The 135,260-nt window shown below is 37.2% G+C and overlaps 24 protein-coding genes, 1 long non-coding RNA gene and 1 pseudogene across 47 annotated transcripts; 13 read left to right on the plus strand and 13 right to left on the minus strand.

Moving 5' to 3' along the window:
* Positions 1-833: 833 nt before the first annotated feature.
* Positions 834-2,325, minus strand: LOC120014552 (NAC domain-containing protein 6-like). Its single transcript, XM_038866537.1, has 3 exons — positions 2,039-2,325; positions 1,665-1,939; positions 834-1,567 (listed from the first exon to the last, which is right to left on the minus strand). Exons 1-3 carry the CDS (start codon positions 2,214-2,216, stop codon positions 1,118-1,120), a joined length of 903 nt encoding a protein of 300 aa, XP_038722465.1. The 5' UTR covers positions 2,217-2,325; the 3' UTR covers positions 834-1,117.
* Positions 2,326-7,434: 5,109 nt separating this feature from the next.
* On the plus strand, positions 7,435-9,442 carry LOC119980671 (cytokinin riboside 5'-monophosphate phosphoribohydrolase LOG5-like). The gene is made up of 7 exons (XM_038823473.1): positions 7,435-7,665; positions 7,764-7,861; positions 7,966-7,996; positions 8,093-8,192; positions 8,310-8,380; positions 8,463-8,606; positions 8,785-9,442. The coding sequence occupies exons 1-7, from the start codon at positions 7,549-7,551 to the stop codon at positions 8,914-8,916; spliced, it is 693 nt and encodes a 230-aa protein (XP_038679401.1). The 5' UTR covers positions 7,435-7,548; the 3' UTR covers positions 8,917-9,442.
* A 1,303-nt stretch (positions 9,443-10,745) lies between these two features.
* Positions 10,746-19,470, minus strand: LOC120006988 (alanine--tRNA ligase, chloroplastic/mitochondrial). Of its 4 annotated transcripts, none has more exons than XM_038857123.1 (13): positions 19,179-19,470; positions 18,552-18,644; positions 18,242-18,450; positions 17,098-17,276; positions 16,858-16,936; positions 16,391-16,525; positions 16,163-16,312; positions 15,913-16,023; positions 14,880-15,797; positions 14,366-14,638; positions 12,603-12,812; positions 11,733-11,890; positions 10,746-11,578 (listed from the first exon to the last, which is right to left on the minus strand). In XM_038857123.1, the coding sequence occupies exons 1-13, from the start codon at positions 19,318-19,320 to the stop codon at positions 11,242-11,244; spliced, it is 2,994 nt and encodes a 997-aa protein (XP_038713051.1). In that variant the 5' UTR covers positions 19,321-19,470; the 3' UTR covers positions 10,746-11,241. The 4 variants fall into 4 exon arrangements, with proteins under 4 accessions (XP_038713051.1, XP_038713059.1, XP_038713075.1 ...); XM_038857139.1 differs by having other exon boundaries at positions 11,414-11,578; positions 11,707-11,890; XM_038857131.1 differs by lacking the exon at positions 19,179-19,470 and having other exon boundaries at positions 18,242-18,439.
* Positions 19,471-19,594: 124 nt separating this feature from the next.
* Positions 19,595-22,861, plus strand: LOC120007012 (F-box protein SKIP23-like). 4 transcript variants are annotated; one of them, XM_038857169.1, is made up of 2 exons: positions 19,595-20,916; positions 22,416-22,861. In XM_038857169.1, exon 1 carries the CDS (start codon positions 19,696-19,698, stop codon positions 20,905-20,907), a length of 1,212 nt encoding a protein of 403 aa, XP_038713097.1. In that variant the 5' UTR covers positions 19,595-19,695; the 3' UTR covers positions 20,908-20,916; positions 22,416-22,861. The 4 variants fall into 4 exon arrangements, with proteins under 4 accessions (XP_038713097.1, XP_038713087.1, XP_038713110.1 ...); XM_038857159.1 differs by lacking the exon at positions 22,416-22,861 and adding an exon at positions 22,228-22,369; XM_038857182.1 differs by lacking the exon at positions 22,416-22,861 and adding an exon at positions 21,458-21,475.
* Positions 22,862-23,070: 209 nt separating this feature from the next.
* Positions 23,071-24,602, plus strand: LOC120007032 (F-box protein SKIP23-like). Its single transcript, XM_038857186.1, has one exon. It carries the CDS (start codon positions 23,220-23,222, stop codon positions 24,399-24,401), a length of 1,182 nt encoding a protein of 393 aa, XP_038713114.1. The 5' UTR covers positions 23,071-23,219; the 3' UTR covers positions 24,402-24,602.
* A 1,084-nt stretch (positions 24,603-25,686) lies between these two features.
* Positions 25,687-29,234, plus strand: LOC120005893 (coiled-coil domain-containing protein 124). Its single transcript, XM_038855781.1, has 3 exons — positions 25,687-26,385; positions 27,999-28,118; positions 28,876-29,234. Exons 1-3 carry the CDS (start codon positions 25,828-25,830, stop codon positions 28,885-28,887), a joined length of 690 nt encoding a protein of 229 aa, XP_038711709.1. The 5' UTR covers positions 25,687-25,827; the 3' UTR covers positions 28,888-29,234.
* Positions 29,235-29,648: 414 nt separating this feature from the next.
* Positions 29,649-34,273, plus strand: LOC119980727 (protein WHAT'S THIS FACTOR 9, mitochondrial). 5 transcript variants are annotated; one of them, XM_038823524.1, is made up of 4 exons: positions 29,649-30,123; positions 30,371-31,691; positions 32,142-32,325; positions 34,138-34,273. In XM_038823524.1, exons 2-3 carry the CDS (start codon positions 30,488-30,490, stop codon positions 32,204-32,206), a joined length of 1,269 nt encoding a protein of 422 aa, XP_038679452.1. In that variant the 5' UTR covers positions 29,649-30,123; positions 30,371-30,487; the 3' UTR covers positions 32,207-32,325; positions 34,138-34,273. The 5 variants fall into 5 exon arrangements, with proteins under 5 accessions (XP_038679452.1, XP_038679462.1, XP_038679460.1 ...); XM_038823534.1 differs by having other exon boundaries at positions 29,649-29,884; XM_038823532.1 differs by lacking the exon at positions 34,138-34,273 and adding an exon at positions 33,849-34,127.
* On the minus strand, positions 33,908-35,398 carry LOC119979863 (UDP-glycosyltransferase 92A1-like). The gene has a single exon (XM_038822487.1). The coding sequence runs from the start codon at positions 35,396-35,398 to the stop codon at positions 33,908-33,910; it is 1,491 nt and encodes a 496-aa protein (XP_038678415.1).
* Positions 35,399-36,554: 1,156 nt separating this feature from the next.
* Positions 36,555-37,672, minus strand: LOC119983421 (dehydrin ERD14-like). Its single transcript, XM_038827108.1, has 2 exons — positions 37,227-37,672; positions 36,555-37,142 (listed from the first exon to the last, which is right to left on the minus strand). Exons 1-2 carry the CDS (start codon positions 37,452-37,454, stop codon positions 36,801-36,803), a joined length of 570 nt encoding a protein of 189 aa, XP_038683036.1. The 5' UTR covers positions 37,455-37,672; the 3' UTR covers positions 36,555-36,800.
* A 729-nt stretch (positions 37,673-38,401) lies between these two features.
* LOC120016811 (lysine histidine transporter-like 8) lies at positions 38,402-41,241 on the minus strand. Its single transcript, XM_038869735.1, has 5 exons — positions 40,730-41,241; positions 40,510-40,646; positions 39,993-40,420; positions 39,286-39,417; positions 38,402-39,149 (listed from the first exon to the last, which is right to left on the minus strand). Exons 1-5 carry the CDS (start codon positions 41,125-41,127, stop codon positions 38,667-38,669), a joined length of 1,578 nt encoding a protein of 525 aa, XP_038725663.1. The 5' UTR covers positions 41,128-41,241; the 3' UTR covers positions 38,402-38,666.
* Positions 41,242-45,819: 4,578 nt separating this feature from the next.
* Positions 45,820-47,999, minus strand: LOC119982022 (annotated as a pseudogene).
* A 1,541-nt stretch (positions 48,000-49,540) lies between these two features.
* On the minus strand, positions 49,541-50,315 carry LOC120005627 (auxin-responsive protein SAUR68-like). Its single transcript, XM_038855391.1, has one exon. The coding sequence runs from the start codon at positions 50,019-50,021 to the stop codon at positions 49,584-49,586; it is 438 nt and encodes a 145-aa protein (XP_038711319.1). The 5' UTR covers positions 50,022-50,315; the 3' UTR covers positions 49,541-49,583.
* Positions 50,316-50,447: 132 nt separating this feature from the next.
* LOC120008658 lies at positions 50,448-52,471 on the minus strand. Of its 2 annotated transcripts, XR_005470547.1 has the most exons (3): positions 51,964-52,471; positions 51,049-51,173; positions 50,448-50,953 (listed from the first exon to the last, which is right to left on the minus strand). It is a non-coding gene; the product is annotated as an uncharacterized LOC120008658 (long non-coding RNA). The 2 variants fall into 2 exon arrangements; XR_005470546.1 differs by lacking the exon at positions 51,964-52,471 and having other exon boundaries at positions 51,049-51,946.
* Positions 52,472-52,653: 182 nt separating this feature from the next.
* Positions 52,654-54,956, plus strand: LOC120006916 (pentatricopeptide repeat-containing protein At1g62260, mitochondrial). The gene has a single exon (XM_038857042.1). The coding sequence runs from the start codon at positions 52,810-52,812 to the stop codon at positions 54,790-54,792; it is 1,983 nt and encodes a 660-aa protein (XP_038712970.1). The 5' UTR covers positions 52,654-52,809; the 3' UTR covers positions 54,793-54,956.
* Positions 54,928-56,784, minus strand: LOC119979869 (UDP-glycosyltransferase 92A1-like). Its single transcript, XM_038822493.1, has 3 exons — positions 55,354-56,784; positions 55,189-55,276; positions 54,928-55,049 (listed from the first exon to the last, which is right to left on the minus strand). Exons 1-3 carry the CDS (start codon positions 56,782-56,784, stop codon positions 54,928-54,930), a joined length of 1,641 nt encoding a protein of 546 aa, XP_038678421.1.
* A 2,598-nt stretch (positions 56,785-59,382) lies between these two features.
* LOC120008745 (hippocampus abundant transcript 1 protein-like) lies at positions 59,383-66,273 on the minus strand. Of its 3 annotated transcripts, none has more exons than XM_038859124.1 (14): positions 65,979-66,250; positions 63,806-63,917; positions 62,874-62,986; positions 62,205-62,327; positions 61,921-62,126; positions 61,527-61,647; positions 61,345-61,431; positions 61,165-61,245; positions 61,005-61,037; positions 60,733-60,786; positions 60,615-60,656; positions 60,185-60,263; positions 60,043-60,113; positions 59,383-59,656 (listed from the first exon to the last, which is right to left on the minus strand). In XM_038859124.1, exons 1-14 carry the CDS (start codon positions 66,150-66,152, stop codon positions 59,549-59,551), a joined length of 1,404 nt encoding a protein of 467 aa, XP_038715052.1. In that variant the 5' UTR covers positions 66,153-66,250; the 3' UTR covers positions 59,383-59,548. The 3 variants fall into 3 exon arrangements, with proteins under 3 accessions (XP_038715052.1, XP_038715056.1, XP_038715061.1); XM_038859128.1 differs by having other exon boundaries at positions 61,527-61,602; positions 65,979-66,152; XM_038859133.1 differs by lacking the exons at positions 59,383-59,656; positions 60,043-60,113; positions 60,185-60,263 and adding an exon at positions 60,270-60,523 and having other exon boundaries at positions 65,979-66,273.
* A 4,616-nt stretch (positions 66,274-70,889) lies between these two features.
* LOC120007118 (pentatricopeptide repeat-containing protein At4g35130, chloroplastic) lies at positions 70,890-73,769 on the plus strand. Its single transcript, XM_038857305.1, has one exon. It carries the CDS (start codon positions 70,904-70,906, stop codon positions 73,298-73,300), a length of 2,397 nt encoding a protein of 798 aa, XP_038713233.1. The 5' UTR covers positions 70,890-70,903; the 3' UTR covers positions 73,301-73,769.
* LOC120007127 lies at positions 73,158-74,633 on the minus strand. Its single transcript, XM_038857317.1, has 2 exons — positions 73,845-74,633; positions 73,158-73,293 (listed from the first exon to the last, which is right to left on the minus strand). Exon 1 carries the CDS (start codon positions 74,356-74,358, stop codon positions 73,870-73,872), a length of 489 nt encoding a protein of 162 aa, XP_038713245.1. The 5' UTR covers positions 74,359-74,633; the 3' UTR covers positions 73,158-73,293; positions 73,845-73,869.
* A 3,851-nt stretch (positions 74,634-78,484) lies between these two features.
* Positions 78,485-80,155, plus strand: LOC119979875 (serine/threonine protein phosphatase 2A 57 kDa regulatory subunit B' beta isoform-like). The gene is made up of 2 exons (XM_038822498.1): positions 78,485-79,540; positions 79,820-80,155. Exons 1-2 carry the CDS (start codon positions 78,485-78,487, stop codon positions 80,153-80,155), a joined length of 1,392 nt encoding a protein of 463 aa, XP_038678426.1.
* Positions 80,156-81,113: 958 nt separating this feature from the next.
* Positions 81,114-87,759, plus strand: LOC119982841 (V-type proton ATPase subunit B2). 4 transcript variants are annotated; one of them, XM_038826438.1, is made up of 15 exons: positions 81,114-81,202; positions 82,152-82,216; positions 82,450-82,505; positions 82,591-82,689; positions 82,913-82,972; positions 84,510-84,621; positions 84,718-84,926; positions 85,521-85,649; positions 85,769-85,906; positions 86,161-86,311; positions 86,394-86,476; positions 86,705-86,752; positions 86,889-86,942; positions 87,064-87,147; positions 87,254-87,759. In XM_038826438.1, exons 2-15 carry the CDS (start codon positions 82,186-82,188, stop codon positions 87,437-87,439), a joined length of 1,440 nt encoding a protein of 479 aa, XP_038682366.1. In that variant the 5' UTR covers positions 81,114-81,202; positions 82,152-82,185; the 3' UTR covers positions 87,440-87,759. The 4 variants fall into 4 exon arrangements, with proteins under 4 accessions (XP_038682366.1, XP_038682350.1, XP_038682373.1 ...); XM_038826422.1 differs by lacking the exon at positions 81,114-81,202 and adding an exon at positions 81,209-81,355; XM_038826445.1 differs by lacking the exon at positions 81,114-81,202 and adding an exon at positions 81,376-81,400.
* Positions 87,760-88,083: 324 nt separating this feature from the next.
* Positions 88,084-92,755, minus strand: LOC120004951. Of its 2 annotated transcripts, none has more exons than XM_038854347.1 (8): positions 92,495-92,755; positions 91,987-92,096; positions 91,364-91,543; positions 90,963-91,034; positions 90,682-90,881; positions 90,031-90,446; positions 89,352-89,536; positions 88,084-88,615 (listed from the first exon to the last, which is right to left on the minus strand). In XM_038854347.1, exons 2-8 carry the CDS (start codon positions 92,066-92,068, stop codon positions 88,242-88,244), a joined length of 1,509 nt encoding a protein of 502 aa, XP_038710275.1. In that variant the 5' UTR covers positions 92,069-92,096; positions 92,495-92,755; the 3' UTR covers positions 88,084-88,241. The 2 variants fall into 2 exon arrangements, with proteins under 2 accessions (XP_038710275.1, XP_038710266.1); XM_038854338.1 differs by having other exon boundaries at positions 91,987-92,115.
* A 1,015-nt stretch (positions 92,756-93,770) lies between these two features.
* LOC120004744 (dnaJ homolog subfamily C member 17) lies at positions 93,771-97,966 on the plus strand. Of its 2 annotated transcripts, XR_005469633.1 has the most exons (4): positions 93,771-93,929; positions 94,822-95,710; positions 97,417-97,514; positions 97,621-97,966. XR_005469633.1 is itself a non-coding variant. In XM_038854034.1 (3 exons), the coding sequence occupies exons 2-3, from the start codon at positions 94,862-94,864 to the stop codon at positions 97,435-97,437; spliced, it is 870 nt and encodes a 289-aa protein (XP_038709962.1). In that variant the 5' UTR covers positions 93,772-93,929; positions 94,822-94,861; the 3' UTR covers positions 97,438-97,895. The 2 variants fall into 2 exon arrangements, 1 of the variants encoding a protein (XP_038709962.1); XM_038854034.1 differs by having other exon boundaries at positions 93,772-93,929; positions 97,417-97,895.
* Positions 97,967-98,776: 810 nt separating this feature from the next.
* On the plus strand, positions 98,777-112,714 carry LOC120015592 (transportin-1-like). Of its 3 annotated transcripts, none has more exons than XM_038868082.1 (29): positions 98,778-99,100; positions 99,910-100,197; positions 101,055-101,144; positions 101,315-101,392; positions 101,480-101,560; positions 102,401-102,451; positions 102,817-102,902; positions 103,423-103,489; positions 103,596-103,652; positions 103,742-103,771; positions 103,899-103,958; positions 104,114-104,227; positions 104,684-104,797; positions 105,924-106,022; positions 106,202-106,327; positions 106,419-106,493; positions 106,681-106,752; positions 106,878-106,988; positions 107,534-107,617; positions 109,020-109,127; positions 110,294-110,395; positions 110,567-110,629; positions 110,711-110,785; positions 111,025-111,096; positions 111,179-111,303; positions 111,450-111,501; positions 111,585-111,653; positions 111,750-111,809; positions 111,994-112,714. In XM_038868082.1, the coding sequence occupies exons 1-29, from the start codon at positions 98,918-98,920 to the stop codon at positions 112,078-112,080; spliced, it is 2,679 nt and encodes an 892-aa protein (XP_038724010.1). In that variant the 5' UTR covers positions 98,778-98,917; the 3' UTR covers positions 112,081-112,714. The 3 variants fall into 3 exon arrangements, with proteins under 3 accessions (XP_038724028.1, XP_038724010.1, XP_038724018.1); XM_038868090.1 differs by having other exon boundaries at positions 98,779-99,100; positions 111,997-112,714; XM_038868100.1 differs by lacking the exon at positions 104,114-104,227 and having other exon boundaries at positions 98,777-99,100.
* A 5,567-nt stretch (positions 112,715-118,281) lies between these two features.
* Positions 118,282-124,755, plus strand: LOC120014365 (probable protein phosphatase 2C 60). 3 transcript variants are annotated; one of them, XM_038866309.1, is made up of 6 exons: positions 118,282-118,469; positions 118,619-118,665; positions 119,130-119,687; positions 120,354-120,721; positions 123,020-123,256; positions 124,229-124,755. In XM_038866309.1, exons 3-6 carry the CDS (start codon positions 119,369-119,371, stop codon positions 124,499-124,501), a joined length of 1,197 nt encoding a protein of 398 aa, XP_038722237.1. In that variant the 5' UTR covers positions 118,282-118,469; positions 118,619-118,665; positions 119,130-119,368; the 3' UTR covers positions 124,502-124,755. The 3 variants fall into 3 exon arrangements, with proteins under 3 accessions (XP_038722237.1, XP_038722245.1, XP_038722229.1); XM_038866317.1 differs by lacking the exon at positions 118,619-118,665; XM_038866301.1 differs by having other exon boundaries at positions 118,283-118,665.
* Positions 124,756-125,632: 877 nt separating this feature from the next.
* Positions 125,633-130,376, plus strand: LOC120012170 (protein ALTERED PHOSPHATE STARVATION RESPONSE 1-like). Its single transcript, XM_038863471.1, has 4 exons — positions 125,633-127,095; positions 128,126-128,337; positions 129,018-129,241; positions 129,337-130,376. Exons 1-4 carry the CDS (start codon positions 126,201-126,203, stop codon positions 130,202-130,204), a joined length of 2,199 nt encoding a protein of 732 aa, XP_038719399.1. The 5' UTR covers positions 125,633-126,200; the 3' UTR covers positions 130,205-130,376.
* Positions 130,377-131,017: 641 nt separating this feature from the next.
* Positions 131,018-134,910, minus strand: LOC120005424 (protein CHAPERONE-LIKE PROTEIN OF POR1, chloroplastic). The gene is made up of 3 exons (XM_038855052.1): positions 134,516-134,910; positions 132,734-133,094; positions 131,018-131,410 (listed from the first exon to the last, which is right to left on the minus strand). The coding sequence occupies exons 1-3, from the start codon at positions 134,858-134,860 to the stop codon at positions 131,235-131,237; spliced, it is 882 nt and encodes a 293-aa protein (XP_038710980.1). The 5' UTR covers positions 134,861-134,910; the 3' UTR covers positions 131,018-131,234.
* Between the last annotated feature and the right edge of the window lie 350 nt (positions 134,911-135,260).

The following is a 135,260-nucleotide window of genomic DNA, read 5'->3' on the forward strand; positions in this document are numbered from 1 at the left end:
ATAATTACCTTAATATTAATAGTTTATTTTATTATATATATTTTTATTAAATATAAAATGTGAGGCCCACATTAGTTTTTAATATAAGAATATCTTAGCATTTAAAAGTTGGCCCACATCAATTTAATATCAAAAAAATTATAGGCGAAACCGATTTCAAGAAGCTCCGAAATGCCAGCGGTTCCGCTGGCGGGATCCACCCGTTTAGTAAGAGCAACTTCAGTAGTGTTAATTTGTTAGCCCAGTAAAAATTTATATTGGGTCCAACTTCTATTACATAAAACGTCAAGGTAAACACGTCTCTCAATACAACCACATCAACAAAACACATCTCCCAATATAACCAAATCAACAAAACACAAATTCCTATACATTTTCCTTCCCACCCAACATGGTGGCCAACAAATTTTCATGCCCTCCATGTTATCCCCAATAAAACTACACCAAAACACAATCTTTCAATATAAAACACATCTCCCAATATAGCCACATCAGCAAAACACAAAACCCCATACATATTTGTTAGTTCAGACAAAATAAGCAAGTGCTTTAAGGACTAACGCGCTCCTTCTTTTTTGGGCCAAATCGGCAATCATGTTAAGCAAGTAGAAGCCATATGAGATCAAAGTCAATCAATGTAGGATGAAGGTTATGTCATACACTGTAAAATTCACTTCACAATGAAATCAAGGATGGGTTTCGGATTTTGTTGGATGGCTGTCAGACTGTCAGTGACGGAACTGGCAGAGATGCTCGAAGCCACTAGATATCGTCTCAATACGTTTCTATTTAGGCCCATGAAACAAGGTTTCCGTTTCCCCCAATTCACTTGGTTAATGTCCAATGGATGACCCATGGAAAGCACTTATAAAAAGAAACTAAACTTCAAACGAACAAAGTAGGGGGAAAACACAAAGTAGTAGATTTTACTTGGGACTTCAATGAACAACTAGACATGCTTACTCTGCTTCCAAACTTGGGATCACAGTTATTGTCACCCTCTTCTCTTAAAAAACTATGCTCAAACACACTGTTGTTACTGAGCAAGAGGAGATAACACAGCTAGAAAAGTCCTACTAGTTACCTAATTTGCTTCACTGATTATCTACAGAAACCACTAGAAATTGAGAACATTAGCATAAGTCGGAGTGGTAAAATTGTGGAGCCAAGGACTAATTATGGGTGTCAACAAGAATGGGTCTTGGTTCCATTCCAAGCCCATGCACAATTTGGGTACTTGGAGCTCCGGCAACTTTCCAAGGCCCATTGGCAATTTTAGAGAAGACCCATTACTAGTCTCTTGGGCCTGTCCTTTTTTCTCTTCTTCTCCTTCTGCTTCTTGCTTCAAAACCCAATTGGGTTCACAAGTAGGTGCAATTGACTCTTCATGGCAAAATGACATGGTGTCCAATGAAGAGATTTGTGGCGATGATGGTGGAGATGGAGATGAATGGGTTGAAGTATAAGTAATTGAACTAGTTGTCTTCATCTCTTCCTCCATTGCTGCTATCTGCTCCAGGGCTTTCAAGGAAGTTGCCTTCCTGTATATCTTGCACAACACAATGTCCTGCAGTTTTAAGGATACCAATCAAATCAACATAAATTCTTTCCAGACACTAACATATCAAAACCCATCAAGAAGAAGAGACAGAATTATTAAGTACCTTATCAGTAGAGTTGCAAGAATGAGGCAGGCGATACTCATTCATGATCCAATCAGTCTTGCTTCCTCTTGGTGCTCTGCCTCTATAGAAAACAAGAGTCTTTCTAAGTCCAATAATCCTCTTTGGATCAGAGAGGCTAACAATTTTCCTGTCAGAACCAGTTGCCTTCCAAAACCCCTTCTCTGTTGTCCTGTTAGGCCTTCCTCCATTGCCATTTCTCCTGTCTCTTGGGACAAAGAAGTACCACTCCCTCTCTCCATTAAGCTTAGACAATCCTACAAAAAAACATTAACAATTCAATTACTTCTAGTGTATTGAAACATACATGAATATGTAGGCAAGCAATCTATTATAAATTATATATGAATATGTACCTGGCAAGTCCCAAGGATCGTGGAGATAAATGTTACGAATCCCAATTATGTCAAGATGTAAACCCTTGCCATAGATAATGTTTTTAAGGTAGAAATCAAGGAGTTCTTCTTCTGTTGGATGGAATCTAAAGCCTGGAAGTTGAAGCTGTGGTGTCATGATAGTAGTACTAGTATCCATAGTAGTGAAAGGGTGCTGAATGTTTTGATGTTTCTTTTTGTGAAGTGGAGGGAGTATTTATAGTGGTATGATTAATTGCTTTTTTAAGCATGGTTAGTGGGTTTGATTAAGAAGGCAAGCATTACAGAAGGAGACCAAGTCTTGAATAGAAAATTGCAGATGAGTGAGATTGGTTGGATATCATACATTCATATCCCAGAAATGTTGTGGAACCCACACGGTTTTATCATAGTCATTGCAGAAGACTAAAAAAAAAAAACTTTGTGAGATTGACAGTGACAGGTCTATTTTTTTGGCATATCTGCTTGACCTGTTTTATTTTTCTTGTCTTCAAGTCTTGTTCTTCTACTTGGAAATTCCAGGCAAAGAGAGCACCTATATTTTTTTCCAAGTGAAATTTCGACCACATACACACACACTTGAATTGGTTTTCTTTTTGTTTAGTTTTTGGTTCAACAACAACAATCAACATAAGAAAACATTCTATGACAGTTTTTAATTTTCAAACTAGGTAGAAATAAGTGGTCAGTCACTTTTGTCTCTTTAGTGGTATATGTGATAGAAGATTATGTTGAATTGGTCATACTAGCTAATTCGGTGTCTGCCTTCAAATTTTACTCTCAAATGATCATCATCATATGCTTACTCTTGTGTAAAGAACTCAAATTTCTACATGTTGGACTAGGTGGGTTTTTCTTGTTCTTTGTAACATAAATGAGGATTTTTTTTGGGTAGGAATAATCCACAGTCAATACTTTTCGATTGGGTTCTAGATTAATCCTTCGAGCCCACACAATGGTTCATAAACCACGAGTGTCAGCTAAACTCATGAAAAATCTACGACGACGGAACAAAGTCGTGCTTGCCTTTGGCCCAAAGCAGACAATATGAGTTTGTAGTGTTTTTGATTTTCTAACAAGGTATCGTAACTAAGACTCAGTCCATTTAAACATGACATCTACCTGTCCACTTGTTAGGTTTGGCATAACCCAGCCAATAAGTGCGAGGGAGTGGTAGGACTTTATCTTATATCGGATTGACATAACTCAACAAGTGACATACAAATACAAGCAAATGTCCAGTCCCTCTCACACAATTAACGTATTTTCTGGGCCTAAGAAGAACAAAGTCATTTTATACATTTGGCTCAAAGCGGACTATATTACTTTCATGACAGGCAGGCATGAAAGTAAGAGATGTTGGTTTAGGATTTATATATGTTGAGCTGCCTCAAATTGGTTTAAGAAGTAAATTATATTAAAACAAAAAAAAGTGTGGGTGTGAAGTTTTTATCCTCTCAATTACTAGGAAAGCAACCCATTACCTACCAATACATATGTTACCAACAACACCCTTTGCTTCTCAATTTCAGAATTCTCCAAATATATATATATAGAATTCTGAAAGCAGCATATAATAAGATTAGGGATACATCTGATTGGTAAATCAAGTAATTAATCAATTAATCAACCCTTTAAAGCTGCTTTAATCATAATATTACATTGAGTTAGACATCAATTAGTGCAACATGTAAGCATATATACATATATATATTGATACATAAGTGGTGGGTCATATTTTCTTTAGAGGGGGATGTCCAACATCAATGGAGAAAAACTAGGTATATAGATATAGTCCTCCTATATGTATATGTAAATGTATATATAGATTTGTTACAGTTCAAAGCAACTCCGCGTTGTCTGCATAAGATTTTTGTGTAGAAAAAAAATAAATACTTTTTGAGGGACAATTTGACTTGGAAGTCGTCTCTAAAGACCTCAAAAGTCATTCCTCTTTTTGTAGGTAATAACCATGATTTTTTGATCAATGAAGACTTCAAATTTCTTCTAGTAATATCATATATATATATATACCCTTTGCCACTATTTGCCTAACAATAAATTTCTTTTAATTAATGAAAATTCTGATTATACAGGACAATCTTACAGGTAGTTTTCCATGAAACTTCCTATAACTTTTTTGGTTCTTCTGGGAAATGAATATTCCTATAGAATCTCACTGCTTTTTTCGTGGAAGAATTACATAATATGATTGTTTAACTAACTAATTATTGAAAGCTTGAATTCTTTCTGTTTCTGTCAAAAAATAATAATAAAGAAGTTTCTTTTTTTTTGTATGGAAATAAAGAAGTTGATATGTCAATAATGATGCTGAAAACACAAAAATGATTATATAATCAGGAGATGCAATTCCTAGCAACCACATGAGAATGGAATCTTATTTTCATGGTAATTTTGTTATTACTTTCATAATAGTCTAAAGAAAGTTTCTACTAGGCTAAGCCCATTAAAATGGTAAGTCAATACGACTATATATATATATATATAGAAACATAATTTTTTTAATTAATCGATATATTATTTAATTGATAAATTAATAATTTTTATAGTGGTTAAAAATTTTAATTTATCAAGGTATTCTTTATTTTTTCCAAAACATTGAATTTACAGCATATCTCACATATTTATTGGCATCTTTGACAATCGTTGATATCTCTTAATGATATTGACAATAACTTTGATTGGTATTGTTAGGTGAATCTAATGAGCTACAAGATGCATGCAAGAGTGTGTGACGGGGTTAATTCTAATTTTGACTTGTGTGGATAAATAAAATGACACATGTCGGGTATGCGATATAGTTACGCACAATCATTCACTGAATTAATTAAATGCACTACCCTCATTGATTAATATGGGTCTGGGCCTAACTCTCAGTCCACTCATCAAACCCATGAAATATGAGATATTGAGATACGTATAACGGAGCTTCAGGCCCAACTTCAAAAAGAACGGGTTATAATTTGTAAGCCCAAGCCCACTTGCAGTCATTAAACTCAAAACTCTCTCTTTGCATAATGCATACGCCATTGCCAATGATTCTGAACCCAGAAAACACGTTACATGTATGAGAGGTGAAATGACTTTATTTATATACCATTCAATTAAGTTCTACCAATTCGATATAAAACATTAGTCTTAGAAATCCCCAATCCCCAAACTGAGGCCCTCAACCATGTCAGTAGGTAGAAAGTTTGAACAATGTGTATTATGGTTAATCCTTGGTTAGTCTATTATTGTGTTGTTCAGGTGCAAACTAATGATTAACAGAATCTACTATATGTGGCACTATATATTTATTCTATTAACTGTAGGTCGATCAGTTGTAATTAATTTTTTTTTTGATTATGTACGTGGAATCACATAAATGAGTATTTAATAATGTACACACGATGATGCAAGCAATGCAAATGGCGGCCATTGAAATCATGATTCATGATTCCGCCGCTGGGCTCTTTATTGCCACTCTTTTAATGGCTTTTATAGTCTTCAGTCATTTTGTTTTGATAAGCATAAATATAGTCATTAATACACTCGACTAAGTGGTTTAGAAAGGAACACACTAGCCACTAACTAGCACAAGATGAAAATAAAACAACGAGGCCGAACAATACCATCGAGAAGCTAGGTATGCAATATAGGAACAAGAGAGGTGTCGCAAGACGCGAACACTTCTATCATGTTTGGCTAAGATGTCCACGTCAATACCCACTCCGTTAATTTTTGCAATTAAGGCACGATTTATCGAAAGAAAAAAAAAATGATTTCCACATGTGAGCACGCTACAGGAATATATCCCAAATGTGTAATCTATAAGTAACAAGTTTCTTTATGTGAGTGTAACTTCTGCATAAGTTTGTACAAAACCCCAGCACAATCGCTCTATATTGTAGGGGAAATCATAAGTTGCTAAAAGAGCCCATCACAATCACCATTCCACTCTAATAACTGGTTTGCTTCGATCACACTTATTATGACTTGTAAACCAAATATCAAACGAAATTATCAATCATATGTCCCTTCAAATTAAGAACTCTGAGGTTACGTGTGAGTTCTTATAATTTTGACTTATGGAGGCAGGCCTTTTCATGCATGGCTGCTACTTGCCACCTTGAAGCCTCAAATCTCTTAATTCATGATTTTAATAATTAATTGTCTCTTTATTGTGTCCAAAGACACAAAGGTGGCGCGTGGTTACTTTTTGTGTAATTTTAATGACCAAATGACGTGACGTATCATTATTGAAACTTTTGTCATAAGCCCAATGGAATGTCTTGTTGAGCCTCTTTCATATGCAAAATCTATCCCCACGCGCCACCTTGAGGGGTTGCCCAGCATTGATTGGGTGAAAAAGGCACCGGCACATTTTATGTACTTGGTGTCTAAACAACTCCTCTACAACTGAGGTTCTCAAAGGTCAGTTTGTCAAAGCTATATCATCGATTGGGTGGTATTCAAATTTTGGAGTACTTCTATTCTTTAACTTAACAAAAAAATGTCTAAAATTGAATTACACTTGTCCAAAGAATTAGTCGGCTCAAACTTTGGACACACTTATTTTAGAACATATATTTTATGACAACTGATATATTTACAGATTTTGACGATAGATGGGTTTCCCTTTCCCATCTGAATTGGGTTTTGGTCGGGTATTTTCTAATCCAGGTTTAGGTTATTGAGAAGTTGGGTTGTAATTTCCCCATATTCTATAAAATGCTCTCAGATTTATCAAAAAGAAGAATGAATCTTTTATAGAGAAATCATGAGCTAATTCAAAAATTTTATGTGTTTTTTTAAGGCTTTTATGGAGAGCTTACTTGTGGCTTGTGAGATTGCTTTAGTGTGTGAACAAAAAGGCTATGGAGTGGGCTGTAAAAAGGCTAAGGCCTTTAATTGGTTCCCTAAATTAAATTATGTGATTAATAAGTTATCAGCAACTCATCAGAGCCCGATCATATCACTTCAATGGACATGCCTCTTCCTTTTTCATTCCTCTCATGCCTCTATTTTATATAACAAAAAAGTAAATATCTTGATTTGATGTAGATAGATAGCGTAGCCCTGCTGCTCTCAGTCTCAGCCATCCAGTTATGATTTCGTGCATTAAAATCCCCACAACACAGAGAAACAGAGCGAGGGAAGGGATTGGATAAGGTCTATTGTTCCAAAGGAAGAACACGGAAGCTCTATATTCTGGCATTATAGGGACACCTGTCAACGAGCTCTGTTCCGCCCTTTCTGCTTTCCTTTTGTAATATTCACCTTTTCAATTTATTTTATAAACCCAATTTTGATTTATATGATTTTTATATTTGTTTCATGCATGTGCGCCTATATATATGGTGCGAGATGGTACTTTAGCATCCACAGTGCAACGCACGCGCACCTAACTAACGCTCTCTAGCAGAGGCACAAGTCAATTTGATACTTGTAGCAAACAGGTTGTGAACGTAACTTACAGGTAGTGGGAAATGGAAGGCAAACTTGTGAAGAACTCTAGATTCAAGAGTGTGTGTGTTTTCTGTGGTAGCAGTACTGGGAACAGGGACTGCTACAGAGATGCTGCCATTGATTTAGCTAAAGAGCTGGTATCTGTTACATTAAATATCTTGTTTGATATTGCGTTAATTTTCTGAGCTATCTCTAAAACCCGTTAATGGGTTCTTCTTTCTTCTTGTTCATTAAGGTGTCTCGGAGGCTTGATCTTGTGTATGGTGGAGGGAGCATTGGATTGATGGGGTTGGTTTCTCAAGCTGTTCACAGAGCTGGTGGACGCGTTCTTGGGTGGGTATTACAGAACTCAGGAATCCAATGAATCTGATATATATTGCGTTTGTTTTCGTTTGTTCGATATTTGCCTAAATTTTATTGTTGGGATTTTGCTACAGGATCATACCCAGATCTTTGATGTCTAAGGAGGTAAAGCAATAGTCAATGTAGTCTTCAAAGTTTGGTCCTTTCATGCTTCTTTATCTCTAAAGATTTCATTTTTATCATTTTGTCTTGGAGCCATAGATAACTGGTGAAACCGTTGGAGAGGTAAGGCCAGTGGCAGACATGCATCAAAGGAAAGCTGAGATGGCCCGCCACTCTGATTGCTTCATTGCCCTACCAGGTCCCCCGTCTCTTTCATTCCATCAAACAGAGTTTCACTTTAAGCTTCTTTTCTTTTTTTGGGTTTTCTAGACCGTCGAGATGATTCAGTCTTTGATTATATTCACTTGGATTTCAGGTGGGTATGGAACTTTGGAGGAGCTATTGGAAGTGATCACTTGGGCTCAACTGGGTATCCATGATAAGCCTGTAAGTATATGCAAATACTGATATACATACCCAGATTTTTTTTCATGAAAAACTTCGCTTCAACTTTTTGAGTGTTATCCAGGTGGGTTTGCTTAATGTTGATGGTTACTACAACTATCTCCTCACTTTCATTGACAAAGCTGTGGATGATGGCTTCATCAAGCCTTCCCAGCGTAACATCTTTGTCTCAGCAACAAACGCCAAAGAACTTGTTCAGAAACTAGAGGTGGGTTTTGCATCATCTTTTTTCAGTTCAGAAGGTGTTTGTTGTTTTGCATGTGGGAAAGACAATCTGGTTTTACAGAAAGAATCTTACTTAGTTTGCCATCTTGGTGTCTACCTTTTTCTGTGTAATGCATGTTTGCTTGTAAATGATGACATTTGTTTTTTTTTTCTTAAATCAGGAGTATGTTCCTGTACATGATGGAGCCATAGCAAAGGCTATGTGGGAAGTTGAGCAGCAGCAACCACCAACACCACCATTGCAACAGGTGGGGTTCAATGCTACCACTTTACAGACTAAAATAGCTCTATAAAGGCCAGTCCTAACAAAGGTAGAACATAAAGGAGATGAAAAGAAAGTTGTTTCCAGGCATTATTGCTTTTGGGTAGTCTGATTTTGAGTCATGCACCAACCATTTCATAATGGTTTGTGTGGGGTGTAAGTGACTTATTAGTGATTAAAGCATGAACCTTGACATCCTTTTTTGTTGTGCATTGTCAATGATGAAAGAAGAAAAGTTAGGTTATGGACTTGGGCAGTTGGGATTATCTATTAACTATTAAGCTTGTATTTAGAGCCTTGAATTATATATATGTACAAGAAGAATGGCATATAAGGAACAAGAAGAAAAATCCAAAATGCGCCAGCTTTATTCTCAATGCGACAGTTTTCTTGCTCCGGCATGCCCCTTCTGTGGCAACCATTGAATCTCCCTTCTTTTTCCTAGGTCATCTGCAAATTTTACGAAAGTGTTCTGTAATGAGTTATGACATGCAAGTTGCATCATTTGGTGTCCTTGAATTGCTGCTGATGAATATAGGGGACAAGTTGGACTCCTTTCTTCAGACATTGCATTTGGTTGGCTTGACGTGGGTCCTCTGAATGGATTTTTGTTCCTGTTTTGTGCTGCGCACCTACTTTTCAGATTAGTTGGATGAGAGCTTCATTTTAGAGGGCCTCGTTTACCTGAATTTGGACTAGAAAATTATGAGCGACATTGTAAAATTTTGAGACAGTCATTTTAGTTGGCCTGGAATCTATAGTTTACTGATAAAGAGTGATGGTTATGTTTAATTGCTTTGATTTCGACTGCCCAAGTAGTAGTGGCTTGAGAGGGACCCAAGGAAAGCTATCCATTGATGGGGGTGGTTGCTGTTTGGCACTAATTCCATTTGTCTGGTCCCAGAAGGGCATAACCAAGGGGGTACCCTCAAGAGAAGTATGAAAGGTCCAGGTTTTTGGGGCATGTGAGGGGGGGGGGGGGGGGGGGACTGTAGTACTGACGGAGAGAGTCAGCAAACACAGTTGGGGGACCGGTCTAGTTTTTGTGGCTATCCTGTTAGCCTCTGCGTGTGTGTGGCTGCTCTATCAGTTTTTGAGTCCTTTTGGCCTCTGGCTTTGGCAAGGGCAATAATGGCATATAGAGTGAGTGCAGTGCAGCGCCTTGCTGTTGCTGGTCCTATTTCCATTTGATTGTTATGTGTACACAGGAACAGGGGTTATTCTCTTTTTACCAAAAAATGGTGGGGGGGACCGGTATATATGCTATTTGAGGAACAAGCAGGAGAAGGAACAAATTGTGTCTAGGTTTGGAGCAAGATATGCAATTTATGCTTCTTAAATTTTAAGGATTGTACTGCATGCCTAGTCTTATTTAGCTAAGTACTTCAAAAACTATTGTGTATATGTAGCTTGGAAGCACACAAGTGTTACAGGAACTGTGTTTGTGTTTCCTATGTGCCCTACTGAAGTTTTTTCTGTCCCAACATTTAAAGGCATTGTCATGTACAGTGTCTTTTTCTTTTTGGTTGCCACTACAGTCTATATATTAGCCCATTGGCACCAGACCAGGGCCCTCACATTGGTAAATAGACTCAACGTCTCTTATATTACTAGATTGGATGTTTGTCATTAAGATTTAAGACTGTAATGACTTCTATTGCAGGTCTAACTCATCATTAAAAAAGTTTTAATGATTTCTACTGCAGGGCCCTAACCCTCATTTACACTATTAATAACTTAGCCCAGCCCACTTTGGCCCACTGACTGATCGAACTCACTTTTAAATACTGAATACACTTCTCAAAGATAAGAGATCAAAATCATTAGTCCACAAATTCATTATTTCTTTGTCAATAATGATAACATTAACAGAGTTGCTTTTATTATAAATGAAAGTAAATCTGAATATTGCCAATCATTATAAGTAAAATAGTTTTTGTAAGTTCTTGCAATATCATCAACATGGTGGTGGCATAGCCAAAAATGCACACCATCTTCTGGTCAATCGGCAAGACATGTTATAGCTCCACCCAAAAACCTAAACATCAATCTCTAAAGTAATAACTTCTCTTTGTTTATATCTAAGAGAGAGACTGATGCTGTCCAGTAACTGCTCATCGACGATAACCCTCCCTTTAACATTCTACTGACCATGCAACAGTGAACCCCCACCTCCTCAGCTGGAAGCAGATTCAGTATCTTTTTCACATATTAACACCACATTGTTTCCCTACTTTGATGCCATATGTACTTGGAAGAATTATACACCAGAAAAGTAGAAGGTAGAAGGTAGAAGGTAGAAGGTAGAAGGTCTTCCTTGTAATATTCACCATGTACTCATGTGAGTATATGATTTTCAGCTTGCCTTCTCAGTTAGTATTGACATTAGATCTGCTCTAGCTTTTTCTAGAGCACTTGATAAATTCTCAGGCTTCCTCCCACCAGCCTGGGCAAAATTGGGCCTGCCACCTCCGCCTCCACCACACAACTTAGCTATAGGCCCTACAAATTTTCCAGCCTGAATGCCCAGATCAACAACCCCTTGAGAAAATGCAGCAACTAAACTCACCTTCCCCTCATCCGGACAGGAACCTAAGACCACAGCTGCTGGATCTTCTAGCGTGTCCATCAGATATTCAGCGGCACTTTTAAGTGAGTCAGCATCAGTATCATCCATGCACTCAACTAGTACCCTGATAAGGATTTATTTATAAAAGAAAAATCAGAATCATTGATTTGCTGGAATACTTGGTAAAACTGTGCGTAATTACTTACTTATTTTAGGAAAATCAACTTTAGTGAACAAACTTTGATCATGTACCTCTGCATAACTTAGCAAGCAACTACCTGATGGTCCGGGAGGTTCCAATTGTTGCTGCCTTGCTTGCAATAATGGATGCCCTGTACGTTGCCGCCTTAGCACGCAGAGCAGAAACTTCATTTCTTGTTATTCGTAGCTCTTCTAAAAGATTGTCCACTCGAGTGATTACTTCTTCAGCTTTTACCTTTCAAAAGAAACAAATGGATGCCTAAAAATTGCTTGATGAACTCATAGTTTGAGTAATGGAGCCAATATAAAATGCTTTTAATACATATTGTACCAAGCCACATTATAAAAATTTTCGAATGAAGACAAATTGTCAATGAAATGCTTTCACTGGTACGCATCCAACAATTTTCCTTAACGTATTGGGATTCTCAACTTCGCACTCTTAATAAAAAAATTACAGAAACTCATCCTCTTGAAAGTCGAGGAATTAAAGGTTAACCATGTTGTAAAGTGATGAGAGTAATGGAGATCTAATCATCGAATAACAAGATCGTCACCAAGGAAAAATCCAAGAGTAGGCTACCTGATTTTAAATTTCTTTATCACAAGGTCAAAAAAAACTAATGCTGACAAAACTCTTCACAATATAAAAAGGGACAAATCGCAACTGTGTTGAGCTTAAAATTGGGGCAGATGTGACAAAATTTAGACAATTAGTGCCATGAGTATTATCATGTGCCCAAAATCACTCACACAATATAGGTTAAAAAACTTCCAAAGACAGACTCTGAAACTTGTAGTTTAAACAACAAAGCCCATATACAATGCACAAAAATCCATACTGTGCCAAGCCAAATGATAAAAAGAACAAAAGGAAAACAAATTATAAATGGTAATTTAAGATCATACATAGACAAATCGTAGAATTGGACACAGGGAGCACATACTTTCAGAGTGGAGCATAGCTGTTTCATATAGAGATCTCTGGAATTTATGTATTCGATGAAAGCTTCACCAGCCACGGCTTCTATACGCCTTATGCCAGATGCAATGCCTTGCTCTGAAATTATCTTAAACGCACGTAATTCAGAAGTGTTGCCAACATGGGTCCCACCACAAAGTTCCATGGATACTCCTGGAACCTCTACAACACGTACCTGAAACACATAATAAGGAGACATATAAGCTTATTCCTTATAAAAAAAAGGAAAAAAAAGGAAGATATAATAAGTTAAATTTCCAATGGTTTCTCCAAATTTCTTTGGCGTCCAAAGGTCAAATGAGCTTGATATAATAAATACAACTTCCTTGTTTTCAGAGTTGAGCATGGCTAGCAATTCTGATATTTTCTGGCAACGCTGGAAGATCAAAAACTGACTAGGTCTGTGTATAGTTGAAGAGCAATACTGTTATCATTTTAGTGGAAACCTTGGGAGTGGCTTTTCTGCCAATTTCCTCTTTGTGTAGTGCAAAAGGCTCGTGTATAGTTGAAGAGCAATACTGTTATCATTTTTTTCCACATTCTTGCTGAACCCAATCCAAATCATAATCTATCCCTGATCACAGTCATAGATTATGAATCTACACGTCAACCTAAGCAAAATATGGGGTATAACCAATACTTTTCTTCACTGTTGCATTGCTAATCTTCTATAATGAAATCAATGCAGTGGCTAAGCTCCCAAACACCATTTTGGCACAGTCACACTACTCCTTTGGCCTACACTGTTTATATCATACAAAAGAAATTCCTTTTTGCAACATGAAAAGTTTAATTTTTTTTTCTAATAATAAATTATTAATTCAGGTACATCTTTTCTGTGAGCTACTATGCATTATTCTCTTTTTTTCTATCTTAAATATGGTCCAAGAAGAGTTCCCTAAGAAGGTGTGGATTGTTAACTTGATTCCAAAGATGAAGAATACAGATAGCCAAGAACCAAAGAACTTAGAAATATGTTATTAGATAGTAAAATGTACTAAAAAAGGAAAATACAGCCGTTTATAGTAGCGCAACCATAATTGCCAAAATACTCTAACAGGGATTACATCCAGTTGATCCAGTTATAGAGTGAACCTGCTCAACTTGAAGAAATTGTGCCCCCTGGATGTTGAGGTTGCCACTCTAATTACAGGAAACATTAAGTTTGTGAATGTTTTTTTACATCATTTTCTAACCATCCTAAGACTGCTCAGTAGTTTTCATAATGAATAGAATATTTACTGCCGCCAAAAGACCATTTTAGCAGTTCCATCGATAACCTTGATCTCTGAGAATTACTGGATCATCAAACGTATTCTTGTTCAGCCACTCCCACTAGCATTACGGAAAGCATGCACTTTGCAAGGAAGATGCGGAGAAAGAAGAAATAGTCAAAGGAGCTTACCTGATTATGACCTGATTTCCTCTTCATCTGGATAAACAAATCCGTAATTTCTCTCCAATATATATAACTCTGAGAAGGGAATTTTTAATATGTTACCTTAAGCTACCAATTTATCATTCTACTGAGATTTCACTTGTTTGAGGGTATTTAACCAGCTTGTCAACTAATGCCCTAAAGAAAAAATAGTGGCACAAGACTTCCTATTCAACAATGCACAATCCAAATGAACAAGTCAATATATAATCAGAATTCAAATAAGATGAAGCAGCCTAGATAAAGAAATTGAAATTAGTTCATTGTTAGATATCCAATGTACCACAAACCTGTTCTCCATATTTTTCACCAAACATTGCAATAGCCCCAGCTTCTTTTGCATCAGCAAGAGGCATCACTTTTGTTTGTAGAATTGTTGCATCACCAATCCATCCATTTATCAATCTTTCAATTTCCTCAAGTTCCGTGTCCAGGGGGGGTCGATGAAAGTTGAAATCAAACCTGAGACGATCAAAAGCCACCAATGAACCTGCTTGTGATGTTTCCTGGCCAACAACTTTCTTAAGAGCAGCTTGCAACAGATGAGTAGCAGTATGGTGAACCTGCAGAATGCGAAAGAAACTATAATATAAAAAAAGTTAGAAAAACATGAACGCTTTCTGCATATTAATACTTTACAAACTATGACCATTGGCTTCTCTGATTTACAAGTAGAAACGGTTTAGAAACAAGCCGGATAAATAAGTCAGGATTTTACTATAACTCAAGCAATATGCATATTGCACTTCAAACTTCTATATTGGGTGATTACCAATTTGCAATAGTTAACTCACAAGCCCATACCTTAGCCCGCTGCCTCATATTTGCATCTACTGCTGCTTCCACTTCTCTACCAATTTCTATGACTCCCTCTCTGATTATTCCCTTATGAACAAACACATTACCAAAAGATTTCAGGACATCTTTAACTTCTACTATTGCACTTCGTCCATTTTCGCCTTCAGTTACATATAGAAAACCTTGATCACCAATTTGACCACCAGATTCAGCATAAAATGGGGTCCTGTTTAGTAAAACTTCTACATCGTTTCCTTCAGAAACCTGTATCACTGGTTTCCCATTTACCATGAGGCTTTCCACAACTGCTCTTGCTGAAAGGGTGTCATATCCTAGAAACTCCGTGTCAGGAATATTTTCCGCGAGATCAGCATCATTTCCAACAACCAGCTTAACAACATTGTGTGCAGCCTGTGACTGACGCCTTTGGTTTTCCATCTCAATATCAAAACCGTTCATATCTACATGGACACCATTTTCTTCTGCCACTTCTTTTGTTATCTCTACTGGAAAACCATAAGTGTCATACAACAGAAACGCATCTTTTCCAGATAAGCAGGGTACTGTTCCATTTTCTTGTGCACTTGACAATGCCTCTGCCAACATTTCATTAAGCAACTTTTCTCCTCTCTCCAATGTCTGCACAAAACGAAGTTCTTCCCTTTTCAACTCCTCCATAATGTGGAATGCTCTGGCCTTCACATCTTCATCAATATGGGTGCTCAATTCTATTACTTTTTCTGCAATTACCGGTAAAAAAGCTCCTTCAGGATTACCAACACCATCACCCCTGATGCCCAGCAACCTGCCAGTACGAACAGCCCTTCTAATGAGCCTCCTAACCACATATCCCCTACCAATATTTGATGGGACTACCCCATCAGATATGAGATACACGATTGCACGTAGATGATCTCCTATAATCTGTGGAGGCAAAAAGAAAATTTACTGGATTTCACATGTTTGCAATAGGAATAGAAATACTATCTACCGCGACAATTTTTTTTTGAATTCACTGTAGTTATGAATGAAAACATACTTTAAGACTTGTTTTTGTGTGATCATCAGCAAGAGAGTATGAGACATTCGCCAATTCTGAAATCTTCTCGATAATTGGATAGATTAAGTCAGTCTCGTAATTATTTGGAACCTGCGAGAAGTTTTAAGTTGAATAAATACATATAGAGAAGCAGAAATTGCAATAGATGTGTGCCAAAGGAGAAAGGGTAAAAAAAAAATGACACGTAAAGTCATATCTACTTCTCTATCATGCTGCTGCAGAACTATACCTTCTGAAGGATGCGAGCCATACGCTCCAGGCCAAGACCAGTATCTATGTTCTTCTGTTTTAAGGGTTCCAGCGATCCATCATCCTTTTTATTAAATTGCATGAAAACTAAATTGTAGAACTCTATAAATCTTGTATCATCTCCTAGATCCTGAAAATTAATAATCCAATATATAAAAAGACGAGAAAAAGAATAAGCTGGAGTCACTTGAACTCATCAAACGCTTACTGTGTTCAAAATTCCCCTCTCCGGATGGAAGTCGTAGTAAAGCTCAGAGCAGGGGCCACAAGGACCAGTGGGACCACTGGCCCAAAAGTTGTCGTCCTCCCCCATCCTCTTTATACGCTCAATAGAAACTCCCACCTATCACAAAATTAAAACTGCTGACAAACTACAAAAACCAGAAGTCGAGGAATACAATGGGATGGTGATATGCTCTCCAAAGAAAGTGTCCAACTAGATGTGATAGAAACTAGGCTGTATTGCAAGAAATATTAAACTAAAACAGTGGTGTTCCTAAGAGTGCAATAGAAAACAAGAAAGAAATGGAAGAAAATGATAAAAATGGAGATGAAATAAAATTACAAAGTGAACAGTATTCCTTGAGAGAAAGATGTCAGCTTTAAATATGAAACATTTGATCAAGCCTAACCTCCAAAAATATTAAACAGTTGATGAAACCTTGACTGGCCTACCTCGTTATGCCATATTTCAAATGCTTCATCGTCATCTTCATATATGCTAATCCATAATCTTTCAGCTGGCAAACCAAATCTGCACACACAAACAATTGACGTACATTAAGTTTTCCTTTGTTCTTTGTAAGAAAGACAATGAATCCAGGAAAATGAAAATGCCATTATGTTCAAGTTAGGCGCACAAATGATTCATCTGAAGCTTCACAATCCAATAGCATTATTAAAATTCAAGCATACTCCACAGTTGATAGCTCCCATGCCCATTTGATTGCATCTTTCTTGAAGTAATCTCCAAAACTGAAGTTTCCAAGCATTTCAAAAAATGTATGATGTCGGGTTGTTCGACCCACATTCTCCACATCATTTGTTCGTATGCACCTTTGTGCAGTCGTAGCACAAGGTACTTGCCTGGGGACCTGAAAACAGACTGCTACTGTTGTTAAACGGGCTCAGAATTCTAATTGAAAAGATAAAGATAATTCTATATAGAATTCACAGATTCTAGACCACAAAATATTCACTAATTTATCACTATGCTAGCAGAATACACGAAGGTGCAAAGACTGCAATATATAAACGAAAGTGTGCCATTGGGAAACCAGCATGATGGCATAACACTTCCCCATTTACTTTTAAGAAAAAAGAAGAAAAAGATGAAAAGGTGTAATTTCATAAACAACAGTGTAGTACTCCCAGCATTGAAGACAATACATATGCTTGAAGATAAATGCTGTAATCTCATGGTTTTCTGCCTCTCTGGCTCTAATTTTCATCTCTAGTATGAAATGCGAGTATGCCTGTGTGGAAGTGTATGTATATATTCATTCTACCCACAACCATGCAGAATGCTGAACCAGAAACAATACTGTTTGTCCCAAGAGCTTGTAATATGCTTTTACAAACTGCAACACTGAAGCAATGCAATTGAAAGAAAAAAAAATTAAATAAATGAAAGAACACAAGATGAAAAAAGGTCACCCGGAGTGGTTATAGGGTCCCGGAAGAGCAGATGCACGTAATGTTTGATCACCCACTGTGCAGGTGCTATTTAAAATTTGTGAGATCAGATTGCAATGAAGTAACTCAATCTCTATCCTAACACTCATACAAGTATACAACCTTCGAGAGAGAACTGATAATAAGTGAACTAAGATGATCTGGCAGGATTTCCAGATTATGGACGGAAAAAATTACCAATGTCGATGGTGATGCATATAAAAGAAATATAACAATATAAAAAATTCCATAACAATATATTAAATTCCATAAGTTATGGGACTGTGAATTTAGTGGTATCCACTATCCACGTCATTCAAATGCTGCTGGAAGATGATTTGATTGGATACCTGCATTTAGGTCACGCAAGACAGAATGTGGTTACCTTTCCAAGGAATATAGGCTTAAATTGAAGCATTCCAGCAATGGTCAGTAATACTGTGGGATCATCCGGCACAAGAGAAGCACTTGGAAGGACCTTATGGCCACGGGCAGCATAGAAATCAAGAAATCGACGGCGTATGGAATCTCCACTCATGGACAGATCCTTGGACTTATTCTCCGTTAACTCATCATTTACCGGCTGAACAGATGCTGAAAAGCAACCAGTCAAATGTGCTATGGTTCATAGATTGAAGCCAAAGAACGATATCCTCCTAGCTCTTATTAAAAATTCTAAAGTCAACAACAAAAACCTGATGAACATCTCACTCTAATCTGTACACAGCGTGCTCTTTCCAAAATACACTTTTGATAACAAATTCCCATAGTTCTTCTTGTAACAGATCCTGCAAATCCCCAGAGGCCTAATGTTAGAAATCAATGTCTAAAACAAAACAATAAAATCCTACGGATAAAATAAAGTCAATAAGAAAGACAAAATAAACATGCAAGCACATTCACGAGCCTACACACTCGCATAGCTAATCCACAAAACGGGGCTGGCAGAAGGCAGCGATTAACTCAAACTAACGAAGTAAGCCTACGGAGCATGGGCAAAAAATTTAGACCCTAGAGCCAGAATTACTCAAGACACTCACAATAGAAACAAATCACGGTTGAACAATCCCAATCATTATTGTATGTAAAAGTACTGAATAATATCCTTTCTGCTTCCTACGTAGCTAAAGAGCCCAGACAAAGCTTAACTTACAACGAAGACCCGTCAACAAACATTTTCTGTGCTAAAGACCATCAAAGCAAGAGGGAACAAACAGAGCCACTAAATGGGTGAGTGACAAAAATCCATTTAGAATCTCAATTGGGAACCTTTACAATACTCGTCAAAAGGGAACATAGAAGCTGAGGAATAGCTCATTTACCTGTAGAGAAGACAGACTTGCAATTATGTTGGAACAAGAAGGTTGATTTGGGATGTGGCGTGGTTAACGAAGGAAATGGATAGATAGATTTCCCGCCATGGATAGAGTTCACAGTGTATGGTGTCAGTTTCAGGCCTTTCATGGCTAACTTCTCTTCCAATACCTGAATATCCTCTGCTTTTCAAACTGGTATAATGCACAAAGGGAAAATGAAAAAAGACGCAGATAAGCCTTTACGTATCCAGACTCTCCACAGGCCACATATTGATTTCCCCTTAAATCTTCTCTTCAATTTTTCTTGTGCGCTGCTCCTTCTGCAGTCTATCCCACCCTGTTATTGTCCTGCGCTCAGGCGTTTTGGGCCCGTCATCGTAGAAATCGACTGGGCCATTGAGGATTAGACCGAACAAAAGGCCCAAATTCAGCCCACGACGGAAAACTTAATTGAGAAACAACGAGTGTTCGCTTCTCCCCGAAGATTTGATTTTCTACTCTCTCAATTTCCATCGGAACACAAATGGCGGACTGGTCCCAACTCCCACCGGAACTACTCGACCAAATCGCCAAGTCCCTCCAGGCCCCCTTCGATCTTCTACGTTTCCGATCGGTGTGCTCTGCGTGGAGATACAGCGTGACCTCCGAGCCCCGTCGCTTATCGCTAGATTACATAATCCTCCCGAACGACGGTATGTCCGATACCACTTTTGGTTTCCATCTCTCCAAGCGCTCTATACTACTACTCCTTCAATCCACGCCACTCTGCAATCAAGAAGACCCGATCCCTTGTCCCGCTTGGGTAATCAAAATCGAAGAAGACGTACCCAATAGAAAGAGCTTGTTGAATCCATTATCGAGACATCGTTATAGTCCTCTACCAAGTTATTTCCCTCGGGTCTTGGATTTGTCGGGTATACGGGTATGCGAATTGGGCCAAGAGTACGTGCTCCATTACATGAATTATAAACATGTGATTGGTGATGGTAATCTGTACATGGAGAAGGTCGCGTTGAAATGGGTTAATATTGAAAGTCATGGAGATTTTGTGTTGCTTACGATTCACGTCTCGGGGAAGCTGGCGCTGTTCATGTCGGGAAACAAGAGTTGGACGACAATCAATGACATGTCGTCTCTTTATGATGATGTCATTTTGTTCAAAGGGGAGTTCTTGGCCGTCGACAATACTGGAAGAACTGTGAATGTGGAGGTTTCTGGATCGCCACCGGAGCTGAGTTTGGTGGCGAACCCCGTGTTTGGAGGAGACAAGAAATACTTGGTGGAGTCAGATGGGCAATTGTTGATGGTAGATATGTATCTGAGTATGGATGCCACGGAGGGTGGTCCTCTGGGCTTCGGTGAGGAGTTCTTGGAGCATTTGGCTGTTTATATGAGCGAGAAGACTGTTAGGTTTAAGGTCTATAAGTTAGATGAGGAGATGCAGATGTGGGTGGTGATGATGAATTTAGGGAATAAAGTGCTGTTCTTGGGTGACCATTCTACTTTTGCAGCATCGGCTTCTGATCTTTCCCTGCCGAATGGAAATTGCATTTTCTTTGTAGATAACTTTTTCTATGTAAGCCGCGACTATTGTGGTGGGGACGAAGATGGAGAAATGGGTGGTGGTCGAGATATTGGTGTTTTTCACTTGGAGAGTAGTTGCATTGGACCCTTAGGAAACTATCCTCAATATTCCAAGCTTTTCTGGCCTCCCCCACGTTGGGTTTTCTCTTGAGGACAGGGGGTAAGGATGTTATTTGTGCTGTTTTGAACTGTTATTTTGTGCATTTTGAAAAGCTCTGGTTTGTTATTGATATTTTAATTTCTGTAATCTGTGAGTGATTGTAGTTAATGGTTGTGTAGTGAAGTTCTGGTTTTATATTGGCATTTTAATTTCTATTCTACGTGGTTTTAATTAATGGATGTTTCTAGTTTTCTCAATTTAGGGGAATTGATTATTTTGTGTGTTTTGGCTGTACAGATTTGGACTTTTGTAGTTAATCAGTAGGGGTTCGATATGGATTAGAATGGATAGCATACATGATGGAAATTAAGCGTTATAGTGATTATAAGGGAAAAAAAATGTTCTTCCATGTCATTGAACTGGGTTCTTTCATTAGAAAGTTGTCTGTTTGAAGGGTATTCAAGAACATGATAGCAATAGCAATAATAAATAATGTTGCTTTAACTGCAGCTCTTCACCTCTTCTGGTTGAGGCTTGATAGTTACTTGGTTAGGTGCTTATACTAGCCTCATTTTGTCATGATGTAGTTAACAAATTGCAGCCTCTCTGTTCCAACCAAGACTACGAACAATTGCTGTAAGGACTACTCTTGGCTTTGTTAGAGACGCACCAAAGAAGCATTTTTGTGTTTTTTCATATACCTCGAGAATCTAATTCTGGTGGAATCAATTTCTTTGCCCTTTATCCATTGTCATGATCTCCTAATTGCCAAAATTTTTGAAGTATTTTGATAAAAATCAAGCAACTTTTGGGATTGATTGGGAAGTCCGCTTTGAAAATCAAGTAACTTATAAGGGCTAGTTTTATCTCTTTTAAAATGGCCCATGAACACCTTGCCTTGGCTATTCCAATCCTCTTAATCTCTGCCACGATTCAGTATCTATGCGGCTATGCCCATTTTCCTTCTCAATAGCTAGAATGTTTTTGCGAAAATCAAGAAAGATGGATATGTCAAAAATGAAGAGTGAAGATCATGTTAATGTTATAGCTTGTAGCTGTTTTTATTCTTGAACTTTGTTGGTTAAATTTCAGATTCTAGTTGTGGTTGATTCCATGGATAATTCATTTCCTTTTTGACTATAATGATATGCATCGCATAAGTTCGCATTCATTCTCCTGATGCTACCTCAAAGCAAATGTGGTTTGATTGCTATGCTTGTGTATTTGCTTATTTGCTTTTGTCACTAATATTCTCCTAATAAACAACTTCTCGTCTATATCAATATATCCTCCCTTTTTTCTTCTTTGTTTTCAATTTTAATGATGACAGATATTCCTGCACCTCATTTGCTTTTTTCTCGACTGCAACAGGTGCAACATCAAAATCACTCTGCAGAACACTCTCAGTAAAATGAAAATAAAATAAAAGCATTTCTGTCATCTACAGATAATTGGCTGCTGCTTTTTATCTCATGAATTTGTTGCTGGGTGCTTTTTTAATTCATAATTTGTTGCAAAAATTATGAAGCTGTTTAATCAGTTATTTATCTTGGCTGCAGAATTTCAGATGGTACAAACTTATTTTCTTATGAAACTTTTGGGCGAGTGAAAGATGTTAAATTGAAATAAAAGCATGTAGAGGCTCTGAGTGTCCCAGACAGTTTCTAGTCTCTACATAGAGACAAACTAAGCTTGGAGAGTCACTCTGCTGTCTTGCTTTGTGATTCACAATACCATTAATGGAATGAACCATTAATGGGATCCCATCCTTCCTTGCTCTGCAAGAGCATTAAAAAAAAACTCTTGACACTCAAAAAATCCGTTGGAGAGGCCCATTCACATCTCTTACAGCCGACGCAGTCCTCTGTTCTTGGAGCAGAAGCAATTTGCTTAGCTTTACATCCGTCCCAAGGTATCATTTCTAATACATCCGTGGGGCAGGCTCGGACGCATTGGGTACACCCTATACATGTATCATAAATCTTTAATGGATGTTTGAAAACTATGGATACTTTAGGTTCTATCAAAGAAAAAAAATAATTTTCCTGGACAAAGAATCTCTGGAGTAATAATTTTATGGCACAAAATGTCAATGAAGTTAAGGAAAGTTGCATACAGGGTCCCATCCAAAGCAACCCACTTCCACTTGAAATATGATTAGAATAGTCGCCTAACAGCATGTCTTGTTTGTTCGTAATTACACTTTTTTGGGTTTCTGCTTAGGATATCTTCCAAGGATTCCCAGTTATAAATCTATAATCTTTCCAAAAAGAGCAGTCTTTTCCTTAGCAAAGTGCGGGCATTTTTTGACCTGATAAACACTTGGATCTTGCTTGGCTCTTGCTTGGAGAAAAACTGTGAACATGGCGAACATGGCGCAGTGGACGGAGCTACCAAAGGATCTTCTTCTCTTAATAGCCAAAACACTCGAAACCCAGATAGATTATCTCCGTTTTAGATCTGTCTGCCCCTCCTGGAGGTCCTCAGCTCCACCAAAGCCTCGAGCTCTCCTCGGCCATTTCTCTGTTTCTGATAATCCGTCCACCTGTTCGAACAATTACCACGTCTCCAAACGCACCATTTACATCGTCGAATTGCCTGAAAGAACTCATCAGAACCAGACACCAAGTCATCAATGGTTGATTAAGGTAGAGGAAGATGTCTCTGGCAGGATGCATCTGCTGCATCCACTATTCAACTCCTTCTTCAAAACCCTTCCAGCTAATTTTCCAAGAGTGATGGACTTATTGAATACCCGTGTTCTTCAATTGGGTGATGAGTATGTTCGTCAGTGCAGAACAAATTACAGTCCTTCCAATGGGCCATTGAAAGGAACACGCCAATTCCTGCATATTGGTAAGGTTGCTTTTATGGGTTTGAGTTGTAATAATGATGATGATTATGTATTACTTGGACCTTCTTCATCTGGCGGATTGACCATGTTTAGTTCCAGAGATAACCAATGGACTGCAATGGGTGATCACCGTCTGAACTATGTGGATGTTACTGCTTTCCATGGCAAGTTCTATGCCATTGAAAAAAGAGGAATGACATCCATCATTGATCCTTGTTGTCCATCAAAGTTTACCTCATTTAAGTCTTTAAGGCTTGGTGATGACACCAAGCAGTTCTTGGTTGAATCAAGTGGTGATTTGTTGTTGGTTGACATGAATGTATCTGCTTGGGTTAGACAATACTGGGATTTCAAGCCAATGGACAACAATTGTATTTTTAGCTTTACTGTGTTCAAGTTAGATGGCCAGAAATGGGAGCCGGTGAAAAGTTTAGGGGACAGTGTGTTGTTTTTGAGTGACTACTCCACATTTTCAGCCTCTGCATCTGATGTTTCTGGAGTCCAAGGAAACTGCATAATCTTTAGTTATGGATCTTTTATGTACATTGAGGAGGAAGATGATCAATCAAAGAGGAGTAGCACATATATCTTTGATCTTGAAAATGATAATGTCAAATGTGCAAACGAAAAGCCAGAGTATTCCAAGTTGTTCTGGCCTCCTCCTGATTGGGTAACTTCAATGGGAAAGTGAAAGATTGTAAAGAGTTTGTTCATTTTCCCCACCATGAAGTTCCACTTTGTGACTAGTAAATCTTATGTCAGCTTCTACCTTTCCTATGCCTGTAATTTTCCACTAAACTAGTGAAGACTTTTGTGGTTTTATTTTTCAATTGTAATTTTCCACTAAACAGCTAAACAACTTGAAAGTGAAGTGGATTACATTCATTTTAGATAAGTGTGCTCCTCATGGAGATCCTTTGCTCCAGCCAAACCCCAAGGCCTCCCTGGGCGTATCTGAAACCTTTTCAAACAACTATCACGTCTCCAGACGCAGCATTTATCTCATTAGATTGCCTGAGAGTACCTTATCAATGGTTGGTAAAAATTGAAGAAGATGTCGCTCACAGGATTCATTTACTTCACCCACTCTCCAACTCCATTTTCAAAACATTTCCTGTTAATTTTCCAAAAGTGATAAGACTCCCTGAAAATTCTTGTTTATCAACTGGGTCATGATCATATGCGTCAATACAGAACAACTTACAGGCCTAGCAACTCTCCATCCAGAGAAACAACCCATTTCTTCCATATTGGCAAGGTTACATTTATGGGTTTGATTAGTACTTGTGGTAGTGAAGATTATTTTGTTCTGCTTCTGGGGGATTGACAATGTTTAACTTCATAGATAAGCAGTGGATATCAATGGGAGATGAGCATTTGTTGTACAAGGATCTCTAAGAGGAATGACTTCCATTATTGACCCAACGTCCTCAAATTTAACCTCCCTAGAGCCTTTAAGGTATGGTGGAGCAGACAAGAAGTTCTTGGTTGAATCATGTGGTGATTTGTTTCTGGTTAACATGTCTGTGTCTGCTTAGGTAAGGCAATACCGGGATTTCAACCCCATTGCTTAGCTGTTTCAACATTTTAGCACACGTTCGTAGCAGGTTCTAACACCCATTATGGAGTGATTTAACATTATTTTTGCACTGGAATTTTGGCTCAACACTTAGTCGGCTTATATGGTTTCATATGGTTTACAGGTATTATTACATATGCCCTGTGGATCTTCAGCCCAACACTTAAGCGGCTCATATGGCTTCATATGGTTTGCGAGTATTACATGTGGCCCGTGAAGTTGGTAGTGCAATCAATAATGTTTCTTAAAGGAAATTCTAGAGTAAATAAGCCTTATGTTGTGATTGTTAAGCCACTAGTTAGGGCCTTATGTTTCATGAGATGGGCCTGATCCTGAATCAAAATCCCAATCACATGAGCCCAAATTCAAGTACTGGTTTATCTCCGTAGGTCCGAATCCCAATCCCAATTCCGGAAGGTGCGGTGGACGACTTTAATCTGCCCTTGTAGATTTCACAAGCGGTGAAGCTGATTCTACGAAAGCATCAATCGATCCTTTTGGAATCTCATTCTACGAGAGCGTGAAACCCTAGTCGAAGATGCCGAAGAAGATGGGAGTCAATTCCAAAGCCGAGGAGGCTCGGGCTCGGAAGACCGCTACCGAGACGGAGCGGAAGTCGCGGGAGGCTCGCGAGAAAGAAGAGCAGTACTGGCGTGAAGCTGAGGGCTCCAAGTCCCGTGCTGCCAAGAAGAAAGAGGAGGAGAACGAGAAGAAAGCGGAGGCCGCGGCCCGTCGCGCTGAGGCTCGTCGGTTAGCGGAGCTTGAGGAGAAAGAACTCGATAAGGCCATGAAGAAACCCGATAAGAAGGCTAATCGGGTCGCTATCCCGGTCCCCAAGGTCACTGAGTTGGAACTCCGCCTTAGACGAGAGCAGGAGCAGGCTGAGCTTGCAAAGAAGGCTGAGGAGGCAAAGAAGCGCCATGCCCGGACTGCCGCCGAGGAGGAGTACGAGAGGATGGTGCTGGTGAGCAACACCAATCGCGACGATTCAATAATAGAGGCAAGCACCGTTGAGGAAGCAATTGCCAAGATGGCAGTCTCGGAAAGCCTGCCGGTTGATCGTCATCCCGAGCGGAGGCTCAAGGCGTCCTTCAAGGTGAGGCTAATGGAACGCAATAAATGGATGTTCTTTGAACTGTTGATTAACATGGGAAATTGCATAATATAACCAATGTTCTTGATTTTCACGAGAGATTATTTTATTTTAACAAAGAGTGCTCATTTTTATTTGTTAAGTTTGATTTTAAGCTGTGAATTGTTTTGTTCTGATAGGATATATTACATGATAGTTACTTTTATAATAGTGGTCTTTTATTTTAGTTGCTTGCTAGCATTGATGGAAAGCGAAAGCTTTTTACTTGCATTGAGTACTAGTGTTTTTTCCCAATTGACGAGCGTAGGGGAAAAAAGGGCTATGAGCATGTCTAACAATGATATGTAAAATGAGTTTTCAAATGTGTACTATGCATACTTCAAAATGGTTTACATACTCATTTACAAACTCTGAAAAACTCTTCAATCCAACAATGGTTCCTAAATTAACTAACTCGCTTTTACTCTCTAAAAAATATGCATACTCACTCTCTCTCCTCTTTGGGTTTGTATATTTGGGAACTCATTTGAGAAAATGCAAATTTACATACTGCGATGAGAACACGGTTGGAATGATAAAAACTAAAAAATGAGAATGCATATTGGCGGTTAGGATTTTACATACTCACATGCATCCTTTGTTGGAGTTGCCCCCTTGTGCATGGTTACGGAAGAAGTAAACGAATTTGTTGAATCTTATTTGGTTAAAATGATTTTGTTTTTTCCTTGTTAGTTGTGATTTCGTTTAATCTACCATTGTTCTGTTAGATGATTGCCTGGCCGTATGATGCATGGCTTCTCTACAAACTTTATATCTGTAAGAGTTGCCTAGTTTGTATGTGGCACTATATGGTGAGGCATTGATTTGTTGACAGATTGTAGAGATTACAAGTTGCAGCACTATATACCACGAAAATATCTCTCTCTCTCTCTCTTAGCGGGTAACCCAAGAAATTTCATGGAGGCAAGATTTAACTATTTAAGGCCTCAAATGGATTATTTGTAAGGCAGAGAGATGTTGAGAAGTAGCCAAAGGTTCCTAGTCCTTGATAGATGAAGTTGCGTTTAGCTAATCTGCTACATCAATGATCAGGGGATAGCTGCTATTATTGATGGCCACACCATGTGGCTATCCCTTATATGCCACTCTTTTTCTTTTTTCTTTTTTGGAGTTTTGTGATGCATTTCAAGGTGCAACTTAATGAAGTAACTCCTTACTGCTACCGGCTTCCATTTTCATGATTTGAGTGTTAACCTTTGTTACATCTTGCTCTTATAATTGTCATTGTCAATCCACTAAGTGTTGATTGAAATTCATGTGAAGGCCCGCTCTATGACTATAAATGCTGCGGCTTGCTTTGCGCTGCGGAAGATATGCAAGGAGCAATTTGAATTGTTCTTTTATTTACTTCTGTGCATCTTTCGACAGTCTATCCTGTGATTAATTCCGTTGGATATGAACACTATTATCTGTTAGTTCGTAAGCTGAGAACTAACATCATCCTGTTCCGTGCACCATATTATGATATAGTTAATGACTTAAATTGATGTTTCCCATGTTCATTTTGTGCTTCTCCATCTATGTTGATTATATGCTGAGTTATTCAAATTGCGTAGGCTTTTGAGGAAGCTGAGATGCCCAACCTGAAGGAAGAGAAACCTGGGCTTACTCATAACCAATACAAGGATATGATATGGAAGCTGTGGAAGAAGTCTCCAGACAATCCTCTCAATCAGGTATATTTCAGTCGTCCTTTTGTCTTCTCAACATTGCCTCCAGAAAGATTCTCAATATGTTTCTTGTAGTAACAGGGATCAGGCTTTACTTTCCAACATTGAGATAGAAAGTGTGTTTGCTTCCATCTGGCCTTGATCATTCCATTTGAAAGACAAAGAAAGTGTTGTGTTTTCACTTTCAGTTTCAAAAAAAATGGAATACAAGATTTTAAATATTTAATTTGATTGTAACTCTTATATATTATATGTATATATGTTGACAAAATTATTTTTATATATAGTATATACTTGTTAGAACTAAATTTTGTATTTTTGTTGGCACTTTCTACGCATTGTGCGGGCTCTCAACTAGTTAATTATAATTTATAAAACATAATTAAAGATGGTTTTAATATATAAAGGAAAAAATATCATCAGTATACTGGAGTGACAACAGTACCACAAAAGGTAAATACTTTGTCAGATTTTGAAGCATTATTTTAGTAAGGAGATTGTTTTTACATACTGCCTAAGTTTGATGATCAATTCATCATTAACTCAACCCTGTCATGCCATGGGGGTTGAGGTATTGCACTATTGCTATCTACCCTGAATGTTCAATTTCTCATACAAGGGTATTTTGCATGGTTTTACGTTCTTTTTTCCTTGCCAGGTGTTCTTTAACTTCTTTTATCATACTTTTGTTAAATAAATTGCCCATAACATCTCTATTCCTCTATCTATAGCTGATGTGATACCTATTTCGTTGAATTTGCAGGTTGCTGAGTGAATGCTGGAGTTGGCCCTTGGGGGCGGGTGGTAAAGGATTGCTGCAGTCTCATGTGTTGTGAAGCAAATATGCAGTTTCTTACCAACTATGCGTGTGTAGTTTCAGCCTGAACTATCATACACGATTAATTTAATAATCTCCTTCAATCTTTAGCCCATAAAAAAAAGGTTTTTTTTTTTTTTTTTCCCTGAAGTTGTTGTGGCCCAATTGCTCATAGGCTATCAGGCTATAGCTATCCTTTTCCTTCATTTCCTATTTCTCCCATCTCATCCCATCCTTTAGAGCGTTAATTATCAAGTATTGTACATGAGAGATGTATTTGCATAAAAGGCATATAGTATTCTGGATCTTGAGAGCAAGTCCTATGGATATTCACAAAGCACTTAAGTAACAGATGAAAACTATGGTTATAAGGGCATTCACAAAGCATATTTAACCTGAGTGGTGCAACGCGAAATAGCGTCTTGAAGATTGTCTGGGAGGGTTTGTTCCTTACACATCGTTTGTGTACTTTTTGGCGATAAACAACTCTATGAATATCGAATCCAAGACATCATTATGGTATTAGGATTTTATCTGAGTTTTGAGTGGTTAAATATCTTATCTTTGAAGTTTCATCTACCTTACCTTCTTTATGATAAAAAGCCCAAGCCCAAGCCCAAGCCTAAGTTCCTTTATGAGACCCTGGCAGACTAGGAGCGGTTGTAGATGACACTTAAAATTAGGAGGCCCAGCCCATAAATCATGAAAAAGAGAGGCCATCCATTACTTGCACTTGCACAGTTGCACTTCAGAAAAACCCTTCACTCTCAGTCTCCTCCGTCTTTTTACTCCACGGACAAAACAAGCAAAACTTCTCGGGAAATACACACTTCATCATCTTCTCCAACTCCAAGTGGAGGCATCAATCCTTACGGTTTGAAACATCGAGATAGGTGCGGAGTGATTTACGGTTTCAAGACTCCAATTTAGGGGAAAGTGAAGTCGCACAAGTCCAGTAAGTTGCGGATTGATTCAATGAGTCTGAATTAATTTTGTTGGGTGAGTTTTCTATTTGGGTGAAGAACCGGGTCACAAATTTAAGTTCAGAACAGTTATTCTCTCAGCTGCTGGGTGGGTGGGATTAAATGCGAACTGGAACTAGGCCAAGTTGAGGATTAAAAATCACCGGAACTGGAACTTGGTTGTTTCCTGCTTCTGCTTGGATGCAGGACAAAGACTGCAAATGCACAAAGTGTAAGTCGGTGACTCTTTAAATGTTCTTTGTGTTAAGTTGAAGACTTTAAACCCTAAACAACTACTATTGAAATATCATGTCAGGGCCTGAAGTTCTGGATTTTCATTTTTTTAAAAGTCCATGTTTTGCTTTTAATGTCATCCCAGGATAATTCCTCTTCGATACAGATTTTGTATGTACCTTTATATTGATATCGATCAGGAGTTTATAACTTCTTTTTTTTTATTGTCATATGCCCTTTGCCAGGTGCTAATTTGGAATTGTGTATTATTAGTCACAACAATGTGCCGAATAGGACGAGCCATAATGGAATTAATGACTGAAGCAAACATTTTTTGGTGATCCCATATATAAGTAGAGGAGATGTTCCAATGGTTGCTGGTGAGTAGGGCAGGGGGCCTCTTTGTCTTTCGGAGAGCTTTCAACTACCAGCAGAAATTTAGTCTTGTGAATGTAAAATTAAAATGGGTGAAAGATGGACCATTGGATGCCGTCATGGCTAGAGAGATGGATCTTAAAGCAACCTGCATCCTCGTTTCTCTTATCTCGTCCTCTCAAGGCGGCTGCCTGCCCTTATACCGCCTCTTTCCGCATCGTGGACAACTTGGTCTTCCCCATGATCTTAAGTTGTCCACATTTATCCGGAGATATCCTACTATTTTCCATGAGTCCTATGTTTTTGACACTGGAGGCACTCGAGTTCCTTGCTTTCAATTGACCCCTGAAGCCTCACGCCTTCATGAAGAAGAATTGAATGTTGCCAAGGCGAATCAGAGGGATCTAATCAGCAGGTTTTGCAAACTGCTCATGCTTACTAGGGATAGGACCCTGCCTTTACAAACCATTGACCAGCTTAAATGGGACTTAGGATTGCCTTATGACTACTACGATTCCTTGATTACATGCCACCCTGACTTATTTTCTTCAGTTTCCCTACCTGATGACCGTATTGGCTTGAAACTTCGACTCTGGAATGATCAATTAGCTGTCTCACAGTTGCAGATGAACGCTGCTGTACAACAGAAGGAAGAAGACATTAAAAACGGATGCTTGGCATTTCCTGTTAAATTTACGAGGGGTTTTGGGTTGAAGAGGAAGTGCATGTTATGGTTAGAAGAATGGCAGAGGCTACCTTATACTTCACCGTACTCTGATGCTTCCCATTTGGATTCACGTACAGATGTATCTGAGAAGAGAATAGTTGGTGTCTTTCACGAGCTTCTCTGCCTTACCATTCAGAAAAAGACTGAGCGTAAGAATATGAGCAACCTCCGTGGACCCTTATCCCTGCCACAGAAATTTACGAAGGTGTTTGAGCGCCATCCTGGGATATTTTACATTTCTAAGAAGTGTGACACTCAGACCATTGTTCTTAGGGAAGCCTATAATCATCAAGAACTCTTACAGAAGCATCCTCTTGTAGATATCAGAGAAAGATTTGCTAGCATGATGAGAAGAGGATTTTTAGATAGGAGCAGAGGCTTGTACAAAAAAATAACGGATACTGTTGTAGAGGAAGATCCATCGAAGAACGATTACAATTACGAACTTAGTGACAACGGGCAAGGTTCTTAACCAGAGTTGCATTATAATTTTATTTGATTTCTGAATAAGAATAAGATTATCTTTGTGGGGTTCTGGGGTTTGCTTTGCTGCTTTCGACAGTCTCTGATTGTGTGGGGTGCGGGAAAGTCTTAAATTCTAAAATCTTCATCAAGGTAGTGTATTTTTGCATTGGGTTGACTCGGTGTATCGATCACCCCCCCCCCCCCTCAGTACGAGTCCCTGCGTTGACTCTGTGAAGTTGATCTGTTAATGGGATGGAAACTGTTGCAGAAACCTAGGGGGTGGCAATGTGGGTTGGACGCCATTATGGTTGTCTAAATTTCCAATTTTTTTAGTACCCTTTTTTGCTGATTAAAACCATCAAATCCTATTTTTTAAATAAAATTATTATTTTTAACATTATATAATGTATAGTGTTTGAAGATGTGTGTGGTTTGTTTCGTTGGAGCAGAATATAGTGTGAGAACTTTACTGTTCAAGCCGGGGGAGATGGATCAGGAGTCGCAACAGATATGATGTCGTTGAATTTGAAAGTCAAGATTCACTACCCAAATCCAACAACATTGTTCACTGTACATGTCACCTCTACTCCTTGTCAGCTTCACTATTTCCAACATCAGGTTGCCTCTGGACAGGTAAAATAAAAATCTTCTCCTCTTGTCTCTCTCAAAATGCCTTCTTTGTCCGCGATAATTGCATTGGATATTAGTGCTTGCTATATGGGAAATTTTGTGATTTCAACTTATCTTAGTGTAGTAGAGAGGTGGGGAATCATCTCTTGCCTTGGTGGCAGAGCACCTGGCTGGTCTTATATTAGCACGTGATTATCACACTATTAAAATGTGTAGTTATTTCCCGAATGAAGATGTAATTTGGGGAAAATAGGTCCATTAATTGATTTAATTCATCTATTTACAGAAGTAAGTTAAAAAACTTTTCAAGGGGATATAAAAAACATCGGAGATGATGGGGCTCTTAACAATATACATACGTAATAATGGGTTGTTGGCATAGTGACAACTGAAAACATATGTTTTAAATCTTTAAAAAATCAAATTTTAAGTATATATACTGATATACATACATTTACTAAGGGGTGTGAGCACTCTCCTGACATATTTGTTATTTGTAGTTAGTGTTGTGAGGTGCACTTATTGTAACTTGTGCGGGCATTAGTTTATTGATTCTGATAGTATGCAAATATAACAAACTCAAAATTCTCCATCTTTACTTGTCTTCAAGTATGCTCTCCAAAGGTAGGTTGATCAACCTTTCCCCATTCCCTTATTGGGTAAGGGTTTCCTTTCTTTCTTGCTTTCGATTAGGATTTAGAGGTCCCTGCCCTCCATTCTCTCAAGTACCTCTCCTCTTTCTCTGCTTGCTTTCATTCCGCATTCTTTGGCATGAGTGTTTGGCTTCAATGAACATGGGTAAACCCCTAGATGACGCTTTACAATACAGAAGACTGATATGTAGACTTATGTATCTAGCTATAACGAGACTAGACATAAGTTTGCTGTTAATACTTTGTTGTTAATACTTGAAGTCAATTGATGAAAAATCCTACGGACCACACTGATTCGGTCTTCATCTTCCCATCTTCTGTCTTCTGTAATTCATTCAGTTGTTCATACAATTTATAACTATGTTGCTTTACAACGAAAAGAAGGAATCTAAAAGTGTGATGCTTTGCATTTCCTATTAAACTTAACCGGCTTTTAGGTAGAAGTTGAAGTGCATGATGGGGTTAAGAAGATTGGCAGAGTCTACCTTATACATCACAATACATTGGTGCTTCCCATTTGAATCCAAACATGAATGTGTTTAAGAAGAGAATAGTTGGGGTTTGAGCTTCTTTGCCTTCCCATTTCGAAAAAGACCAAATCTAAGAGTGTTAACAATCTCCGTAAACCTTTTATCCCTCCCCCATAAATTTACTAAGGTGTGTGAGCGCCTGCCTTGCATTTTTTTTTTATTTGTAATTAGTATGAGATTGATACCATAATTTTTAGAAAAAACCCTTTGGTGGGGGCTTTGGTGGGGGCTTGTACTAGAAACACAATACGCTATGACTGATCCCTTTTCAATTTTGCAGCATGTCTTTGTTACTGAAGAATTTTTCATGATTTTATTTATTACTAAAAAAATTTGGGGGTAGGCATATTACAAGGGGTGTACAGAATCGAACAAGAACGAAAACGAATGGAGACCACATAATCACTGGAATGAGTTATTGCTGTTCTTTGTGAGAGCAGATTGTCTTTTGTTTGCAAGCTCTACTGCATTCAGGAATTCACTCATGGCTTTGAGGGATGGTCCTTCAAAACCGTCTCCTTCTCGTATTGCTTCTCTCATTTTATCTTTCACGTCATTGGTTTTTCTTCTCATCTCATCTCCTTTTTCTGTATTTCCCATTACCATATTGATCACTCCTGCAATGTGTTCAGGCTCTATAATAGCAGACTCGACCCCTCTAGCAACCTCGACACAAACTCCTACTTCCTTTTCCAGCATGTGGGAGTTAAAGAACTGCTCTGCAGCTAGTGGCCACCCGATGATTGGGGTTCCTGAGCAAAGGCTCTCCAGCACTGAATTCCAACCGCAGTGGCTCAGGAATGCACCTACTGATTTGTGAGATAGAATGTCCTGTTGTGGTCCCCATTTTTGTATAAGAAAGCCTTGATTCTTCTCTTTAATACGGTGTTCAAACCCATCAGGGAACCATTCTGATCTGAATTGTTCATTTGCATCGAAACCAATCGGTGGCCGAACAACCCAGATGAATGCCTTGCCACTTGCCTCTAGGCCTCTCGCCAATGCTACCATCTGTGGAGGTGAAATTGTGAGCTGTGACCCAAAAGATACATACAAAACTGAACTGGGCGGATGCAAATTTAGCCAAGAAATGCAACTATCAGTTTCTGAAACAACTTTCTTGTGCACGATGGAGCTGGCTGGTCCGATGGGCCAGCAAGGTCTCCCGCCCATTTTCCTCCTAAAATATGTCACACCAGTTTGTCCCAACCCCTCTATGCTGTTTAACAGGATTGCATCCGAGCGCAAGCAAAATGTTAAATGGCGCACACGGAAGAGATGCCCAGCGTCAGTACCATCAGTGAACTTGAGGTCATTCCCAAGTTGTGATAGTTGGATTTTGGCTGCCTCAGGAAAGTCAGGCAGCGAGAACTCCTTTTCTTCAGTCTTGCATTGAAGCATATTCAGAGAAACCGAGAAGTAGGTGGCCATGCTGTAACCTGCTCCGGCTATAAATACTGAATGGTAGATTCCAAGCTCATTAGCAACTTCCACTGTCCACCCCAGGAACATATCAGCAATGATACACACAGGGGCATAGCCATCTTGTTTGGTCATGTCAATGATGAAGTCTCTGAAAGGAGATCGAAGAGCTTCTGAGGCTTCGAAGAGGCAACCCATCAATTCATAAGGCGTTGAATCAGTGTTTTCAATCCCAGGTGGGAGACCATACTTGGTTACCTGGAAGGGAATCTCAGCAAGTTGTATGCTGGATTCAGAAGGAAGTGAATATTTGAGTTTTTGGATGTTTAGAGGGGTATTGACAATAATTATGGTGTAGCCTGGCCTCTTCTCTAGTTGTCTGGCTAATGCCATGAAAGGGTTGATATGGCCTTGAGCCATGAAGGGGAACATCACAATTTTTCTTGCTTCTCTGTCTTTTGCCATGACCATGGTTCTTGAACTGCAGAGAGGACTCGGGAAAGCTTAGCAGTGCCAGTATCGTACATTCATGCCTCTAAATAATATAGACGCAAGATATTAAGAGTTTTCCTTTTACCAATGATTGGTTGGTGGAATCTAGATTCTATAAGCAATGTTGAATTTCCCCCAAACAAGGAATTCTCATTTTCTATTTTTAATTAAATACCTACAATGTCCTTTTGAACATCAAAATTATCTTTTTACCAATAATTTTTATGTGTGGTAGGTGGAAATCATTGAAAATCTAGAATTACAGTTGGATTTCTCTTAAACGAGGAATCCTCCTTTCCTTCCAAAAAGAGAGGATTCTTGTTAAGGATTGAGAATCCTCACATGTTTTTTTTTTTTTAATTAAGTACATATAATGTCATTTTGAAAATCAAAATTATCGTTTTACCAATTATTCTTATGTTTGGTTGATAGAATCATTGGAAAGTTGGATTTCCCTCAAATGAGGAATTCTATGTTGTTCTCAAAAATAGAGAAATCCTTATCAAAGATTGAGAATTCTCACATATTTTTAATTAAATACTTATAATGTCCTTTTGAAAAACAAATAATTTTGAAAATATACTTTTTATCTTATCTTATTTTTTTAATTTAGATATTCAAATTAAAAAGTTATTTTTAATTTAAATATGTCATACATGATACTACATGAAATAATTGTTTAATGTATTTTTTAAAATTATACATGATAATAAGAATATTTCAATAATCGAAGGATTTATTTCATTGTAGTTTTTACTCTAACCAATCATGGCCACGGAAATCAATGATGATGGGAAAGTAGTATGAGAATATGATCCAAATATTTGGAAGGAATGAGATTGTCAGAAAAGTAGGCATATTATTTCCATTTCCATCTCCAAATCCGCAAACCAAAACGAAACCTCTTTGCAGAATGTAGAGAGGAGTTTATGGTAATAAATCAAGAGAATATGGCTCTTCAAATATGCTTATTATTGACTCTCTTTCCTTGAATTGTAGGATATATATATATATGAATTCTCCCATAAAGATGTAAATAATACTGGATACTTTCCTTAATAACACTTCTTTATTCATAATTCCTATTGTTTATTAGATTTTTAGTTATACAGATTTACATTAACTTTTTCATATGATGTAGTAGGTTTGTACTTGCTATGATAGTTCTGGAATGACAATACCTTTTGATTGACTTGCATTGCATGTGTAAAGGAATTATGATCACAAACACAAACCAGACTTGAAAAAACTGCCTACATAGAATCTATCCTCATCAAACCCTGCTGTGACAGGGATTTGATGTACACATAGAAAAACTTAATTATAGCAATGATAGATGGCTAAAGAGACTCAAAACAAGAGCGTAATAAGACTGCTTCCCCTAATCATTCTTAACTAAATCAGTGCTTTTTTCCTCTCCTTCATTCTTGTGGCTCCCTGGCAACTTCTCCTTGATCTTCTCCAAGAATCCCTTCTTGTCTTTTGTATCCTCATCTGAGGAATCCTCTGCCTTCTTGTGCTGCCCCTGACCTGGTAGCTTTTCTTTGATTTTCTCCATCAATCCTTTCTTCTCCTCTGGATTTGTTGTTGCTGCAGCATCACATTTCTCTCCTGGAATGCACCCATCTTTCTTCTCATCACAATCTTCCTCCTTTTTCTTCTTTTCCTTCTTCTTCTTCTTCATCTTCTTCTCTGCACCTTCTCCTCCTTCTTCATCACTGGACTGCACATAAGCCGGAATTTGTAGTCCTTTTAGTCTCAATGTCTAAACATGAACAACAGTCTACAAAAAGAGTTAAAAACTTACAGAGCTTGAGTTGCTATTTGAGCGGTGGAGCTTCTCCATGAGAGTGGGTTTGTCCTCCTCTTTCTTCACCTCTTGTGGTTTCTCTGCATCTGCCATGACCATATCATCGGTGGGTTTCTCTTCATGATCTTTCTTCTTCAAGAAATCAAACATCCCACAGCCTTTGTCGACTGCATCCTTCGGTGCAGCCTCACTTCCATGCCCCTGTGAATGATGATGATCTTCCATAATTCTCAAGTTACAGCGAATTGAACAATCTTTCTTTTGAAGAATACAATGCTTTTGTGGGATCACTTGTAATGGTCCCAGTATTTATAGCAGAAGGCGATGGTAATTGAACACTAATCGATTACAAGTCACATGGTTGATGATGGAATTCAATACAAGGTACTGTGGAGGAAGCAGACATTGTTATGGTGTTATGTGAAAAATATGTACGGATCGCATTGCAGAGATGAGAGACCCTTGTGCGCATTAGCTCCATTGTCGGCCATTGGAGGATTAAAACTGAGAAAGTCGGTGAGGACGGTGCTCAACAACCAAGATGTGCACACATGGTTGTGCTTGCCGATGTAGAAACTGTCGACACCATTTCAGTGAATCTATTCCAGTTGGATTTAACTTTGCAAGACATAGTTGAGGGCACAACTATGAGCCTCTATATCATCCATTTACATAATACGACTGTTAAAATATGTACATTATAAATAAACTATTACGAGTAAAAAATGATTTTTTTAATCGAAAGACATCATGCAAGTATGCCCTTTGAACATATGATATGAGACTAAATTCGAGTCGCCAAGCTTTAGTGCACAAAGTTTTTCACCTAAAAAAAGGATAAGCTAAGCAAAAACCCAGCACACAATAGGATAACTTGAGTCAAAGCTTAGCGTGTGGACACAAGGATTGAAGGATATTACTCTCAATGAAAATCGAACTCAGTACTTTCCTAATCCATATATTTAAGGCTTAAAGAAGTTAGCATTTACACCTTCGTCAAGTAAATTCGAAGGGGCTACAACTACTAACAAAATAGCCAAAACCATTCCTAAAACAATCGAGTCCGAGCTCACAGTTTTAACATCTAGTCAGAGAAATCTATGAACTTATTATAACCATATAATTTTCAACTTCTAATATTAATAAACTCGAGTAACTAATAAACATTCTCCTTCCAATAAAAATCATTCTATAAACCATACCAAACATTTCATTGAGGTTCATAAAACAAACTTAATTTACAGCTTATAAGCTAAGCTTATCTTGAGGTTTATGCCAACAAGACTACAAGAGTGATACAGAGAGAGCTTACATAAATGAATAATAAAATAAATTTGTCTCAAGTTCCATTATATCAAAATAAATCCCACATTTAATCTACAACAAAAAATAAAAACTATTTATTTATTTTTCACTTATGAATTCATTCATTCTTCACTAAGGGTTGAAGAAGCTTCCTTGGATCCCGGAATCAATAACAGTAAAGACTCCAGCAATAATCAAAAGCCCACTCAGACCCAACCCAACCACACCAAGAACCCAATTGAGCCACCAAATAGAGCCTTGGGCCTTGGGCTTCTTGACCTTGAGCCACATGAAACATGGATAGGCTAATGTAACTGGCAATGTAATCCCTCCAAGAAGCCCAGCAACACTTCCAAAGCTAGGAAAAGCCACAGCCACAAAGAAGAAGGAGAAGCCCGTGAAAGTCCTAATAATTACCCTTAACCACCATGGACATGGCTTCTTCATTCTCTTTGTGTATTTTGACTCTCCCTCATCAAACAAGGGCATCCCATAAATTTGGAAAGAGCTTACTGCGTTGATTATGATGAATAAGCTTGTAAGTCCTAGAAGAAGCTGCGCCGCGTCTCGACTATGGTAGGTGTATAGTGCTGTTAGCATACCGGCTTTAGGTATCTGAAAAAACCAAAGAAATTATGATCCATATGAAAATTTGTGCGTCAATCTAAACATTTGGGATAGATGATATAAAAAAAAAAAAAAACAGCGAATCCGTAGTAAGATTGCTGTGTTAGAAGGAAAGATGGTATACCCTTCCGCCGTATGCCCAGTAACCTGCGATTGCGAGAGGGAATAAGCACATAGCGATGATTGTATACGCAACCTTAACACCCTTCCACATTGGTACACGAGACGGGTGCTTCTCGTCAGAAGGCATCGTAGCCTGCAATCGAATAAGTGTTTCACATGGTATCAGAGCAATTGAGCCAAAGTTGAAAACTTAATGATTTTCCAACATTATCTTATGAAGAAAATCTTTTAATCCATTTGAGTATAGCATGTTGACAGTCTAACCACAAAGGGAAGAGTCAAAAGTCTAATTTAGCAGTTCACATGGCATAACCTGGCAGATTCAAACTCTTTGCATAAACATATGTATAATCAGATGTACTATATATAGTTTGAATATTGGTTATGGGCCAATAAGAATGAAATTTGAATTCTTTTTTAGGTCAACATTCAACTCTGGTTGCTTGTTCAATCCACTGCAAAAATAAAGACCGTAAAATATGGTTTGAATAATTGGTCACATAACATGTTGTCCAATTAAACAACATAAAAAAGAGATTTTCAAAGATTTAATTTTTCTTTTTAATGCTCACTCAAAGCTAACAACAATGAACAAGAAACTCTGTTTTCTAATTTACCATTCAATTAAACAGAGTCCTCTGTTTCTTATAAACAAAACAAAACCTTTGATCTGCTTGGCAAAAAAATTTAATGAAAACACAGACATACCTGAATTTCAAGAATGAGATTGTGGCCTCTGAAAGCAAAAGCAACAATTCCAAGCCCATTAAGAACCTCTAAAGACCTTTTCAACCACGAACCGGAGCGAATAGGGTCGTATGAAACACCAGGTAGTCTGCCTTCGGCAACAGAGATGACCCAAATCAGAGAACAATACCCAACAGCAGTAACAGCACCGATCAGCGAGACACCCGCGATCGAGTTCAAGTTTGGTAGCTGCGAGAGCAACACTGCAGCACAAGTGAACACCAGGTACCACTCCGCGGTGGTCAGTGGATGGAGTGTGCATCCCTCTCCACACACAACCTGGAAGAATGTTTTTGAGCTTTGGCCTCCAAGCACGATTAGAGCAACACATGTGCCTCCTGAGAGGTATAGGATCGGAAACAGGGCTAGCCAGTTGGTTAACTTTTCACCTGAAATTTCGTCGAACACATAGCTTGGTTAACAAGAACTGGTAATGAAACACTAGACCAGGTCCAACACATGAAGAAAACACACTAACCAAAAGTGGAATTGCAGAGTTGAAGGTATCGACTGTAACGCATGCCAGTTTCATGAGATTCATGGAGCTGAACAAGTATGTATAGAGTGTAAAGCTGCCATATAAAAGTCAGAGTCAATATAATGACTCCCCATGCCCTGTACACACATCAAAACACATGTCAAACACTCCTGCATGTCTTGAATCAATGAAGCAAAACACTAACTAAGTATATAATTACCATCCAAGAATTGTGAAGGCAACAGGAAGAGCCAGTGCCTGGAATCCAATACCGGAACAGAGCGTGTGAAACGCAGCGTAGTAAGCGTTGCCATTCCTGGACTCAGTGATTGGAAGCCAAGCATCTTCAGGGTCAAGCCTAGTGAGCCTAAGTGCTCTTCTAATAGGACTGCCAATTGGGGTAATGAACCTTGGAGTTCTAATTCTTGGTGTCCCAGTTCTTGGTGTTGATGTTTTGGGGGTTGAACTCCTGGGGGTCTTGCTAGTTTCGATACCATCAGCGGCGGTGGAGAGGAGCGGGGAGCGCGTCAACGACGGGGAGTGGTATTGGGATGGAGGAGCTGAGATTGGCGGTCTTGGTGTTATAGGGGCAGAGCTAACTTCATCAAGATCACCCATTTTTGGCTATCTCTATCTCTATGAGGTTAATATTATTTCTATCTCCCTAATTGGTTTTCCCTCACAAGAAGCCTCTTCAAGCTTTGGACTGTATATATAAGCCTTGCGTTGCATACATGTGCAATATAATTATATAACAAACTTGATATATTTTTTTTATACAGATATTCAAAGCTGGTGTACAGGGTAGCAGCCAAATATGATTGTCAAGCCCTTCACATCACAGCAGCCCTCCGGTCATGAAAGGTTGTCTGCTAAAATTATGTGGTCAACTTTGTGTACCCATGCATTTTGTCAGAAACTATCCTTTCATCTTTATCTGGCATTTTGACTTACCAATAATATTTAACTGGAATTTGAAGTGCACAATTACACATGCAGTGTACTCTCTTTTCCCATGCAAGTTATCATTTAGATATCTTATATACGTCTAAATTAGAGCCGTCAAGTCCACGCACATAGAAAATTTTTACCTAAAGACAGTGTAAATTGGATCAAAACTAAGCATCTAGTCAAAATCTAACTCAGAACGTTTCAAGTCCATATGATTTATTCCTAGAGAGATTTATTACTAGGTTATCACTAAAGTGATCGCAGTTTACTCTACTCAAACATAAAATAAATAATGTGGCGAATTTGGGTTTGCTAACTAATGAGTAAAAAAAATAGTGATTAAACTTGTACTGCAAATTAGTTGTTAGCAATTTGCACAATTATATTGCAATTATATCGAATGAAATCTATATACGTGTGATTTGCGATAGGCATGCATGTCGACTTCGTGGGGTTATGATTATAATGTCGATCTAATCATCGTAATTGAATTTTCTCCATACTTAATTTTATAATAACTCGGACGATTGTGATGTAAACTGTTGCCTGATTTGATTTTTGCAAGTTATCATTGTTATTATGTTTTTTTTTTTTTTAACAAATTCTCAATGATTTAGGCTCTGTCTGTTTTAGGAAAATTCAAGGGTTACCCGTTTGATGTGTTCAAGGATGTTGAGTTGGGAAATGTTCGTCCCAAACATCTTTTAATCCTTGACCGTTTCAGGCGTTTGAGACTGTTGAGACAAAACCTCTCTATAAGGTTATATATAAAAATCTCAACACCTCCCAACCAACACCCCTGAACACCTCAAACGGGCAAGCCCTCAATGTTTTTCCGGCATTTGTTACAATAAAATTTCCATTTATATGTTTTCTGTAAAACCTAAAATGTCAACAGTTCACAATGAAAATGATAAAATATGTATGGTGTCAGCTTTGATAATTATCTTTTTAAACTTTCATAACATATGTATTGAAAAACTAACTACTTGTAATGACCAAAACTCGTTATCTTACTTAACGACTACTGTAGCATAGCGCCCATAGGCACAAATACGATTAATGATACCTTCTCTAGGCACTCCCATAATCATTTGTCAATCAAATGTCGACAAAGGTATTTGTAGACATCATCGCTAAAATGACGCCTTACATCATCAGATCGAACCTAAGACAGATATTGTGAAATTTGGCTCAAAGTTAGTGTGTTGTTCGGACACTTGGAGGAGTTGTCCGGATGATAGATGGCACCCTGGCATTTTTTAAGTTGTAAAATCAGAATTCTTAGGTTTTGAATTGGAATCCAAAACGAATTAGGGTTTCGTCTCTTGTATTTTGAGTAGCCTATAAGAGTTAAGGTTTGTGCAACTTTCTAGGTGTCCTAGGAAGTCTTGGTATTCAAGGAGTCTTAGAGAGGGGTTTGGGTATGAGAGCGTGAGAGTCCGAGAGAGGGATTTGGATTAGTTTTTGAGTTAAGAACTTATCTCTTTTGTAATCTTCTCCATATTAGTGAAGTTCTTCGTCCGAGAACGTAGATAAATTGTGTCAAACCTCGTTAAATTTTGTGTCTTCTTTCTCTCTTTTGTTTTCATAGATTTTCTATATTTGAGTTTTGTTCGTTAATTCACAATAGATACTCCCAATTATAACTTACCAGCCATATCTTCCATTTTCACATCAGAGGAAACTTAGGGAAGCGACCTCATGCTTATTCAAACAACAAACACCTTTAACAACCAACATTTCTCCCCAAGTCCCGCTACGCCAGGCCTTATGTTTGAGATATAGAACCTACGTCCATAAGGTCACATCCATCGGGCAAAAGTGGTTCACTCTCTCTAATGGAAATCTGAGCCAAGTATCATCCGTTGATCTATAGACACACGTCCTTGGAAAATGCTATGAAAGGAGGTCAAGAACCCTCTAAGGGTATAATTTGATTCTTCTTCTCTTTCGCTAAGCAACATTTGAGTATTACTCGAGTTTCAGTGTTTGATCTAACCTTCGATTAAGCTCTTATTTATATGCATTTATTGTTTATCTATATTCGTATTCTGTGCTATCATTATCTTCAGGTTGATTTCTACTGAGTCTATCGTCGGAGGACCTTTAGGTGGCACCCCACAAAAGATAATCTATAATTGTAGAATTATCCTCTACACTACTTTTCTCATGAAAGATGTGCATTCTTCTACTACATATCTCATTACTTTTCCACGTACTGTTATAAAGTGCGTGTGTGTATATATACATAATATTTCTTCATAAGCAACTAATAATTTTCATGAAGGAAAGTTTGTTGCAACTCTTTTAAATCCTCATACCCATATTTTTTCTTTAATAAATTATTTTGATTATTAATTATACCAAAAGAAATCTGATGTAGCTGTATATTGATGGGATGAATAGTAATCACCTAAAAGCTAGGTTGTAACACCCCAGAATTTCCAGAAAAAAGTGTATGAAAAAAATTAATCTTGCATTGTTACAATGTTGATATAGTTTAGCTAGTAATTAACAAAATTTTAAAGTGTGAAACATGAGTTGATTTCTCAACAAATGTAGCCATGTAGGTAGGTGAGGACATAGGATTCCTGTGCTACTTTGACATTTTGTGTCAAATTGTTTAGTTATATATATCCTACTGCAATAAAAAAAGATTAATATTGGTAAAGAAGATGTGAACAACAGAATAAATAAAAGGGAGCAAGAAAAACAAGAAAATGAGAGCTTTTTAGTCAAAACATAGAATTAATTCCATTGATGTATGCATATAGAGACTTGGTCTGTTGGTCTCAATACAAAGTTGATATTAAAAACCAATAGAAAAAGACCATATAATATATAAACAAAGGAAAATAATTGAAATGAAGTCACTTTAGGCTCACTAATAGTGTCTGTCTAATTTCTATATATATGAAACTACATCTCTCTTTACAGTTTCACACTTATAGATGAATTTTTATGGGACCAAACAGTATCAATTCATAAATTCAATTTTCATTGAGAATAATACCCTGTGCGGTCATGCATTGGGTATTGACCCAATTTAACATGTCGTCATGTGATAAATTTATGTGTTTGCGGACATGACGACTCGAGTTTAGACCCATATCAGATACCTAAAAGACAAACTTGGTTAAAAAAAAAACATTGGAATAATCTGCTAAAAACCTTCATTAGTCCTCCAATTATTTAATTAATTTGTATAGTCCACGATCTTACCTTTCTTTCACGCAATGGAAGATAAATCAACGAATTGCATTGACTAATCAAACTGATATTTGAATTGAACAAATTGTTCAAAAGTCGGTTAAAAACCACAATTTTCTTTTGACCATATATGCTATTGTATAAAAGTTATATTTGTCACCAAGATTAAAGTATAAAGGTAAGTTAATTATGAAGATTCGTCTTTTACTTTACAAAGTTAAATATTTTGAATACAAAAGGCCAGATCAGCTGAAAGACATGGCTAATGAATACACACTAAAGGCATAACAAGTTAGAAAATAAGTTTTAAATCTCAGCCGTTGATTAGATTCAACCGCTGAATTAAATGAAGTCCGTATTTTACACCCGCATAAAAGAAATATCATATATATATATTTGTGCTGGCTTTGTTGATTGACCAACAATATTGATTTTGACCAGCAAGACGGCCTTGTTCTTTGAAGAACTAGTGGGCATGGCACATCTACTTTTAAGCAAATTAACCTGATCAATTAGTTGAGATGGCGACTTTGAATGTTATTAGTCATCGTTCTCGGGTTGTTGTTGTTGATGAAGTTCACACTTCTTAAACAAAATAATTGTCAATTTGACCCATCATTGGAGTAGTTGCAATTCCAAATGGCAGGAATTCGCTGCAATTCCTTCTCAAAAATATCTTAAATCATCCTATTTTTCTTCCGAAAACAGCATATATATAGATTATAGGAATATATGTTTATTAACAATTACTAAAGTTATTTATGCATGAAGCCGTAATAAATAAGTGTCATTAAAGATTATGTATAACCTTAAATTATGTCTGAGTGAAATATGCCATTTGAATGAATATGTTATTTTTTTAATAAATTGTGATAATTGACTCAAAATATATTCAATAAGCGCCCAAAATACTTAATAACACATTTTACACGCCATGATTCAACAAAGTTTTAATTGGGTGGAATTGCAACCCCCATCTCAATTATTAATTATGAAATAGTGTGACATCAAGCTATACAAGAAGACAAATTAAAACCATAGAATTTTAATAAGTATATAAAAATCCTAGACGGCTTGACATGATTATGTGATGAAAGCACTTCATTTTTGAATATTCTTCTGGTATCATTTCATTTTCAATCGATGAGCAATGAAAACGTTTCCTTCAAAAGATAAAGAAATTAATTTATCATCAGATTTAATTAGTATGCCTTTACAATTATGCAGTGTTTACAGTATCAGAGAAGAATATGTGTTTCAGAAGCTGCAGATCATTTGTTGGTTTACTTCTTCTTGATGAACAAACGAAGACGATGAGCATCGACTATTTGGAATGGAGATGAGCAATGCTTTCTGTACATCTTCAGTTATATGATGTTGGATTAAACCAATAACATATTCCATTAAGAGGCTCATTACTTGATAATCCAAACTCTTCTTCTGCAAGTCTAAATAGCTCCCGGATGATTTCGTGGTCGAGAAACTGCAGAGGAAGCACAAACCGGATTTGATCAGCAGTGTACACAACAAAGTGACCCTTAGTTGTTGATGATGATGATGATGTGCTGCAACTCGCCACATCTATGACTTCTTTTGTTCTTTGAAATGTAACTCTTTTTCGCCGGATCGCCACAAACTTCTGCCATTTCCGTGCCAATCTGATGAGCTTCTTGGTACTAATCATTCTTACTGTGGGGGAAATGAAATCACAACAGCTAGAGGAATTAATGATCTTAAATCTTGAAGTTCTTGTAGCTGAAATGCTTTGTTTTGTAGAATGCAGAGGAGGTGGATTACTTACTTTATATATGCAAAAAGCAAGAGACAGCCTCATCAATGCTGCTGAACCAATAATGGATGCCATGGGAAGCAAAACCATGTGATGGTAGATGGAATGGACTATTTAGAAGGTGGGCATGTTGAGCTAAGTTTCAGAATTAGCACATCAAGGTGGAACATAAGAGAAGCATCAGAACTGTTTTATGTCTGGTGGTTTGACTACAAAATGGGCTCAAGAACTCTGTGAACCACTTGAAGAAAGAAAATATGATAAGCTGGAATATATGGGTATTCATGATTTTACACAAATATGAAGGTAGAAATGGGAGGCTCCCTTGGCCCCCACATGTACATGAACTACCTAGCAAGTAGAATTTGCAGCTTTTTTTTAGCAGAAATCAAAATCTGCTGTACTTCAAATTCAGAACAACTTTGCATTTAGTAACATCCTTGTTTGACCATCTGATGTAGAACTAGGGGCAAGAGTAATTACAAAGAAACCTGTTAGTGAACTGAGTTTGGTTTAGAGACTAAGACTTGTTGACTTGTATTTATGCTGTTGGACTTAGACTTGTTGACTAATGTAATAATGTTATTTTTATATTTTTGTGTGTTGGATAGTTGTGATCGCCTCATGTATGGCTGGATGTATTTTGCTATGTAAAAATCTAAAGCTTCTCTCATTTAATATTGTAAGAGATTAGCTCGTGCGGTAGAGAGGGAGAGAACTACTTGAAGAAATACAAGTGAAGAAGGTTGAAGAATCACAAGGCAATGTGATGAGTCCGCTGATTGGAACACCAATTTCATCTTTAGACAATTCTAACAGCTTTATCAGCACTTCATTAGAAGGATACTTTGCTTACAATATTAAAGAAGAAGTTTATCAGATTATGTGACTTGCAATGCATAAAGTGGGTTCATTATATAATCTAGTTTTTTAATCAGCAGCAGTAAGTACTAGTTTGGTATGGAACAACAGCAACTAAGTAATCGAAAAGATTGTCTGAGATTTTTAATCTTTGGATTCTTAACAAAAGCAAAATATGATCTGCTTTAAATGCTACAGATCATTTTGTGTTCATCTATCACTTCTTTATGGGGATACAAAGACGACGAACATCTACTGCTACCTAAGTACATTAACAATGCATTCTCTACATCTTTTGCTACATGCCTTCGTATCAATGCAATAATATACTCCATAGAGCTTGCATCACAAGGCAATGTAAGAGTTCCGTCACTTTGTAAATTGTAATCCAAACTCTTCTTCTGCAAGCCTGAATAACTCTCGAACAAAACCTCTCCGATCAATAGTGTACACAACAAAGTGACCCTTAGCCCTTGATGTTGTGCTGCAATTTTCTCTATCTGCATGTCCAGTACTGCTTTCAAATGTCACTCTCTTTTGTCTAATCACTGCAAATCGCTGCCACTTCCTTGCGAAATTGGTGAGCTTCCTTGTACTAATCATCTTTTTGCCTTAAGAAATCAAGATCCAAAAAGAAGAAATAGATCTCTAGTAGTATTTCACACTGAATGGCTGAATGCAGTTGTTTAATTATGCTGCTTAGAAAGCTAATATAAGAACAAATCCATTGAAAGTCACATTCATGAATCTACCCCAGGAGCAGGTATCAATAAGAAACAAAACCCATGTGCATGTTTGGCTGAGTTTACAACTAACACATTAAGAAAGAGACACCAAACCTCATTAGCTATCTTGCTGTCAGTCAGTTTAGCAACAAAATAGGTCCATAACGTTGTGAACCACAAAAGGAGAGATAGTTAGACAAGTTATTTCTTGTATAAATAAGTGTTGTTATCTTGAGAAAAGTTGGCAGAGGTGTGCATGTATAACTGTAGACATATATGTGCAAGAAGGAGGTTCATTGGACCCAGCATGCATAGCCATAAACTCACAAACTGCCTAATGTGAAGAGACTTCTCACAATAATTTTATTTTTGGACGGAAAAGTAGTTTACCTTGTACACCATCAAATTACAGAAGACTTTTTTGATTTTATATTCCTTGAACATGAGCGGGTTGGAAGTTGGAACTTACAATGGAAAGTACTAATTCTGCATTAGCTTGAACAACTAAGAACTGAGTATGATAAAGTTAATAACTAGAAACGAAAATGTGCTGGCATTGGATCCCTTGTTCTTCAACGAAACAAGACGATGAAGAGCAGCAACTTGTAGTGATGGACATAAGCAGAGCTCTCTGTATACTTCTGCAAACACCATTGTGGATTAGCAACATTAAGTACTCCATGAAAAATGCATCACAAGGTACTGTGATTGGTGCATTGCTTGGCAGCCCAAACTCCTCTCTGGACATTTCTAATAGCTTCATGAATGTCTCATTGTTAAGATACACCAAAGGAATCGTAAATCGTTTTCGATCATTTGTGTAGATGACAAAATGACCTTTGCTAGTAACCAGTGGGGCGTTACAGCTTCCTGCATCATCAATTCTCTTTCTCATGATGGTAGCAAACCTTTGCCACTTTTTCGCTAGCTTCATGATTGTCTTGGAGGTGATCATGTTGGTTGAACTAGGGAGATAAGAGAGAACAAGATGGAGGGGATGTAACTGAGAATTCATTATATATGCCCACTTAAACATTTGGACAGTTCCTCACAAAAAAAAAAGAAAAAGAAGAGGACCTCTGGACAGTTCATAGCTAGATAGATTTTCCCAAGAAAATCACTTTAGAGGTATTTGAGCAATTTTGTCTCATTGTGACATTTATCACATTGATCCATTGAAGGAATTTGCATTGTGTTGTACACCAAACAAGACGGTAAACTGACAAGGATAGCCGCATTAGAAAGATGCAAGAACTTACAATAAATTGCAGGGAATACTTGGTTTTTTGAGTCAAGACCAAGACCTCTTGGCATCAACGAAAAGGAGGGTATGAGTACAAATTAGTTATAGCCACTGCAGCTAAGAGTATAGCTATCTATCGATAATGAACATTGCTAAAACAAGAGCAAATGGTTATAACTTCTCCACGGTAAAGTAACAAAGATGAAGAAAGTAAGTATAATTTATCCTTGCTACACCTTTACAGTTATATGTGATTTACAAAAGTAAAAAAATAAAAAAAAATAAAGATCCTTCAGAGGCTACAGATCATTTGTTGTTGGTTTAGTACTTCTTGATGAAGATATGAAGACGACGAGCATCGACTGTCAGCAATGGACTTGAGAAATCCTTTCTGTACATCTTTAGTCACACCACCTTGCATCAACACAATAAAATATTCCATGAAGTTTGCATCACAAGGCAATGTGAGAGGTCCATCACTAGGTAATCCAAAGTCTTCTTCTGCAAGTTTGAGCAACTCTTGAAAAACTTCATGGTTGAGAAACTTCAAAGGAAGAACAAATCGTCTTTCATCATCCGTGTACACAACAAAGTGACCCTTAGGTGTTGTGCTGCAAGCCTCTGCATCTATTACCCCATTGGTTCCGGGAAATGGGATTCTTTTTCGCCTGATAGCGGCTAACTTCTGCCATTTCCTTGCCAAGTTGGTAAGCTTCTTAGTGCTCATCATTCTTAACTTGGAGATCAAAAAATAGATGAAAAATGATCTTGAAGTCTTAAGAGTATTGAATGCTGATTGTTTCAGGGTGTAGAAGGCAATGGAGATAGGTTGCCATATATATTAAACTAGGCCAGAGACGGGCACTTCAATAAAGCTATCTCAATAAAGGATTGGTTGGGAGGCAAAACCATGTGATAGTGGATGTCATAGTGTTTGGGAGGTGGGCATGTTTGGTTAAGTTGTAGCTAATATGTGGTGGAAAAGGGAAGCTGACTGGGCCATAAATGTTCATGCACTTCCTCAAGCAAGCTGGATTAGGATGAGATTGGGAATTCTGGACAGAAATCAAAACCTTCAGCACTGTAAAAATCAGCAGAATACAAATGGGAAGCAAAACCATGTGTATGTTTGGCTATGTTGACAATCAAAACATCAAGAAAGAGAACATATATAACAAAATAGCGATCTTCCTGTTAGGTGGTTGAACAACAAAATAGACTTCTTAAGTTATCTTGACAAGTCTCAAGCTGAAAATGGGATATAATTTTCAATGAAAGAATTTCTGCTTATACTTCGCCTACAAACTAGGCAAAATACAGTCAGTAACCACAAACAAGAGATTGCTTGTGTTGGGTTCTCTGTTCTTCAATGAAAAGACAAGATAAAGAGCAACAACTCGTAGCTATTGTCATTGTTGTACGAGAAATCTTTGACACCTGCTAATGCTAAAAAAGCTCAACTTGTGGAGGGAGGGAGTACTATCTTCATCTAAGTTCACCGAAGTAGGCGTAGATGGAGAAGATGTAGTGGTTGGCTTGTTTCTTCCAGCTACCCTGTTGGTTTCAAGCCACTTTGGATGGTGCCTCAATATATTCCAACAATGCTAGAACTTGAAATCGCTCCCCACAACTTCTCGATACATAAGCCTTCGCCTTCTGAATCTGCATATGTTATCAAACAAAGAACATCAAGCGAGGAAGAAGGTGAATTTCAATATAGGTGTCGACATGAATTTCAATATAGGTATTTTCCTAACCTTATCTTGTTCATTATAACCCAAAGGGCCTGAATTCTCAACTTGATCTACAAATCCCATGAATTTATTCACCGCTGGTGTTTGAATTCTCTTTTCCTCTGTGTTTTTATTAGGAAAAGCGGGGGCTTCAAATAGACAAGTGTTAAAACAAAAAGAAACAATCCAGAACACAAACATTGCCCGCAAAATTAAACAAAAAAGAGAAAGCTATATACCAACAAAAGGTCAATGCCAAATAGAAATTGTTCCATATCAAATATTCCAACAGTTCGATAATGAAGTTATGTAGTGTATGATGCATATAGATGGATTAGCGGCAGCCACTAGTACCATACAGACCAGAATCATACATCATATATTCTGTAGGGTACAGAATATTGGCGCAGGAGAAATGTATCAATAGAAATTTTGAATTTTTCAGATTAAAGCATTTTCAATGAGAGCACAAAAAAGTCCATATCTCCAGCCTGCAAACACGAAATTCTGCTTTGATTCTTGCATTGACAGAGTATTGCAACAAAATAGGATGATTGTGCATCATCTATACTATTTCTTCCCAATAATATCTGATTAAAAAAACTACAATTGCTCTTAAACAACCCCAGCAGAAAGCCATTAATAAACCTCACATAGTTTATAATAATACCCACCAACATCGACAGAAACATACACATGATTATGCAGAAATAGAGAAAAACAAATCAACATTCAAGACAATTAAACTGAAACTAGCATCCCCAATGCTCATTCAGCAAATAAAGTTGGAATCTTTTCAAATACCCAGCTTCATTATACAACAGAACCACCACAAAACAATTAAATTTGCATTAAAAGGAAGTCACATGCTGTAACGAATAAGAAGATTTGTCAGAACAATCGAAACATCCAACCGCAACAATCGTTGGGAACCAATACCTGAGACAGGTAATTCGAATCGCAACCAGTCGCTGTGGATTCGAATAGCAAAAACGAATACCTGAAACAGGTTTCTTTGGCTGGAGCTGAGGTGTGGCGACTAGGGCGGAGAGGCGCGGCTAGCTAGAGGGGTATATCTGTATATGTCCAGGCTCAGACGGAGAGAGTGACCGGACGGAGAAATGAGAAAGTGTGAATATTTCAACGTTTTCCGAGTATACAGATCGAGTATCAGTCTACCATATACCACTTAACAAGTTAACAATGGCAATGCGAAAGAAAAATTGGGCAAATCTGTTGTTTTGGTCTTTCTAATACAGTGCGAGTGCGAGTGCTCTGTAGTAATTGGCGTATGCTTTGACCTCTAACTGTAACGAAAACACAACAAAAGCCAACTCAAATAGTGCTTTTACAAAGTTAGCCTCCAACTCCAATGATCTCCCCAAACAAGCCGGAGAGTAGGAGTTTTGTCGTTTTAATATGCTTAAGACTCCCATGTTGCAAAACCATGGATTTAACAAACAAAAACGTGGATTTCCCTCTTCTTTCTCGTTCGGGCGATACAGCTACATCAGTGTCTGCCGGAGTATTGATGATATGGTATTGCTTTAGGAGTACCTTGCTCCAATATCACCGGCTATCTTTGATTGGGTTGCTCTACGTTCCATCTCTGGATTAGGTTGATGGAACCAGGTCTCCATTAGTTTGACGACTTGTGGTGGCGACTTAAATTCACCGTTTTTTCTAACCGGCACGCCTTGAATCACTCACAGTAGTTACCGCTCTCGCGCGTCTTACCAGCCCCTTCGCTACCACCTTCGCGAGTGAGTTCCTGAAGGGGGACAAATGCGATGCTGTTTCAAAGTCGCCGATCTATTGAGCAAGACGAGAACACAAACCCAGCTCCGTTTCACATGCATTCGCTGTGTTTCCTCACGGTCAAGACCCAACATTTCTTCTCAAAATTCAGAGATATATACGCTAAACAAAAAGATTTCAAATCTGATCCGAACAGGTCGTTTTACTGAAGCTAGGCTTGTGTTTGATAAAATGGTGAACCGAACCATTGTTTCATGGAATTCTATGATAGGCGGGTATGTCAAAAGAAGAGAAATTGCAAAAGCAAGGAAATTGTTCGATGAAATGCCTGAAAGAGACATTGTGTCGTGGAATTTAATGATTCAAGGGTATGTGTCGTGTCATGGAAACAGGTTTCTAGAGGAAGGGAGGAATTTGTTTGATAAAATGCCTGACAGAGATTGTGTTTCATGGAACACCATGATGAGTGGTTACGCAAAGAATGGTAGGATGGACGAGGCATTATGGCTTTTTGATAGTATGCCTGAGAAGAATGTCGTTTCATGGAATGCACTGATTAGTGGGTTTTTACAGAATGGCGATGTGGCAAGTGCAATTGAATGCTTTAAGAGGAGGCCAGAAAAGAATGCAGAATCTTTAAGTGCACTTGTCTCTGGTCTTGTTCAGAATGAGAAATTAGATGAAGCGGAAAGGATTTTGGTCGAGTGTGGAGATGAGGATGGTGGCAATGACTATTTGTTGCGTGCTTACAACACTTTGATTGCAGGGTATGGTCATAGAGGAAGGGTTGATGATGCCAGACACCTTTTTGATCGAATCCCATGTAATCTTGGCCCTCGAAATGGAGACAATGGCACATTTAAAAGAAATGTGGTGTCCTGGAATACAATGATCATGTGCTATGTGAAAGCTGGAGGTATTGTTTCTGCTAGGGAATTGTTTGACCAGATGACAGAACGAGATATTGTTTCTTGGAATACCATGATCAGTGGATATGTTCGTGTGTCAAATATGCAAGAGGCTTCAACTCTTTTCTGCAAAATGCCTTCTCCTGACACCCAGTCTTGGAACTCAATGATCTCAGGGTTTACTGGGATTGGCAATCTCGAACTTGCTCGTAGTTACTTTGAGAGAATGCCCCAGAAGAATGTGATCTCGTGGAATTCAATGATAGCTGGATATGAGAAAAATGAAGAGTATAAAGAGGCTGTTAAGCTTTTCATTCAGATGCAATTTGAAGGAGAAAAACCTGATCGACACACGCTATCTTCAGTTCTCAGTGTGTGTTCTGGGATGGTTGATCTGCACCTGGGCAAGCAGATTCATCAGATGGTTACAAAGATGGTTCTTCCAGATGTGCCAATTAATAACTCACTTATCACAATGTATGCAAGATGTGGAGAAATAAATGAGGCTCAGACCATTTTCAATGAGATGGAACTGCCAATAGAAGTGATCACTTGGAATGCCATGATTGGAGGATATGCATCTCATGGTTTTGCAGCAGAGGCCTTGGAAGTTTTTAAATTGATGAAGAGGTCTTATGTGCAGCCCACATACGTAACATTTATATCAGTTTTGAGTGCCTGCGCTCATGCAGGACTGGTTGAAGAAGGCAAGCTGCTTTTTAAATCCATGGTTAATGAATACGGAATCCAGCCAAGGCTTGAACACTATGCTTCCCTCGTTGACGTCATTGGTCGGTCTGGGCAGCTTAATGAGGCCATGGATTTGATCAATAACATGCCATTTGAACCAGATAAGGCTGTGTGGGGTGCATTACTGGGTGCTTGTCGTGTGCACAACAACGCAGAGTTGGCTAGAGTTGCAGCGGAAGCATTGATTAAACTGGAACCAGAAAGTTCGGCCTCGTATGTGTTGCTTTACAATATGTTCGCTGAACTAGGACAGTGGGATGATGCGACAGAAGTGAGGATGATGATGGAAAGAAATAATATCAAGAAGGAAGTAGGTTATAGTTGGGTAGATTCATCATCGCTTGTATCATAGTTTGTACTTGACATAGAAGCACTGATTATGCCAACACATCCGCTGTACTAGATTGAATCTCTGGGTTCATCAATGTCTCCAGCAAGAACTGAAATTTATCAATTATCAGTTCCTATGTAAGATCGCCAAGTTAATCTAAAAAATCCTCTTGTTGTTGTTGATCTCTTTCTTGCCTTCGAGAACTAGATCTTCCTGGTAATGATGCTGACACCTGCTGGTACAGCAGCAAGATTGAATCTCTCTGTCCATCAACTTCTCTGGCAAAGATTGAAATTTATCAAATCTAGTAAGTCGAATATGATTATGAAGGATGAGGTATGTAATTTATGGAGAACACAACAACAGCCATACCTTTATAAATTTGATAATGGATTCAGATTTTGATACAACTGATACTTTTTTCGGACGACACCACCAAAGAAAGCTTGTTAATGAAAAAAGAAAGCGCAGACATAACAAAGAGGTGCACAGAATCGAACAGGAACTGAAAACATCGCAACCAAATAATCACTGGAATGAGTTATTGTTGTTCTTTGTGAGAGCAGATTGTTATTTGTTTGCCAGCTCTGCTGCATTCAGGAATTCAGTCATGGCTTTGAGGGATGGTCCTTCATAACCGTCTCCTTCTCGTATAGCTTCTCCCATTTTCTCTTTCATTTCACTGGCTTTCCTTCTCATATCTTCTCCTTTTTCTGTGTTTCCTAGTACCATATTGATCACTCCTGCAATGTGTTCAGGTTCTATGATAGCAGACTCAATCCCTCTAGCAACCTCAACACAAACTCCTACCTCCTTTTCCAGCATGTGGGAGTTAAAGAACTGCTCTGCAGCCAGTGGCCACCCGATGATTGGAGTTCCTGAGCACAGGCTCTCCAGCATTGAATTCCAACCACAGTGGCTCAGGAATGCACCTACTGATTTGTGAGATAGAATGTCCCGCTGTGGTCCCCACTTGTGTATAAGAAAGCCTTGATTCTTCTCTTTGATTCTATGTTCAAACCCATCAGGGAACCATTCTGATCTGATTTGTTCATTTGGATCGAAACCAATCGGTGACCGAACAACCCAGATGAATGCCTTGCCACTTGCCTCTATGCCTCTCGCCAATGCTACCATCTGTGAAGGTAAAATTGTGTACTGCGACCCAAAAGATACATACAAAACTGAACCAGGCTGATGCGAGTTTAGCCAAGAAATAGAACTATCAGTTTCCGAAACAACTTTCTTCTGCATGATGGAGCTGACTGGTCCGATGGGCCAGCAAGGCCTCCCTCCCATTTTCCTCCTAAAATATGTCACACCAGTTTGTCCCAACCCCTCTATGCTGTTTAACAGGATTGCATCTGAGCGCAAGCAAAATGCGAATTGGCGCACACGGAAGAGATACCAAGAATCAGTACCATCAGTGAACTTGAGGTCATTCCCAAGTTGTGATAGTTGAATTTGGGCTGCCTCAGGAAAGTCAGGCAGCGTGAACTCCTTTTCTTCAGTCTTGCATTGGAGCATATTCAGAGAAACCGAGACGTAGGTGGCCATGCTATAACCTGGTCCGGTTATGAATACTGAATGGTAGATTCCCAGCTCATGAGCAACTTCCACTGTCCACGCCAGGAAGACATCACAAATGATGCACACAGGGGCATGGCCATCTTGTTTGGTCATGTCAATGATGAAGTCTCTGAAAGGAGATCGAAGAGCTTCTGAGGCTTCCAAGAGGCAAACCATCGATTCATAAGATGCTGAATCAGTGTTTTCAACCCCAGGTGGGAGACCATACTTGGTTCCCTGGAAAGGAATCTCAGCAAGTTGTATGCTGGATTCAGAAGGAAGTGAAGATTTGAGTTTCTGGATGTTTAGAGGCGTATTCACAACAGTTATGGTGTAGCCTGGCCTCTTCTCTAGTTGTCTAGCTAATGCCATGAAAGGGTTCATATGTCCTTGAGCCATGAAGGGGAACATCACAATTTGTCTTGCTTCTCTCTCTGTCGCCATGACTATGGTTGCTTGAACGGCAGAGAGGACTCAGGAGGGCTTAGCAGTGCCAGTATCTTACATTCATGCCTTTAAATAATACACATGCAAGAATGCTTGTATGACTACAAGATATTTAGAATCTGCTTCAGATATGATGTGCAGAATGCAGAGAGGAATTTATGGTAATAAATCAATAAAATCTGGCTCTTAAAATTTAATGATTTCATCCATCACAAAATCATTGATTTTTTTCCCATAACATATCTATATATATATAGAAATTCTCCAGTAAAAAAAGGTGTACAAATATATAACAACCTACCCCAATCTCTTCTCTAGCTGTCTAGCTAATTCCATTAAGATGTTGATATGGTTTACTCTAAAGAGCCAAACTCTCTTGATTTATTACCTTAAATGCATGCCCATCATTTTTTTTTTATATCTCCATTCACAAAGAGAAATAAATAGGTACAGGATACACACAAATAACATTAGCAAACAAAACTTCAAAAAAAAAAAAAAAAACATTAGCAACCAAGAACTTACAAGTAGGGATGGCAACGGGGCGGGACGGATCATGGTCGCTCTGCCCCCGCCCCGCACCTCTAGGTGGTGCCCCACGCCCCGCTCAGCCCCACATGTGAGGGCGACTTTTGTGCCCTGTCCCCGCCCCGCACCTCCAGGTGGTGCCTCGCATGTCGGGGCGACTTTTACACCCTGTCCCGGCCTCTCCCTACCCCGCGGATACCCGCGCCTCTCCCCCGCAGCTCCAGGTGGTGCCTCGCACCCGGCATGTCGGGACAACTTTTACGCCCTGTCTCCGCCCTGCATGTTCGAACTTGAGACTTCTTCTAGTTGGGAGAGTAATGAATTAACCAACAAGCCAAAACTACTTTCATGTTACATTTACCAACTAATTAAATTATTATCTTTACATACCACGTATTATTTTTTAACACAATTAAATAATTTTAGTTTTACTTAATGGGTATTGATTTTAAATTTTATATTATTCACATCTATAGTTTTAAATTGTTTAATTTTATACTTTATTTTATAAAATCTTAGGGTCTTAAGATTTTATCAACATTTATGAGCAGATGGTCATATTATGGCTGTAGGGTTTAGTGCTTGGGTTTAGGGTTTAGGGTTTAAGACCTTTAGGGTTTAGGGTCTTTAGGGTTTTGGGGTTTAGTGTTTAAGGCCTTTAGAGTTTTGAAGATTAGGATTTAGGAGTATAGGATCATATTTAACTTAAGATTTAAGGTCATATATTTTTATCAAGATCAATTCAATTGACGTAGAAATAGATATTAGAGAGTCATATTTAACTTAGGGTTTAAGGTAAGCTTTTATCAACATTTATTCAATCTAATTAAGAGTATGATAAAATTATGTTTAGGGACTTAGGGTTTAGGTGTTACTTTGATTTTAATAATAATATCAAATTAAAATATGTTTAGACAAATAAATATTTTTCTATATTATATATATATATATATGTATGAATATCTATAGCGGGGTGGGGTCAGGGATCGAGGCAGGGCTGGTCGAGTTGGGAGGCATACCCGCCCCGGCCCAGCCTTGCAGCAGGTTGAGATTGTTTGCCCCGACTCGCACCCTATCATGTTGTTCAATGAATTAAAAAAGGCCCTAAACCCTGGAGTTTTTTTTTACCAAAATAGCACTTTGGGCATAAATAAATACCTATATAACACTGGTATCAAATTTATTACCACAATAGCACTCTACGTCATTCCTAATGACTTGACTAGTTATGTATTTTTACAATCACGCCAATTTAATTGGTATGATTGAATTTTGATCAATCATGCCACTCACAACGGGAGCTTCTTTCCACAGCGGGAGGCATTTAGCCTCCTGCTTCTTCTTTTTTTTGTTTTTTAATGATGTGGACCCCACATCATCATTACATTTTATTATTTTTTAATACCGTGGGTCCTACAAGTAATATTTATAACATTAATTTCTTTTAATATTTAAAACATTAATTTCAGTTTTGATATAAAAACAAATTATAACTAATTTTAATAATAAATTATATTTATTAGCTTAAATATAATTTTAATACTTAAAATTATTTTTAACAGTTTTAATACTATAAAAAAATTTTAACAGGTATAATACTTAAAATAAAGAAATATTAATATTTTATTAATTAAAAATTAAAAATATTTATTAATTAATACTTAAAATTAATTTTAATAAGAATTATATTTATTAGATTAATTTTAATATGAAAATAAAAATAATATTATAATACTTTATTTCAATAGTTTTTCCGCTAGCGTCAGTTTTTAATGCACCAAACACCTCACAACATATTTAATGCACCAAACACCTTACAACATATTTCACAGCTTTAAGTTCAACATATTTTTCACAGCATTTCCGCTAGCATTGAAAATCAAAATTTCCACTCTGCCAAGCAGAGCCTAATATTTTTGCCGAGTTACGCCGTTGTGAGTAGCGTGAATGAGCAAAAAACTCCTAAACCCTGTCATGCTGTTCAAGGAATTAGAGACCAAAATGATGCCACTGCCCCTGTCATGCTGTACAGCCCTGATCAGATATTCCTGTCATGCTGTACAGCCCTGATCACAAATATTCTTTTCTATGGAGAGATTTATGCAAAGATGTAAATGTAATTAAACATAGAGATTTAACACATCATATGCAAACATGAGTTCCAAGTGGAACAAACTAATATACCTGATTGTATTCTATCTGCTGCTAAAGTACATTCTTAGATTGGTTCATTCTAGGGAGAAGCTACTTCTAAATCACATACATCATCCTCAATTGCTGCAGCCTTTGTGCTTGAAGTTGGAGCAGCCCTTATCATACAACTCTGAATGAACGCGATTATCTGCAAGAGTTTATACATTTTCTGGTATTAGATCCACAGAGTAAAAGAAATATTTAGATTTTCCAGAAGCTTACTTAAGTTTTTAGTAAGTAAATATACAATACTGGATTAAAAGTTAAAAAGTCTTCTAAATGAATCTACTGCTACCTTCCTGCTTTAAATCCTCTGATTGTTCAATGAATTAAAAAGGCATTTTCCATTTACTTTCCAGAATTCTTCAACAGTGTAAATAACTTCTATATGACATGATTTTGGAAGAAAACAGTCACTATCTTAAGAACCAATGACTTAATGTTTGAGTTTGAATGGTAGAACTGAGAAGTCAATCTTCTGTTATGGAATGTGGCCAATTACAAAGTCGTAGTCAATTAGATACGGGCTTTTACCGTAGCAAATCCAATGCACAGGATACTGAATCCAGGGAAATAGAATGGTGCTCCTTCAGACAAGAACATAGCTGAGAAGAAAACGAAGTTATTTCTAGTTACACAAGTTCACAACTAATTCAGAAAAAAGTTTCGAAAGTACCTGTGAGAGGACTAAAAATTAATGGGGCAACAATGCTGGCAAAGGAAGTTATGCCTGAAATGCATCCTTGAGCTTTCCCCTGGTATGAGGTTCAGCCAAATTAAAAGACATAAAAACTACTTGTCTTGTAGTCATAAAATTATGATAGAAAAAGATGGTGCAAGTGTGGATGGTCCTATATATATATACACTTTCCCTCATCCAGCAAGGTTATCTGAAAATTCTATCAGAGGAGCTTCAAGTTCGGACATTCAAGGATAAGGTTGGCCTGAGTGGATTGTTTTACATTCTTCAAGAGCTAAATGCATTCACGGCAATGCAACAGGTTTTTCTGTGATCCTTTAAGGTATCAAACAAAGATGTAAATTGTTGATCAAGTTTAATGTGATGATAACTTTACACAATTAGAAGTGTTCTTAGGTGGACTTACTTGTTCGTTGGGCCCAACTTGTTTCGACGCAATGCTACGTAACTGTGATAAAAAAATTCTGTCAGTACGTAAATCCATCGATGGAACAAAGCCTCTTGAAATATATGTAGCAACTTACACTTGGAGCGACTAGAAGTTGAAAAGCAGAAAATACAGTAATTGCCAATGGAACCTGCCCGCAACAGAATGGTTCTTCTAAGAATTATAGTCATATGAAGTAAAAGCTAAAGCAAATTCAGGATCATTTGGAGGAACGACTAACGAGACCCCGACAATGTAATATATGGAATTATTTCAGTAGATTCAGTATAAATGCGAAGCAGAATTTCTCGATCATAAGAAAAAATTATGACATATAAGAGTGGGTTTAAAAAGTTGAAGAAAAATTACCCATGCTGACCAAGAAATGCTGTAAATTATAGTCTGCACAAAAGTATATAGATATTTTCAGCACTTTCTTTCCATGCAAATGAATACAGTCATTAACACGAAAAGAGTCTGGAAATATGAGTCAAATTTATGTGTAGCAGACTGAATTTATGGCTCATACATTTACGCTGCCCACTAGGAGACCTATTGAGAGTAACCTTTCCTCTCCCATAGCAGGTACCAAAATGGGCATTAGAATCAACTGCAGGATTCATGAGACCAAGAATGACAATCAGTTACTACAGTTTAAAAAATTCATCAAATACAGCTGACTATTAATAGGGAGAGGGGAAAGGTTAACCTGTGACAGAGTCCCTGCAACTGCCATAATTAGCATTAAGTCAGCATACTGATTTTTGTCATACTGAAAGCGGGCCTTCAAGAAATACTGCATTGAACAGTCCATCCAAGGTGATAGGAAAAAATGATTTCATCGGAAATAGTTTGAAGGAAAAAAGCAATAAAGAAACCACTGAAAATTACCATTAAAGAAGATATCATCCCACTTTCTGCGAGACTATGGAAGAATGCAACAACTGCTACTTGGGATAATGTGACGCTGCAACACAAGATGTTTTTTGTCCCGGTTTCAATTATCTCAAACCTTGGCAATTGGAAAGAATATTGATATAACTGTAAAAAGTCTGTATAATTGTGGTGAAGTTTCAGAAACTCTTATAAGACAGTCATATATACGATTCACTAGGTCATCCCCAAGAAGAATAATAAAAGCATTGCTCTCCATTGATTAGTGGAACTAATCAGATAGCTGCCTTTTAGTGCAAATGAGTGATTGAAAACATAATTAATGCTACTAGGTTCGCAATTGAAATTGTTTATCTGCAAAATCCAATTGAGGGGATGTAAGCACTCATACCTACTCTTCAGCAAGCAAACGAGATCTCCAACCGATGGAATTTTCTTGAACACTGGTATGTGCCTTGGTGAATCACAATCAACTTGTACCATATTATCTGGTCCTTCCTTCAAGATTGGCTGTGTGAGACCACTACCTTTTTCTATGCTTTCCTTAAGAAAAACTCTCATGTAAACAGCAGCAGCCATTGAGACAAAAGCGGCAACCTAAGTTTCAAAGGAACTAAGAATGTCACAATGAAAATGGAAATTAATCATAAAATGAAAGTGACTTATGTGTATAACCTGGAATGCCAAAGCTGGAGAAATGAAGCGAGCAGCTAAGGTTCCACAGACAAGTGCAGTTGAGGTCACACCAGATAGAATTGCAAATGCCGATGCCCTTTTTCCCTCTGAAATCACATCTGCCTGAGAAACAGCAGTGAAGATCAAACTAAGCTTCATTGCATCAAGTACTATATGGACCAGAAAAACATCAACAAGAAACCTCCATCATCATCATCATTCGAGCCTTTATCCCAACAAGAAGAAACCTTACTTCAAAAATCTTTGAGGTTGTGTACATGAGCAGTTTATATTATCTTTCACTGCTAAAATCCAAAGCTACAATTTTTTCATTACTTTTCTTCTTTCTCATCTATATCACACTCTTGACTTCCATCCATTATATATTAACGCTTTCATGAAGCTAGTTCAACTTTCTTATGCTAAATTTTCAGGACCAAATATGGATTACGATTGAGAATCTGTTAAATAGGCTGATCTGGTGATTTTTTACATATGATATGGATTTGGGTTTTGAAAATAGAATGAACTCTAAACTAAAACACCCATTGACTCCATTGTCATTCCTATCCCTCATTCTTCTAATCAAATCTAAAGTAAGAACCAAAGAAGTACAAAAATGGCAGTAATGCAAGTGAATGGGGAAGATTTCGAGGAGAAAATCATTACCACGTAAGCAAGGGCAAGGCAGTTTGTGCTGCCCTCGGAGACCATAGCAGTGAGTGTCCTGAGCACATAGTAGGCAAAGAAGAAATTGGTTTCCCTGCTATACGCCAAAATCACTGCACATACAACAATAAGTAAGTAACTATAATATGGGCTTAATCACGGACGTTCGGCCCACTTGTCCTGGAAATGGGCCTCAGTTTGGAAACGATAATTCAGGCCCAATCAAATTTGATGGGCCAAAGTTTAGTGGTTGCTTACTGGCCTTAAGACGCGTGCAAGGCAAAAACTTTGAAGGTTGGGCCTTTTCTATGTTCAGGCCCAGCTAGAGCTAGCCGCCTATACCTAGAAAAAATTGATTTTTACACACCATTGTGCTGGGAGGTCACCGTGAATGTGACTTCTCCACCACATCCTACACCATAAAATCTACACGCCCACCAATAGGGATGAAAGTGACTTCTCCACCACATCCCACATAAGATCAACACGTCCACCGGACGGGAGTTAAGGCCCCTACAATAGAAGTCACTGCAACTTTAATCGCAAACGTCCAATCTGTTTATCAGTATGACCGGGTTCACACAATTTTTTTAAGATTGACTCGCTTTCTGCCCACCACGTCCACTGCTTCTTTCGCGTCCCTATTTTGAGGAGATTTAACCTACTTTTCGAATCGAGCTTCGACAGAGCAGGGATTGAGCCTCCTAAGAAGGCGACGAACTAAGCTTATGGCCTGTCAAAACCCGGCTCAGCACGGTCCACTTTCATCCCTACTGCCACCAGTGTGTACAACACTAAGGATATAAGGTAGATAATGTTTTTGGGGCCACAACGCACTTAATTAAATAAAAAACTTTCAAATGTGATAATTATATTATAATTATTAAGGAAAGGAAAAAAGATGAGGAGAAAATTATGGTGTAGATGCAGACCTAGAGGAACAATGGAGAGGGTCAAGGGGAGTGTGAGCAAAGCTTTCCTTCCATACACATCTGATAGATTTCCAATTACTGGCATCATCACCACCGTCCCCAATCCTATCACCTGCAATTAATTAATTAATAATTTTAATTAAAATATTTCAATTCCTCAAAATAAAATTCATCTGGTATTCATTCTCAAATTGCATAGTTTTTGTTTATTATCTTTCATGAAAAAAAATCTAAATTCTAAGAGATATATATATATTTATTATCTCTTATGAAGAAAAAAAAAATCCAAATTTAATTGTCTTGGAGATTAATAATTGAAAAGAGTTTAAGAAACGGAAAAGGATTTGCTGGAATTATTTCAGCAATTCCACCAAATCTACACCATTAAATGGTGTGGGTGTAGTGTTGTCAAATCAATGTATTGTTGCATTGGATGGTGTAGATCTGATGAAATTCCTAGAATAATTCCAGCCCTCCTATCCCTAAGAAACCAATTTGCTAGTTCCTATCATGTTGACACATGTCGGGAATAAGGTGACAGAGAAAGGTTGGAGAAGGTTCAAAAATAATAAATATTACAGAACACGACATGCTTGGACATTTGTAAAAGCAATTTTTTTTATATAAATTTGTAAAAACAAGTTAATTTTACAAGATAAACCAGATGTTTATCATGTTTATCTTGTAAAAATCTGGTTTTTTTTTTCTCCATATTTTGGACGTTAGCTACATGGAACAATAGGCTACTGCTGAAACAATGAAGAATTTTTTGAATTGACATAGGAAATTGGGACCTCTTTCATACATACCTTTGATATTAATATAACTAATTGAGACTCTTCTCTTATCTAAAATCCACAATATTTATTCTCTATATACCATATCATATGTTTTCTTCAAGTTTATAAATGGTAAATGAATATCTTTTTCGTTCTTTTTATATTTTTCAAGAAATCCGTTTAATAAAAATATCGTATCATTGTTGATCGTCCATGCATAAAAAAATATGTTTTTGAATACCGTAAATATCGATCTCAATCTTTGTTCCACAAGTCTTTCCAAATGTTTTCAGGAAAAAAAAAGAAGAAGTCAAAAATGATATTTTTGAAGACTTTGTAAAACAAGACAATTTTTGCAATTAAGAGGTTTCGTACGTATATGAGAGTATGAGACAAACCTCTTTTCGTTTGAGGTGACATAGGAACATGGAAAAGAAAGATAAGAAGTTGGATTTTATGGTTATGTAGAGATGGACCCAAAAATTAAGTGAAAATCGTAGGTTACATGTGATCTATATGAAATCGTGTACATTGATCATCTCAATACTTGAAATAATTGGATCTATCTCGGCATTTGGGATTATTGAGACAAAAATAATAGATTTTGTAATAGCTCTGCTTTTTCAAGTGGTAGGATTTTGTGGGTTGTGTTTGGTGTTAGGTTTGAAATTAGGGTAGAGACAGCACAACAGTGACTCATGCAGTGGTAGTAGTTACGCGTGGATAAAGAGAATTGAGATTGGGATATTTTGACAGAAAAGGAATCGATGGTAATAAAACAAAATAATAATAATAATATCCAACGAAAAACGGTAAAAACTAAAAAGGTCGTTAGACAGAATATTCTTCCATCTCCATGACTTTTCAGTTGAAAAACTAAAAAGGTCGTTAGACAGAATATTCTTCACGCTTTTTAAAATGTTGTTTAGAGACAAATGCTAGCAAGAGTGGTGTAAATGATAATTAATTTTGATAAAGGAGATTCTTACCAACACTTGAGAATTAAATAATGCTTTTTATATTATATGATATTAAATTCAAAATATCTATTAAAAAAAACACTACTTATTTTAAAACAATATTCTTCATGAAAATATATAGAATGAAAATTATTATTTTTTGACCAATTATATACATCCTAATTTTTTATAACTCAATTGGGTGGTATTGAAGTAAAGGTCTTGCTAGTTGTGACCCATAACGAATAATATCCTTGATGAGTTTCGGTGTGGATTTCTAAAGGTTTAAAGAAGGAAAAATATTTTAAGAAACTAGACCCAGAAAACCCATTTTACAAATTAAGGGAATTAACAAGATATGAATATTTACTTAACAGAGACAACATGGGGAGAGAGAGGTGTATGTATATGTCAATATGTGTATGTATGACTTACTGCTTGTTGGATTCCGGTGAGGTAAATGGCAAGAGAGCATTGATCTTGATGAGCAGGACAAGTAGCGGAGATGGTGACATCTGTAATTGCCGGAATCACAATGAAAGCAGCAAAGCAAGACATGAACACCGTCACAAAGAGGTGGCTCAGCCCTGCCCATACCTTCTTCTCCATATTATCTTTCAAGATTGTGAATTAGATTTTCTACACCCTCTCTCTCTCGCTCTCTCGGTAGCTAAACAGTACAGTGAGTGCTCAACTACTATTCCTATGAAAATTGAACGGATATTTTGTGTAATTTAAGAGGCTAGCTAAAGAGGAAAACAACAAAACAGTGATAGGATGAAAAAATGTGAGATTCCGGTGCTCCTCTTTAGTTGTAAAAAGTCTAAAAGGCAGTGTGGAAGCCCCATCCCCATGTAAAGAAATACTTTAGTTTCTAAGTTTTTTTTTTTTTTGTTGTCAGGCACATACACAACTAACCAAAAGAAGAAAAGAGACCAAAACAGTGGTCAGGAGGGTCATGTTTGGTATCTAACCATACTTTAGTTTCTAAGTTACTGTGCCTAACAAATGGACCACTGAATTGATTCTTTCCCAAAATATCTTTATCTTCTTCTCATTGTTAATTTGTCATTGTGGATTCAAAAGGCTTGATATATGATGACAAATCCTGAGGCCCATAACATATTGGGCCTTGAATGCTAAAGCCCAAAACAATAGGCCCAAAATTTTAATATGAGATTATGACCTGTGCAATTCTTCCATCACATGCTTTGTAGTAATTTGCTGTCCAAATTAGATTTCTTCATTCCATTTATGAACAACTATCACCACGTGACACGACGTATAAACTCTGTGGAAGTTTTGAAATAATTTGGGCCTCCCATGATCTCCCCTCAAAAGGCCTTATTGAAGGAAGGAGAGAACTCAATTTATATGCAAGTTATCCTTGCATCATTTAACCGATGTGGCACTTTGTCCAACACTTCCCCCACTAGTGGGCTGGGTATCTCTGCCCAAGGCCCAACGAGTGGACTTCTTATCGAGGACGAGTGCACACCGACCTACTTCGATACCATGAAATAATTTGGGTCTCCCATGTTCTCCCCCCCAAAAGGCCTTATTGAAGGGAGGAGAGAACCCAACTAATATACAAGTTATCCTTGCATCATTTAACCAATGTGGAACTTTGTCCAACAAGTTTGGCTCGTTTTCTACTCTGTTACTGCTGTTTTTGCTGAATCGTCCGGACATCCTTTAGAGCCGTCCAGACGTAGCAATTCCAAGATCATTATTTTGGATTTAGTGGTGTTTTCCGATCCATCGAGGTTTGTCGAGCCTTACTCTTTTGACAACTTATAAATAGGAGTTTTTTTTTGTAGGGTTTTCAACCCAACTTGTTTTGGGACACCATCTAGAGAGAGAAATAGAGTGAGAGAGCACTTACGAAGGGGAAACAGTACTTGAGAGAGAGTAGAGGGATCCAAGAGAGCGGTTTTTGGGGTTTCGATTACCTTGTGGGTTTCTTGTCTTTGTCGTTTTCTCCATTGGTTTTCTTGTAGATAGAGCTTATAGGAACAAGATAGCATCCAGAGTGAGCTTGTTTTACATGTATTGGGTAGTCTCTTGATTTGTAAAATTCTCCATATACTGAAATTAATTCTCTACTGCCCATGGACGTAGACTTTTGTGTGCCGAACCACGTATATCGTTGTATTTTATCTCTTTACCACTTTGATTAGCTTTGATATTATTGGTTGTTTGATTATCTACTTAACTTAGGTTGGATTATTGAATTGTTCAATCAATTTGGTGTTATTTTTTATAAGTATTGGTGATTTTAGCATAACACTTCTAAACATTTTAGTTTTTAAGTATTTTATATAAATATAGATCAGATTAATCTCTCCACCATGTCTTGAAAATGGGTGGTGAAATATATTATGACTTGCAATTCCACCATAAATTTTTGTAATTAATTTATTGTTTTATTATTCATGAACAACTTTAATTATCTCCCATCTTAAATATATAATTAGTGGCAGGGTTTTGAAGATATGACATCAAAGAATTATCGATAGTTAAGACCGAATTATTGGTTGAATCATAAACAAGTTAAGTTAGTTGAAAAATTAAAGAAGATCTGGCTAATGATTAGAATGACAGACTAGCATGACACAGATCAAACACAATAATTAAGATGAGTAGGCGATTGATTTCCCATTGAAATTCTCCTCCAAATTAATACTTGATGAAGATAATTTTATAAACAAGTTTCCTCTTGATTCCAACGTAGATATAGGCATTGCATGTGAATGTGCTTCTTCTTCTTCTCCTTTCTTTTTATACCATGAAGAACTCTTCAGGCACCACATCCTTTGAACACGGCCACTCGACGGATTAAATTCTCAAATTCGTGTACCGCACCCTCGAAATTTCTCTACACATGATCAATGTCATTTGATCAGGGGTGTGACCTCAAAGTATTGACGAGAAATTTCGAATCTAGTATTCATAGATTCATGAAATGCCAGAAACCAACTCGACCAACCCTTGTGGTTTCATGTGAATGTGCATTTAGTTTGTCATATCTTATGAATTAAAATATAATAAATGGATCCAGCCCATTTGTGATCACACACATCTTTGAATACATTAGTTAACAAAGTCAACAATATTGCGTTAAACCCTAATTAAACCTATATATTGTTTTTCAATTATACCGACTTAATTAAGATTATTGGGCAGTTATGATACATATAAACCCATGAAAGCATAAGTTTTTGACACACAGAGAAAATGGAGTGGAGAGTTGCAGAAGAAATGCTGTTTGGGCCGTTGAGAAGCCGAAATCAGAAGAGCAATTATAATGTAGTTGAAGCCATTTTTAGTCAAGCAAGTGATGTTGTTTCTAATCATAAGAACGATGATGGGAGTATGAGGATGAAGATATGGGTAAGGAAGCAAGACTTGAAGCAAGTTCTTGATGTAATCAAACCTGGCAAGCAGAGCAATACTACTACTTCTGCTTATAGTTACCACTACTCATCATCAATCCCGTCGTTATCCATTGAGCATCGATTGAATCTGCTGCGAAGGAAGCATCATTTGAGAGCCGCTGAGGGAAGGCGGAGTAAGGGTTGTTCGTGGACTCCTACGCTGCAAAGTATTCCGGAGAACTTTTGAAAACTCCGGAAATTGTTCGTTTTGGGTCAAAAGCCCGCATAGCCACACAACTTTGTGTTTTTTTTTGCCGTTGTCATTGGTTCTTTCTTAGGCACAAAAACGTGTTGGTTGTTTGAGATGGACTGAATCTTTGTTTATATGTGGTTGGATTATGTTCGATGTGAGATAAAATCTTTAACACATTAATTAACATGCATATTTTGTGTTGGAATGATATTCAACCCTCCATTCCCCGACATGGCAACATCTGCAAACGAGTTTGCGAAGTATATGTTTATGTTTTATATGTGTATGTGCTCATTGCTAATAAGAACTCTCATTAGCATGGCAAAGTTGAAATGTTAATTAACCGTTATACGTGCGAAGATTTCTTAACAGCTTGCATTACTCATCATCGCAACATAATGTCTTCTTTGCTTTACATTAAGTTCTTCTTAATTAGGGGTTTTGACAAGTAAGATTATACAATTTTTTGAGGTGGAGAAAGGACTTGGATCATGAATGAGAAGATGTAAGATTTGAAGATGTTAAAATCTTATCACTATCACTAAGATTTTATGTATGTATATGTAAATCACTTGGCGATAGCTTCTAGACTTAGGGTGTAAAGAAACTCATTTGAGATTGAAAGTTTGATTATAAGATGGCGTAGTTATTTCTCAGTAGTTTACACTAGGTCTCGGCCCAATTGACCTATCGGGCATGTTTGCGAGTGCTTAAGCCGACCCGAGTTTGAGTTTAGTTTACCGTCCAAAAGGTACTACGCTTGTTGATTTGTTATCGGTTATTTTTTAAAAAAAAAATATGTATATTTAAGATTATACCCCCGAATCTCCTGTGCACTAACCCAAAAACGCATTTTATAATTGTTGGATAGGTCTTAACTGACAGATCATGTAATCTAATCCATTGAGATACTTACACATAACTACATGTCTACATTGAGGTCGCAACTCATGAATGTTTGTTAAATTGTTTTTATTTTATTGAACAACTTCCATTATTCGAGGATTTCTAGGGGATCCAATTATACCAATTGCAAGCCTATCTTACTGATAAATCGTGGAATCAATGTCACAATGTGTGGACTTCGTGACATGCATATATATTTGTGAAACACATATATTTGGGGTTGATCAGAATATCTGGTAACAACCATAACAAATTAGTTAGTAGTCAAAGTTGAAGATCTCTAATGATTAAGGGTAATACAATTTTTAGTGACTCAGAGAGGTGACCAAGTCTAATTCTGTCATCGAATTTTCAAATGTTCCTGATAGTTTCTGGGTAATAATTTAGTTAGTGGATTTTTCTGGGACAAAATCGTATGTTTCAAAAGTCCTAATTTTGATTCCTACGAAGAGTAATAGCTTGTGATCATGTGTTGGGTTTTGACCCAAAAATACCTATAAATATAATTGATAAATGTAAATAATTAAGATTTAAGAAAGAGAAGACAAAGAGTTAGCAGTGACTGTTGAAAAAAATTGAGACTCTCAAACAAATAATAAAACCCAGGGGGGTTTTGTAACTTTGTTTGAACTCATCTGGTGAAAAATTGTTCAAACTAAATAAAGAAAAAAAAAATAGAAATCACCAAATAATATAAACGGCTGAGATCATCAGCTTTTTTTGATCGCTAGGGTCCCACATGATCGTGGACTCCACCAGACACCAGTTAAAAGTCGAGGACTGCACTTTCAGAACTGCGGGTCTGCCAAACAGCCATCTTAAAAATGGCTGCAATGCTTGTTCATGGCTACTTCAACGTCTCCAGCGCCCTCGAGAACGTTTCAGGAAAGCAATTCTGTAGGTCAAACGCGAACTTGATCAAGCCGAGATACCATGAATATGCTCCTATTCATATGTACCAGGCTGTGAGTTCTCGTATTCAACCATTGACTCTCTCGCTCACGCGGACTATTAGTGCGTATGTGGATTCTGGTTTGATGGATCCTGCACTCAATCTGTTCGAGAAAATGGGTCAAAGAGATACTTATGTCTGGAATGTCATTATAAGAGGGCTTGCCAATAATGGCTTTGTTCAAGAGGCAATTGATTATTACTACAGAATGCTAGATGAAGGGTTTAAAGCTGACTATTTTACTTACCCATTTGTGATTAAGGCATGTGTGGGGTTGTCAACCATGGTAGAAGGACAAAAGGTTCACGCAAAGATTATCAAAATCGGGTTGGGTTTGGATGTTTATGTTTCTAATTCGCTGATTGTTATGTATGCAAAGTTTGGGTATATTGAGTATGCGGAGAGGGTGTTTGGAGAAATGCCCGTGAAAGATTTAGTTTCCTGGAATTCTATGATCAGTGCATATCAAATGGCCGGTGATGGTTTGGGATCGTTGATTTGTTTAAGGGAAATGGCAAAAATGGGAATGAAACCTGATCGTTTCAGTGTGACAAGTGCACTTGGTGCATGCACGCCCTATTTTGGTTTTCGGAGTGGAATGGAAATCCATTGCCAAGCCATTAAGAATAAGCTTGAGCTTGATATTACAGTTCAGACGTCGCTTGTTGACATGTATGGTAAGTGTGGTAAAGTTGATTATGCAGAGAGGCTGTTTCGGAGTATTTGGACAAAGAACATTGTCGCTTGGAATGCTATGATAGGTATTTATGCTCATACTGCTCATTTTGCTGAGGCATTCGCCTGCTTTAGAAAGATGCGAGAGGATGATAAGTTTAATCCAGATACTATTACATTGGTGAACTTGCTCCCTGCTTGTTCGCAGTTGGGTTCTCTCTTGGAGGGTAAGGCTATCCATGCGTATGCCATTAGAAAAGAATTTCTCCCTAACCAAGTGTTGGAAACTTCGTTGATCGACTTGTACGGGCAGTGTGGAAAGTTGAAATCATCAGAAAGTTCATTCAATTTAATGACTGAAAAGAACTTAATTTCATGGAATGCCATGATTGCAGCTTATGTACATAACGGGTCGAACAGGAAAGCCCTAAACCTGTTCCAGGAACTCTGGACCACGCCTTTCATGCCGGATGCAATTACGATTGCAAGCATCTTACCTGCCTACGCTGAATCAGCTTCATTGAGTGAGGGTATGCAGATTCATGCTTATGTTACAAAATTGGAACTTAGTACAAATACATTCATCTCAAATTCAATTGTTTACATGTATGCAAGGTGTGGTGATCTCCAGGCAGCAAGAAAGTATTTTGATGAGATGCCGTGTAAGGATATTGTTTCATGGAACACCATCATCATGGCTTATGGCATTCATGGATTTGGTAGAACTTCTATCCAATTATTTTCTGCAATGAAGGAAAAGGGCATCAAACCCAATGGGAGAACTTTTGTTTATGTGTTATCTTCGTGTAGTATTTCCGGCATGGTTGATGAAGGGTGGGAATACTTTAATTTGATGAAAAGGGAATACGGAATTGATGCAACAATAGAGCATTATGGCTGTATGGTTGACAGTCTTGGTCGCACAGGTAATCTAAGCTCAGCAAAACAGTTTATTGAAGAAATGCCATTGGTACCGACAGCCAGGATATGGGGTTCTTTACTAGCTGCGAGTAGAAACCACAACAACATAGAAATGGCAGAGTTTGCTGCTAGGCATGTTTTCTCATTGGAACATGATAATGCAGGGTGTTACATTTTGCTTTCGAACATGTATGCCAAAGCTGGGAGGTGGGAAGATGTTGAGCGGATTACGAATCAAATGACGAAAGAAGGGATAACAAGAACATTTGGTTGTAGCATGGTTGAGACAAATTCTAATACTCACTGGTTCGTCAATGGAGACAGGTCACATGCTGAAACAAAAATGATCTATGATGCATTGGATATTATTTTGAGGAATACAGCAGAAGGCATTTATGTTAATACCGGTGCCAAGTTCAGACCACAAGATTTATCAAGAAAAAGAGCAAATTCACCAGAGAATCACAGTGCAAAGTTGGCTATTGCCTTTGGATTGATCTCCTCAACAATTGGGAAGACTGTTCTCGTTAGAAAAAACGTGAGATTATGTGAAGATTGCCACACAGCTGCTAAGAAGATTTCAATGTTTACCAGAAGAGAGATAATACTGGGAGATTCTAAAATCTTTCACCACTTCAAGGACGGATGCTGCTCTTGTGGAGATTACTGGTAACATTATTTCATTAACATAAAATAATGTTATATATAAGCCAAGGTAGATCAACAAAATTGTTTGTAACACACTAACACTTGGTTGTTCCTGTTTATTTCTCTTATGAAAAATATACTATATTGTAAACCCAAGAGAGAAATAAGGCATAACCAAATACAATGAGAACATACCATGTTAGAATTAATGGTGACATACACAATGACTTTTTACAATCAATTCGTCGAATCTAAATTTTTGAGATAAAAACTCGGCTGATGATGATAGAAATCCAATTTATGAGTCCCGAGAAAGCTAAACATAGCAGAATCTAAACCATATCTAAATATTTAATATCATTTCGTGCATCATCTCAAGTTCTCTTAAACTCAAAGGCAAGCATCCTTTGAAATTCAGTTATTAGATTCTTATCAGAATATTGGAATATACAAGTGCCAAAAAAAAAAAAAAACACTATTCACAATTGACGGACTTTGCCACTTAACTAACAGTCAATCGGAAAATTCCAAAAAAAATAATAAAAAAAGGAAATTCCAAAAACGCTCACCAATCCCAGCCTTCTATTCCATCCCTCAGTCAACCTTTTCGTGGTCGTCGTCGTCGTCGTCTTCTTCTTCTTCTTCTTCTTCAATCTCTCCTCCTCTCTCCCAGAACACTTCCCTAAACACCTTCAAAATGACGTCTTTTAACCATCCCACACACCCACATTCACCACAACACTTCTCCTTCAATTTCCCCCAAAAACCTCTCTCCTCCGTCTCTGTCGCAGTCGACATCGGCTGTAGATAAGCCCAGGCAGCGTGCTTCAGAAGCGGATTCTTGATCGGTATCTCGTGCCAGCTTGAGTTATACGCCGTCGGGGAAGTGATCGCAGGTGGAGAAGCCGGTAACAGGTCCTTGAGACTCGTGTACGTCATCGTCTGTATCGTTATCATCTCTATATCCGATAAATCGTAAACCGAACCAAATCCGTTGTTGTGAAAGAGAAAGCTCGGAGAGTGAGAGCCGTTCATTAGGGCTTTCTCGGTTTTTGAAGGATCGATCGGGGGTTTCTGGTCCATTGTTGATTCGATTAATCAGAGGGAGAGATAATTCCTCCTCTGAAATTCGTAGTGTAGGAGGGAAAAGGAGTGGTCTTTGTGATGCGAGGGCGAATTCCCTCTTGGCCGGGAGGTCTCTGCCAGACCGCAAAAGGGATTATGAGTATGAATTCTTGTATTATCAGTAGGAGGAGGAAGAGTAGGAGTATGAATTCTATTATGAATAGGAGTTCTCCTATCCTGAATGATTTCTATTATTAGGAGCTGTTATTGGGTGCCTTTGTAGAGTGGATAGATTCAATGCTAGTGAAAATTTGTTTAGATTAAAGCTATGGAATATATTGTGAATTAAAAATTGATGATACAAAAAATGTTGTTGAATTAAAGTATTATAATATTAGATTTTATAATTTTATATCAAATTTTGTTATTAAATTTGATATAATTTATATAATTTTGTTGATAAAACTAATAAAATAATTATTTTTATTAAATATAATGATTTTATAATATTTTTTATTTTTATTAATCTTACATTTAATTTGTTAAATAAAATTAATGTTAACTATAAAATTTAAATATTATAATAATTACTTATGTAAAATTAATTAAGATAATGTGCTAAGTTAAAAATGTTTAAAATAAAAAATGATGTTGTAAATATTAATAAAAAAGTAAAAGAAATTAATGTTGTAATGCATGTGGGTCCAATCTTTATTAAAAAGTAATAAAATTTAATCATTATGTGGGACCCACATAAAAAATTTTGAAAAAAAAATAATATATAACGGAAATGTTGTATAAGCTCCAGTGGGAGCTTATAAAACTCCAACGAATCCGTCGGAAGTCGGAAGCGGCTTCGTTAGAGGATTCACTTCCGCTTCTGCTGTGCCAAACAGGCAGATTATTTGTTTTCATTGGGAGTTTTTAGGGTTTGATTAGAGTTTCTCTATTTAATTATTTAATTATTGTAACATCCCATGAGAGATGTTTCAATGTTTGTTGACAATTCTAATTATTTAGTAGGATCTCTTATCCTTTGTTTAATCCGGCGTAGTCCAGTGCAAGTGAGCCGTTGATTGAACAAAAATCACGTTGCATGTAAGGGATCACCCACCCATTAGGTTGTGGGTTCGAATCCTACCCCTCCCCATACCATTGTTTCAAAAAAAATCCGGTGAAGTCCAGAGTAATACGGTATCGTTCAGTTTTCGATGATATTTGGTAGAATACGATGTCGTTTGGGGATATCCGTCGACAATCGTTTTTGTGTTTGTGTTTGTGTTTTTGTGTATTTCCTTTTAGTCTTATTGGTTGTAATTCCATCTTTAATGGTAGCTTTGAATGCCTTATTGGTCTCCTCTTTCCCATAGTTGATTAATGAATCTATTCTCGGTCTCCATAACCCTTTTAAAAAAAATCATGCTCCCCATCAGTTTGTCTCAAAAAGACAAGAGAGAACCAAACAGAACAACGTTATACACTCTCAATTTATGATCGTGGATTAATGTTAGTTGGAGCTCTTATCCTTTGTTTAATCACGTTCCGCATCAATTTGTTCCAAAGAGAAACAAATAGAGCAATGGTACATACCCTCAATTTATGATCCCTATTTTGCTCTCAATCTAATGTGGCATGTGGGATGATTGTTGATAATAAACACACATATAGAGCTCATTAATCTAACATTTCACATGGATTGGAGGTAAATGAGAATGATAAATTGGGCTTTTAGTTTCTGTTTCCAGTTTAACCACTGGGTTCTTGACAAGTTTTTAGTTTGAGTGGAATAAAGGAGATTGAAGATGTTAGTTTGATAATTATTAGGTTTTGTATTTGGAAATAAACAAAACAATAATGGAGCTTTAAATAGTAAATATAATAATAATTAAAAGAAAAAAAGGATAAAATAATTATTATTTATTGATTCAAAATTATTGTAATGATAAGAAGAATTAGATAATGTGGATTCACTAATATTTCATTGGATGCAAATGAGTCATTAGTTGAGTGGAAATGACTTTGCATGTCTCTGATTTCAGATCATGAGTTCTAATCTCACCTCCTTCGAATATTTATAAGGAGGTGTGTGGACTTAGTCTGCCCCTGCGTGAGCTTGATTTGTGCCTCTTGCGTGGGGCATGTTGACACTTGTACTTTTATAGGTTTGATCTGGTGGTGTGTCGTATATTGTATTTGTACTTGGTGCTCAAAAAAAAAATTTCATTGGATTTTTAAATTTTTAGATTTTAGTAATCCCAACCCCCAATAATTGGTTTCTATTTTTTTACATTATTTTATATTTAATTCTTTTGATTTGCGTGTGATTTGACATTAGATTCACATTACCAAAATTGGTTTTCTCACCCCAATAATTAAATAAAGTAATTTATTATATCACATCAAAGTATATTGACGGGTGCATTTAATGTATGTCGCAAGTTGTTCACTGTACGGAGTGACCCATTTGTTTACAGAATCATACATATATCTAAACCACTAAATCATAATATGAGACATTGGGTAATCATATGTCAATGCCAACTGAACGAAGTGATTACCATTCACAAATCCCATTGCGACAATTATACGTTCATGTCGAGGTGGAAGTATAGAACGCAGGGGCAAAAAAGTCAAGCATTGTTCATAACTAAGAAGGTGTAACACCACATTGTACGCAATCAAGTGACCCATATCTGACATTGACATCCAGTTCTCAAGCGGTGCTGGTATATCTGTTTCAAAAAATGTCAATGAGTTGTGGATAGAAAATGCACGCCCATAACCGCCAATCTACTTTGATATGATATAATAAGTTATTTTATTTAATTGTTGGGGTTGGAAAATCAATTATGGAAATATGAATCAAATATCAAATCGCACACAAATAAAAAAAATTAAATATCAAATCAAACATAAAATAATATAAAAAATAGAAATGGAGAGTGAGATTACTAAAAAGGGGGTGAGAATGCCACTTCTCATAATTTTATTTATACTCAAACTTATGATAAATAATGTAGCATAATTTCACAATCCCAGGTAACTATTTAACTCTTTTTAGTAATTTTTTAGGCAAGGCTAATTAATAATTCCTACAATCCTTAATTTTAATAAGAAACCCAAATAGCAGTGCGGTTCAACGCAATCACAAATAGGTGGGGTGGAAAGTAAGATTGCGTACAAAATTTGTTTGATTTTAAAACAACATAAACTATTGTTAATAGTAATATCAACTTCTTCTTTGGGTGTTTGACTTGGCTGAAAACAAGGAAGAATGATGGATGATGGAGCTTGATAGCAAATTAGGAATGAATGTTAAACTTGGCCCAAAAGATTGCACTTTTGTTTAATTAGGAATAATCTTATGAGATTATAAAATGAGATCTTAATTTTTAGATTTCATTTTTAGGCTTCAAAACATTTTTTAAAAATTTGGAAAATATATATTTATATTTTGATTAGTTTTATGAACTTAACGATATGTTTTTTTATTTGAAACAAAAGTCAAATGCAATTGAAAAGTATATGAAATGTCTTTTGTGTTATATCCAAAATTCATAATTATCATGCACTTTTTATGTTAAATTTAATTTTTGTTTTGAATATTGTTAGGATTCGTAAAACGAATCAAAATACAAATATATTATTTTTTAAAATAAAAAGATATTCTGAACCCTAAAATTAGAAGCTCAATTTAGAACCTCATAGGAGAATTCTTCATATGTTTCTTATGTTTATGACAATTATATATTGAGAGACACCAATGAGGTGTTTATTTTGATACTTATGTATGGAGATTTATATATAGATGTGAATCTGTTACGAGGATTCTCCTTGTGAGCTGCAACATGCTTGTTCATGGAGATAACCATGAATCCACCTGGCATTCACCCAGATAAGGAGCAAGAACAAGGCAGAATTCTATTATGTATTTCATTAATATCAATCGGATTTTACAACGTTTTTTTGTCTATTAGACATCGCTGTCTAGTTTGGCCTTTTTTGCTGAACCAACACAAGCAACAAAGGATGGAGATACCATAGCTATGCATTCTCAGATTCTTTCTGCCTTTTGAAGGTGTATGTATGATGGTCTGAACTGAGCTCAAAGAGCTGCTATATGCGAGTCTTTGAAGGGATGAAAATGGGTGTTCACAGAAACTCCCCGAAAGCCTTCGAGAAGAAGTCGTCTACAACCCTTAAATCCTTGTTTGATCTGGATTCCAAGAACAACAGTCCAAGCAACAATCTTAGGAGTCCCAAGAATGTCAGGCAGTCTTCTGATGAATCCGAACACCAAGAGGTCCTTTCCATAATCTCGCACTGCTCCTTCATATTCTCCTTCATCGATCCCTCGGAGTCTCCTTCGAGGCAAGATCTCAAGCGTCTCAAGCTCAACCAGCTCTTATCAATGGTTAAAACCTCAAAAAATCCTCTCTCTGATCAGGTACTTTCCTCTCTCATGTCCATGCTATCCGCCAACATTTTCCGCCCTCTTCCTCCACCTTCGACTAGTTGTTGTGCCTCAGAACTGCCTGACGACGAAGAAGTCGTTTCTGCTCCTTCACCGGCATGGCCTCACCTTCAACTTGTTTATGAAATCCTTTTGAGGTTAGTACTCAACGAGGATCCAAAGACTCTTCGCAATTACATTGATAATCGCTTCCTTCTCAATCTCCTCTCTCTTTTTCAATCCGAAGACCCAAGAGAGCGCGAGAGCTTGAAGAATTTGTATCATAGGATATACTCCAGATTCACTTTCTACCGATCATTGATGAGGAAATCAATGAATGATGTGTTCTTGCAGTATGTGTCTGTGACAGAGAAACATTATGGGATTGGACAGTTACTAGAGATATGGGGAAGTATTATCAATGGTTTTACTGTTCCATTGAGAGAAGAGCACAAACTGTTCTTGATGAGAGTCCTGATTCCTCTACACAAGACCAAAGGTATGCAGAGTTACCACAGGCAGCTAGCTTACTGTGTTTCTCAGTTTGTGCAGAAAGATCCTGTGCTTGGTGGGGTTGTCATTAGAGGAATCTTGAGGTACTGGCCGATCACTAACTGTCAGAAGGAAATTCTGCTTATCGGTGAAATGGAAGGATTGGTGGAGAATATCGATCCTGATCAGTATAGAAAGTTGGCTCTCCCCATTTGTACCAAAATTATCAAATGCTTGAACAGTTGGAATTCACAGGTACATAAAGAGAAGTAATGCAACTTTTGGTTTTCCAACTCCGTCACCGCATACCCAAATGTTTCAACTTGGGAACTCAGGGTCGAAATTTTTTTAATATACACATACGGGCAGATTCTTTATATTGATTTTTATGTCACGCCAGCGAGTTTACTGTCCGAAAAGTGTGTAAATTGAAATAATTTTCAACTTTCTGTTCTCAATATTTCAGTCTTTCTGTTTCTTCTCAATATTTCAGTTTCTGCTGCTTCTGCATTGAACTGCATCCATCCCTTGCAGGTTGCAGAACGAGCGCTGTACGTGTGGAACAACAAGCACTTTGTGAAGATGACATCGTCGGCAACTGAAGAAGTTTTTCCGGTGGTAGTTGAAGGGATGGAGAAGAACCTGAAGGGGCATTGGAGCAAGAGTGTTAAGCAGTTGACGGAAAATGTGAAATTGATGTTGGAAGGAATGAATCCAAGTTTGTACTACAAATGTCTGCAAGAAATAGACCAAAAAGAATCGTCGGCTCGCGAAGAAGAGATCAAGAGGGAGCAGAATTGGGAAAGGATTGAACTTGCAGCTGCCCAGAATCAGTTCCTTCAAATTTGTCTTTCTCATTCAAGAACATAGTTTACAAGAGAACATATGTAGCCACATGATAAACAACTTGTCATATGATAACAAACGGCATATCAGTCTTGCTAAACCTGATCAATATGTATATATATATACACACAGTTTTGCTTTAAAATGCTGCTTTTTTTTTATTTCTTTTCTTTGTTCTTATGAGAGCTTTTAAATTGCTGGTTAAGAAACTTGTAAAATTCCCTTCAAAAAAAGAAAAAAGAAAAAAAGAAACTTGTAAATTTTAGATACTTTTTTATTCTTGACCGAAAATACCAATGACACCATCATCAAGTCGGATTTGAATTCTAATGTGATATAATTTCAATTTAACCCTTAAAATACCCTAAAAAAATTGGACATTTTTCTCTTTGTTTTTTAAGGGTAAATAAATCATTTCACCAAGTTGGTCAATAGTACAATAAAGCCTTTTAACTTTTAAGAGCATCTCCAAAGGCATTCCAAATGGATATTCATAATACAAGCATATATTAACATGATGTTGTTATTAAAGCCTAAGTCAAATTGACTGAAAACATATTTTTAATTTAAGTATATAATTGACTTGTATGTTTGTTGGATTATACAAGCTAGATTAATGTTGATGTTGATTATGATGGGATGGGATCGGATTTGATCGGGACGAGGTCTGTGGGGCAGGGCGGATTTTATAGGGTCGGGAACGAGATGTAAAAATTGTCTCGATGTGCGAGGCGGGGCACACAAGTAGAGGTGCAAGGCGGAGACGAGGTGACCTTAATCCACCCCGTTGCCATCCTAGGTAGAATGTACCATTAGAGTGGTATACTTCTAAATATCCGTAAGTTTATTGTTGAAAATGAAATGTCAAAATGGAATTTGCCCTTTGGAGATGTTGTAAAGGTATATAACATCTATACCTTTATAGTTCCTCTTGCATGTAAATTATATAGCATATATAAAAACCGATTCCACAACAATTATGTCAGTTGAACTTGAATCTCCCAATTAGATGAATTCATCGCTAGCGAACTCGGCCACATTTGATAATGGATTTTAGTTCTTGAATAAAAGGTATATTCCCCCATTAATTTTTGACCAAGAATTCATAGAGATGCAGGTGTACTGGTGTAAAGTAATAATTGGAAATGGGTTGGTTAGCCCTTCAGATATTTTTTGTTCTTTAGATGATTACCCATTCGCAAGTAGCCAGATCATCGTGAGTAGGTGAGCCGGTCACTCCAGTATGTGGTAGACACAGAACTACGGAAGGTCCAGTTTCCGCTTGAATGGGACGTATTTTTTGTTGTTATATTCATTATCGCATGTTTTATACCTTTATTCATTACCATCTAAAAGGATAACATTTTGTATGATTTACATTTTACTGTCAATATTGCATTATTCGAATTACTTAAATATTATTTTCAGTCCAATAGATCTCAGTTTATTGATTCCCTCTCTAAGCCCATCTCTCTCTCTCCCTCTCTGTTTCTCGCGGTGGTGTCTCGGATCAAAGTTTCAAAAGGTACCTTCCCACTTTTCGGATCCGAAATTATCATAGTTATGGCTCTTTGTTACATTTGCCAAGTAGGAGCAATTGTGCCAGATTGAAAATCGCAATTTCGTCCTATCAGTTGTTGATGTTTCTCCGATTTGTTTGGATCGAAGTTTGGTTGGTTTAGCGCTGTGAGTTTGCGAATTTTTGTTTAAAATTGAGCTTGATGAAGCGTTTGTGACTTAATCTAGTTGAATTCAGTAAAACTAGAGTTGGGTTTTTGTTTTGGATGATGAAAGGTTGGAACTTTGTAAGTTAGGATGAGAGGTTTTGAATTTTTGATTGATGCGTAATCGGGTCAGTCTTTTATTGATTCTTTGGTTCCATTGACTGGTTTTTTGTTTCTTACTAATGGAAATGTTTAGTGATCGTTGATGATTAGTGTTTCAAGATGCTGTAATTGTGGCATTTAATGATTCTTTTTTTTGTCTTTCATTTGGGGATTTGGTGCTTCTGCATCTGTAGGTTGAGAATAGGTGTAGCTCAGAACAATCAAGACATGGAGGAGGGCACCCTGGAGATTGGCATGGGTGAGTTTCATATTGTGTTTCACTGTTTGTTTCTAATGTGTAATGTTGTTTGGTATAATGAAACTGGTAACCTGTGATGAAATCATTAACAAACTTCACTAAGTGACATTAAAAATATGGTAGACTGCAATAGAAATTGGGTAGAATTTGTTTTTGATGCAAGTCTGTGTAGTGATAATGAAGTTGTTTCAAGTGTGGATCGTGACGTTGACTCATTTTCTTATATGTTTCAGAGTATAGAACTGTTTCTGGAGTTGCCGGACCTCTGGTCATCCTCGAGAAAGTTAAGGTATGTTAATGTATTGCTTTTCGCCATTGATCCCTTGGTCACTTAGTCTTTGATGCCTGATACATTTTTTGGCTGGCTGTTTCAGGGACCAAAATATCAAGAAATTGTTAATATTCGTTTGGGGGATGGAACAACCAGACGTGGTCAAGTTTTGGAAGTTGATGGGGAGAAAGCTGTGGTTCAGGTAATTGCTGTTATTATGCTATGAATACAATGACTTTCCCAATTTTTTCAATCTCTCGTATTCTTGGTGAAATTTTATATTTTCTGTGTATCACATGCATCATATTGAGAATCCGTGTTTCCTAGGGACACCTTTTACCTACATGTAGTAGAGCGACTCAACATTTAACCTTCAAATTTTGTTGTGATATTGTTGGCATTTACTCGGTGTTTCTTGTTTCCAGGTTTTTGAAGGAACATCTGGAATTGACAACAAGTTTACGACTGTACAATTTACAGGAGAGGTATGAGATGTTTTCATTTTCTTTATCGTGAACCTAGTGTGTGCCTATGTTGGATCACTATTTTCTTTTAGACTGAATTTTGACTTCTTTGGTGTTCAAGTTCAAGAGTCTGCGTATTAGCTGGATACATATTTTTTAATAATCCTGTGCTGTTTGTCTTTCTGGCTGGCATACTGTGTATGCTATTTTCTGAATCAAGGTTACTTCTCGAGTCCATTAAATTTTTTTTTGGGAGATGAAGCCTTACTGCTGGTAGGCATGACCAAAATAAATGGTAATGTGTGCTGTAAGTGAGGACTCTTTAAGAAACAACTATATCTGCTGCGCCCATGCATGCAACTGCCCCTCAGCTTAGATTCTTTTGGATAGGTTTTATATTTTCCCTTCCTTATGATTCTTTATGTTGTTGCACTCTTTTAATCTAGTCTAAGTTCAGTGGTCTAGAAGTAATTAGATTACCTATGTAGAATATTTATAGATGCCTTTTCCATTAAGTAGCTTTTCTTAGGAAAAGGGAATTAAATGTTGGGGGAAGGGGGTTTGGCAACAAAAGGGGTCAAAATCCCTTCCAACCACCGCCTATTAGCACAATAACGTTCCCTTCAATTTGTTATATATGCAAATTGGTGAATTGCAACTGGTAGATAGTGTCTTCATATATGCATTTTATAAAAGTTGTATTTGTGTCCCACTCATTGTATCATGTGTTAGAGCTATAATGTTTCAAATTTGTTTCTGGAGTAAGTTTTTGGTTTCCACCATATCTGGATTCAGATATGAGCTCTTCTGCTTATGGAATTGTGAGTTCATGTTTTTGGAAAGAAAATTGATATTTGTTTCTTTTGAAGACGAACTTCTGATTTCTTCATGTTGCTATATGTGGAAATTTTAGGCATGCAGGAATTTACATGGGCCTCTTTGAGCTACATGTGGAATGACATATGGAAAACTAGTTCTGTTGAACGTAAACTGAAATTTCTTGTAGTTTAGAGGATATTATTAACTCGAACTGTGGTAGTGCCCAGTAGTAAGGGGTGAGGACTGTGTGACCGGCGCTAAACTTGGAAGTATTGGGTTTGAGTCTCCCCTTGAAGTCTTGAACGACTTGAATTTTACTGATTTTTTTTAATGGGGCTTGTATTTGGTGCTAGTGGCTTGTGTGTGGTTAGTGGTTGCTAGTATCCGTGGTTACTCTGCAAGGGGGTTCAATGAGGCCCAACCTTGGAGAGATTCCATGTCCGAATATAAATCGAGTCTTCTATTGGTTTTCTTTATTTGAGTAATAAGTTTCAGGTAGGCAGTTTTTCTCATAGCATATAACTAAGCAGTTTATTTTAGAGAATCAAGCTCAACGTTGGGTTCTTTGATGAATTTTCCTCTGTTATTGAAGATTTCTTTTGCCTCCAAAGTACCAATGGATTTAGAAGCCTTTTTTGCAGAATGCACTTGTTAATGTTCACTTGGATTGTAGAGATGCCAAAATAAGGTGCTGCAAATGTTTGATGACCTCATTTTTCCCTTTCACCCCGTTTTGTAGGTTTTGAAAACCCCAGTCTCCTTAGACATGCTTGGGCGCATCTTTAATGGTTCTGGGAAACCAATTGATAATGGTCCTCCCATATTGCCTGAGGCATACTTGGATATATCTGGTAAGTTACTGAATACTACATAGACATTTGGACTACTTAAGTTACTTCTTTAAGTCTGTTGTTCATGTCACTCAAGCAATCTCTTTTCTTTTACAGGGAGTTCTATCAACCCTAGCGAGAGAACTTATCCTGAAGAAATGATACAGACAGGGATTTCCACAATTGATGTCATGAATTCTATTGCTCGAGGACAAAAAATCCCACTTTTTTCAGCTGCAGGTCTTCCCCATAATGAAATTGCTGCTCAGATATGTCGCCAGGCAGGTCTGGTGAAGCGATTGGAGAAGTCTGACAATCTTCTGGAGGTATTTTATGCCATAGCAATTAAAAACCAGCTCATAGTGATAAAGTATTGAACACTTTGCTGCATAGGATAACTGATAGCATGAAACCTAATGATCTTTGGCTGGTTTTCTGATGTTTTGGAATAAAATTGCCTTATGTATCTTCTTTATTTACTGTTACAAATGAACATTCTGCCATTCTTGCTTGATATCATTATTAGCCCACACAATTACATCAGTGTTTATCCACATAAATGTTTTACTTTGGGCCCAACTTATCCCATGTTATATCAACTTAAATTAGCAACAGCATTTGTTAATTGCCCTTGTTTGCTCTTCTTTTGTTCTTTCTTTGGCTTTGTGCAAATTTATATGTCTAGTTCCATTTTTTCTTGCTAATACTTTGGCTTACATTGTTAGCTCATAAAAATCGGAGTTCTATTATTTTGTAGTTTAAGATGCTGTGTTAGGTTGTTCTCTGTAATCTGCCATTCTAGTTATTCCTTTTTGAAAGAGTTTGGATGACCCATTGGATTACAAATTATTCTCATCTCCAGTTAACTGTTTTCTAAAACTAAGTTTGCAATCATGTGCTTATGCTCCATGAATTTTCAGGATGGCGAGGAGGACAACTTTGCCATTGTGTTTGCAGCTATGGGTGTTAATATGGAGACTGCACAATTTTTCAAACGTGATTTTGAGGAAAATGGATCTATGGAGAGGGTGACCCTGTTTCTGAATCTGGTACACTTTTAAGTTGACATATGAGAAATCCTGTGGCACATTTTCTTGTATATTCATTCACATATTATGGTAGTAATTTATTTCCTTGTGTCAATCCTGTTGTTCATGCTCTTGGACAGGCAAATGATCCTACAATTGAGCGTATCATCACTCCTCGTATTGCTCTTACAACTGCAGAATATTTGGCATATGAATGTGGGAAGCATGTTCTTGTCATTCTCACAGATATGAGTTCTTATGCTGATGCACTTCGTGAGGTAAGGAAAAGAGTTTTCCTTTTCTTTTGCGCCTTCTATTGTCCTCCCAAATGCGATTTTGCTTCAACAGAATACAATGGAATCATGGACTTCCAATTCCTTCTCTCATTTATTCAATTTATGATTGTTGATAGATATCCATTATGCTTGAAGAAGTTTTTAGGACTTCCCTTGCATACTTGAGAGTCAACTTTCTTTCCTTCTCTCTCCAACCTACCATTTATCTGACATAGCATACTTATTTGCTATTGCAGGTATCTGCTGCCCGAGAGGAAGTTCCTGGAAGGCGTGGTTATCCTGGGTATATGTATACTGATTTGGCAACAATATATGAGCGTGCTGGGCGTATTGAAGGGCGAAAAGGCTCCATCACACAAATTCCAATTTTGACTATGCCGAATGATGGTAACGATTTCCAACCCCACACAATCTTCATCCATTACCTGTTGTGTTAACATTGCATAAATCTTGTTTCTTATTTGGCCAGATATCACTCATCCCACTCCTGATCTTACGGGATACATCACTGAGGGTCAGATATATATTGATAGGCAGCTCCAGAATAGGCAGGTATGTGGTTACTAATACTAGGATTTGAAGAAATGAATAATTTTTTTTGGTTTTGCTAATTGAACTAGCACTTCCATAAACAATCTTTAAGAAATTGGAGTCTTGGTTTGCTATTGAAGATCTTGCTAAGATGTTACCCGGCTCCAGTTTTGTTCTGTGAATGATATGGTCTACTTGTTCACCCTACAAATATTCTGTAACTGAACACTGTTCTATTTGAGTTTGCAGATATACCCTCCAATCAATGTCCTTCCATCTCTTTCTCGTTTAATGAAGGTGTGGACCCACACAAACTTACAGTTTTTGTATTCTAGTGCAATTTCCAAATTGTCTGAGTTGTTAATTATTGAACGATGTCAGTATACGTATCTCGGATGTTCTTATTAATGCCCAGCCCGGATTTTTATTGCAGAGTGCCATTGGCGAGGGTATGACTCGCAGGGACCACTCTGATGTGTCCAACCAGGTATGATTCGGTTACCTTTGGAGCATGCATTTTATCGTCTCCCTTGAACGATGCATTCTATTAACATCTTCTTTGGCGGAGCTATCTTAAGTTTTTCTATTGTTTAATTGTCAACTCTCAGCTGTATGCAAATTATGCGATTGGAAAAGATGTCCAGGCGATGAAAGCTGTCGTAGGAGAAGAAGCTCTGTCCTCGGAAGACTTGGTACGCCCTTTGCTGTCTCACATGAAGTGCTTTAATTAATTTTCTTTTAAATATTTAAGTAATCTCTTACGAAGTATCTAACATGCTTTTTGTTGGGAAAAAACAGCTGTATTTGGAGTTCTTGGACAAATTTGAGAGGAAATTTGTTGCTCAAGGAGCTTATGACACCCGCAACATCTTCCAATCACTTGACTTGGCGTGGACATTGCTTCGCATCTTCCCCCGAGAGCTTTTGCACCGCATACCAGCCAAGACCCTTGACCAGTTCTACAGCCGAGATTCAGCCACTTAAGTGAATAAACCTGCCAGTGTACCCTATACCCTAGTTTTTTTGCTTGCATGAGTGTTACTAGTTGCTATTTGCCTGCCTTTCTCCCGGGTTGCATCTCTCCTACATTGAGCATATAATAAAGGTTGTTACCCATTCCAGAATTCCATATTTAGCTTTTTGGCTAGTTATCGCCGGCATTCTTTCAGTGAGACTTTAGATCTTTTTGTAATTTCAGTATTATTTCCTTAAATTCATTAATATGTGTTACCCAGGAATGTTACTGTAATATGTTTGATCTCTGATTTCCGTCAATAAAACCGAATATCCGGTTCCTCCTTTAAGTGTTACTGGTCATTTTTGAAATCCTGGAAGGCATGTTCACTCTTTTGATGAACGATGTTGCCTAACCTTGGTCAAGAGAAGCTCATGAAGACTTAATTCTTTATCCCCAGCATTATGAACCAGCAGAGAGAACAATTTTTTCTACCACACACCATTTGGACAACTTTTACAAAAACTACAAAAACTAAAATCAGCAACTTTCATTCTCATCCAGTTTGGTAGTCCATCAAACATGATATCACAATATTGTTCCACCAATTGGTTCTCTGCAACTCAACATCTTATCATTATATGGTTATGCTTGTCAACCTGCCACACCAAAGAGATGAAAAGGGTTTGATTGCCCAGCCTTTTCTTTATTGTTTCCTACTGAATGAGAAACTCTTGAGAGAGACTATCTGTTCATTCACATAAATTTTAGAGGGCATACAAGTGTTGAGAAAGAATGTTACAACAAAAAAGACATCAATAACATTCATCCTCAGCCTGCTTTTGATGTTCTCGCTACTGGCGGCAGCACAACAGAATTAAGGTCCGCGGGATAAGGAGTCCACAAGCCTAATCCACCTCTACTCTCCCTCAATTTGCCACCCTTTCCCTCCAACTCAGTCAGGTTCTTTACCCACTCTATTTTGGAGGAATGCTCACGGGTATGTGGGTGCAATATAAAAAGTGAATTGTACTCACAATTCTCAAACATGAAGAACTTGAACAACTCCCCCAACCTGTACACTACGTAGCCGAAACTCAGCTGATCTCTTGGTGTGAAGAGGTTCACCTCATTGAACCACAAGCAGCTAAACAAATTGTTTATTGCTGTATGTTCCCGAATGATGACAGCTCCCTCCGGGACATCTGCATTTAAAAGGTTATTGTCAGGAACATAAAAGATGGCATTGTAATATACCAAAGAAGAAGTCGAAAACACTCAAATATCAAAAATAACATCTCTGGTGCTGAGATATGAAGTGTTTCATGAGATACTATCCCCTATGAGTCTATGACCATGTCAAGCGTAGGGGATAAATGGAATCATCCTACCAAGAGCACATGGCACAAAGTAAAATGCAAACACAGTTTTCTGTGCTTCCTAACTCCAGCTTGTCCCAAAACCAACTGAACTTCTATCAAAGATCTATTACTCTACTTGACATCATCTTCCGGCAACAGTCACAAAAGACACTAAGATATATGCTAACATTGCTTTCTGAAGATTGTCCGTCATTCGCTTTCTTTTTTCTTTTTTTTTGAGGGCATGGAACCTCTCCAATGTTGGGCCTAATTTGACCCACCTTTCAGAGTAAACCACAGACACCAGCAAACAACCACTATTCACTAATATCGGTAATGTCCAAGTTGCACCAAAATCCAAGAATCCCCTTCCCTAACCACTGGGCTACCCTTGTTTGGTTTGTCCATTATTCTCTTTCGAGATAAGTTTGTCAGCAGGGTGTGTGTTTTTCAAGTGCCTACTTGCGCCAACTTCTCTAGAATTATATCGTAACTCAGCAGTCGCATGGCCGAGGTTTAACTAGAATACTAGACACAGGCAGCTGAGAAAACTCAGAAGAACTGTGATTTTCCTCATTACCACTTGGAGTGCTTTTCTTCAAACTCCATGGCTCCATCCCTTCGTACCGATATATTTTCATGTGAAGATCAATCAGTGGTCGTGCATAGCGCTTTCTCCTTTTGTTTGCATCAGCCTCCTCATATATACTGCGATGATGTTTATGCTGAGCAATGGCAAAAGTATACTTCTCACGCCATAAGTATCTGCAGACAATTTTTTTTTTTTTTAAATTTCATATGTACATCAGTAAGAATACATGTATATGCATTAAAAAAACAGGAGGGTTAATCAGAATGATACTTGGTAAAACATTATATGAATTAAACAAAATATAGTAATGTGGTGCTTTATACAAAAAATAATCCAAAAAAGACATAATTCACTTTCAGCAGCAAGAGAAATCACATACGAATATATATAAGGGGACCTTTTTTATGCTCCATCATATTGCTTAATCAGAAAACATTTCACCAAAAACCTTCACTGAAACCATTCTAAGTCAATTATTTTACTAGCTTCACCATTGAGTCAAACTTTAAAAGAAATGAAAAGGCATAAAAGCATAATATTCAACATTTTTTTCTTTCCTTTCTGGTAAACTCTCTCATCCACAGAGAGAGAACGATTCAAGTTCCATCTAGGAAAAAACACAAACACAACAAATATGTACAATTCTTTGAACATCTATAAAAAATACCTTTCTAGGATTAGCAAAGGATCAACTATCAACTCCATTTTACCATCAATCCAAATGCTGTATTGCGCTTCAGGGAACAACCTGTGGGTTAAAATCTTGGGAACCTTCCCATTTCTTCGAGGTTCATCATAAGGTGGATGCTTGAGTAGCACAAGCCGCCAGATGCCTACCCATGGTCCACCATCGAGATCCTCTTCAACAGTAACATTACTTTTTATAAAATCGAGAGTTACCTCATCAACCACCATAAGAAAACAGAAAAGCTTCTTAGATCGGTCACTTATATTTGAAGGCTGATGTGGTACATCATATCCATCAAAAATTGCAGATGCAACGACAAATCTACACTTCTTAACATAATTGATGTCTGAAGGAACCATTTCAGCACCGCCATTTCTAATAAATCCACAGTGCACCTGGACGCAAAACACAACAAGGAGTTCAATTTAAAGGGCACAGGTGGAAAAAATATAAACAACTTCCAATATATATTAGCATAGAGTATTAAAAATGATTGGTCAATTGTTCTCAGCATCATTTACTTGAGTTATGAAACACGATATATGAATAAAGAACTACATCACAGTTTGAGTGACAGTAAAGGATACAAAGGTAAAATAAAATTGACACCACCTGGAAATTTAATGTTACCTTCATGTTAGTTTGTGCTTTAAAACTCTCATCTCTCTGGGACCAGTTTTGATGACCTCCAAATAGTGGTGAGGACAGAGATCCATTATTCACTAGCTCATCCTCCATGACGTAGGAGAGATTCTTAAGAATCACATCAGGAGTTCTTCCTTCTGGAATAACTACACTGCTGGGATCATTTGCAAGAGGAATCTCACAGCCTAAAAGAGGTAAACATAATCAGTATATTTTAACTGCATATAGGTTGTAACTCCAAAGCAAAGATGTTGACGTTGTCTTACGGTGTTGTGGTTTTGGTACAAGTCCCATTGTGTCTAACGCAATATATAACTTGCTGTGTTTCTTACAGATGGCTGCACAAGAAGCATACACTTTAAAATAGTTACCACTTGCCAAGAAAAACTTTGCTAAACAGAATACCTAAATTTTTTTAATGAAACTTTTTTTTTTGGGAATTGAAAAGCAACTTTATGGAAGAGTCTACTTTGCTTGATGCTGCCACTTTTTCTACTTTTGTTTTTGTTTTTGTTTTTGAGTTTTGTTAGTTTCATTTTTTGCTGTTCTATTCACAATGAAGAAGAGTAAGGCAATCTAAGAACTGAAAAAAGTAAAACAGTGTACTAACAGGAACTTTAAGAAGAACACTACAAATTCCATGACAATGTACATCTTAGAAATATACCTGAAAAGAATGCCAACGAGGATTGGCATGACCAAACATGAAATAACAATACGGAAAGGATGAGTAACATCCACACGATGCCAGCAACAAGAACCAACTGAACAAACCCCCTCTTCCAATTGATTTTCATTGGATAATCCTGCGGCAGTCTCTCAGGCAAAAATAAACCACCTTCGACATCTACATCACAACATTATATAAGTGCCTTGGGAGAAAAACGAATCCTAAATTCCTAATACACCACTGGATTGATGATACACAAAAACCCATCAAAAAAACAACAGCTAAAACGATTAACTTGCTAGTTTCCTAAGCTAATCCCAACATACACCTCATTGTACACAAAAAATAAAAACAGGGGGTGCATAAATGAATATCAATACGATCAAACATTTAATTTCCATCAAGAAAATAACACATACAATGATTTCTACATCATTATATAAATAAAGCAACACTGGAAAGTGGAAACCAAACCCACACATTATCATTGACCAATAACTGCTGCAAAAGTAAAAAAAAAAAAAAAAAAATTCACTTCTTAAGCAATAATAACATGAAAGTTCCACTTGCATTCTAGACCAAAAAAAAACTTTTCAAAACCAAATATTATTTGTCCTTGCCTTTAGAACGTGGTGTTTGATTACTCCGGTCTCCACGCCGGTTTAACCGGAAAGACACTAACCGTTGAGCCTCACCCTCCATATAATTATTCTCTTGAACTCCTCATCACCTTAACAAATGCAAATAAGCTGTACATAACGGAAGAGAATAATCCAAAGATAAAACATCACTATTCACCACATAAGTTTAAACAATTTCTGTCAAATAAAGCATAACACTATTGACATTAAATGATCCAATAAATTTAAAAATCCACATCTTGCAAAATATAATCTGAATTGAAAAAAGTGCAGAAGAAGTAACAAAAATAGAGGTGCAGAATTAACTATTGAAAACCAAGAATAGAAACTGTGAAAAGAAAGAAACTTGGGAGACAGAAAACAAAACACAGATGCAATTACTCAGAACTCATGAAATGATTTTTTTAAAAAAAGAAAAGAAGCAACTTTGAGATACGTAAGTGCAAACGGCGAAAATGTTAGAAGTACCCAGATCCAGGAAACTCACAAGGAGGGAGTAGAGGTCTGTTATAAAGACAAGTAATGCAGGATAGGAAATCTTCAAGGTATCTCCCCAATCAGTACTTGCTCATTGTTTTGAATCAGATCCTAGGAACGAAAACTCGATCGAAAGCCAGAACACTTTCCCTCCAATGGACACCGGCGAATGAACGTGAACTCCGCACGAATTCTCAAAACACCACTGTTAACGACCTTCCTGCAAATCTATGAACTCGGAAGAAGCTCCTCTCAAATCTAGAGTCCCTAATAATAATAATATAAAACGCCCGTATAACAGGAAGAGTGGAGACGTCTAAAACGGGGTCGTTTAAGTGTCCCTTTGTGTACAAAATTCCAAAGTTGTCCTCCATTATTGAATATAATTCCAAGTTTACCCAACCGATGTACCTGCTCCACCGTCCACGCTGCACATCAATCAACGAGAGAAACGAAACTTGTCGTCGTTCCGGCCTTCGTTGTCGGCGTATCCGTCGCCAACATACTTGAGTTTCAAAAAGATCCAAAAACACGAGAAGTAGCCAAAGGGTCGATCAAGAGGCAGGCAATGGAAACACCTCAAGCAGATCCTCCTTCAAGCCGAGAATTACCAGAACTCAGGGGCTCCCCTGATGAACCCAATTGTAAGTATTTAGGGCATTTATTGGATTTCAGGAAAAGTGAGGCTGTGAATTAGGCAGCTGAATGTTGTTTCTGAAACGATTCAAGTATAAGTGGCTGTATGTGGAGTGGATAATGGAGTCTGACAAATGATAATTTTAGTTATCCCATAGAATTCATGCAACACATTCCTACCTGATAGTAACTTCATTCCATCTTTTAATATTTGGATAAGGGTAATGGATTATTAGATGGTTGATTATCCAAAATACGACCTTCTGTGGGAATCTAAGGGTTAGCGATGATCGATGTAGCCAACCCTTTGTCTGTTTAGAAACATCCTGCCTCCTGGTTTGATGCTTTTTGTTGGCATATTCAGGTAACTTAGTGACGATGTTTTGCCCAGCCCAAGCTAGTTATGAATAGCTTGTTGTGCATGGCATACCGTCGTGTGGATTATTTTTTTTGTGCTGTAAAAAACCAATGGTTTCTAATGGTATGGGAAACAATATGCCAAGGTTGAATCCAAAGGAAAAAACAAAAAGGAGTTGTCATGGGCTGGGAATTGAACTGATATCTGGATGTGGGCCTCGATTGTTCAGTGGGCCAACTTAAAACAAAGTTGCTAAGTTTCGAATAGATATAAAAGCAAAAGACCAAAATCCCTAATTTGAAGCTTCCTGGAGACCTCGATTCCCCAATATCCAAACCCATTCACCGGAATTACAAAGATTTCTCCGTCGCCGTCGAAATCCCCATTTGGGGAGGGAAGTTCTCTCGCCAGAAGCGCGAGAATTCTACACCTTCCTCGACACGCTTTACAGGTACGACTCACTTCCACTAAACGCATCTTCGATTTTGTGGCGAGGTGTTTAAAATCTTTGTTTTTTGTTGGGAATTTCATGGCGGATTATTCTTTGGGCGCCAGGGTATGGGGGTTAGTTTAGTGGGTGTTGTTCATATTGAATTATTTTGGTCTTTTCTTACTATGTTTACAATTTGTTGTGTGGGAAACTATTTTGTATTTCTTGGATCTTTTTTTCAATTTCTATTTGTTTGGTTTGGTTGTCTTCGTCACTGGGATTTTCCAGCCTTTGCTAGTACAGTACTATGTTGAGTTGCTGGAAGCTGGGTTTGTTTATGGCTTTATTGTTTGATTCCGATATTGATTGGCTTTATTATGATATATTCTCTTGCTTTTTAGCAGCAAATCCAAGCAACATCGTTTTCTGTTTGGCATTAAAGTCAGACATGATTGGCTTCTATGTGACTTTGTCAGTTGAATTAACTGATTATGCAAAAACCTCTCAACTTCCTAATCTGCAAAAAGCTTTGTCTGATTCTGTGATGACTTAGTGTTTTCCCTTATAGCTTCAGGTGATCACGAGGATATATAGATGGAAAAAGCAAATATAGAGGGGAAATGTGTGTTAGTGTTAATATTATGAGTCATTCTCCTGCGTAGTGTACTAGCGTCCCAATTCCAATAGAATGCGCGTACTATTTATAATATATATATATATAGCGGGGTGTGCATGGCTCAATTGTGTGATTATAATTATAAGGCATCTAGGCTTATTTTTTCCTTGTAGCATTTGTTGTCCATTTTTTTTTGCTTATGTTGAAGTGTGAAATGTACTGGAAATTCAAATTTATACTAAATTAAAATTGTTTTCTTTCTTTTGTTGAAAATTTTTGCTTTGTCTTCTCTGGAAGGTGAAATTTCTCAGAAATCAGGAGTTCTTTGATCAAGGCTATGGACAACGTGGATCACTATGCTGTCTTGGGGCTACCTTCTGGCGAGGAAGGTGCAAAGCTGACAGAGAAGGAGATCTCAAAGGCTTACAAATTCAAGGCCCTGGAACTTCACCCGGACAAGCGGCCTGATGACCCCAATGCCCATGACAACTTTCAGAAGCTCAAGTCTTCATATGAGATTCTCAAGGATGAGAAAGCTCGCAAGCTATTTGATGATCTCCTTCGCATCAAGCGTGACCAGCATCAACGCCACACACAGCGGGATGCAAAACGGCGGAGGATGGTATCTGATCTTGAGGAGAGAGAGCATGCTGCTGCCTTTGACCCGGACCCAGAATTAAAAGCCAAACAGGAAGAGGAGAGGATTGCTAGGAAATTGAAAGAAGAAATTGAGAGAATCCGTGCTATGCATAAGGGGAAGGGACAAGGAGCAGCAACAGCAACAGCTCCGGAAAGCTCTAGTACTGGTAATGTGGGAGGGACTGGGGTGGTGTTGGATAAGTCTAAGGTGTTGAAGGTGTCGTGGGAGAAGGTTGGGGAGGAATACACAGCAGATAGGTTGAGGGAGTTGTTTTCGAAGTTTGGAAAGGTGGAAGATGTTGTGATCAAGAGTTCAAAGAAGAAAGGTTCCGCCCTTGTTGTGATGAGTACGAAGGAAGCAGCTTTTTCCGCAACAGGAAATGTTTGTGGACATCTTTCAAATCCACTACTTGTTTTGCCCCTTCAACCGGTCATAGGGACAGAGTTCCCCAACGCCCAGAAGAATGTGGAGTCCGATCGCCTGAATAATCTAGTTGGTGCTGGATTTATGGCTTATGAAGAAAAAATTCTAGAGAAACTTCAGAAGGTTAGACCTTTGTCTTAACATGATCTTGATTTTTTTGTTTGTTTAATTTGATGTTTGAAGCTAGCTGTTAAACTATTGTTACTACCATAGTCTTCATCGGTACTTTCAAATTATGCTAGAAATAAGACTAGTTTATATATGGGTTTCTATTGATTTGGAGGGGGAAAAACATTTATTACTTGATGATGAAATTTCTCTTATTGGGCTTTTCAACTTAAGACTCTATTTTGTGTTTCTTAGATGTCTCACAGGCGTCCACAGATTTTCTTTATGGATTCATTTAGGACTTAGGAGCTTCAATTAAATAGATTTGTGCTAGGCTAAATTGCCTCAACAAAATTTTATAGGAAGCAAGATCATATTACCAATGCAATAATAATTATCTATTGTTACTTGGTTTACAAGCTAAGTTAATGGTGTCTGGATTCATCATGATAATTATTTATTACTTAGGCTTAAACTTATTTTGGGGTCTAGATTTTGCGATTTGGAGGTGATAACTTTCCTAGGACTTCTTAGAGGGAAAGTTTATATAAAGGTAATTGTGGCTTCAGACAGTTCTAAATTTTTTTCAGTCAATTGAGAGGTTAAATGCCATCAGAAGAAATTGAGAAATTCTTATCAGTGGACAGTCTTAGGATTTTCTTGGTTCTTGGTCCTTAAAAGTATATCCTGAATTCATGATATGGGCAGATGTCAACTAGGAGAAACAGAGTGGGAGTACTCGAGGAACTTCTGGTTGTCATGTGGTGTCCTATTTGGTTTGGGAAGCTGATGGAAGCCGGTAAAATATGCTTAAAGGACCAGAAATTGGGATGATTTTGTTGTTTTTTTCATGTATAATGTACAATTTTTTTTTTTTTTCTTGTAGTGTTCCTATTTTTTTATCACTTGTTTTAGTTTAGTTTTCTTGTTCATTGATTGTCCGTTACCCTGTTAATAATTTTTTGAAATTGAATGTATTATCATATTCTATTGTAGATAAAGAATCTGACTGGTAATGAGATTGATAATTAAAATCTTGAATGTGGAGTTTGGTGTGTAACTGAATAGATGTAATTGACCAAATTGTTTTTTTGTCTCAAGTCTCATTATTTTTCAACAATTTGTGAAAATTTTTACCACTATTTCGCTTGGTTTAGTAAATATACTAGCCGATTGTATGACCAGTTATTGTGTCTCCCTACCCCATCCCTCCCAAGTAAATTTGGGCTGAGATAGTCTTTTCGGATTCAATTGTCAATAGTAAAGTTTGGAGGTATGATGTCCGACATGGCCTTTTAGGTTTTCTCTTAATAGTCTATTAGGAAGAGTGTTTGGGTTCAAAGTACTAACTTTGTTAAGTTACGGGGATGTATGTTGAATAGACCTTTGTTAAGTAATTGTTTGTCAGAGCTGGCTTTTGTGCATGATGCTTTTCATTAACAAATGCTTCCAGTAAGATTTAGTGTTGAAATACGCTTGAGTTTTGTTGGTGCGCTGTTCGCCATATTGGTAGCTCTTGTAGATCTATGGCTTTGGCTGGTTGGACCCTGAGATTTATTGCATAGTTTTGCCGTGTGAATTTTTATCCACTTTGCTGATAGATGTTTCACTTCATGACTCTGCAGTCTAGAGAATGTAATGAACTGCTAATCTGCATCTTCATACATGCATTTTAATTGCTTTTCTTATTTATTACTTCTGATAACTTATTTATGCTGCAGGCTGCAAAAAACAAAAGTTGACTGGCAAAAAGCAATGAGGATTGGATTATCTAGTGTATCATATAGTGGCTTAAAGTCTCTCCAATTTTATTTCCAAGGTAATTGAGGAATGTCATACTTTATTATTGTCTTAAATATGTACAAGCAACTTGAACTGTATTAGAAAGTACATGAAAAGCATTGGCTGGATTGAGAGTAGTACAGGATGCTTCTGTCAGGAGTGCGGTCCATGTACCTATGGCATTTTCACTCCCCCCTATGAACTGATCAGAGCTTGGGTGCTTGTTAGCATTCTGGTTTTGCATTTGACAGGAAGACATTGTTTGACTAATGTACTTGGCCTTGCAAATCACCTGCTTGCTGTTGATTTGTAAATTTTATTACGTCAAACAGTAAAAGAAAATCCTTTGGTGGTGTTGACTGTTGATCACAGGCACAGTACAACTTTTTATATGGCAAATCATACAAATCCTTGTAAATGGATTCTGCTGTTGAAGTTTGGATTGTGAAAAGAAATGGACAATTAATAAAGTATTTATCACCTTACTATTACTATTTACTACTACTTGTACTCACCCTCAGTAGCTGCCGTGCTAGCACAACAGGGTAAGAGCAACCAGTCAACCACTCTTACCCACAATGGTAAAATTTTGTTGGGGACAATAAAATATGTTGAGATGTGTTTTGATAATGTGGGTAGGTCAATAAAATATATTGGTACAATGGTATAAATTTGTTGCTTGATTTTTGGTGTAATAGATATGTGACCCAGTATTGAATTTTGATGTAGTTGTGAGTGTGATACATGTGAGTCACATGTGTTAAAGCCAACAAGGAGGACACCAATCTTCCCTTTTCTCATGTTGTTTCCAATAAAATTAGGACAACAAAATTGTTTCATTGTGCATATTTTTGTATTAAAACCTCATCCGTGCTCCATTAGATCAGTGCCATTGCAAGTGCTCTAATAGTCATGGATACTTCTGCAATGATACAACTTTTTACAACTTTTTATATAGCAAATCATAAAAAGAAAATGACTTTGATCTTGGTTTTGATTCTAGGCAATGCAATCCTAACTTTTCCCCGTGTTTGGAATTAGGGTTTGGGGATCCCTCAAAAAAAAAAAAAAATTAGGGTTTGGGACTTGACCATAAATATATTGGGTCAAATTTGTGAATTTCAAAACAAATTTATTCCCTTTCTTATCACCCAAACTTCATCTTTGTTAATCTGTCAGCACGCAATTAAAAACAAAATCTTCTGTATTCCCACTCCGGAATACGAGTTCCGATTATCCATTATCGCACTGCATACGTATGTATATATACATGTCCGTCCAATGACATGAAAAGCCCAGAAAGAATATTTGAGATAAAAAAGGGGACTTTTTTTAGTTTTTACAGGAGCTGCTGGCCTTCGCCTCTGTGACGCCCACCCAAAAATCTCTCCACTTTGTCCAAAAAGAGGCTCCGCGAACTCCCAATTCCTTCGATAAAGCATGGCGGCGAGTGCGTCGTGGCAGCCGCAGGAGGAGGGGTTCCGGGAGATCTGTGCATTGCTGGAGCACCAGATTTCTCCTACTTCTGCTGCGGACAAGTCACAGATTTGGCAACAACTCCAGCACTTCTCCCAGTTCCCCGATTTCAACAACTACCTCGCTTTCATTCTTGCTCGCGCTGAGGTATCGAGGAAGTGACTGATTGTTTGCTTTTCCTGAGTTTTTGGTTTTTTAAGGAGAATTTGGGTTCGACCTATGAGTTTCTCTTGGCAAAATTGAGATCGGATTCTTTGATTTTGGATGAAGTTTTGGAATTTATGGACTGTTTGGTTGTTGAGGAAGTGAGTTTGGTGTTGGGTTCTATTCAGTAGGGTTTTATTGCTATTTGAAGTTGATTGTTGTTTGCATGTGTTGTTCAAGGTTGCTTCAAGTACTTATATGGGAGTTTATCGGCTTTAAACGAATAACTTGAACGCAGAATTTTCTCTGACAATAAAATTACACATGAATGAAATTAGTTTCAAGTATGTCTTTATCCCTGATGAATTTAGCATATACTCAATTGTAAAAGCAAAAGTGAAAGCTTAAAAGAGTAAACAAGCTTGATTTACGCATGCATATAGCAATGAACTTGATGCAGTGTTACGTTGTGTAGTTCTTTCCAGGAGGATTTGTTAGTGGCCGTTTGTGTTGTGAATTTGATAGTGGGCTATATGAATTTGTTCGGTCGTATGGACTGGTCAAGTAGTACCAATTAAATTTATGCTTTGTAGTGTGACAACTACAAAAATTGTTGTCTTGACTCGTTATTTTTTTTGTTATTGTCCTGTGTTTGCTCTATTGCCACTTTTAGCATAGCTTCATTTGTAAGTACAAGGAAATTGATCGTCTTGTTACATGATACACCATTGATGGTGCTAGCATGTGCAAGATGTGGGAGAGTTATTTCTTGGGCTTTGTGATATGTGAGTCCTCATGGGAACTTTGAATAGGGTAAATCAGTGGAGATTCGACAAGCTGCTGGTCTGCTGCTCAAAAACAACCTCAGAACTGCTTATAAATCCATGGCTCCGGCAAACCAGCAATATATAAAATCAGAGTTGCTGCCATGTTTAGGAGCAACTGATCGGCACATCAGATCTACAGTCGGAACTATTGTGAGTGTTGTTGTTCAGTTGGGCGGAATTTTGGGATGGCCCGAGTTGTCACAAGCCCTTGTAAATTGCTTGGACAGTAACGACTTAAATCACATGGAAGGTGCTATGGATGCTTTATCCAAGGTATATCCTACATAACAGAGTCATTCTATTATTAGTTTTCTAATTTGTAATGAACAAATTTTAGTGCTTTGATTTTTTTCCCAGAAGCTTTGCTGTTTCATATTTTTTATTATTTTTTCACAAACTTACAGTGATTTGTTCAAGCTCATGTTCAACTAAAATCTGATTTTGGGTAGATTCATCAATTTGAGATATGCATCCCATCCATTTTGATGAAAAGCTGTTGAAAAAGCATCAATGAGATATTATTTGTTAGGATACCAAAAACCTTGCCACCTGTGTTCATCAACTTTATCCTAAGAAAAGGTTTTATAAGTAAAAAAAGACTTCAATGTATCATAGGAATCAAAAAGTTCAAAAAAGGACTTCTTTGTATAATTTCATTAAAAGAAGAAGGGTTTGTTTTGCTTACAATGAAGTCCAGGATATCTAAATTGATATTTTGTTTGGAAAGTGGGCAGAATTCTTTTTTCTTTTCAGTATCACTAAATTTTGTGCCCATAAAGAAGGGATGACACTTGTTCCTTGTGTTTCCATCATCTTTAATTGATTCTAATTTTGTGTAGTTGTTCTATTCAGAATTGCCAAAAACTTTTTTTTTTCCCTCTTTTGTCTCTGCAAAAATTCAATGTTCTTGAGTTCACTTTGGAAATGACAATATGACATTCAAAAACAATTCCTCAAGAACTTTTTCTACCCTACTTTTGTATTTGCATCAGCATTTTAACGAGGGTTTCAAACCCCATTAAGGTGGGACATAAATGTGGCTGATTATGACTCAGACACAGATTTAAACTTCCATCCTTGTTCTACTTCAACACTTTGAAGGTAAATAATCAATGATACTTTATATGCAGATTTGTGAAGATATCCCCCAAGTACTGGATTCAGATGTCCCTGGGTTATCCGAGCGTCCAATCAACATATTCCTTCCCCGATTATTTCTGGTAAAAAGTGCTTTCTTATGCAGACTTTCGTGACTATTTTCTGCATTATTTTTGTGTCTCACCAAATTGATTATACTGCTATTCTGCATCTTCTTCTTTTTTATTGGACCTTTTTTTCTCTCATCCCTCCCTTCTTGCAAGGATTTATGATGATATTTTTCCCTGAACAGTTATTCCAGTCCCCACATGCCTCGTTGAGAAAGCTTTCCCTGGGTTCTGTAAATCAATACATTATGTTAATGCCGGCTGTAAGTGTACTTTGCTTCATTTGTTTCATCAAGTACATCTGGTTATGTTGATACATAATTGGCCAGTTATCATTTGGTATCATGTAGGCTCTATATGCTTCGATGGACCAATACCTTCAGGGTTTGTTTATCCTTGCTAATGACCCTGCTGGAGAAGTGCGAAAATTGGTAAATTCTTTCATCAGCCTATTTTATTGAGGTTCAACCTGCTATTATAAGATTACTTTAGCAGAAGTTTCATTGGAAGTGCAATCACATGCCCTCAAGTCCCCGCTTCAATTTTTACTTTTATTTTAATGCTCTGGCTGTAAATGCTTTGTTACTACTTACTAGTGCCTTTGACTTTGATATGAGGATTCATTCATGATTGTTCTTGAGATTTAGTTGTCAGTGCAAGGTTAGTTTTCAAAATAGTAAACAATTCCCGTACACAAGGCTCCCGCGGCGGGCGGGGTCGAAGACCGGTAGGATGTACTCAGACTAAGCCCCACACAACAGTACTTTAAAAATGATGCATGTAAAAACTGAAACATAGTACTTTAACAACGTCTCTCACATCTAGAAGTCCCATGATGCAGTAGTTATTTATGACACAGCTGGCTGTTGAAGTTTTTGGGGATTTTTGAACTGCATATTTTATTTCTGCTTTATGAATTTACTGCCTAGATGCATTAAAGACATCAATTTGGATATCAAATTGAAGAATGCATGAGTTTTTGATGACGTTTGTTTGGAGTTTGGTTTCAGTATTTTCGCTTAGTACTTCAAGTGTTGTCTGTGGACAGAATAGGGTGTTACTGGAGACTGCCACTCTTTACTTTTTAATCCCTGTGGTGCAGTGAAAGTATGATTTTGTTGTTTTCTTTTCATAATTATTTTTCTTCTATGCAGTATTTGGCATATTTGAGCTTTCTGTATTTTGTGATGCAATGTGGATAACTGAATTAAACATTGTTTCATTATTTTGGTTGTGCTTTCATCACTTTTTTGTGCCTCTGGCATTCACAGGTTTGTGCTGCATTTGTTCAGCTGATTGAAGTTTGTCCCTCATTTCTGGAGGTGAGCATGTTTGTTTTATTATGAGATTGTATATTATGTCTCATGCATCAATCTTTGCCTGCCCCCTACCCTGTTTTCTTCTTCATCCATTTTGGGTTGTCAATTAAAGAATTGGCTATGCATCCTCATTATATATTTTTTTAATGATTTAGTTGCTACTAGTTTTTTGGAGATTGTAAAATGGATAAAAATGCATGTTCGACGCTTTAGAAGTCATATCTTCTAATTGCTTTACTTGGGTGGAACCTCTTTTGCTGCTCCAAAAAATTTCTTGATATTATTACACACACACCTTATCTTATCAATATTGTTTCAGGTTAACACTTTCTTTTCAGTGTTCCTGATGTATTATTGTTGTATTTTAGCCACATTTGAGGAATGTGATTGAGTACATGCTGCAAGTCAACAAAGATAGTGACGATGAGGTGGCCCTCGAAGCTTGTGAATTTTGGTAATTCTCTATTTTTCGAATGTCCTGATTTGTATTGTAATAATATGGTGTAAGCTTGTACCTCAAGGTTACCATGAAATATTGATTTGCTAACTTCAATTTTGGATGGTATTGTCCATGAGAAATGTTTCTTAAAACATAAGAAAGGGAAAAAAAAATAAAGTTTGAGCATGTGCTAAAATTAGTCAATTGTGATCTGTTGGCTGAAGCTTTTCCACAAATTAGAATGAAAAATTTATGCACTTTGCTAAAATGATGTGTGACTCTACAAAAATGGTTGCTCAATTCATGATAATAGTTTTACGTAATATATTTTTCATTTTTCTGTTGGTCTTCGGCTGTGACATTGTTCTTCAATACTTGTTGAGATAATGACAAACAGGAGGACTGTTTATGTACATCTATGAGAACTTTTCCATATTAGAAAGTTTATGCCATTCGTATATATATTACTTGCATCTTTCCTTTCTGGTATTGGTCTTCTTTTCCTGTCGATGTTTATTTTAATTATGCTTGGCAGGTCTGCATACTTTGATGCTCAGTTACCTCCTGAGAACTTAAAAGAATTCTTGCCACGTCTAATTCAAGTACAACAAATGCTACCTAAGTTTACTTGAAATTGTTTTCTTTGCTATTTTTCTTAATTCAGATCCATGTGCTGCTGTTTTCACGTATATGTTTCCACCTTTGTAGGTTCTGTTGTCAAACATGGTGTACGCTGAGGATGACGAGTCGCTAGTTGATGCCGAGGTTAACTTTTATGCACAAATTTTGTTTACAGATGATTCTAAGTAGTTGGTTGTGATTTCTGATTTAATTACCTGGATTCGTTGTTACAGGAGGATGAGTCCCTTCCAGACCGAGATCAGGTTTGGTCCTTTTTTTACTTATTGAGTTGCTTGGTGTTTGATCCTTTAATTAGTTGCCGTCCATTTCATCTTGTCTGTTGTGGCTGCATTTTGAATGTTTCTCTTATCGTCATCTTTAATACTGCAGGATCTGAAACCTCGTTTTCATACATCACGATTTCATGGATCAGAGAATGTGGAAGATGATGTAAGCTAGACTCTAGTGCATCGTCTTTTTCATTTATCTAATATTTCTAAAAATGAAGTGAATTTGACTTAATTTGGCTCCATGCTTCAGCTGGTTCTTGTGAGCTGAATCACAGAATGAGGTGCCTTTAGTTGACCAGTTTGTCATAATTACAGGATGATGACATTGTTAATGTATGGAATTTACGAAAATGTAGTGCAGCTGCTCTTGATATTCTTTCTAATGTCTTTGGGGATGAGATTCTTCCAACATTGCTGCCAATTGTTCAGGTACTTGGTTTACATATTGTTGGAATCAAACATATGATTTCAGACATGTTTCTTCTCGTATTTGAATTGTGAATTACAGGGATATGACACTAGTAGCCAATTCCCTCTTAAATTCCCCACCTTTGCTCTTATTTGCCTCTCTGCCTTCAATATGGGCCTTTTTCTCTGTAAATGCTATAATTTCTACCCAACTGATTTTCAACAAACTAGTTGTTGTACTGTAGAAGTGTCCACTGAGCAGCTTTTGTATTTGAATTGTCTGGAGCTAGTGTAAGTTGCCCTTGTATCAAGCAGAAAAGTCTCTGTCTATTTGGAATTCAAGGGTCAATACTGAGGTTTAAAAATCATAGTTGTCTTGACAGGAACAAGGCATACTTTTTATCATCTACAAAATTTAGAGTAATTGTTTTATAGCTGTATGCGCTATTAATCTACTGTAGTTGTGAAATTCCACAGGCTAATTTGTCTGCTAGTGGTGATGAAGCATGGAAGAGAAGGGAAGCTGCTGTTTTGGCAATTGGTGCTGTAGCTGAGGGTTGCATTACTGGGCTGTATCCTCATTTACCTGAGGTAATTATATGACGCATAATTTGGTTTCCATTATTGTGAAGCAGATTGTACTTGGAGTATTTCAGCATAATCAGTGCAGATATTACTTTTATATTTTTGAACTTGTGCCTATAGAAATTTGTGAGAATCCATCACATAAACTCACCTTCTCCGTTCATTCTCATCCAAAGGTACTATATCACCTAACCCTATAGAGTTCATGTCCGTTCAAATCACTTCATTCAATGTCTTCTGGTCTTCATATTGTCTTTTTGCCATTGCTACTTGAATTTTTTTTTCTACTCTACACGCTACCACACTAATATCTCTATGTGTACATGTTCAAACCATCTTAAGCGGATTTTTCCGCATCTTATCCTTGATTGATGCTATCACTGTTCCCAACCCTAGATCACACAATCTTTCATATCCTATCCTTGACTTCCTGCACATTCAACACAATATTTTCATTTTTGCTTCACTCATTCTTTGAGCGTGTTGTCTCTTGGTGGCCCAACATTTCATACAGTACATTATTGGGGGCATACAGTAGACCTTTAAAATTTCCCTTTTAAATTCAATGTATTATGCCTCTATCTCTGATGTGCTTTAACCTATTTGCTACATCCTCCTCAATCCCTCCATCATTTTGAATTATAGATCTAAGATATTTTAAACACACACTTTGGTATTTCTTCTGTATATATCTGAATTGCTTCCTCATCTCTTCTCCTACCCTTACTATTACACTATATTTTATCTTTTTTCTTATTCCTACATATTTTAGAAGCTATGGATTCCAAAGTTGTCTACATGTTCCAATCTCAAATTAACTCATATGGTTGCATCCTACTCTGAACTTGTGCTTGTACCTAATCCAATTAATATGTTCTTTTTGTATTGCTCTTAATAATTTCTTCTTCATGCTTATTTCATCACCTGTTTAATCCTTTGTTTTCTTATTGAAGATTTCTCTTTTTTGGAATGGTTAAACACTTAAACTTATTGAAGATTCTTTATCTTGTCCTCTCTCCCCCAACCTGCCGCCTCTCCCCTGTGGTCGTCTATCTGTCAAGGGTGTGTAGGGATTTCGTTTGCCAATTTAGGATGTTAAGTAATGGAAATATATATTATTTTTTTTATGCAGATGGTAGGGTTTCTTATCCCTCTTCTAGATGACAAATTTCCTCTCATACGGAGTATTTCATGTTGGACACTTTCTCGATTCAGCAAATACATCGTCCAGGTAGTTTATAAAACTTTCCCCATCAACTGCTTCTCAGCAAGGATAATTGTGTTAAACTGAATTGAAGAAGATTTTAAATGTCTTGGTTATGCTAATAAGAGTGTACTATATTTCTGCAGCTCCTTACTTGCCTCTTTCTAAATTTTAAACTTTGCCAGTTTCTTTCATCTCAATTTTAGGATATCGGCCATCAAAAGGGCTATGAGAAATTTGACAAGGTTCTTACGGGCCTTTTACGAAGAATTTTGGACACTAACAAGCGAGTCCAAGAGGCTGCTTGCTCAGCTTTTGCAACTCTTGAAGAGGTTTTATCAATTTTGCATTTTAATTCTTCAACTTTGTTATATGTAGATAATCAACTGGGCTAGGCCTTATTCTATATTTCCTATTCCATAGGAGGCAGCCGTAGAGTTGGCACCCCGCTTAGAAACTATTTTACAGCACCTTATGTGTGCATTTGGGAGATATCAGGTTCTTTGCTGGCTTCAGTTATCTTACAAGCTCCTTAATTTATTACAATTTTAGATGTTTTATGTTTATTTTCATTAATTACGTTGATAAGTTCCAATATTGTTTTATGTTTTTTTTTTTTAATTTTAAATGTTTTCTCTCCTTACAAGTTACAATGTCTTTCACTCATGTGAATTGTTTCATCCAGAGAAGGAATCTCAGAATTGTATATGATGCTATTGGGACTCTAGCGGATGCCGTTGGAGAACGACTAAATCAGGTATTGACATCTGAAGATCTTCAGGCACTCATCCATCCTGATTTGTTTCTCCTCGAGTCCTCATACTGTTCTGCACTTTTGATGGCAATAACTTTACGTCAACTGACTGATTTGATGGTTCTCAGATCGTGTACCTTGATATTCTGATGCCACCTTTAATTGCAAAGTGGCAGCAACTCTCAAATTCCGACAAGGACCTCTTTCCTTTGTTCGAGTGCTTTACATCCATAGCACAGGTCAGCTCTTTATATACTCTTGATAATGATCAATTTATTATCTTATCAATGAGGTGATCTCAATCGGATAGAAAGAAAAGGTGTATCCTCCAAGCATTATCTCTGAATATGTGTTGAGAAGAGCAGAATGAGTGATGATTCCCAAATTTAATATATTTTGAACATTTGGTGATTCAGTGCCATGGACGATAATGACGCTGCTTGGAGATGACCCAGTCTCCCATAGAATCATAGATTATCATCTGCATAATCCTATCAGCCTTTCCTTCACTAAGAGGATCTAAGTATGGTTTTTTGTCTGAGCTGAGTTTTTAGAAGTGCGACACCTCTTTAATCATAGCTGTCCCCCCCCCCCCCCCACCACCAAAAAAAGAAAAAATCAACTAGTTTTCGTTCCTAGCTCACATGTCTTTTCTATTTTATCCTCTATAGTTGACTGAACAATATGGTCTATGTTGTGGACATAAGAACGAGCAGTGTTATGAAATTCCATATGGATTACAATGGTGTTTTTATGATAAATTATTTTTTCTTGCTCCTTTCAGGCATTGGGTCCAGGGTTTTCTAAATTTGCTGACCCTGTGTTTCAGAGGTGCATTAGTATCATTCAGACCCAACAAGTGGCAAAGGTTTTACTTAATCTGATATTTAGACTGTTTATTCTTTGACTTTTTCTTCTAGCCATGTATAAATTTTTTATTTTTTTCGAGGTACAATAGATTGAATCTTCTTGAGGCTTTCCTATAAAAAAAAAGTGATAGGATTTGAAACTAGATGATTCAATCTATTGTAGGGGCAGACTGTAGGCACCAATTGAAATGAGATGCAATAAAATTTGCTAAGATAGTGTAGGTATATACAACGCAGAGATATTAAATCAATAGTGCATAGAGGTGGAAAAAATTTGTAGGAGATACTTAAAAAGAGAAGATGCAAACCTAACAAGACGTGGACGGAAGTGATAAGAAAGGGCATGGACTCCTTAGGATTGGTTTGGAGTGTAGCTCTTGATGGGAACGAGTATCAAAGATGAATTCATTTCATAGATTCTCTCTAATTTATCATATGAATTCTTGTGGCTGAAGCCAACATAATTTCTGGGATTAAGGCTTTATGATTGATGTTCATTACAGCATGGATTTATGTGATTATCCATGTCCTGCTCCTTGTTAATGTTTCAAAAAATCGCATGTACAAAGCTAAGTACAAAGTACAATGGATACTGAGAAAGAAAATAAAGGGCAGAAAGAGCACTAGGTTACATCTAATCTCAGAATTTCTAAGAAGTTGCTGTAATCCCTGCACTACGAAAAGTCTAAAACCTGGTTGTAGGGAGCCAGTTGCCCATGAATTTATCCAATTGATTTTCTTTCCTCTTTGAAGGGTTTCCATAGAATAGTTCTGCATAATCCGGGTACCTGGAGATAGAATTCATCCTCTATAAATAGGCATTACCACATGGAATGTGCATATGCGTCCTGTAAAAGAGAAAGTGTTATGTTTTAAGTGTCTTAGAAAGGAGGGGAAAATGTATCAATATCTTGCTTTTTTTTTATTGTTGCTTTACTTTGATTTTTTAACTAAAGCTCATACCCGTTGGAAGCTGATTTTGATTCCATAGATGCCATATTCACCTTGAGCATATCACCTTCACACTATTAAGATGCTGAATGTCTTATAATAATTTTCCTGCCTTTAACTTGTAATTGGCTAATTGTTGCAATGATTAAAGGCCAAGTTCGCAACAGCTTGTGTAGATATTCATATACCCCAACTTCCTGCAGTCTTTATTATTCGAAGTCTTGTCCATGTGATTTGTTCTGGATCAATTCCATGTAAATTCTTATAATGTTTGAGCCGAACTCTTTTTTTTTTTAACAGAATTTTTTTTCCGAACTCTTATTGTTTAGCGCTCAAACCTGATATTTCATCTTCTTTAAGGATTATTATAATCTGCTTTGCTTGCTTCATTTTTGCATTTTGCTTCGGGCACTATATACAGTTAAAGATATCGGCTGGAATTTTATGCAGGTTGATCCTGTTTCTGCTGGGATGCAGTATGATAAAGAGTTTGTTGTGTGCTCTCTTGATCTGCTCTCTGGACTTGCTGAGGGTCTTGGTAGCGGGATAGAGAGTTTGGTACTTCCCTGTCTCCGAAATTTCTTTAATTAGTGAAAAAAATATGAGATATTTGAGTTATTAATGTGGTGTTGATAATACTAAAGCATGATATGTGACCTGGTGAAATGATGTGACATGTATTAGAAGTTGCAAGCAAAGTAACATCCTTTTTTTGATAAGTCGAACAAAGTAACATATAAGATCCATTCAACCTTGTAGAGTGATCTTTTTGTGCATTGACGCCTTCACTCACCTTGCTGGTTAAGGTTCTGTGGCCTGCCTTGAGTCCTTTATGAGCCTAATTCAATGCGGCAAGCCAGCAATGGAATGGCTTGAAGATTTTGGCTTGGAAGCAGGAGTAAGGGACTCCACTGAGCCAAGCTCATGGATGCCCTTGGCCACCTTTAAGTAAAAGGGGTCAACCCTGTTGGCTTACATAGTTAGTTGAGCACGTGCCACATTGTATGCTTGCCGAGTCAACATCGTTGCACCATGGGTAAGACTTTGGTGGTTGGGCATCACTGGGCGAATCCTTAATGATTCAGAAATCTAATTGAAAGAGAAATATGTTCTTTTCTAATTTTGAGATGTGAGCAATTTAATATGCCTTTGGGTCACCTCTTAAGGATTTGCTTGGAATTTGGGATCTTATGTATTTGTTTATAAACCTTCCCTTAAATAGTAGCCCCTTTGATCTATCGTACTTGTTCCAACCTTGCCACTTGAACTGCCGTATCATCTGATCCATCCAGCCCAAAAATCTGCTTGTTCTTGTTGCTGCTGTATCGAAATTGTTTCGTTTTCTCATCTAATATACGTGCTTTTTTTTATTCTAATTAAAATTTTTTTGAAATAGAAAATCATAGTCTGTAGCTGTTTTATATATAATTTGCATTGGTCAATGTAAATGAATTCTATGTGCAAAATCTTACTAACAGCAACATTTACTGGATAAGATAAACTATGGTTTGACTCTCAAGTCTTTTTTGGCTTTTATTGATTCAATTCTTGCTAGATTTTATTAATTTTTGTGTTCTGTACATTGCTCTTGTGAGAATGCATATCATGGTGTCTAGTAGCAGCTAATTAACTACAGTTGCCCAGCTCTGTAGTTAACTAAACATATCGTGCTCTTTCTTCAGCGAATTGCTTGCTTATATGCTCTTGCATAACTTTTTATGCAGGTTTCACAGAGTAGTTTGAAGGATATGCTTTTGCAATGTTGCATGGACGATGCTTCGGATGTCCGGCAAAGTGCCTTTGCTCTACTTGGGGATCTTGCAAGAGTAAGTTGAGAATCGATGCACTTCCCTTTGGGTTGCTAGGTTGAATTTGGGGTCTTGAAACTTCTAACTACATAGAGAGAAACGTGTTGTGTAGGGTACTTAGAGACTTTGGGAACTTAATTATGTTCTCTGGGTACTTTTCTGCTCATCTCATGTTTGATTTATGGCCAGGTTTGCCCCATTCATTTGCACCCTCATTTGTCTGCATATCTTGATGTCGCAGCTAAGCAACTGGTGAGTGAAACTCATTTTTATGATTATGTTGTAGTGGATTGAGCCAGGCTCTCTCTTTAGAAAACATATATTTCATTACAGAACACCCCAAGGCTGAAGGAAACTATTTCAGTGGCGAACAATGCATGTTGGGCTATTGGAGAATTGGCAGTCAAGGTATATTAACCTCTTCTATTGAACAGCCTCCTAGGGCAATATAGCCATGGAGTTCTCTGTATCTTTCAAGTTTTAGCAGAACTCAATGTGCACTGCCAGTTTGGTACTCATATTAATGTATTAACTGCAACAGTCTCCATGAAAAAAACCCTGCAACAGAGTCTATTAATGTTTTCTTATGCCAATTTGGACATCTAGTTATACATTCTAAACGTATATTTGCGAACTTTTTGTGTTAGGTTCGTCAAGAAGTTGCTCCTGTTGTTATGACAGTTATCTCATGCTTGGTTCCCATACTTCAACATGCGGAGGTGATTGTTTTTCTCCTTACCGTCCTGTGTGCAAGCATCTATTCTGTGATTTTGTTTAATCACTTACTTGAGCTCTGAGCAGGAACTGAACAAGTCACTGATAGAAAACAGTGCAATCACACTTGGAAGGTTGGCCTGGGTCTGTCCTGATCTTGTATCACCCCACATGGAACATTTCATGCAAGCATGGTGCATTGCTCTAGCTAAGTAAGTACTTGCGATTCTCTCTTTTTCATTAGCAATCATGGCGATTAGCACTGAATTGATTTGTTTTCTGATTATGGGCAAAACTTAATTTCTTTCCATAGGCATTAATCTTCAAATGTTTCTGACAAGAATTTAATTTGTGTCAGAATACGTGATGATATTGAGAAAGAGGATGCCTTCCGAGGTCTATGCGCTTTGGTACGCATAGTTTTATGTGAATATTTCTGTTGGAATCTGATCAAAGATTAAACAAATTCTTAGGTGTTCACCTATGTTTTCAGGTCAGGGCAAATCCATCGGGAGCTCTGAGTTCACTTGTTTACATTTGCAAAGCTATTGCAAGTTGGCATGTAAGGAAGGGATTGCTTCACATCATTGAATTTTTTTTTTAATATGTTTTAAATATGACAGCTAAGTCTTTTGTTTGATCTATTACTTGTGTATAGGAAATAAGAAGCGAGGAGCTGCACAATGAAGTTTGCCAGGTCTTGCATGGTTATAAACAGGTAGGTCTTGCATGGTCATATGTAGGTCGGCAGTTCTTATGTAGTTTTCTTCTTTGCTTAAGAAAGTTATGTGTATCTCGCAAGTGTAATCTATCTAGCCATCGCTAAAGTTTCGTGTTTGGGATTTTTATCTGCTATGGTTAGTCCTGAAAATTCCGTCTGACATCTTTTAACCAAAATGTAGCAGATGCTTAGAAATGGAGCATGGGACCAGTGCATGTCTGCTTTGGAGCCACCAGTGAAGGACAAGCTGTCAAAGTACCAAGTGTAATGTTCTGATTCCAGTTGGCACTTTCGTTCAGCATTCAGTTTTACTTGCTGTGTATCCTTGTCGATGCTATGGTCAATTTGTGTGTCATCCGATGACGTTGAAACTAGGATCACCTAATCAACAAGGCCAAATCTTTGTCCCAATTTTTTCGGCCAAAGCACCAGTCTCGCCTGAAGTTTTAGCTATTGATATGAGTCTTTAAAATTCAGATAGATTGGCTTGTTGGAATTGTCTGGGTTGGGAGAAAAGAAGGATCTGAGAATAAAAATGCGGATCTGGTGTACAGGAATTTGGCTTCTCGAGGTTCATTTTCAATGTTTGTGCTGAAAATATGTTACGTTCAGGGTAATTGTTTTTTTAACTTGGTCATGATTTTCCTTGATAGCTTACACAAATTTTGTAAAAGGGTATTTTGGCATTCAGTATTATGGGTGTCTCATGGTCATGGTATATTCCAGTTCTGTAATTGGCGCAAGGAGCTCCGGGGATGAGTTAAGTAATTCTTGATGCATTCAGCAACTGTTGATTAGGTTTACTACAACAATAAATGTCTTTATAACAACAGATTTTTGTGAATTGATTGAAATCTGAGTTTTGATGATCATCAATATGGGAATGGTGTGATTTTTAACCATTTTCAGATATCCTTATTCCTTACCTACTTTCTTCTCTTTATTTTATTTTTGATAAATCATATCGGCTTCATTCATAGTAAATATATTATGAGCACTCGCTATTCTACCCTATCTGGTCTCATGGGGCTTTATGCTTCAGTATTTGCTGTATAGCCCTTGTTATGACAGGGATTACCAAAAATCTTTCATTTACTACGTAAGTCTTGACTGTAAATTAGTGAGTTGCAGGCGGTAATCTTATGTGCATTTGGAGATGTTAGGGTTAGTTGACAAGAGCTAGATAGATTCAATGACAATGCAAAGCTTTGAGATGGTACATGTTTGCAACATCGCAGCAGCCCATGCACTAGTAACAATTGCTTTTCAAAGTCACAAGGCAACAATCATGCGGTTCTCCTCACAACCAAAGTCAAGAAGTAGCAGAGGATATATAGAGTCAGCCGTTGATAATGCAACAATGAGTAGAGTGCTACAAGAACAAGAGTGAGGGTTGTTGGAATGAAAATGTCCCATGTCGTTTTTGGAGACTACTAAGTGATGTGGTTTATAAGTCAAGTCCTTGCACCTCTCACACTCACACTACGAGGGTTTTGTGTACGAGAATTGTTTGATATTTGTTCCATTTTTAATAGGTCAACGTCTGGACCAGTGGTAGAATTGTTGCAGTACAACTTAGAAGTCACAGTTTCAATTCACTCTGCAACCCTATCACTGAGTGACATACTCGCCTGTGATTTCCTCATTGTATGGTGATATTAAAAGTTTCATGATAGACAATGAATCCAATACCGCAAATAAGTGCATATATTTAGATATAAAATGTATATAATGCATGAACTCTAAAGATTTAAGAGGTACTTCTGAGTTTTGCATATAAAAAAATACACACACGAATATATATATTTTCACCATTGATTTGAACATGAGTGACCCAAAAGAACAGGCCTCATTTGTCATTTCACTCATTCACACCCTTAAAAAGTGGTGCACATTATATAGACAATATGTGATAGGGGATTATCTTGTTTATCTTGGATGATTGAAGTCATCTTGTTCTTAAAAGTCACTCTCAAATGTGAAAGATCAGACATCATGTGTCATGAAGTTATACACACACATACAAAAAGGTAGTAATGCAAGTAATTATCTATTTTGGTTCTTTAGTCAATTCTTGCAAACATAACACTATATATATATATATATATATATATAATAACACCAAATCTTGTTGACTGGAATTTTCCCCAAGTCAATTCCATAAATACAGTAACAAGTATCATAATTCATTGCTTACATCATTGATTATGCATGTATAGACCCCCAAAAACATTGCTTTCGAGTTTTGGAGAAAAAAAAAGAGTCTATGCATTCCAAGTCAGTGGTCAATATATTTATATAGGATATGCAAATCAAATTATCCCAAAGACCACACAAATGGAAAAGTTCGAATTTTACAAATGAGTCATTGGTTGAGTGGCAATGACTTTGTATGTCTCTGATTGAGGTCATGGGTTCTAGTCTCACTTCCTCCGAATATTTACAAGGAGGTGTGTGAGCTTAGTCTGCCCCTGTGTGGGCTTGATTTGTGCATCCTGCGTGGGGCCTGTTAACACATGTACTTTTATAGGCTTGATCTGGTGGTGTGTCGTATATTGTCTTTCTACTTGTACTAAAAAAAAAGGAAAAGTTTGAATTTTGTTTGGTAAAAAATATGGGTTGGAAAGGACAATTGGACAAACAATAACCCTTTTGAGTTGTTCTAGGGTAGGATTATCTATAAGCCTTGTTCTTCTTCTTCTTATTCATTTAAAAAATTTCCATGAAACTTCAAATAGTGTTGAAGACTTGAAGTTGATTTCTCTATTAATTAGTCTTGATTAATAATATATTTTGATGGATGGTCAATGCATGACAGCCATGGAAAGGTCATGGAAGACAATTTATATAAAAATACCCAAATCTCAAAAATTAATTCCTTAATTATTTAGGTAATGAAATGTTAATGTTCAACTATATATTTTGCATATTAAAAAAAAACTATATTTTGCATGTATATCTGTTGAATTAGTCCCTATAGACATGTATGGTAAATGAACGGTCATAATTGACAACTCAAAGATTTGACACGTTTCAACTCAGTTACTTAAAGTTTAAATGTTTCAAATGAGTCATTCAATATTTGAAATCGATTCAATATAATCACTCTGGTGTAATTATATTGACTTTTATGTCAGGTTAGCATGTTAACCGTCTGAATAGTACTGATAAATTTGTCCGAATGACAATATTGAAACAATTTCAAACATTGAATGATTAGATCCACACATTTGAATTTTTAGATGACTGAGTTGTAACGCATCAAATGTTTCAAATTACCATTAACATGCATTCATGCTTCACAACCTGAGTACATTGTTTTTCATATGAGATGTGACTTTTCATGCACAGAATATTTGATTCGAAGAACACTATCTGTACTGTCCATCTATGGTGGTTAAGATAAGGCTGGATATAACTACCTTGCAGTCATGATCAATCTTTTCTTTTCTTTTCCTCTGTTCCATAAACATAGATTAATTTCTTCTCTTATATATCAACATTTTTATGTTGTTGCTCAATTATATATATATCCTATGAAATTCTAAAATAAGGTTTTAAAATGAGATCCTGACTTTTAGGATCCAAAATATTTTTTTAAAATTTGAAAAAAATAAATTTATATTTTGATCGGTCATATGAAACCAACGATGCATTTTTTGTTCAAAACAAAAATCAAATAACCTTAAAAATTAGGACATCATTTTAAGATCTCATTTTAGAACCTGATAGGAGAATTCATATATATATATATAATATATATAGATTTGTCGCATGTCTCAATTTGAATCATCACCATCAACAACATATCCCGCTCCAAGGAAAAAAAAGAAAGAAACCAAAGCCCATGACTATATATAAAAGCAAAATAACTAATACATACATACAGATACATACAAAGAGAGATGATGTAAAGTCCAACCTACCCAGGTGGTAATTTTCCTCAAATGACATCTTGCTTTTCTTTTCTTTCTTATACTTTACTTTAATATTTAGTAAATCATATTGTCATGATACTAGAAATGGTCCCAAGTTGCATAATGATTTGACTCTTTTGTCTTGGAGAACACATATCTTATGTAAGACCAAAATCCACTGTGATTTAAATTAATTGGCATGTTGTTGGGTTGTTTTAATTTTAATTATTTTTCTTATTTTAGTTTTCTTGTGTTTGATTATAATTTGAAATTATCCACTACATATATATACATATATATCCACCCTTTAGTCAAAATATATAATGGATATGTTCTTTATTCTATTCTTGTGATATATTCTTTGGCATAAAATTATATATTCCATTCAATCATGCAATTATTAATTATTATTTTTTTCTAGTTGAAAACAATAGGTCATTTAGCTTTGTTTAACATTGAACAGAAGAAGAAACATTTCCAATCAACTTCATAACATGTAATTTTAAATGTTAGCTAGGTTAGGTATATAAAGTGACATTTCTAGCTCTCCTTGCCCATTATATCCAACTTTATCCATCACTACTTTTTCTTTTCATACCCATCATATAATAAAACAAATATTAACACTTTAGTGCTAGGTGCTATACCCTAAAACATATGTGTTGTATTTCAATAGCAGTCATTTTATCCCACTTACGCTGTTATCAGTTAGGAAATTTCTGTGCATATGGGTCTGACGGGTAGAGTTTAAACACATATCGGATATCCAAATAACAAATTTGTATGATGTCGACTTAGTTAATGAACGAATTTGCACACAAACCAAACTTACCAATATCAACATCACAAAGACACAAAACTATATACAATATTGCCTTCATACCAATACCACATTAGAAGGATCTTCACATCTGTAATGGACACACAGTGTTAGATTTCATTAACTCAACACATGCAGAAACAAGACATATACATGTATACACACACACACATGCATGCAGTACTTGTGGAGGAAGATGAAGGTGATGGATGTGCCTCTTGACTAAGGAGAAGTTCAGTGACATTGTTGATATGGACTTCACATTTGCACTATTTGACAAGAAACAATTATATAGTTGGTGGATCATGCTTCATTGTCATGTATTATTTGAGTCCTTATTAATGCAATGCCCAACGTTTTTTAACAACATTAAACATTGCAACAACCTAAACAGTTTTACTATAAAGATTAATTTCATTCTAGGTTATATTTCCGGAAGGATTCGGGCGTAATTTCATACCTTTATTACCGGAATTGAACCAAAGATCTTACAATTCTGAAGTACCTAGATCACATCAGGATGTCTTGATTGATCAAAACGAAAAATCTACTCCAACCATATGCCATTAGGCACGGCAATACATATAATATAGAAATCACACTTGAAAAGGATGGACAATTAGCTAGAGCAACAGGTGCCACTCGGTAAGTTTACACACTGAATCTCTATCCCGATCTTTAGTTACCATCTTGAATGTTGGTTGATTTGAGGCATCCTAACATATTGTAGACTTGAACCCTTGTACCTACACGACCAGCCGGATCAATTTGATCAGGTATTAACCATCTCATCTATTTTCATTATTCTAACTCTTTGACAACATGAAAAAAAAATCAAAAGCTATACCCTCCCTCTCTATCTATCCAAGGGATGTGTTTGAGGAGATTCAAATTTAGGCGATTATATTGATTTTTTTAGAGATTGAAGTATTAGATTAAAATGCACCTCTATAGATGGCATCTAGTTTTAGTTTTAACTCAACATTCTATGTTTTTATGTTATTTAGCGAATGTGAATATGTATGTGACCAAGAAACAATGAAGGTCAAGGGAGATGTAGTAATCAAAACTCCGCAATCACACAAATGTCAGTCCAAACTCCAAACAATACCTAACACCTCATTTTGGCGATAACTTAGTTGATTATTTCTCTGAACTTAAAACGTACAAAATGTTGAATAGATTTTTGCGTGCCTAGTCCTGCTCGAATTTGAACTTAGTAGGTTGTCCTAAGAACACGTGTGAATTCTTCTAGGTAAAAAAAAAAAATCCATCCTTATGGTCTCACGAGTTTTATCAATAAGCTATGAAAGCTACACATGAACATGTGTGTCTTCAATCACCCAATATTATCTCTCCACGTCATGAGAAGCGAGTTTCCTTAGCTTGCATCAAAATTTACGTTGTTGAGTTGGTTGGGGATGAATCCTTTAAACACGGCAACTCACATTCAACGCTTCGCATCAACACACGACTTATCAGATATTTGGAGAAAATAAAATTAAGTATATAGGTTTTATTTTTCATATATAGCTCAAGCCTCAAAGTCAAAATATTCATAGTTGAAAAAAAGGACTCTTCACGATAACCTGACCACCGATGCACAGTTTCCGTATGCTACCTCTTTTGGGCTTTGAAACGTGTAGTGAGTCTTGCGAGAGTGACACGTGCGTTAATATGAACAGTGGTTCATGTAACATTCAAATACTCGAATCACTGTCTAAACTCTAAATGAACTTCGTTTTGCCTCTTTCTATCTGTCTCTATGGTTTCTCTCTCTAACCAGAGTGGTGTGGAGCCCAAAACTGGACCTCTGCTTTGCTGGCTTCGAGCTCTCTATTCTTGGTCTTTGATGGGGGTTGTCTCCTAAGAAATATATAGACGGAGTCTTTTCTAGTTGGCCATTTTCACTTCTCCATGGTATGTTCCTTCTACAATCTCATCATCAACACCCCACTACCCAAAAAGAAAATCCACCACAACCCAATTTGAGTTTTTTCTCTCTTTAGCTGGTTTTGATTTGATCGATCAATAGATCTAATACTTTGAATTTTTATTCCCACATGAAGTTCTTGTTCTTCAAACAACTGCTTTGCGGAAGAAGTCGAATTAAAGGGTAAGAAGCCTTTTGGAATCTATTCTTTAATCTCCTTTCATTGTGATTGTCGGAGTCTTGAGGTGTTGGGATTGATGGGGATATCTGGGGAGTTGTGGGTTTAATTTTCCAGTGTGAAATGTTAGACCTTCTGAACAATCCCAATGACTAACCTAACTCTGGTGCCGGAAAAAGTGGGACTTTGACCACTCCTTTTTTCAAAGCCATCGCTTTTTCTCTGTATTTCGGTTGCTCGTTATTTCATTATTAGCGGCTTTTGTGATCATGGGCTTTCTGTTTTAGAAGGAAATAATGATGCGCTTGTTCATCGTAGGGCCTCATTTCTCTCCTTTTCTGCTTCAATCCATTACGAAAACTCACACTAAATAAATAAAATGCTGCTTTTGGCCATCCTTTCTTTGATCTATAGAATTCCAATTCTGCTGCTATTGATTTCTGTATATTTGTTGCTATTGTTTTTGTAGTGCTTACCTACTGTGTTAAGAAGTGGAGAAGAAGACTTCACGATTGGGGTTTTTAGTTCTAACCCTCAAAGCATGTTTTGAGGCCTGATTGTACTGTTATTGCTTTCTTTTTTTATGCTGGATTATTTTTGTAAAAAAGTTGTGGGACATAAAATAAATAATTGTGGTTTTGAGAAAGAGTAGTTTTAGGTGACTTTTTAATGAGGATTATTTGGAGGGTTGTTTGGATGAGATGAGGGATGTTATCTGGGTTGATGAACTTTTTGAGGGCCTGTTTTCGGCCAAGGTCCGACAGATATGTGCATAGAAACTCAGATACAAGTGGTCGCCGTGATGGGCTCTTATGGTACAAAGACCATGGGCATCATTTTAATGGTGAATTCTCAATGGCTGTAGTTCAGGCCAACAATTTACTGGAGGATCAGAGCCAGCTCGAGTCTGGCAGTCTGAGCTTGCACGAGTCTGGTCCATTTGGTACCTTTGTTGGTATTTACGATGGTCATGGCGGTCCAGAGACATCTCTTTTTATTGCTGATCACCTCTTTCAGCATCTCAAGAGTAAGTGATTTGAACTTCAGTGGGCTTTTTCCTGCATTTATTTTGGCTAGACTTGTTGGTTGCCCTTTGTATTATGTGCTTAAAATTGAGCTTTGAGGAAAACTGAATTTGTAGGTGTGCATGCCCCTGTGTGTGTATTCCCCTTGATCTGAAGATAATTTATTAAATAAGAGATGAATTACAAATGGTGCATTAGGCTTCCCTCCTAAGTTTTGCAAGAAATGTATGAGACAAATAAGTAGAAAAGTGCTGCAGTTGAGGTCAGTATCAGCTCAAGGCACTCTTTAAAAGCTCAAGATGGACACCACCTCGGCGAAGTTTGTAAAATTGTTTTATTAGCATACTAACTGAAAGGCAAGCACTGATCCTTAAAACCCTGTTGGCCTTTTCCAACCAGATACACCTTATCACTGAAAATCTCCTTGTACATTAGGTCTTTAAGCTAGTAGGTCCTTGCTTAAGTGGAACATTTCTTTGCGGTTACTATAACTGTTGAAAGTGAACTTTCATTTCTTCTCACTTCCTTTCCCTGGCTATTTCATGGATCGTTACTTTGAGTTCAAAGGGTCAGTTTAAATAATTTAGTGAGCATGTTTTACTTGGTAAACCAAAGTATAGAGACCAGTTCCCTGTGCAAAAATTTTCTGATTTGATAAACGTGTTTAGGATTTACTGAAGAGCAACAGTCAATGTCTGTGGATGTAATAAGAAAAGCATATCAAGCGACAGAGGAAGGTTTTGTCTCTATTGTTGCCAAACAATGGCCTGTGAAGCCACAAATTGCAGCAGTTGGATCTTGCTGCCTGGTTGGTGTTATCTGCAGTGGAACCCTTTACATTGCTAACCTGGGTGACTCCCGTGCTGTTTTGGGGAGAGCTGTGAAGGCAACTGGGGAAGTTCTGGCCATCCAGCTATCAGCAGAGCATAATGCTTGTATAGAGTCTGTGAGGCAGGAGTTGCAAGCTATGCACCCTGATGACTCACAGATTGTAGTTTTAAAGCACAATGTATGGCGTGTAAAGGGCATTATACAGGTGAGTTTTCTAACCCCTGCCCCTTCCTTCTTTTACTTTTGAGATTAATATAATACTTGCCCCGGCTGGTTATCTGTTCTGTTGCACCACTAGCATATTTTAGTCTCTGTGATATTCATTTGTCAATACCACTTGTAACATTTTGGAGCACCTAATACAAACAGAGATGTTCTGATTTCATTTTAGTGGTTTACTTTGCCTCTTTTGCTGATGATGTAACCATCTGGCAAAACCAAACTTTGGTCATATGACATAGGAGCATTAAACTATCAAGACTTTTTCCTTTTTGTAATTACGCAAATATCTTATTGTATTTCAATTGGTTCCACGAGTTCAGCGTATTTAGTAAATTTCTTAATTGTTTTGTCGACTTACGAGTTGTTGATGATGCCTCAATATTTGCTTTGCTCTGGGATTTATTATTTCATGTCATGGAGTAGAAAAAGAGGGCGACTAAAGATGATGGGAAGTGTATTTGTAGGATCTCAGGTTGCAGTATGGTGATGTTCCATAGTCTAGGGTGTCTGTATTATATGAGATTGTACTGAATAAATCAATCTGCAGAGATCGTTACATAAAATATCTCCCAATAGGGTTCCAAAATGAGCTTTTGCTTTTAGGGATTTTTTGAAAGATGTGGGCCAGAAAGCCATAAATATGTTTTTAGTAGCTCAGGGCGTAGCTAATGTTGCTAAGGCCCAATTCGGTGCGCCAGGATTTCAAACATTGATCATCATCGTCATCATCTGAACCTTTATCCCATAATTTTGGGTTCGGCTACAAGATTCTATGAAAAAATCAACGAGAATCCACTACATATATTCATTTCTATTTAGTATCATACTTTCATTAACTCCTATTGAATTCATGTAATTTCTTACTACTTTAAGCAATGTCTTTTTAGGTCGTCCGCTTCGTTTCTTACCCTCTCCTATACAAATTCTCTCGATTCTTCACATCACCGCACTGCTATCTCTACGTACATAACCATGACTGGTTATCTATTTTGTTGCACCACTAGTGTCTGTGATATTCATTTGTCAATTTTGGAGCCCCTAATTCAAATGGAGATGTTCTGATTTCATTTCAGTGGTTTAATTTGCCTCGTGGCAAAGTTTTACGCTAACTGTCGACCTACTGATATCCTCCTTTATTCGGCCTTAGGACCGACTGCAAGCACAAGCGGAGCTAAAAAGGTGAACAACTCCCGTTTACAATGCTCCCACAGTGGGTGGAATCGGGGACATGCAAGATGTACGTAGACCTTGCATCCACATAATATGTGGTGACTGTTTCGAGGCATTGAACTTGTGACCTCTAGGTTGCACCCTTGCAACTTTACCACTGGGCTACTTTTCTTCAGCTATTAAAATTTTCTTTGCACAACATGATTGGCATCTGGGCTGTCTGAACGCAACTTGATTTTACTTATTGAGATTGGAGAATGGTTGGACAAAAAATGGGAACCTCTTACTGAACTTGAGTTCTATGTCCAGTTTGATGATCAAAAGCCTGATTGCTGGAGACTTCCAATGTAATCGTCAGATGTGTCATTCTTATGCCTAAGAGTAATAATTATTACGTTGTTAGTTTTATATTGAGGATACAGGGCTGGGATACAAGTTCCTTTAATTTCTTAAGTATCTATATTGGTCCTTATGAGGTGGATTATATGGTCCATTGGTGGAGTTTTAGGGATGCAACCTATAGGTTATAGGTTCAATTATTGAAAACAACCTCTCAATATATCATGTGGGGATAAGGTCTGCATACATCTTGTCTGTCCTGATGTAGTCCATCGTGGGAGTTTTGCACGAGTGATGTTTATCTTTCACTTGGCTGGATTGTGCTACTTGGCTGTAGTATTTTTCAGAATCTTCCCAGCTATGGTCATGCGATTGATGTTACACTTTGTAGGAATATTTTCTTTCAGGTCATGCTACATCATTTACTTTGTTTAACAAAAAACGACTTAACTTGTTGGAAATTGTTTGAGCTCGTTAATTATGACACGAATATATTTGGTCTTACTTTCTCTTTCATATCTCCACTTGTCTTATTTCCCTTTGCAGTAATAATACCATTTGGCACTTTTTTTTTGTTGGTTTGATTGACTTAAGTTTGATTACTTGTATGCATGTGATTCTACCAATTTCTGCAGAATGTCAGACAAAGTTCAAAACTTCTGATTCTTTAAAGATTTTATATCTTTATCATGTGTTTGTTTGCACCCAATGATCTGAAGCAGCATTTTTGTTTGATTTTGTACGCTGATTGTCAGAGTTTTCTGATTTTCAGGTTTCTAGATCCATTGGTGATGTATATTTAAAAAGGGCTGAGTTCAACAGGGAGCCTTTATATGCAAAGTTTCGTCTACGCGAACCTTTCAAAAGACCGATATTAAGTTCAGAACCATCAATTTTGGTGCATCAGCTGCAGCCACATGATCAATTTGTCATATTTGCGTCTGATGGGCTTTGGGAGCACCTTAGCAATCAAGAAGCAGTTGATATAGTTCAACATCATCCACGCAACGTAAGATATGCCCATCTTTCAAAATTTTGTTATTTATAAAAGTTTTCTCAATTCCTGTTGCATTAGGTGTAAATTCGAAAGTTCTAGTCTTACATCTGTTTTTCTGATTAATTTTAGAATTTTGAAAACTATGTTTTTATTGTTTAGCTATCTCAGGCCACCTAGTTACCATGTTCATTGTGATTTAGTGTTTCATCTAGAGGAGCCTGAATCTGATGAGGCCCCACTACTTTAATGGTTATTCATCTATGCATGTACACCAATATTCTGTGGCAGTAACAATTGGAAACTATCTTGCTCAACAGTATATTATGGATAGAGAAGTTTTGAGCTATTCTATGTGCAACTTGTTCGGGATTGGTTTGAAGGGCACTAATGCTGGCTGCCATTCTTGGTTATATCACTTGAACCTTTGTCTTAATGCTATCAGCTGGGATGGGGACACCATGAACAAATAGATATAGATGTCATATTATGAAAAACAAGTATGCATATTGTCTTCATTTGAATTTTCACAAAATATTAATTTCTCTTGATGGTTAGTGGTGCTATCAGGATATTAATCTTCTTTGTTTACGTGCGAAATCATCCGAGAGTAAGTAGCGTCATCATCGTAACAAAACCAATATGACTGAAATATTAGGTATGAGTCTGTGTAATCATTTGTTTGATGCATCTGTTTGTAAAGATGGAGACGTTTCTTGCCATGCAAAGATTACAAATAGGTTTCAGTTTCATTGCACATTCACTTGTTCCTAGGAATTTTTCCTCTTGGGTTTGTCATCTCAAATCCTGTAGATGTAGCTTTGAGTTTGTATTCTTTTATTTAATGAGAGTTATTAACGCGTTCTATGTGATAACTTCAAAATGAGGAGTTATCCAATGGCAATTTTAATCGTTGTTTTGGTGTGTGCTACAAAAAATGGAAAAGCTGAGTTAAAATTCACATCGTAGTTCTAATCCTTTATGCAGGGAAGTGCTCGGAAGCTCATAAAGGCTGCGCTGCTAGAAGCGGCAAAGAAAAGAGAAATGAGATATTCTGACTTGAAGAAGATCGACCGTGGTGTACGTCGGCATTTCCACGATGACATCACAGTAATAGTTGTGTTTCTTGACTCGAATTTTGTGAGCAAGGCTAGTAGCTCTGCCAAGTCCCCCAATGTATCGATCAGAGGGGGTGGAGTCAACCTGCGACCAAACGCACTGGCTCATTGCACCACGCCGACAGAAGCTGGCAATAACTGATGAAATTGTATGTAATGTTTTATCCTTCTGTTACTTGATTCCTCTGGTGTGATTACCTTGATAGCTTCTGGAAAGAGATACGCGGAACAAACCTTCGATTCTTTAATGTATGCTGTAACTTTTAACTGGGAACCAATATTTTGCATTTAGCTTATGTCAAAGAAACTTGATAGCACTGGAGGAGTAGTACAAGGTGACAGTTACTATATATAGTTGTTTCCGTGGGTAGTTTTCTACTCGGTTCACTTTTTCTTTGTCTATGTTTCACCCAATTGTTCTTTTTACATATGAGAATACTTTGTTAAATCCTAGTCAAAGAATCACATTATAATCTCTGTTTTTTTTTTTCCAAACGGGAAGGAGATTTGAACCCTGCTTTTATTAGGGTGATATGCACTGTTTTTACCATTTGAACTAGTAGTTCGGGTGTGTAAATCACATTATAATCTCTGTTATATTATATTTATGGGTTCTCAATTATAAATATTGAATGATAAAAACACTATTCATCAACATGGCTCTTCCTTAATTTATTCACACCAACAGCCATACCTTTTTTTTTTTTTTTTTTTTTTGTTAATTCTGGGATTTACAACCATGAAAAGATGGTATTCTGCCTTTAATAAGAAAAATCTGATGAAACTCAAGCCTACTGGCTAAAAGCTTTTGATATTTTGTTGAGTGGAGTAATGGAGAAATAGTGAATTGAACTATGGATTCCTGTCAACTCCATGTGAAATGGTCAGTCTCTAGAAAAGGCAATCACCCATTACTAACCAAGCTTAAGAAACACAATACAAAACAGAAGACAAAAGACAAAACAAGTCTGATTTGTGCAGTGATGACTGATGACCGTGCATTGTTCTCTCTATTATTACCAGTTATTAACCACAGGATCCTTTTGACTCCTCTTTTTACTCACCGGGTTCAGAGGACCTGCAGTACTTTGTAAAAATCTCTGCTAAATTCTTAACAGAGCCATTAAAATAATGTTTAGTAAAATAATGTTTAGTGTTATAGAATGGATCGCCATTGTTGTACGACACCTCATTAGTGCAAATTATCAAACACATACAGAACACAACTCGCTCCTCTCTCTTTCTCGAGCCTCTACCTTCTTTACCACCTATGCTGTTCTTCCCTGACCTCTTTTTTTGTTCTGTCTTCTCCCCCCACCCCCACCACCCTCTCTCTCTCTATGGTTATTATTAAGAGAACTCTGTTAGTGAATAAAAAGCCTTTCTGCTTTCCACTTCTAAGAAGAGAGATAATTTTGGCTCACAGAATGTGAGGGTTTAAGAGCTATCTCTGTTTTTTACTCCCAATCATTTCAAGATTGTTGTAGATCATTAAGCTCTCTGGTTTCTTATTTTTATGAAAGGAAAGGAATAATCTTTAGAACTGCAGTGTCTGTGCGGGTTCGTGTGTCCACTTTGTCTAAACTTCTTTGTTAGAGAAAACCCACATTTGCTTCTGACAAAAGATGAAATGGGTTGTTCCAGAACATCTTCAAGAGCAAGATTTTGTTTTCTTCCTCTCTGAAAGTTTTGTTGGTAGAAAGATATTACCCATTTTGGCACAACTCTTCCTCCTTTTTATCAGAAAAGATGGCTTAGATTCTTCCAGAATACTATCTTTCTCACTTTACCACATTCCTATTTTCTAAAAGCAGTCTCCTTGAACTTCAGCAAGAGAAAACATGGGTTGTGTAGCCTCCAAGCTAGAGGAAGAAGAAGAAGTAGTGTCTATTTGTAGGGATAGGAAAAGGCAGATAAAGCTAGCTGTGGAAAGAAGATTTGCGCTTGCGGATGCCCATAGTAGGTACTGTCATGCTCTCTATGCAGTTGCAGCGGCCATTGGACTCTTTGTATCTCGCCATTCTTCACCATCTTCACCTTTCTTGATAACTTTCCCTCCTTCACCACCACCCACTGACCAAAATGTAATAACCAACCCAATGTTTCTTCAACAAAACCCTTCAGATTCAACAACCCATGAAGCCATGGCTCGTGAGTCATGTGCTGATGATTCCTCAACGTCATCTTCAGGCTTTTCAGAGGAAGAGAGTAGTACAAAACAAGGAGTGGAGAGAGAGCAAAACCCATATCATGGATACTTCTATATGCAACAACAAATGGCACCCCCAATGCCTTCACCACATAGGGATTTTGGCTGGGATTTCTTTAACCCATTTGATGGGATGAGACCAGAGGTGATAAGTGGGTATAGGAGAAGCTCTGATGATGATTTGAGGGTAGTGAGGGAAGAAGAAGGGATTCCTGAGCTGGAAGAGGAAGTGGAAGGAGATGTGGGAGAGAAGAAAGTTGTTGTTTCTGAAAAAAATGGAACGGGAGAACTTGAGGAGAGTGGTTTTACTGAAATGGTGAAGATTGTGAATGGCAATGCTAATGGCAAACTAGAAGAGCAAAAGGGGCTTACTGTCATTGATTGTCCTGAGGAAGGGAGAGAACTGCTTGAGGCTCTGAAAGATATTGAGGATTATTTTGTTAGGGCCCATGCTTCTGGAAAGGATGTTTCCAGGATGCTAGAGGCTAATCAAGTTCGTCTGGAATCCGGTTTGGAGGAGATAAAAGGCAGGGTCTTCTTGTTTCTCCCCTTTATCCTCAAATCTTTAATCTGCATGAATATGATGCTGTTTGGTTTCATATTGTGCGAGGCCAACATTGTGTTTTGTGTATGCATCTCTGTTTACTCGGTTTTATGCATTGATTTTTCCTACTTTAGTTCGTCTGGTTGCAATTCACTTTTTGGCTCAACTTCAGGAGATCAGATCTGATGCTAGAATGGCCCTTTTTTTTGTCCTTAGCATTCTAGGAATTGCTTTTTTTGCCTGGTAAGCTAAGCATTTTAAGGGTCTTTTTTTTTTTTTTTAATTTTTTTATTTTGATAAGTCATGGGGTTATATAAAAAATTTTTGATGGAGGGAGGAATTGAACCTTGGACCTTGTTCAAATGTATCGAGTTGGCTAACATTTCTGGGTGTTGGTTTCAGTTGTAGTGCAAGTCTCATAGTTTGATGATAACATTTCTGATGTTTTGAATCAGCTAATATATCTTCTATGGTGGGCTTAAAGTGTGTTTGCTCAAAAAGAATGTCTTTTTGTAGTTACTGTTCGAAAATGCCTTCCAATCCGAAAGAAATGTAAGTTTGCAAACGCATATTTAAACCTCTTTGTTCTTCTCCTCTGGTATCTTAGAAAGCCATCTTTCTTCCTTTTACCATTCACTCCATTCGAGAAGGTATATTCTTTTGTGTTTACTTTGTTATCTTTGTTTGATGGGATTCATTTGGGTTCCATTGAAAAAATGCTGATTTCACAAAGCTCCAACTTTTCTTTATTGTAATTTTGAGTGTTTCCTATTCATCTTTATTGTTTCTTTTGATTTTCTTTGATTTTGTGAGAATGGTTTACAATCACTTATGCAATTTATACTCTGGTATCACGTCTTTTGCCGAAGAGTTTAAACAGTTTGAGGTCTTCATAGATTAGTAGGTTTCAGGTTAACTTGAACATTCCCCGGAACTTTTAGTATTTCTTATATATAAATCTTTGTTATGTACCTGAATCACCTAACTGAATTATGTCATTTTTTAAAATACAGAGAAGTCAACCAAACTCATCCAATCCATTGCATGGCATCGGTCCACTTCATCTTGTAAGAGTCTTGTAGCATCCAGTTCCAAGAGTTCATCGGCATGGACAGAATTCAAAGATGATCTCTTTGATGATTATCAAGGAATGGATTCAGGAAGTCATTCTCTAACACTAGGAAGGCTGTATGCTTGGGAAAAGAAGCTTTACAAGGAAGTTAAGGTAAGCCGGCATTTCTTGAACATAGTTGATTCACTTTCTGCTTGCAAATGCTTATTGTTTGAGTGACCAGAAAAAGTGGATTAATTGATTGTCTTTGAAGGATGTAACTTATGATTTCTATACTTGAGAAAAGCTGTAGTTGAAAAGGCAATATTTTGTACAGATTATCTACTAAGAAACCATTCAGAAACACAGAGCTGTGAAAGGATGGCATTTTTGCGCTTGAAAATCATTATTAAGATTTATCCATCACTCCCCACAAGATTGGCCTGATAATAATACTGTGAATCTTCTCAAAATTCCTTGTCAGTAATGAGAAGAATGAAGATGGGCATCATATTTTGGATCAGAAACCATTACTAACACATAACATGAATCATTCAAATTTTGTCCTGGTGCACGAATACCTTCGTTTAAGAGAATCTTTTTGGTGTAGAAAGTCTCAAATTCAGGATCTTCAGCTGTGCAAATTTACTGAGAAAGATTTTGTTGTAGTTGCTGCTATGAAAGCTTGTAAGAACACTTGAGAGCTTTGGATATCGAAAAATCTAGCTTGCAGTTGGTGATGTCAAAAGTTTTTTTAGGATTTGAGTGGTTTCTGAAGGCGCCTGGAAGCTTGTATACATGCTTGTTATTCTTTCATATATGCTTTTAGATCCTGACATTTTACCTTGCCTTAGGTGGGAGACAGCATGCGGAAAATTTATGAGAAGAAATGTTCGCGATTGAGAAACCAGGATGTCAGAGGAGATGATGAAGTACCCATGGACAAAACAAGAGCGGCAGTAAAAGATTTATATGCCAGGATCCTGGTTGCAATTTGCAGTGCTGAATCTATCTCAAAGAGAATTCAAAAATTAAGAGATGAAGAATTGCAGCCTCAAATTGTTGAACTTCTCAAAGGGTAAAAGGGAAGGCTCAAACATTATGCAAACTATCATTTTGTCATTGTCATTGTAGGGTTTTTCTGGTTTTCATCTGTCTTGTACATGTTTGCAGCCTGATACACGCTTGGAAAATTATGACGGAATCCCATGAAACCCAGAACAAGATTCTATGTGAAGTAAAATTCTTTGCTTCTTCGGCATTTGGAAGATTCTGCAACGACAATCACCAACTTGCTACGCTTCAGCTCGAGGCTGAACTTCATAATTGGAGAGCCTGCTTTGCAGACTACATAGCAGTGCAAAAGGCATACGTTGAAGCTCTTCACGGTTGGCTAACCAAGTTCCTTCTACCGGAAGTCGAATTTCACTCTAGAATAAGGAGTTCAGCTGCACCGTATCGAAATAATGGGCCTCCATTACTTGTAATTTGCCATGACTGGTTAACTTCCATGGAAAAGTTACCTGATAAGGCTGTTTCCTTTGCGCTGAAAAGCTTTTCCAAGGACGTAAGGGCTTTATGGATTCAACAAGGGGAGGAACTGCAACAGAAGAGAAAAGTTGATGATCTTGCAAAAGAGCTCGACCGGAGGACTATGGCATTCCAAAAGTCAGAGAATAGGTTTCTGGAATCCCAGCTCATTGAGTATAATAAATCAGAGATTGAGGTAGGAAACCATAATACTGAGTACTTGACAGAGAAGAAGGATCACTTGGAACATTTCCAGAAAAAGCTGGACATAGAGAAGGAGAAACACCATAGTTGTGTGCAGGAGACACAAAGGATTGCATTGAACGGATTCCAGACTGGATTTTGCAATGTTTTGGAGTCTTTAGCTGAATTCTCCAAGGCTTCTCTGAAAATGTATAACGACCTTGTCAATTGCATTGAAAATTCTGAGAAAGTTGGGAATCTCTCTTACATGGAAGGCTCCCAGGATGACAAAGTAAACAAAAACCCAGAGAGGAGCCTTGCTGGATGAGTATGGCTGCTCGCATAATAGAATATTTTTATGTATATTATTTCTCATGTCGAAGCAGCTCGCTGAGACGCATTTCCATGTTTGTAGCTGGTTTCATTATTCATTGTCAATGGATGTTTATGTTGCCCACATTTTTGTTGCTGAACTTGTAAAATTTCTCTTTTTCCTTGCACCTTCTTGGCCATATTTACCAGAAGCGCAGACTGTCGTTGTAAGTATATGGGAATTTCTTTCTTTGAGTGTTTGATTATTTGTTCCTGAGGAATGAGATGTTTGGGTTTGAATGAGAAATGTTTTCCTGGAATAAGCATCATAATTCTCGTATCTTAATGACAGCCTTGTTGAATTGCAGTGCTTTATGCAGAAAATGTTGAAGAAATGTTCCAACACCTATGGAATTCGAATCATGATTATCTAGAAAATATAGTCTAGTGTTTTTTTTGATAACCGAAAATTCTCCAACCTGACATGCCCCCCAAACAGTTGGACCAAGCTCTAAACTCGAGCTGTCAACCCAACCGTTTCATATTGGTGACAGTTTAGAAAGGTCAAAATCCATGCGGGAACCTCCCACGTGCGAGTAAATAACAATTTACGCTGAAACTACTAAGCGTGGGAATTAAACCCCACATTTGCAAGGAGTTATCACAATCAATTTCACCATTCCAACCAAAACTTCTATCATCTTGTCGCTACATCATCTACAATTGTCGAAACTGTCACCATCACCTCTTAAGGTAAGTGAAGATCAAATAAGTTAAAAAGAAACACCAAGTCATTCATATATGTGGACTAAACAGAGACCCAAGTGTTATATTTATCATGAAAACTAAATTGGCAGGTGAACAAGCACAAATTGTACAATCATTCAGTTGATTCCCTCGGAAGGCTGTTCATCTTTATAGTCATTATCAAGAAGAATTTGTACAATTTGCAATGATGTACACATCCTAATAAAACTAGGATCTTAGTACAAATGAATAATTACAGGTTCTACGATTCAAGTGACAATTACGACCTCCTCTTTCGCCTACTGTAGATAAAGAGAAACCAAGAATTGAGAAAACAGTATAAATTCACTAACCACAGCAGCTGGAGAGTGTATGCCAAGAAACGGCACGATGTCCACTTGCAACCAGTTCTCAACAGCAGATCCTACCACTGCTCCAGCCACAAGCCCCCCTATAGTTAATACTGTGGCCTTCCCTGCAAACACAAATTGCGTAACTTTCAAATAATGAAGCTGAAGATGAAAGAAACTAAAATGATACTGTCGTGAAATTAGTAATCTGTGCGAACTATGTTTGAATGGCAAAAACTTGAGCACCTTCTGGATTGTCCGTCACAATAATAGATACTGTCGTGAAATTAGTAATCTGTGCGAACTATGTTTGAATGGCAAAAGATCGAGCAAACCATCTGGATTGTCCGTCACAATAGTATGCTTATAAACAAACTAAGAACTCTACCTTTTTGTTACTAACTAATATAATAATCAGTTTTTAACATCTGATCTTAGAGGACACTGATTACTTTGATTGATACTAGAATCGAATATATCACAATCACAAAATTGGGCCAATTGACCCTTCATGCAACAACACAAGTCAAGATCAGATGTTTCAATCATACATATTTTATATTTTGGAAGAAAAAGACTAGTTGCAACCTCAGCCTAGTGAAAGTCTTAAGAGTGAACGACCAAATGATCAATAAAACTATCAATGGATAATTCCATAATGTTAAAAGCCCAACTGTTTCTCTCACTCCATACTATCCAGCAAGTCGCAAGTGGTATCAGGTCAACAACTTTTTTTTATTTATGTGGAAACTCAAGAACTTCAGGCCTTTAAACTCCTCTTCCAAAGTTCTTCTATAAGCCCTAAAAACTCTATGAAGCATCCTCTAAGACCTGGATCAGCTACAATGAAGTAAAAGATAATTCACAGACTCCCAATCTTTTTCTCCATCATGTACAGTTTTCCTCTTCTTCTACCCCCATGGAAATTAATTTTCAAATTCTACTCCTTTCTTCAAATCCCATAGTGTAATCCATTTTTAGCAAAGTGAAAAATGCTTATATGTCCAAGTATAAGAACTCAGATCTCTGGCACAACTAAACTCGCAACTGACGTTTACCAGATGTGAAAGGCTGAAAGCATGAATTCTATAAGAAACCATATTTTACTTCCACTTGAAGCAAACTTCCCAATTCATGTGAAAAGGGAATTCAATCAATATCATTTTATAAAATGTGGAAGAAAAAAATTCACACAAGGCTGATCATAATAAGCACACCATATATTGAACATGTTTCTGCTCTCTCTGTTTTTTTTTTTGGTAAATAAACGAAATACTTCTCAAAGTCGTACTAGACAACGAAATTTATAACCATGCAATGAATAATTGAATACAATAATCACATTCAAACTTAGATACTCAAGAATTAAAACTCAGTTTTTTGCTGCATATTCCACCAACCCAGATAGGCCCAGATATAATGAGAGATATAACAAGAAAACACATTACCTAACTTCACATTCTTTTTGGTCATGAAGTATAAAGAAGCTCCAAAACTTGCAGCCAAGATCAACCCTGGAACATCACTCCCAGCATAAGCTGCTGTAGAGGATGTTGAAGCCCCATTAACATATGTTAAAACCATCAATGCTCCATATACACCAGCTTGTATACCCAGGTCACCAGTCGATGGTGCCTCAATCGAAACAGGTACTTTCTTGAAAGTAGCCTGTAGCCATTGCTGCATTGATCCTGTTCCAGAAGCATTTTTAGATTTGACATCAGCAAAGCGGATACTACTGCTAGCAACTTTTCCTGCTCGGCGTTGAGTTAAGCTCTGCATAAGCAGCATGTCGTATGCCGCCTCAACCTAAAGCCAAATCAACCGTAAAGGTGACAAGGAATAGATTGATATTGAGTTTATCAATAGCATTAGAAGGGCATAAAGGTAGTAAAGGTAGAATAAATTCAACAGCCACAAATGGACGAAACTATCCACCAAACTTACTACAATTCTTCAAAAACAGTGTGCAGATATTGATAGCTGTGTCTATAAGAGCATTTCAAATCATCTTCACCTTACAACATGATAAAAGGAAATAGCTCAATAACAAACTACACTCCATAAACAATGAGAACTTTAAATGTTAGCATTAATAACATAATCTTTAGGGTGCGGAAAGTTAAATTTGAGGTCAGAATATAAAAAATTTACACCATGTAACTGTATTGATCTAGATAGATTGGCACATTTGCATCAAATTGAGTTATTGATGTTGCAAGTGCGTACCAAATATCATGTGTTCCCACGGACTAAAATCTCTAGGGATGTATAACAAATGTCTGTTAAGGCATTACAAGGTGATAATCACCCAATAACTGGAGTCATTACTGACATTACATAGTACTATATCTATAAATGCCAAAATGCCATCACTTTACATCCATGCAACTACAATCGTCAGCTTCCAACAAGTCCAAACCTCATCAAATAAGCAGCTGTATCAAATTAACTAAAAATTTTGGCTTCTCAGTTACTCACACGGCTCAAACAGAACCCAAGTTTTCAATTTTATAAGGTTTAACTTCATGATTTACAAAAAAAAACACCCAATCAATCATTTAGCCAAAACAATTAAAATTAAGAACTATCATATCTAATGAATCTAAAGCGAAAACCATATTATCATATCTTAAAAAAGAAGAATTTATACACACAATAGGTTAAAAAAGATACCAAAAATATAGTAAAACTAGTAATTAAATCCAATCCAAATATTCCATATATAATAGCCAAGCTAATCCACTCAATGCATTCTTAGGAGCCAATATTCCACAGTGCTACAGAAGCTCTCTTCATCATCTTTCCCTTCACTACAAAACCCCACATGTAAAAAGCAGAAAATGGTTACCGAATCCCAAAAACCAAGCCAAGCTCGCACCCTGAGCCTCTAACTTTCCAAACATCACAGAAAGGAAACTGGAGACTGTTCCAATTTTCCGATTAACTCAAAGAAACTAACTAATATAATTGATGCCAGACCCAGAAGCCAAAATCACGCCTTTCTCATGACAAACAAACTTTCTTTTAAGCACACTCTTAACACTTCAAGGTCACAATTCACTTAAACCCATGTCAGAAATAAACGAAAGGTAAATAAATAACCCAAACAAAACTGTGAAAGGTACCATAGATCACCCAAAAAAACCACCCAAAAGCTGTAGATGCATTAAATACAGATAGATCAATGGTAAGCAATCCAGCATCAGAAAATCAGTAGAGACACACACCTGTGCGACGGCCTCGGGGTCGTCCTTACACAAAGCGACAATCGCGTTCTTGGCGCGAAGGATATCGTCAAAGGAGGCGCCTTCAGACACTCCAAGTAGCTTGAGCGCGTTCTCCACGGACATCTCAAACGGCGCCGAATCATCGGCTCGCGACCCCGCCCTTGCGTTCCCCCCTAAAACGCGCCGCCTCTTCGGAATCACCACCAGCGTTCTCCACGCTTCGGCCTTATTGGCGGCAGTGATGGTTGTGTGGGTGTGAAGATGCGTTGGAAGAACTGGCGGTGGTCGAATGAAGGGGGAGCTAGTTGAGAGACGGTTGGGCCGGACGGAGAGAGTAGCTGCCATTGTTGGGAGAAATTGTGAGGCCTAAACTCTACACAACACAGTGCAACCACAAACGGTTAAACTGACTTGGATTTTTTTATTTTTTATTTTTTTTTTGCTTTTATAAATATTTGTATCATTATTGGATTTAAGAGTTTTGTTTTTTGTACGTATGTTCTTGGAAGGGTCTTTGATAGGGGTCTTTTTTTGTAATTATAGGGATTCTGTATCCTATTAGATTTTTTGCTGGCATAGTCAATTTTTAATTAATTATCAGCATTGCACAAAAAAAATTATTATGAGCAATACATTTCTCCCTTAAAAAATCATATGGTCTCATTCACCAAATTAATTAATTATAAAAATTAATGAATTAAGTAGATTGACAGTTTGGATATCTGTTATAGTATATTAGAATGTG

Source organism: Tripterygium wilfordii, chromosome 2, assembly GCF_013401445.1.
Source record: "Tripterygium wilfordii isolate XIE 37 chromosome 2, ASM1340144v1, whole genome shotgun sequence".
Classification (NCBI taxonomy): domain Eukaryota; kingdom Viridiplantae; phylum Streptophyta; class Magnoliopsida; order Celastrales; family Celastraceae; genus Tripterygium; species Tripterygium wilfordii.

Coding starts and splice junctions, on each gene's coding strand:
- LOC119979863 (XM_038822487.1), bottom strand. CDS start 35,398: ATGGTCATGGCAAAAGACAGAGAAGCAAGAAAAATTGTGATGTTCCCC.
- LOC120016811 (XM_038869735.1), bottom strand. CDS start 41,127: ATGGGTGATCTTGATGAAGTTAGCTCTGCCCCTATAACACCAAGACCG. Junction 39,418..39,992: donor ATCTCATTCTTGAAATTCAG/GTATGTCTGTGT, acceptor ATTCGATTGCAG/GCTACGATGCCTTCTGACGA. Junction 39,150..39,285: donor ACTGGGCATACGGCGGAAGG/GTATACCATCTT, acceptor TGGTTTTTTCAG/ATACCTAAAGCCGGTATGCT.
- LOC119980727 (XM_038823524.1), top strand. CDS start 30,488: ATGTTCCAATGGTTGCTGGTGAGTAGGGCAGGGGGCCTCTTTGTCTTT. Junction 31,692..32,141: donor ACTTAGTGACAACGGGCAAG/GTTCTTAACCAG, acceptor TCGTTGGAGCAG/AATATAGTGTGAGAACTTTA.
- LOC120007127 (XM_038857317.1), bottom strand. CDS start 74,358: ATGGACCAGAAACCCCCGATCGATCCTTCAAAAACCGAGAAAGCCCTA.
- LOC120005627 (XM_038855391.1), bottom strand. CDS start 50,021: ATGATGAGCACTAAGAAGCTTACCAACTTGGCAAGGAAATGGCAGAAG.
- LOC119980671 (XM_038823473.1), top strand. CDS start 7,549: ATGGAAGGCAAACTTGTGAAGAACTCTAGATTCAAGAGTGTGTGTGTT. Junction 7,997..8,092: donor GATCTTTGATGTCTAAGGAG/GTAAAGCAATAG, acceptor TTGGAGCCATAG/ATAACTGGTGAAACCGTTGG. Junction 8,381..8,462: donor TGGGTATCCATGATAAGCCT/GTAAGTATATGC, acceptor AGTGTTATCCAG/GTGGGTTTGCTTAATGTTGA.
- LOC120014552 (XM_038866537.1), bottom strand. CDS start 2,216: ATGGATACTAGTACTACTATCATGACACCACAGCTTCAACTTCCAGGC. Junction 1,940..2,038: donor CGATCCTTGGGACTTGCCAG/GTACATATTCAT, acceptor GTTTTTTTGTAG/GATTGTCTAAGCTTAATGGA. Junction 1,568..1,664: donor CTTGCAACTCTACTGATAAG/GTACTTAATAAT, acceptor TTAAAACTGCAG/GACATTGTGTTGTGCAAGAT.
- LOC119983421 (XM_038827108.1), bottom strand. CDS start 37,454: ATGGAAGATCATCATCATTCACAGGGGCATGGAAGTGAGGCTGCACCG. Junction 37,143..37,226: donor CAAATAGCAACTCAAGCTCT/GTAAGTTTTTAA, acceptor GCTTATGTGCAG/TCCAGTGATGAAGAAGGAGG.
- LOC120006988 (XM_038857123.1), bottom strand. CDS start 19,320: ATGAAAGGCCTGAAACTGACACCATACACTGTGAACTCTATCCATGGC. Junction 11,891..12,602: donor AGCTATGCTCCACTCTGAAA/GTATGTGCTCCC, acceptor TTCTTTTGAAAG/GTAAAAGCTGAAGAAGTAAT. Junction 11,579..11,732: donor GGAACCTCCCGGACCATCAG/GTAGTTGCTTGC, acceptor AATCCTTATCAG/GGTACTAGTTGAGTGCATGG.
- LOC119982841 (XM_038826422.1), top strand. CDS start 81,243: ATGCAGGTGTACTGGTGTAAAGTAATAATTGGAAATGGGTTGGTTAGC. Junction 86,753..86,888: donor CTCTTTCTCGTTTAATGAAG/GTGTGGACCCAC, acceptor TTTTTATTGCAG/AGTGCCATTGGCGAGGGTAT. Junction 86,943..87,063: donor ACTCTGATGTGTCCAACCAG/GTATGATTCGGT, acceptor GTCAACTCTCAG/CTGTATGCAAATTATGCGAT.
- LOC120015592 (XM_038868082.1), top strand. CDS start 98,918: ATGGCGGCGAGTGCGTCGTGGCAGCCGCAGGAGGAGGGGTTCCGGGAG. Junction 103,490..103,595: donor TCTTGCCACGTCTAATTCAA/GTACAACAAATG, acceptor CCACCTTTGTAG/GTTCTGTTGTCAAACATGGT. Junction 104,798..105,923: donor TGTATCCTCATTTACCTGAG/GTAATTATATGA, acceptor TTTTTTATGCAG/ATGGTAGGGTTTCTTATCCC.
- LOC120005424 (XM_038855052.1), bottom strand. CDS start 134,860: ATGGCAGCTACTCTCTCCGTCCGGCCCAACCGTCTCTCAACTAGCTCC. Junction 133,095..134,515: donor ACCCCGAGGCCGTCGCACAG/GTGTGTGTCTCT, acceptor ATTTGGCTTTAG/GTTGAGGCGGCATACGACAT. Junction 131,411..132,733: donor CAAAAAGAATGTGAAGTTAG/GTAATGTGTTTT, acceptor TTGTGTTTGCAG/GGAAGGCCACAGTATTAACT.
- LOC120006916 (XM_038857042.1), top strand. CDS start 52,810: ATGCGATGCTGTTTCAAAGTCGCCGATCTATTGAGCAAGACGAGAACA.
- LOC120005893 (XM_038855781.1), top strand. CDS start 25,828: ATGCCGAAGAAGATGGGAGTCAATTCCAAAGCCGAGGAGGCTCGGGCT. Junction 26,386..27,998: donor GGCTCAAGGCGTCCTTCAAG/GTGAGGCTAATG, acceptor CAAATTGCGTAG/GCTTTTGAGGAAGCTGAGAT.
- LOC120014365 (XM_038866309.1), top strand. CDS start 119,369: ATGTTATCTGGGTTGATGAACTTTTTGAGGGCCTGTTTTCGGCCAAGG. Junction 119,688..120,353: donor CCTCTTTCAGCATCTCAAGA/GTAAGTGATTTG, acceptor AAACGTGTTTAG/GATTTACTGAAGAGCAACAG. Junction 120,722..123,019: donor GTGTAAAGGGCATTATACAG/GTGAGTTTTCTA, acceptor TCTGATTTTCAG/GTTTCTAGATCCATTGGTGA.
- LOC119979869 (XM_038822493.1), bottom strand. CDS start 56,784: ATGGCGACAGAGAGAGAAGCAAGACAAATTGTGATGTTCCCCTTCATG. Junction 55,277..55,353: donor TCCTGAATGCAGCAGAGCTG/GCAAACAAATAA, acceptor CGATGTTTTCAG/TTCCTGTTCGATTCTGTGCA. Junction 55,050..55,188: donor GGTGGTGTCGTCCGAAAAAA/GTATCAGTTGTA, acceptor AATCTTTGCCAG/AGAAGTTGATGGACAGAGAG.
- LOC119979875 (XM_038822498.1), top strand. CDS start 78,485: ATGGGTGTTCACAGAAACTCCCCGAAAGCCTTCGAGAAGAAGTCGTCT. Junction 79,541..79,819: donor TGAACAGTTGGAATTCACAG/GTACATAAAGAG, acceptor CATCCCTTGCAG/GTTGCAGAACGAGCGCTGTA.
- LOC120012170 (XM_038863471.1), top strand. CDS start 126,201: ATGGGTTGTGTAGCCTCCAAGCTAGAGGAAGAAGAAGAAGTAGTGTCT. Junction 127,096..128,125: donor CGGTTTGGAGGAGATAAAAG/GCAGGGTCTTCT, acceptor TTTAAAATACAG/AGAAGTCAACCAAACTCATC. Junction 128,338..129,017: donor AGCTTTACAAGGAAGTTAAG/GTAAGCCGGCAT, acceptor ACCTTGCCTTAG/GTGGGAGACAGCATGCGGAA.
- LOC120007118 (XM_038857305.1), top strand. CDS start 70,904: ATGGCTGCAATGCTTGTTCATGGCTACTTCAACGTCTCCAGCGCCCTC.
- LOC120008745 (XM_038859124.1), bottom strand. CDS start 66,152: ATGGAGAAGAAGGTATGGGCAGGGCTGAGCCACCTCTTTGTGACGGTG. Junction 62,328..62,873: donor GCCTTGCCCTTGCTTACGTG/GTAATGATTTTC, acceptor GCTGTTTCTCAG/GCAGATGTGATTTCAGAGGG. Junction 60,787..61,004: donor GCATTTCTTGGTCAGCATGG/GTAATTTTTCTT, acceptor TGTTGCGGGCAG/GTTCCATTGGCAATTACTGT.
- LOC120004744 (XM_038854034.1), top strand. CDS start 94,862: ATGGACAACGTGGATCACTATGCTGTCTTGGGGCTACCTTCTGGCGAG. Junction 95,711..97,416: donor TTCTAGAGAAACTTCAGAAG/GTTAGACCTTTG, acceptor TTTATGCTGCAG/GCTGCAAAAAACAAAAGTTG.
- LOC120007032 (XM_038857186.1), top strand. CDS start 23,220: ATGGCGAACATGGCGCAGTGGACGGAGCTACCAAAGGATCTTCTTCTC.
- LOC120007012 (XM_038857169.1), top strand. CDS start 19,696: ATGGCGGACTGGTCCCAACTCCCACCGGAACTACTCGACCAAATCGCC.
- LOC120004951 (XM_038854347.1), bottom strand. CDS start 92,068: ATGGAGGGTGAGGCTCAACGGTTAGTGTCTTTCCGGTTAAACCGGCGT. Junction 91,035..91,363: donor CTCGTTGGCATTCTTTTCAG/GTATATTTCTAA, acceptor CTTCTTGTGCAG/CCATCTGTAAGAAACACAGC. Junction 89,537..90,030: donor CCTTTGCTAATCCTAGAAAG/GTATTTTTTATA, acceptor AATTGTCTGCAG/ATACTTATGGCGTGAGAAGT.